The sequence below is a fragment of the Nipponia nippon genome, unplaced genomic scaffold (genome assembly GCF_047370975.1).
Source record: "Nipponia nippon isolate SJK-2023a ecotype South Korea unplaced genomic scaffold, ASM4737097v1 scaffold_2, whole genome shotgun sequence".
NCBI classification, from domain to species: Eukaryota; Metazoa; Chordata; class Aves; order Pelecaniformes; family Threskiornithidae; genus Nipponia; species Nipponia nippon.
In genome coordinates, this window is record NW_028262336.1 from 2,101,370 (window position 1) to 2,245,548 (window position 144,179).

At 45.0% G+C, this 144,179-nt stretch overlaps 1 protein-coding gene across 1 annotated transcript; it reads left to right on the plus strand.

The window, feature by feature from the left end:
- Positions 1-8,104: 8,104 nt before the first annotated feature.
- Positions 8,105-105,055, plus strand: TBX15 (T-box transcription factor 15). The gene is made up of 8 exons (XM_087757757.1): positions 8,105-8,306; positions 65,499-65,712; positions 75,026-75,127; positions 76,920-77,091; positions 77,491-77,658; positions 81,049-81,113; positions 88,748-88,845; positions 103,560-105,055. Exons 1-8 carry the CDS (start codon positions 8,105-8,107, stop codon positions 104,342-104,344), a joined length of 1,806 nt encoding a protein of 601 aa, XP_087613883.1. The 3' UTR covers positions 104,345-105,055.
- The last annotated feature ends 39,124 nt before the right edge of the window (positions 105,056-144,179 follow it).

The following is a 144,179-nucleotide window of genomic DNA, read 5'->3' on the forward strand; positions in this document are numbered from 1 at the left end:
CCTTAGCGGGGCGAGAGAGGAAGGGAGAGATTTTATAATCCCGAAAGGCCAGGAGGGAAACCGCATCCACGCGGAGCGAGCAGACGCGGCGGGGCAGGCTTATCGAGGCCCAGGGAGACGGTAGCGACGGGACACCTGTAGCGAAGCAGCCCTCCCATCAGGGCTGCTAGGGGGGCATTTTTGGCTCTGGGGCTGTTGCTCGGCCCCGCGGCTGGAGAAGAGGCCCCGCTTGTCCCCCGGGGCCCCGCCGCCCCTCCCGCGCCGATGGGGAGGAGGGGAGCGGGGCCCACGCGTGTGCGGAGGCGGGCGGCCCTGCCGGTGCCGCTCGGCCCTGCCGAACCAGCAGCCGCGCTGGGATGAGCGCTTAATTGCTATTGTCTTTTCTGCTTCCCGGCGGCCCGGCCCCGGGCGCGGCTGCAGGGTGGCACAGGCTGGCTCGGTCTGCGCCCTGCCGGTCCCGCCTGGCTGGAGCCCGCGGCCGGCAGCGCCGCTTTAGCCGCCGGCCACCCACGCACGGAGGAACCTCCCCCCCCCCCGAGGGGGTGAAGCCTCCATCCGTGCCCATCCCGCTCTAAATTTGCTGCTCTGCCCCGTCTCCCGTGGGCGAGCCGCTGCCCCCCTCCGCGGCCGCTTCTCCCACCTCGGCCGCCCGCGCTCCACCGCAGCCGGGCCGGAGCCCTTCCCAAAGCCGGGCCCCCCCCGGCGGCTGGGCCGCCCGCCCCGGGCCCCCACGAAGCCGCCCGCTTGCTGCGCCCACCCCGGGCAGCGCTGCCGGGCTGCCCGCTCCCGCCCCGGCCGCCGGGCTCCGCTCTCCCCGGCTGCGGGGGACCTCCCGCCGCTCGGCCCCTGCGGCCGGGAGCTGGCTGCTGCACCCCTCCCCGCCTCCAGACGTTGTGTTCCCGGAGCCCGAGAGGCGGCGGCCTGCGGGAGAGGGCGAGGGGGGATCCCGCGGCTGGGATCCCGCTCCCGCCGGCCCCGGTTCGGCCTCGCCGCGGCTGCCGAGCCCGGTGCCCGGCCTCACCGTCCCGGCCCCGAAAGCGCCGGGGAGCGGTCTCCCTGCGCCCCGGGGTGGGCTGCGGGCTCGGGCTGCTCCTCCGGGGGTGCCACACGCCGCTCGCTTGACCCCGGGCGACTCCGTGCCCCCTCCGACAGGGACTCGCCGGGGGCGACCGAGGGGGCAGGGAGAGGCCTTGCGGCGGGGCCAGCATCGCCCACGCTGCCGGGGTCGCGGGAGCGCGGCTGCGTGGCCACCTCTCCTCCGGGGCATGGAGAGAGAAGATACATTCACTCGTCGCCTCGATATCGTGATAGAAAGTGGCCCCGACAGGAAAGCAGCGGGGGGCGGGGGGGAGGGGGATCTGTGTCGCTTTCCGCGCCTTTGCTGGGAATTACCGGGATGGGCTGCGCCGAGGGAGGGATGAAGGCTCGGCTGGATCAGGGGCTGCCCCGCGGCGGCATCGCCCCTCGCCCTCCGGCCGCTTCCAAGGTTTCTCTCTTCCAGCCGGGAAAAAGCGCTGCGGGGCGGGCGGGGGGCCGCAGGCCTCAGGAGCGAATCCTCCCCGGGGCAGCCCCAAACTTCGCCCTGAGACAGCCCAGTCCCGGGCAGCGTTTTGGTTACTAGAAACTAATAAAAGCAGTATTAGGCGCTAACAAAACCACCCGGGTAGGTGCGGGCGCGGAGGGGGCGCCCGGGCCGGGGCCGCCCCTGCGCTGGCGGCGGTGCCGGGCGCTGGAGGCGGGGAGGAGCGGGCAGGGCCCGCACCCCCGCTCCTTTCAATGGTCCCCTCGACGGACCGGCCCTAAACGGGATTGTTTTGTTTACAGTGCAACCCACCAGGTATGAGGTCGGGGAGCGCACAGACCTCTCGTGGTTCAAAGAGCTGTGCCTTGAAGAGAAAAAAACAAATTCCCCTCATATTTATTTTTTTGACTGAACACACACTGAAACGCTGTGCGCAGCTCGGCTTTCTTCCCTGGAAAAGCGGACTTGGGATCCCGCCTCGGTAACAAGGGGCCGGTTGTCCGCCTGCAGTGCCCCATACGAGGGCCATTGTGTGCAAGGACCCGCAGCGTTTTCGGGGGGAAGCCGCTTTTTCGGCGGGTGCGAGGTGTGGGGACGAGGGGGAAGGGACGGGGGGGAGCGTGGCTGCCGGGGGGCCCGGCCTGGGCCCGGGGAGGTGCCGCCGCGCTTGGCCGCTCCGCTCCTCCTCCAGCCCGGCGGCGGCGGCCGCGGGGCACCGCGGGCCCCGTGGGCGGGCGAGGCCCCGGATCCCCCCGCTCGCCGCGCTCGGTCCCGCGGGTTTGGGAGCCGAGGGTTGCCTCGGGGCTGCGGGGAAAAAAGTCAAACCAACCCCCCCCCCCGAAAACAAAACCCGCAGCCTACCCCAAGTTATAATAGCGGCAATAATCTGCGAAGAAGTAGCGCTTCAACGCGCCGCCGTGTAAATGCTGTTTGCGGCGTGAAACGGGTTTCTTTTTCTTTCCCGGCGGAAAAGCGAGGCCGGGTGCTCGGCTGGGAACAGTCACCTTCGAGACCGAAATCCCCGCTCCGGGTCGCCCGTGGGCTGGCCCGGGCCTGGCCCCGGCCCGGCTTTCCCGGGGGGAGGCGCCCAGGGGCCGGGCCGGGCTGGGGGCGACTGCGGCGCTGAGCCCAAGCACGGCGGGGCTGAGCCCCTCGGGCTCCGGGAGGTGCCGGTGGCCTGGCGGGCAACCTCATGTGTGAACCCCGTCAGAGCTCTTGTCCTGCGGCTTCGCTGGGTGCAGCCCCGCGCTGTCCGAGGGGTCTCCGCCGAAATCCCCTAAGGGCGGCTTATTTCTTGGGGGGGAACAAAACCAAAACAGCCCCAGGAACCGCTTGGAGATCTCCCTCGGTCCCTTCCCGCCGGCCCAAACCCCCCCGAGCCCACCTGCAAACGGGGGCGGGAAATAGGAGGCCCCGAGGAAACCTCGGCCGCCGGCGGCGAGTGGGGCCGGGGGGTCCCTTCCCTCCCCTGGGGGCCGCTCCTCTGGCTTCGCCCCCTCTGCTCGGGGGGGGGACGCACGCAGAGGCGGCTGCCAGCAAGGCGACGGGGCGGCTGGCGAGCTGTGGCCAGGCTGGCCTGGCCGATTCGACACCTCTGTCCCGCCGCGTCCCTCTCCCGCTCGGGGCGGCCGAGGGGAGCGCAGCCTTGTTTGGGGAGACCTCCGCTCTCCGGCGGGTTTGCCGGCCTCTGCCCTCCGTGGGGCTGCCTCTCGTGGTTCACCTGTCAGCAGCGACCTCACGCAAGGCGGGGGTAAACCTGCGGAGGAAGGGGGAAAAATCAATATATTCTAAAACAGCGGGCGGCAGGAGCAGGCGGGAGCGGGGCCCGGGGGTGCGAGGGCTGGGCCCGGGGCCTGTGCCCACGGGGAGCGAGAGGCAGGGCAAGAGCACCCGTGGGTATCTGCGGGCTTCTGCAGGCAGCGAAAGCTGGGCAGAAGCTGCCGGACCCCCGGGCTGCTGCCGGCAGGGGAGGGGAGAGCGCCCGGGCCCCGCTTCTCGTCCCGGGCTCTCCTGGAGTTTGGCGTGGTGAAGGCGAAACGCCTGGCTTTGAGCCCTGCCCGTCTTGGTGCCGGCCAGCAGCTGGGAAGGCAGAAGGATCTTTAGCCGGGATTTGCGTTTTTCCTTGCGGGGGGAACCGGCTTGGTTTGCGTTACCCCTCGGGATCGCCCGTTTCCAGGCGGCTCCGCGGGGAGGCTCGGCGGTGCGGGCAGCTCCGGTTCCTGCGGGCGAAGAAGCGAACCCGGCGCCGGGGGAAGCTCAGGGACGGCTTAGGTTCCCGATTCACCCCTCCTTGGGGAACGGGGGGCTGAGGAGGGGGCACCGGCCCGGGCCAGGGGCCGTTCGGGTGCCCTAAGGCCCGGAGAGCTGCCGGTGCCTTTCGGCTCTGCCCGCTCCCCTCCTGCCGCCCGCAAACGGGCGGGACAGCGCTCGTGTGCGGGGTCTGCGCGCCCCAAGAAGCGGGGGGAGAAGTCCCAGTAAAATGGAGGGAACGTAGTGGCTGTTTTTTATAGTCCAAGTGTATAATCGGATTTTTTTTTTCTCTCCTGATAGAAAGCAGATAAATTTATGAAGGGAGAGCTAAGAGAATAATTACAGGGTGAAGGTAGTTAAATTTTATTTCGAGTCCCAAAGGCAAAACCTGACATTTTATTGCAAACATCTGGAAGGCTTAAGAGACTGGCATGGCGTTTGTTTAAACACTAATAGAGATTTTTATTCTGTAAAACACAAACAAAGCCCATTTAAAAACACTTGAGACTGTAAATATTTTGCGGCGGTTCAATTCTCAAAGCCTGAGAAAACCGGGGGGAGGGGAAGGCAGGGGGGGAACGAATCGACGGCATAATAGGGGTATAATTATGAATTAGTTAATAATACGCAACAATAGCGTTTGTGCAGACCGTAAAAATGAATCACAGGCGTGTTTTTTTTTCCCGCAGTCACCGTCGCGGAGCCGGCGCAGCCCGGGACATCACCGCGCCCCCGTTTCCCCGCGGCGACCCCGGCCGGCCTTGCACTCGCCCCCCGAGAGCGCCCGCCGCCCCGGCCGCCGGCCCGGGCAGAGGATCACCGGCGAAGAGTATCGACAGGAGATAAAGTTGCGTTACAGTCCGGTAAATCACCCGCTCGCCCTATCAGGCAGCCTTCAGCCCGCACCCGCTGACTAGTTTGAACGTTGTTTTCAATTACTAACTTCAAAAAATACATAAATAATGATAAATCCCCGGGCTAGGTCTGGCTAACGGACCCTGGGGAAGGTTTCCCGTGGCGTGGAGCAGGGGCTGAAGGCGGCTCGGCTCGGCCCCTGCGAGCAGCACATCTGGACGGCACTCCCGCCCCGCAGCCGGCTCCCCTTATTTCCCTCGTTTCCAAATATTGCCAGATAGAAACAAATATTTTCAGGCTCGCTCTGCGACAACGGGAAAGCAGGAGTGAATGATTTCTTTATAAACCCCGGGCCCTGGCCCTGCGACCCTTGCTCCCGCCGCTTTATTCCAGGGAGCAGTTTCCTGGATTTAATGGGAGCTGCCCCTGCGAGTGCGGGTCTGGGATGAAGACCAGGCGAAGGGACGCCCTCGGCTCTGGCGGCCGGGGCTCAGAGTCGGATCTCAGCGCCTGAACCCAGACGAAGCCCAGGCCGACTCCGGATTTAGGCCCCTTGCCGAGGGGCGCGGGGCCGGCCCCCGGCACCGCTCCGCCTGGGGAGAGCGGCGGCCAGCGGCGGGGACGCCGATGCGTTTTGCTGGGCGAGCTTTCGGCGCAAAGGCTGAAGCGAAACCCCATCCCCCGGCTTGAGGAGAGCGGGTTTCTCTGGGCGAGCCCTCGCAGCGCAGGGGCAGCCCCGGCCCCCCACCCCATCCCTCCATCCCTCCCCTCTCCCCCCGGCTCGTCCTCCCCTCCGTGGGGCCGCAGGGCCGCCGCGGGGCCGCCCTTGCCCTCCGCTCTCACGGAGGAGCAGCGGTGCCTTCGTGCTCGTCCCTTGCGCAAACGCCTTTGCAGCGCCCGGCGCAGGGCGAGCGGTGCTGCATCTCCCGGGCATCGTGGAGGGGAGAGGAGCGACCGACGGCGGCTGTGTGTCCCCTCGCCCCCGCAGCCGGCCGCCGGGCCCGCGGGGAGCCGCTCTACCGTCCCCGGCGAAAGGCTCCGCTCCCCGGGGCCCCTCGGTTAGGGGCCGGAGCGGCCCGGGCACCCCGCCGGGCTGCCGGGGCGGGCGGGGGGCGGCGGGGCCGGCCGGCGGCATGGGGAGAGCCCCCCGAAAGGCCTCGGGGCTGCTTTAAACTGTCGACCCGTAAAACCGCACTTAACGCTGCGAATAAACGTATTTCTGCCCTCTTCCATCAGCCCCCAAATTTCGTTTAAGTCGCCCTGCCTTTCCAACACCGTTTCCTCTCGCTAAAACGCTATAAATAATCCTCTGTTTTCTTGGGCTCTCTTTCTAAAATCGCCCTCCAGCTTCTTTAAAAGCCTTCCTCGGTGTCTGTCTCCCAGCCGAGCGTTTCCGAGGCTTTCGGAAATAGGGAAACGGATTTTTTTATTATTATTTTTTTTTTTTTAAATTTGGGAGACATTCCTTGGCCGGGGGAAGGACGCGCAGCCGGGGGAAACGCGTGTGTCCCCTCCGGGTCCCCGCTCCTCGCTCCGTCCCCGGCTGCCGGCTCCCTCCAGGCCCCTGCCCCGGTGGTTCCCTTCCTCCCCGGGGCTGCTCCCGCCGAGCCGGGGGGCGCGCAGGGGACCCCCGTGCGGCAGGGCCGGGGCCAGCGGCGGGAGGGGAGGGGGGCGACGGGCGCAGGGCGGGGGGGGGGGGGGCACGGAGCCTGCACCTCGGCCTGGACAGCAGGGCTGAGCGCTCCCGGCATCCCCCGAAGAAACGGTTTTCTCGCTTTTCCTCGCCCATCCCCTCCCCGTGCCCGGGAAGGCCGGCGGGAGCCCGGCGCTGTGGGCCGGGGGGAGGCGGCCGAGGGGCTGCGCCGCGGCGGGGACGGGCCCCGGGGGTCTCTCCGGCAGCTAAAGAAGTGGCGTCCCCCCACGGCCCCCCCTTCACGCGTGGGCAGCCCCAGCGCCCAGCCCGGCCCGAGGCACATCTCCCTCTCCCCGTGCGCCGGGAAGCCCCGGCCGCTCCCGGGATTCCCCGTGCGTCCTCGCCCGCCCTTCACCGCGCCGCGCTCCGTGTGAATTCGTTCCCCGGCTTCGGGATGAGTTATCGTTTATTTCGAGCCTGTTTTCGATCCTCGGGATCGAATTAACCCCCGGCGGTGTTCCCCGCTGTGTTTTCCCCGGAGGGTGTTTCGCTGGACTTCACCGTGGCCCCCTCCGCCGCCGCGAACACGCGTGCTCCCTTCACCTTCGCGAAGGCGGCCCGCGTTCCGTGGCCACGCGGGACCGAGGAGCGGGGGAGCGGCCGCGGCCCCGCCGCAGCCCGGAGGGTTTCGGGGCAGCGGGAAGAGGCGAGGGGGAATAAAATGCTGAATATCCTCCAGGCAACCGGCCGGCACCGCCGCCGAGCGGGTTCGTTCCCTCTGCAGCTGAAGCGGCGAAGGGACGGCGGGGAAAGGGGGGGAAAGGAAAACAAATTTAAAAATTTAAAAAAAATATGTATATATATATATGTATCTATATATAAAAATCCCCCTTCGCCAAGAGCAGGCGCTGCCCTGCCCGGGGCGCCCGCCTCTCCCTGCCCCGCTGCCGGCGCCGGCTCCCGCCGCCCGCTCAGCCCCGCCGCCCACGGACACGCGTGGTTTTGAAGTGAAACTCCCCCCCCCCCCGCCCCGAGAGGTTGCTGTTGAGGGGCCAAACACCGGTTCCGCCGGGAAGAGCGAGGGATACGTGGCCTGAGTGACGCCGGGAAAGCAGCCCCTCGCCCGGCAGCCCCGGGTGGGAAGCCCCGGGTGCTCTGCGTGGGGCTCAGCCCCCGAGAGAGCTGCCTGCGGCGGCGAGCGGTGCGGGTCGTTACCTCTCTGCATTCAGAGCCACGGCTTTCCCACCGGCTCCCCGCTCTTCAAACAGTTAATTCTCCCGGCCGGGGCTCCAGGACTCAGATGGCCAAAATTCCTCGCCCCGAAGCCCGAGTCTCCCTCCCCTCCCCATTGGGCCGCAGCTTTTGGGTCTCTCCCGAGCTCTCCCTCCCATTGGCCGGGGCCGGTTGTTGGTTGGGGTTTGGGTTGGGTGGGTTTTTTTTTTTTTCCTTATATTTTTTTTTTTTTCCTTGACAGGCGCACGCAGGCTGCCTAACTCTTGGAGAGAAAAAAAAAAAAAAAAAAATCCCAGAAGTTTGGATCAATCAGAGAGAGACAGAAGGAAAGGGGAGAAGGAAAAAAAAAAAAAAAAAAAAAAAAAAAAAAGATGAAATCCAGCCTGCAGCCCCTCTGAGCAAGTGCCGGGGAGCTGGGCTGCGCACACCCTCCCGGCTCTGCCTCCGGAGTCTCCGCAGCCCCATGTAGTGCTGCGGGGAGGCTGCGGGCCGGTGCTTGGGGGTGCAGCTGGGGAGGGGGCGGCAAGCGGCGAGAGGCGCTGCCTCCGCTCCCCGAGCTCCGCGCTCCGGCCACCGCTCGCCCGCTGCCCGAGGGTCCGGGCCGGGGTAAGATGAGCGAGAGGCGGAGATCGGCGGTGGCCCTCAGCTCCCGAGCTCACGCTTTCTCGGTAGAAGCCTTGATTGGGACAAATAAAAAGAGGAAACTGCGAGACTGGGAGGACAAGGGGCTGGATTTGTCCATGGAAAGCCTCAGCCCCAACGGCCAGCTCGCCGACAATGAAGACCCGAGCCAGTGCCTGGACCTCAACCCCGGTTAGTGCCGCTCCTTTCTCTTCGGGGAGCCCCGGCCCCGCCGCCGAGCCCGGCCGGGCAGGGCGGGAGCGCGGCCCGGGAGCCTCCGGGAGCGGGGCAGAGGAAAAGCGGGGCGGGGGGGGGGGGGGGGCGCGGATTTTGCGGAGATTCTTTGGATTTTAATTTATTTTTTTTTTTCGCTTTACGGGGACTTTTCTCCTACTCACGGCGGCTCTCCCCCCCCCCCCCCGACTCCATGATCTCCCGGGAAGGAACGGCCTGGCTCCCCCCGCTTCCTCCTTCTCCCTCTCTCCTCCCTCTCCGTGCCTGCCTGTCGCGATAGTCCTTCCCGGCTGTCTCGGGACACGCGTTTCGCCTTGCCCCGGGAGCTCCCCGGCCCTCGCGGGGGTGCCGCTGGGGTCGGGGGCGAAGGAGCGGGGCAGGACACCGGCCCCCCGGGGGGGACCACCCCTCTCCCCCGCCGTGCGCCTCGCCGAGGCACCGGCCGGCGGCTTCGGCGGCGGCGGCCCGGGACCGGCCTTGCGCCGAGGCGAGGGGCCCCGGCTCCGCGGACGCGCACCCACGCCCCGCGGCGAGCTCCCACCCGGGACCTCCGCGGGCGGCGAGGGGCCGGGGGCCTGATCCTTCCCCCCGGGATCGGGTCCTGCCCCTCCCGGGAGGGGAGCGCGCCGGCCCCGCTGGCGGCGCGGCGGGACGGCGGAGGGAGGTCTCCCCTCTCGGCGGGGACGCGGCTCCCGGCGAGGAAAAGGGCCCCAGCCAGGGCCCCCCGGGGAGGGGGCTCCGAGGGGTCCTGCCCCGCTGCCGGGCCCGGCGCCTGCCGCGGACCGGGGCGTTCGGAGCAGCGCCGCGGCCCCCGGCCCTCGGTGGTCCGGCTGCCCGGTGCTCGGGGAGAGCGAGGGCGGCGCGTCCCGCCCGCTCTTCTTACTCCTCATTTTCAGCTTTTATTTCTGTATTCATTTTTATTTGAAGGGGAGCCGGTAGCTTGGAGCGATCGCTTGGCTCAAGCGAAGCCCTCGGGCCGCCCTTGTCCCCTCGGGCCGCTTCGCTCCGGCCTGAGGCCCCGCAAAAGCAGCCGCGCACCCGCGGGGACCCCGAGGGGCGAAACCGCGCTGCTCCGCACCCGCGGGGACCCCGCACCCGCGCTGCCTCCGCACCCGCGCTGCCCCCGCACCCGCGCTGCCCGCGCCCTTCCCGCCGCCCCCCGCCCGCTCCCCAGCGCCCTGAACTGGGAGGGAGGGAGCGGCCCCGCTCTCGCAGTCGCGTTGTTCCCAGAAAAGGCATTTTTGGGTAATTTCTCTTTACTTTTAATATTCGGGTGGGGGAAAAAGGTCAAGCGATTTCTGTGCGCGACCCCGTGAGAGAAAGGGCAGAAATTTCCTCCACTCGCGCCAAGTCCGCTCCGCCGCACTTGGAGAAGAAAACACCTTTTTTATTTATTTTGGGTTTTGTTTGTGGTTTTTTTGGCGTTTGTTTGGTGTTTTTTTTTTTTTTTTTTTGCGTGACGTTCCCCGCGCTATCAATAAGCATCAGCTGCCCAAAACCCAGCATAAAAATAACCCAACCAACCAACCAAAAAAAAAAAAAACCAAAAGAAGAAAGAATTAGAGATCGAGGTATGAAAAATATCTGCTGTAAAAAAACCAAACCAATCTGTTAAGTATTTTCGAAGGGAGCTGCGGAGACCCGGCGCCGCTCGGCCCCCGAGGACCGGCGCTGGCCCCGCCGCGCACCCGGAGGAGAAGCAGGTAAAAATCTGCCGAGCCACGGCGTGCAGGAGAGGGACAGAAGCGCTCCCAACACCAGCCGCTAAAACCAAAAAAAACCTCACGGTTGCCGAGTCTTCCCCGGTGGAAATAACAAACACGCGAACGAAACGCAAAACCCCGCTTCCCGGGAGCAGAGGGGATATGTGCACCGGTTTTGTTTTTTTTTTTCTTTTAGAACCGTTTCTCATTATTTTCAGCCACGATAGGCTATATTTTTGGACGGTCTAGGAGTTTAATTTACCCGTTTCTCCCTGAATTGGAAATACAAACTGGAGAACTTCCCCAGCGCCGGGCTGGAGAGCGGCTGCTGATGCCTGAAGCCTTAGAGGGCAAGCGTGGTGTTTTTCATAAAGCAAAGGAAATCAAGAACAGTTTGAGAAATCATTTTTAGGAGGTTGATAGACTTTAAATAAAGTCCGCGACTGTAATTTGCACAGTCACTTCATTAAACCTAAATCCTCCGCGGTGTACCTTTGCTGCCGGGTGAAAATTGATTAGCGGCTGCATAATGGCCACCAAATTCCGTCTTTACAAGACCCAATTAGGAACAAACTTTACACCTGAAGTATTTTCAACTTGCCAAATCTCCAGCGATATAGCAAAAAAAAAAAAAAAAAAAAAAAAAAAAAGGAAAAAGAAAAACAGAGAAGGGAGGTTTTATAGCGTCCCAAAGGCTCAAAACTCCAAGTCGCTGCCCCCGGGTAGCGTAGGAAATAGCTGGGGGCTGTTGCTTCTGCTGGAGCGGCCCTGGGACGGGCGTGCTGGCGGAGCGGCCCCGGGTGCGGCAGAGATCGCCCCTGGGGGCGGCCGGTGACAAGGCCGGTGGCGCCGGCCCCGTTCCTCGGTCCCCTCCCGCACCCCCCCTCGGCCCCCGGGGCTGCGAACCGCCCGCCGCGGGGAGAGCCAGGCTTCGCTCGCCTCCTGGCAGCTCTTTCCCCCGCAGGAGGCTCTCGGGGCTTCTCGCCCACGCGTTGGCCACCTCTCGCGGGGATTTTCCCTCCCCGTCCCCGGGGCGGCCCCGCTCCGCTCCCGGCGTGGGGGCTCGGCAGCCCCCGGTGCGGCTTTGGCGCTGGACGGGTACAAAACGCAGCCTTCGGCGGAGCGCGGGGGGCGGTTTCCCCGTTTTGCCGAAATCCCTCACCTCTTACGTGCGATTTTCCAGCCGTGCCCAAACCCCTCGGTGACAATATTGGGGATCCCGAGTCCCCTGGAGCGCCCGGGACCCCCCCCCCCCGCCGCGGCCGCATCTTCCCGGGAGAAGGGAGGCGGCAGGCGGGGCCGGGGGACGGCGTGGGGAAAGGCGCGAAAAGCCAGCGGCTGAACCTCCCAGGTTTGGGAAAAACCCCCAAATATCTCCCGAGCATCCGAGTTATTTATGTCTCAGCAATGAATCCTGTCGCCGGAGTTAATGTGCTGTTTTACGAGACTCATTTAAAAAGGGGATAAAGCTGGACTTTAATCAGGCGCGGGTTTTAATCGCGAAGCCGTGATTCGGCGCGGGCCGGTGGCGGGGCAGCAGCGGGGGAGGCTCCCGGGGAGCCCCGCATCCCCCACCGGCCCTCGGCTCCCGCCGCGGGGGGGGGGGGGGGAGGAGGAGGAGGAGGAGGGCGGCGGTCGCCCCTCGTCCCCTTGGCAGGTTTGGTTTCAGAGGGCAGCAAAACAATGGGCTCGGATGTCTTGTGGGTATTTATAGATTAAACCTGAGCAGCGGAAAGGTCACGGGGGGCCCGGCGTTGCCTCCCTTGATGTATATATTATTTACCGGCGGTGGCTTTCCTCGGCCCTTCCCTCTGCCACCCCGGGGCCGCGGGACAGAGGCGCTCGGCTCCTTTCCTCGTCGAAAAGTTAAGATTTTTATTTTTTTTTGCGGGACACACACACACCCCCACACCCACACACCCACCCACCCCGTCTCCCCCCGGCCCGGTTTCCCACCCGAAACGCGGCTGCTGCCGTGGGGAACCGTGGGGCCGGGGTCGCTCCCTGGGGAGACCCGACCCGGGCGAGGCAGAGCGAAACGCTGCGGCGAAAACGGGAGAGTTGCTGGGCTTTGGGAGCGCCCCGCTCCCCCCAGCGCAACCCGCTACCAGACGCCGCAGGGGTTTCGCCAGCGCAGCCGGCACATCACGCCTCCCGTCGCTGGTTTCGATCGCACGAGTCAAAAACGCACACATCGCTTCGAAAAAAAACCCAGACCAAAACGTTTTCGGGAGTTTTGTTTTCGTCAGCCTGCGAAGGCATTGCGTTGCAAATTGGTTTTCGTTCCCTATGTTTTTTCTAAAGCTGCGTTACCGAGCTCCCGCGAAGCCTCGCAACGAGGGAAAACAGCACGGCGCGCATTTCGAGACCTACAACGTGTTTATTACGGCTGCTTATCCATAAGATTAAGCTCCGAGAGCTCGACAAAGCCTTCCGTGGCTGGCGAGAGCAAAACTCCGTCTCTTTCAGCGTGGTCCCCCCTCGCCCCGCTCCGCCGCGGGTACCGGCTCCCCCTGCCCCCTGCAAACCCCCTCCCCGCCGACCCCCCGGGCAGGCGAACGCATTGTAAGAGCGGGAGAGAAGCGATGGATAATACGTGATTTTTTTTTTTTTTTTTTTTTTTTTAATACCGCTGCTTCTGAATGCTGATATTGCTGAGGTCCCACTGTCTGAGCAGTGGCTGTTAAAGCCGTGAGCAGGGAGCGACTTCATTTGCTTCCAGAGGTGGTTTCTCCCCTCAGCTTTTGTTCGGGTCCAGGGTGGAGGGGACGAGGGTTTCCAAAGCTGGCGGAGCACTTTTTCTCGCCGCTTCCCTGAGGTAGGGGGAATCGGCCGACGCCATCCCTGGCGTGGTCCTTGGGGCTCGCCGATGAGCAGCGCTCCGTAACAGCCAGGTGTAAGACAGAGAGCGGCGGCTTTGCCTTTGGCAGAATTGCTCGGGACTGGGATTTACCGATGCGATGCCTTTCTAACAAACGTGCGTGTGACTGGGATTGTAGGAATCCGTTCCACCTGCTGGATCATCAGTTTGCCTCCTAAAGAGGGGATGCCGCGCTCAGATCCATTGCTCCCTTGTGCGTTCAATGGAAGGAAACGTGAAAATCCAGCCCTGCTGCCCCTGAGCTCCGGCCGCAGAGCCGAGGCGCTCGCCCTTCCCGGGGACGAGGGTTGCAGGAGGCAGATGGAGCTGTCCAGAGGGGACCAGGGGAGCCCCGGGGGCTCGGGGAAGGGGTGCCACGGTCAGGTTCGCACAGCTCTGACCTCGCAGCCCGAGGAGACAGCGAGCGAGGACCCGTCTCAGTGGTAATACGCGTCCTACCCAACGGGCGAGCTCCTGCCGCTGGGTTTGTGAACCTCTCCCTGCAGCGAGGTGAACTGCTCACGCTGCATTACGAGGGCAGGTGACAGAATGACAGCCACAAACCTGCCAGAGCAGCAGCGTGCCAGAAAAAAGGCAACACGTCAAACAATGTCTTCCTTTCTTTTATATGTATTTTAAATCTGCGGCGTTTTTTACACAGGTTAAGTCCATCTGCTGGGAAGGGGAAAGCTGCTATTTCAAAAGGCATTTCTTGTCTTTGACAAGAACTCTGGGAGAATCCAAAAAGCTTCTGTTACAAGCAAAAGTCAAGTAATTCCTTACAAACCATCAATCACTTCTCCCTCCTCCCACTTGGGACCGAGCACTTATATCAAATATCAGCCCAGCTCGCCTCTCCTCGGGCAGAAGTGTCCCGCTTTATCTGTATCTGTCTTTAAGGAAAACTGATGCTTTTTTCAGATGGAAAAGTTGAAAGATGTCTTCCAAGCACGCTGCATTCAGGAAAGAGCATTTGTGTTGCTTTACAGCACGGTCGGTGCCACCGAAGGCTCCTCTGCTCACACAGCTCACCGTTCCCATTTTAATCGGTGGGATCCCTGTATCAGTCTTTGCTTGCAGTCTTATGTCTTCAGTGGTCAAAGCTCGTTTTATTTTTTAACTTTTCCTTTTTCCCACCGTCCGATCTAGATTAGTAAGCTTACAATAGTTTAAAAAATGCACTAAAATCAGAGCACTCGGAAAATTCCTTGATATATTGAGACTGGCTCAGATGGCGTTTGCATCAGTTCCCCTTGCGAGTACAACCTATTCAAGTGCAACTTAAGTCACCCCAAGCATCCATATTGAGATCTGTAGTTTACACCGGTGCTGTAAAACCAAGTTCAATGAAAGAGGCTTAAGCTTTCTAAAGCTGACGTTTCAGAGATCAACAGGGTTTCCCGCAGAGGCTGGGCTTGCTGCTGCCTGTGGATGGAATTACAGGATCGTACGCTAGCCCTTGGCTCTCGGACATCCCCCTGAACGACACGGTTACTTTGCAGTAAGGGGATGGGAAGTTTTGTTTAAATCCTGGGAGCAAAAGCAGGGTGGGCGTACAGGCAAACGGCTGGTGTCTGTCAGCCTGGGAGCTGCGTGGCTCCGTCGGGAAGAGCAGCGGCGGGCCCCCGGGGTACGGGGAGAGGCAGGCGGCCGGGGGCTTCCCGGCGCTCCAGTGCCTGACCCTGTCCCGAGCAGCCCTGCACAGCAGGACGCTGAAACACTTGGCTTTTCTGCCTTATTATTCCAACTAGAGTTTCCACAAGTAGAGAGTACAGTGCAGCAGTGCCGAGACCTTTTTGTTTTCAGAGGAAAAAAATGGTGTAGCTTTTCGCTGCTTATTACCAATACTGGTTAAAATGGGTTACGGTTCCAACCTTTCTGCCTGCGAAGCATCTGCTGGCTCAAAATACAACCGCATTTCTTGTGGTAAAAGCTGTAGCGTGCTTTGGTGAGAAGGGCTAGGGAAAGATACCATGGCGTTATGGCAAAATTAAATGGAGATGTCTTTGAAAGCAGATTAAGAAATGTTACAACTCTGAGAGGAAACGTAGTGCCAGTTCAAGTTCTAGCAACAATATTCCTGCCAGGGGCATCTTTTAATTGCGTATTCTGCAAGATCAGAAAACAATGAATCAGTAAATCAATCCAAGAAGTGACAAAAGCACTTGTTACAATAATATTTACAATAATTTTTCCATACGCCGTTTGCTCAGTTGGGCTATTGATCTGCCAGTACTGTGAAGCTGGTGAAAGGACTGCCCGAGTCAAGCCCCCGCGGCAGCGCGTTGTCCGGGGCTTGCCGCAGGCTGGCGAACGCAGCCGGAGCTGCTGGAGGGACGGCTGCACCTGGCCCGGGCCTCGGGGCGGCCCACGCTGGTCTGCAGCAACAGGGGAGCTCGGAGGAGGATTTTTCATTTGGGGACTGAGCAGAAAAAACGAGAAGATGGTGAGGAGGCATTTAGGCTTGGTTGAATAAAAGCTTTTTTTTTTTTTTTTTTTTTTTTTAACTGTATTGAGAAACAGGAAAACTTAGGTTTTGGCCAAACTTTAAACGTTTATTTTTGTATCGTCAGACTGCCTCATGTTTTTAAATTACGCAACCGTTTTAAAAATGGATCCCCCAACCTCCTTGTTTGAATTAATTAAAAATATTTTAAAAATAAATTATAAGATGAATTTGCAATTAAAAAAATAAGGCATTTTGATTTAGATAATAACGAAATCAAGCATTTGGACATTCAAAACTGCTTCCCAATTTTTCTTCTTTTAACAATCAAAGTTATTTGCCAAATTCCACAGGGTTCCACAGATAAGTTTTCATTTCTCCAAAGCTGTATTTTCTTGGTCAGTTCACTATACATATGTTTATAAAAAAAAAAAAAAGTTCGGTTAAAGTCTTGTACGGTAGACTTCAGTCCCTGCCGTAGTGGACAGTTTCACTGCATCCGCACCTGCTCATTCTTCTTCAGGCTTTTGCTTTTTGGGAAGGAAACCTTCCAGCATTGTCAAATGGACGTTTTCAGCAGCATCCACACATGTAGCTCTTGGAAAGGAGCTAGGGAAGAAATTATTGCCAACCGCCTTTAAGAGGACCGATTTACAGTTTCTAAAGAGTACTTAACCAGCTGGTTAAGAACTGACACAAATCATATTCATAATCAGCACATTTATATGAACGCAGCCACAGCAAAAATTGTTTGAAAATCAGTGGGCCAGGGCACACAGAATAATTATGAAGGACTTACTGTTCTTTGACTTCACTCAGGGACTGGATGCACTCCTGGCTGGCATTAACGTGTTTCCCATGACCAATGAATTAACAAACCCAAGCCTCTGCTTTCAGAAGCTTCAGGAAATCGAGACCTCCCTGATCAGAAATCGACCCCAAAACGAAGGGGAGGATTGAGGACACCAGAGTGCCTTTGCTTTTAACGAGAGTGAAGAGCTGTGCATCGTAGGCTTCTTAAGAAGCCTCAGCAGCTAACAGCAGTATCCCTAAATAAGATACCAGAAGTGCTGACTGACTGTGTGGATGCTTGCGGACAGAAAATAACTCTAAGGAGAACACGTCGTAACACTTAGAAATCTATGGTGCGTACGATGAGTAGGTTAGGGACTCTTCAAAAACAGGTTCTTGCTGTTTTATTCCTGAAATGCCGGTGGATCAGTTCCGTAAGTTTAAGTTTGCTGAGGAAGAAGGGGCCTTGGGAATAGGTGGAGAGATTCACAGATAGACTTCTTTTTCACCTGCTTGCCGCACTGGATTGTCCTCAATCCTGCTCGGAGGATCCTATTAAAAAGTCAGTTATTAAATGTTTATAGCTGTTATTGTCATCGCTTCTACAAGCACCACTTAGTTTGATGAGGAAATTATCCCAGCGCTGCCCTGTCATCCCTCTCTCAGCTTTGCGTGTAGATGCACATTGCACAGAAAAAATGCAAATGTATTTTTACTGTGCTTTAAGCAGTCTTTCTTATCAGGGAGAAAAAATAGTGGAAGACGACCTGTTGCGCATTCCCTTGTGCCCCCTCAGACCTCACTGGAAATGCTCCTACTGAGCTTTTTTAAAAGCAGACTTCAGCCTTGAGGTTGTACCGGACTCTGCCGCTGCCTTAACTTGTAATAAAGTCCCATGCAATAATTGGGTGCGGCAATCCTAAATTTTCAGTTGACGTATCCTTTTGCAAAGATGTGTATTGCCCCGGAGTTTGTTCTTTTATTTATCGGGTATCTGCAAAATTAGAAAGCAAAGACCTCGGCAGTGTCCTGCGACGCTGCACAAGGCAGCAAGGCGGAGGCTGCGTGGAAGCACGCTTACGGGCAGCTGCTGAAGGAGGGCCTGATTCTGCGAGGTGCCGAGCAGCTGCGTTTCAAAGGACTTTATGCTGCCGATTTTCAAGGGCGCAGCTTTTGTGACCTGATTTTCAGGGGTGTTAAGAACGTGTGATCGCCACGGAGATCTTGACCCCTCACTTGCTTTCTCCTCTGAGATGCCGTAACAGACAGCGAGAGCCAGAAAGTCGCCTCCCCCTCCGCACAACTGTCAGGGTCGGAATCATTTTGACTTATGTGCGGGGATTTCTATTTCATCTGCTGGAATACCGTGTCAGTCTATATGAGTAAAATAATCACGACAGTGAGGTTAATGCCTGGGTGATCACTTCTATGCTATGGAAGGATCACGTTTTCCTCTGCCTTTCGGTTTTCCTGCAAATGCTTGGTAGTGTGAAAACTATCAGGTTGGGTCAGACACAGGTTTCTGGATGATGCCCGTCTTCGCAATTCCTAAGTGTTCCTGCCTTTTTGTTGTCCGATACGATAAAGCCGTGCTCCATACAAGGCAATGAGGCTGTTCTTTTTAAACTGAGAAGTCGTTTTTTACTTCAGAAAACTTCATCTTTTTATGTATGCCAGAAGGTTGTAGGAAGCTGGGAAAATATAGAATATAGCACATGTCCGTGGGTGCCTAATGGTTTTTATTTTGCTCCAGAATTTAAAAGATAAATAGAAGATTTATTATTGTAGGATTTGGGGGTTTCCTGTGCCAGGCTCCTTGGAGCAAGTAGAAAAACAGGCTTCATTTGCCATCAAACAACCTCAGCAAAGTCTCCATCTGCTGCGCGGCAAGCCAGTCACGTTACTCACTCCCGTGCTGGGGAGCGTTACCCACATAAGACTGGAACATCCCAGTTCTGCTAGGCAGGTCCCGGCAGCGCCGACGGGGTGGCAGAAAGCCCGCGCTGCCCCGTTGGAGACTGCTGGGATTATTCGGTACATAGTCATTCTGTTTACTCCCTAACTCAGGAAATTGCGCCTGGGCTGGGGAGGGGGGGGCGGCTGTGGAAGTGCCTAGCAGCGCGCCGTTACAGCAACGGATAATAATTAATAGCTTTTGTGAAAATATGGTCACGTAATGCAGCTTCAGGGAAAAAAAACCCAACTCGTTCTGCTTCTTGGAATGAAAGATTCGATTGTGAAGTGGCAGTTTAAGAGTGTTTCAAGACTGATTGCTCGAGTTACATTAAGGTGCTGAGCATCATTTATCCAGGGTAATTCGGGAATAATTGATTTAGAAAAAATGCAGAGGCTTGACCAAGTTGCGTACATACGGGGCACATGAGCGAGTAAGCCAGTACGGTTACAGCCTTTAACAGAAAAGCAGTTCAGCCCCAGAAGGGGATGGAAAGTGCCTGGGGCACTTGTTGCCTCTGTCCTTTTGCCATGTCAGATGCCTTGCCCCCGGTTGTGCTCTCCGACACCCTCTGGACTGGGATGTCCCTGGGCTTCTGTAGGTGCTGGCTTGTCCTGGGGCTGAGACGCGGTGGAGGAGTAACAAATCGGGACTGGGAGTGCTGTAGCTCAGCCCGGATGAGGACGGGGTGCCCCGTGTCGCTCTGAGGGGCTCACTTGGCGGGGACAAGGGACGTAACGCACCAGTGAAGGGACCGGGTCACCGTCATCTTACCTTCATTTTAGCGTTGGCTCGCGTGTGTACACCGTCCTCCCGGGGATGAAATGACGGTGCAATCAGGACGAGATGAGTTAATAGGGGCAAAGGAGTAGAAAACCAGGCAGAAAGGGGGGTCACCGCTGGGAAGGGAAGAGGAGGAGGCAGGAAAGGGAGAGGTTCGGGGCTTCGTTTCCTACCCACCGGCTGCTCGCGGCACGGGGAGGAACTAGAAACTATTTTCAGACTTTCTCCCTGCATCTGGGTACCCTCCTGTCTTGTTCTGTGGGTTTTTTTTTTTGGTTGCTTTCTCCCCCCAAATAATGAATGGCACGGTTCCTATACGTGAACTATACCGTTCAAAATAGTTTATGAGGGCAACTTAGTACGTTATACCAGACAAACGTAATCATTGGGTGTAGCTTAGATATGTAAGGGGCCTGGGGGAAAAAAGGGAAGACATCTCAAATAAGCCGAAGCTTTCAGGGAAAAGAGCAAAGTTTCTTCCCATAGTCTTTGTTCTTCATGGTGTGATGTGAAAAAAGCAGGAATTTCAGGAAAAATTAGAAAGACTCTTCTAGATGAGATATTTTCTCTTACAGTGACCTCCATGGGATTTTTTTATAATAATACTTAAAATCCTATGTGCTACTTTTGCTATTTTTATTCAGGCCTTAAGCCTTTTTATAATCAATAGATGTTACACATGGAGCTGTTCTAAGTCTATTTTATTATACAGTTGCATCGGCTGTACTTTATTCATTTCCATTGTATGTAAAAATCAGATATTTCAGTGCTTTATATTATTAATATTTAAATTGTCAGTATACAGAAGTTTTTTGTGTGCCTGAGAGAACATGTTAGTGATTATTGCAATGAGTGCAGTTATTTATTATATAGGTATACCTAGAGGCAATTTCTAATGGCTAATTAAATTATGCATAGCACATTTCTTATTGTGAAGGAAGTAATTAAACTTGGCTTATGATAATCAACTACTGCAGGTAATTCAGTCTTCCCCCTCGACTCGAAATTTCTACTTGTTATTTTGTTTATTTGCCTGTTTTTCCCGGGGGGGGGAAGAGGGAGGCAGCTTTTCCGCACAGCAGCAAAATTTTTTGGAAATGTCACTCTGGCTAGGGCCACGTAATTTAAATGAAGACTTTTGAATAGTCGTAACGGTTATTTGAGGCTGAATGAGAATATTTATTTGCGAACTGACCATTAATCATTTTATTTATGAATATTCACACAATTGCTGAGTATTCAGGAAAATGCTTCACAGTCCTGAGTTAAAATATAAATAATTACATCTCAGATAGTTGCTATTCACTGCATTTACGCAGTGACGTTTGCTGTGCAGAGAAATGGGAAGAAAAAGCTTATTATTATTATTATGGCCATCTAATTAAGTGTATACGGGTTATTTTGTAGTTCGTTCCTGAAATAGAAGCGTGTTTCTTTTTTAGTCTTTTTTCCCTATTTCCCCTTCCTTTTTTCTTTACTCCGGATTCACAGATGTAGTATTTTTGACTTGTCTGAGTCACGGCTTTTCTCCTGTAAATCTGCGTGCTTCCCTAGCTTTATTTCTGCAGCGTGAGGCGATGCAGTGTCAGCACTCGGGCTGTTGCGCAGACGTAGGCCGTTGACTCTTGGGGACAGCCCGATGATCTCCTTTGCGTGCATTTAACAGTACTGCCGAGCGTCAGTCCACATCCCGGGCTTCGGGACATTGCAGTTGCACAAAGAATAATACTTTGAAGGTGTTGCTGGTTAGTCACCTTCCTTTAATAAGACAACATTCACACCAACCGTTTACATTGCGGTTGGCTAGATTTTATCCCGTGTACATACTGAGATGTGATCTTCATTTCGTATGCCAGACTTTGCTTCTCTGAGCACAGCAGGCCAAATGCTCTTAACTCTTCCCTGGTATCTCCGTCATTAGGGAAACTGGGATTTCAACCAGTATTTTACTTGCGGTCTGAGTTTGACATAATTTAATAATAAATTCAAAGGGACGCTTGATGATATTTGAGTGGGAACTCAAATCTCAGTACACTGGAAACCCTAAATGAAGAATGAAGAAATAATGAAAGAGTTTTGTGAAGCAGAACAGAGGTCTTGTGTTGTTTCAGTGCGCAATGGCTTACAGGTGAAATCTCCATTTTATGAAGGAATATTTCGTGAAAAAAAAATGAGAAATCCCTGAGATACGTTTCCTCTTCCTCTGTCTAAGATGTTGGGAGAAAAAACCTTTCTTCCTGTATACCTTAAAAATAAACAAGGGACTAGAAAGCAGTCATTTCTCGCTGCAGAGAGCACTCTGAAGCTGATGGCTCAGTTTGCAGAGTCTGCAGAGCAGTTCAAAACAACAGGATTCCCAGCTCAGGTTGTTGGCTCGCAGCGCACCCTGATTTGGTAAGGAAAGCACAGGAATCAGTCAGTGATCGAGTCCCTCGCACAAGGGATTTGCAAAAGGGGAGATCTAACGGTTTCTTTTTCTTCAATTAAATTTTGGCTACCCTCTCACAGGTATAAAGGTTGTTTTTTATGGGGACATGACTTTCAAAAGTTATTTAAAATATTTGTTTCTTTGTTTCTCTTCCGAGGAGTCTGCAGACAGCTCTTTGGGGCCAGATTCAGCAAGCAGCTGAGAACTCTAGCCGGTCCTGTCGCTGTATTTAAAGAAAAGCTTAACAGCAACAACGACTTCTACCAAATATCTAATATTCCCCATTTTTAGCGAATGTAGTTCTCCCTCTCTTCTTTGCTTTTGTTCTAGGATTTCTCTTGTTTAAGAACTGGCGATTTTTTGCAGGGAAGAAGTTCCCACTGCTTTTACCAGTTCAGAAAAAGTGACTGCCAAATATTGAACAGCAAAGACCCAGGGCTCGAATCCCATTTTGCTTGCTGTATACTTTCTCCACATTGTGTGCATGTATAAGCCTCTGTATATAGATAGATTTATAATATGTACATGTATATATTACACTAATAATATTTTGGAGAGATATATATATTATTTTAATAAGACTCTAGTCTAATCTTTTTCTAGGGCCACTAAAACACTGAATTTAAACATTTAACATATTTTAGAAATACAAATCTTTTCCGTTCCTGTTTCGCACTTACAGTTTGTTATGGCAACAAGTATTAGATGCTAGTGGTACGTTTGACGGCTAGAAATGAGAGACTTGTGCTCTGCAAGAGGTTTCAGGCATTTGGTAATGAAAGTTGCTTTCATTTTACAATGGAATTTAAACACCTGTTTTTGCATAGGGCAGCAAAAAAATGCCTTGCTTTTTAATGGGAGAAGCAGTTTTATGCATTGATTTATCCGATTAAGTTTGCAGCAAGTACCTAATGCCCAGGAGTTGAAGGCAGAACTGTCTGCTCTCTTTGGTGAGAGCCACTCGACAGCAAGAGCATTCCCATTTATCCGGCAGATATATTCGTGGCAGCAAGAGTTTCCCTCCAGGCAAAAGTGGAGGTGAAATCCTCTTTTAGAAGGGCAACTCAGAAAATTCCCCATGTTAAACAGAAGTGCAAAAAACTCTTTTAATGAAAGACAGATTGCAAGCGTTTGCCTAAGATTATCACTAGGCTAAACTGAAGCAGAGCAGCCAAAATTCCTGCATCATTTACATCCCGTGAGGAAGGCAAGGGCAAAAGCTGGAGGGAAAATATTCCATAGCATGGGAGCAAACAGCTGTGAGGAAGAAAAAGCTGCGCTTTCAGTCGCTGAATCTCTTAGCAAAAGAAAATAATAGTTTAGTAAAAGCCAAGCTAAGCAAACCCTGGGCTGTGCCATGCCATAAATCCTTAAAGGGACACTCTCAACTCGGATTTAAAAAAAAGAGATCGGTTCTGAAGTCCTCCAGTTTCTGCTCCCTTTAAATACTCTGGCTGGCATTTAAGAGTGTGTAAAACTTGAATTTTTGTTCCCGGGATCTTTCCCTCTTGGTGTTTGCAAAGGTGGTTTCTGTTAGCTAGTTTCCTCCTTGCTATCGGAGGCCCTGATCCTGCCAAAATGGATTCATGTCCTTTATTGCGGCGAGTCTCCCATCAAAATCCCTCCCAGCAGGAAAGGTGAGCTCGCATTTATGGGTTTGTAGGATCAGCGCCTAATTGTAGGGGAAATGGAAACTGCCCAGAGCTCTGTCCGTGGCACAAATGAAACAAAAGAGAATATGGAGTAAAATATATTTCTTTAATACTTCAATTATAGAAACGCTCGATGTGATGTGTAACTCTAGTAAGGGACAGACCCTTCAGACAGGAATGTAATTTTTCATAAGTATATAGTTTTAAGCAGAAATAGCCATTAAAATAGCATGTATTGAAATTATTGCCGTTGTGAGGAGAGGAATCAGGTTCTTTATTTTCATTCTGTGTTTTCCTTTCAATGTAAAACTGTCAGGCCCTTTTGTTGCTTGCCCTTGAACTCCAGTGGGAATTTGATTTTATTTCCCTGGTGCATCATTTTGTTTTGCATATTTAGCAGTTCTGATGATGGAACTTAAGATAAGTCCATTCAGAAATTGCAGTATTTATTAAGTCACCTTTTATGGTGGCAACACAAGACGGAATATTAAACAAAATGAAATTGTGACCCCTTATATGTCCTTATTCAGAAAAATAGTCTCACTGAAGTCACTGGGAGCTGGAAAATACATCAGATGCAATTTAGACATTTATTTGAACCTAAAAGCTTAAACTGCATTTGAAATTGAAAAAAAAAAAAAAAAAAGTGTGCTTAAAACATTTACGTGCTTTCAAAGATGCTATCAAGATTTAAAGTATGATAGTGGCATGCATGACCAGAACTGAAAAATCCAGTCTAGCCAGAGCATGCTGCCTTTACCTTCTGCTAGAGCTGGTTGAGATAAAGACTGCAAACCTACCGTCACCTCACAGAGCTAGGAAAAGCCACTGCACAAACCTCTACCAGACCCAGTGTGAGACTGGGAATGATAGCGGACTGAGCTGTTAGGTGAGAAATTATCTTTCGTTCTGGGTATCAACCTGAGGTAAAAGTTGGGGAAAGGCGCTTTGCTGTTACTCAGTTTTTGGACTTTAGTTGCAGGGAGGTTACGAAGAAGAGAGGCAGTCCTTATCTCTTGTTCTCTCTTCTCGCACACTGGTGCAGCTGTTTTACTGAGAGCCATTTGCAGAGCACAGGCGAGATGTTGGTATTTAGATCTTATAAAATAAAATACAAACGACCGCATAGCAGAACTTCAGGAAGATTTTATAAGCGTTTTCAACTCCAGAAGTTTTCAGCTTCTTCTGGGCCCTGAACTCTTGATGACTTTTAAAGGGTATTTTGGTGAAAGAAGCAAGCTTCTTGCAAGCAGCTGGACAAATGACTTGCCTTATGTCCCAATGGCCCCACCATGGAAATGTTAGTTCCTCCTGCCCCTTCCCCAATGCCTGTATCCTGTTGTTTACCAACATTTTCAGCTCCACATACTTTTCCCTGAAAATCCCATAGCATCCCAATTTCAGTCCCAGCTCCTCTACTACAGCCAGGCACAGGGTAGCATTTTCTCTGTCTGGCTCCTGTCTCGGGATGGTCTGCCTGGATGAGCGCATAGAGCAAGGAGCCAAGAGAGCCTCTTAGCTGAGAGAGCTAATTTGTTTAGCCATTGATTTTCACAGAATTTGTAGAAATTTAATTCCTTTGAGACCTCTGTCCCTCTGTCAGAGCTGGTTGAAGCTGACCAGGGAGTCAATCCGGATCAGTGAGTACAGAATATTAAGGGGAAAGGGAAAATTGACGGGCTGATGGCCGCACTCATTCTCTGTGCCGTTTCGTTCCCGACATCGGTCTTTTAAACACAACATTTCCTCCCCTTTCTCACAATATTTGATAAGGACCGTGACAGCTAACAAAATGCAGTATATCATGATTAGCGAACAAATTAGCACCTGAAGATATAGACGTCAAAATTCAAAGCTATTGGTTTAGAGACTCTGCAGATTCACGCGGAGCTCCGTACGGGGGTCTGCAGGCTTGCTTGGCAGCTCCGTTTAAAGCGTATTGTGCTCCCTGACGGCGAGGGCAGAGGCGTGTGGACAGTGGGGAGCTGAGCTTGGCGCCAGGTCCTGCTACTTACCTGCTGCTTGACCTTAAACCAGACTTAGGCCCTATCGGTTTTGATCCTGTTCGTTTTGTTTCAGCTGGTATTTGGGTGTTCAATCAATGATAAATAAACCTGTGTGTGTGCGCGATACCCGTTATCTGATATCTAAAGTACACTCAAATATGGTGAAATAAAGATTATAGTTTGAATGCGAAGCTTCAGTCTTAACTCTTGTTTTGAGAAGTTCAGTGTATTAAACTGCATTATTAAAACACTTCAGGGTTTTATGAGCGTCATTTTACTCGCTTGATTTTTCCGGAGGGAGATTTGAGTTGTTACGCATTCAACGGGTGTACGGTAACATTCCCTTAACGCTGACTCTGACAAATGGCTCAGGAGCATTTTCCTGGAGATCGCTGTGCCTTCGCCACTGCCCCTTCCCTTGGGCTGTTCTAGAAGCCCTGACAACTCAGAAGGAAACGTGTCCCCTTATTTGGTAAATGTCAGCATTTTTCTAATGATCATTAATACAGAATTAACCTTTCACAGTTTTTTCAGTGGTTTGATATAAATAGTTACATCCTCTGAGTGAAAATCTCCCTGGCAGGGAAACCCAGATTAAGAACCCATTTACCACATAAGACTAATTTAAACCCCATATTAAGGATTTAGTGCAGTTTGTTGGCTCTTGTGTGGAACACTGGATATGAATTTCAGCAGAATATTTATAGATACAACATTCCTCCTTTGTATCACCATCTGCTCGCCACCTCTGTTTCTCTAGCTGAGCTTCAGGGTCTGTACCAATGTCAGCGGAAGCTTTAAAATCTGCCATTAAAATAGCAACAACAGCAGAGATCTGCTGTTAAAATAATAGCAACAACATCCCTCTGTGGGATGCTAGGGAGCACACGACTATGGACAGGCCTGATCCATCATTCCTTTCCTGCCCTGGGAGCTTTTTTTTGGGGGGGAGGGAGAGAAAAAAAGAATGTATGGGCTGACGCCGTTTGTGTATAGATAGCTGAAAATGTGGAACTACTTTCTCCCATTGTCCTTCCAGCTGAACACTGGGGAGAGAGTGGAACAATGGATGGAAATGCCATGGAGGGAACGTAAAGAGATGCTCAGCAGATGAATTCCATATAAACAGAGCTAAAACCACTGATAATGTTAATTTCTACATTTTTTAAATGACTCTCCATGCATTTGTGACTGAGCCAGCTTCTACGCACATTGCAGTTAATGGTAGCAGGATTATGGTTAATGGGAGCGGTCCTTATATCTGACAGCAGTGGGACTGAACTTAAGGGTCATGTGTGAAACACCTTGGAAACACAAGTACAGTTGTGAGCAAGAAAACAAGACATGACAATGAAAGTAATAAATAAACATTAAACGTTTGGCAAATTTTTATTTGATTGTAAGGGAAAACCATTGTGGCAACATCATCTGGCTTGGTCCATGAGTTGTTCTTTTTTCGAAGGGTCTAGGCAGCCAATGATATAGAAAAAGTTGAGAAAGTGAAGAACTAGGCAGACAAACAATTCTGTCTTGTGGTGCAATCACTGTGAAGTGTAATGCTTGCTGGAGGAAGCATAAGGAACAAAGTCTGGAGGACCAAGACTGTTATTAAGTGTCAGCTGAATGTCAATGAAGTGACTGCGTGGAAATTATTAGTGATAATTGATAACTGGTCGTTTCAGAACGAAATGGTAAAGTGTTCAATCTCTAAAATACTCAAGATCCTGCTCAGCTATTGCACAGTACAAATAGACACTTGCAGTTTCATGGTGCAGGAAGAATATACACAGAATTAACTAACAAAGAGCAATGCAAAATGGCAGCTTATTAAACAATCAATTAATGTCTTAGCAGTGGTGAAGAGTAGCGGGAATACCATCTTTTTATGCAATTTTATTTCCTCTTATACTGTGCAGGATTTTTTATCGTGCTTCCCTACGCGTTCAGAGAGCGCTGTTGGTTAAGCGGAACGTCAGGTGAAGGTGTGAACTGCTGGCGTCTCTGCTGTCAGAGGGAAAAAGGTTGCTGCGCTTTGTTTTCATCTAAACTGTGTGAGTCTGCCAGCACGACTGTGTGGAAATGAACAGGAGACCAAAACAGGAAGGGAAAATAAGATATCTCCATAAGATAAGGGAACCCAATTTATTATTTTTAATGACAGGCATATGGAAGAGACACGTATACCACAGTAGTAACAAGAAACAGTCTACCATTTAATAACTGTAGAAGATAGCATTTATTTTTATGGCAGGTCAAGAGCCCGATCCACAAACCAGATGAAACTTTGCTTTCATGAGCTCAGCAGGCCAGACCCATACCATGCAAGCCACGACTGCAGCTGGACTGGTCTTTGAAGTCAGTTGTATCTGCCTTTGCAGTATCAGGCACATGAAGCCCAAGAACGTCAGGGGAAAAAATCTTTACAAAATTACCGTAGAGAAAAGGGGAAGTAGCATAAAGGAAAACAAAGACAAAATCCACATTCTTGAGGCTATAAATCAGTTCCAGTGACCTGAGTGAATTTTCCCTTGTTGATACTATATGAGGCTGACCCAGAAAGACAGAAGTGCGAATACAGTAACCAACTGGGCAGAACAGCAGTGAGATAGGCATTATCTGTGTAATCTGAGATAAATCCCTTTTATTTTTGTTCGATAAAAGTAAAAATTGCACAGTGCAAGCCATACAGATGAGGTCAGACTGGGCTGCATCTCTTCTGTGCACCTATGACTGCCTGTCAGTAGTCTACAAGAGCTTGAGACATGGGTTCGAGGCTTTAGTTCGATCTTGCCTCTAGTGCCTTTTACTTCTCTGGTCTATTAAGACACTGTAGGATCTCTCCTACTCACTCTGGGGTTTTGCAGAGAAGAAAACTGGGATGAAATGCCCAGAAGAAGGTTTCTGGCCAGACACACCTTTTCTGTCAAGGAGGTATCTGCCTGGCTAGGAAGAAGTAGCCATCACTAAAAGAGATAGTTTATTTGGGTACATCAACTCTACTCCTTCTTGCTTATTCCTGGCTACTTTCAGCTACTTTCTGTTCAGCTCATTTCTTACTATCTCTTCCCCAACTGTCCAGCTTCCCCCTTTTGTTTCAGAATCCTCCTTCTTTGCTTTTCCCTGGAAAACTCACCATGCTTGTACTCTTAGACCATCTTGCCTACAGCAACATTACTGCTGATAATTCCCTCCAGATGTTGTCTGGCACATGATCATCAGGCCAGGCGCTTCCTAAGCTATTTACCTTCCATTAAAGAAAAAAAAAAAAAAGACAATTTTCTGTTTAGACAACTAAAACACCCAGACCAAAACACAGCTAGAACATGCAGAAATTGCAAAACAAGATATTCAAGATTCACAAAAACATTAATATGATACAATTCACATAATGGAAGAATTACGCCTATTAACAAATGTAAAGTAGTATGTGAATAATATATGCGCAGTATGTAAATAATTAATATTATTAATAAAAAATATCATGGCTAGGGACTTGGGCTTATTACCTGGTGGATTTCTGCCTTTTGTGTAAGTAAAGAACAGAACCTGGACTTACAAATGCTTTTTCCTCTTCTGACTAATTTCTAGAAATGCAACCTGATGAGGTTCTCCATCTGTTACCAAGGCATCCCAGAATTAGCTGGCTGCATCTTTAAGGAGGAAAGGGGAGGGCCAATTCAAGGAGGAGACTTGATATCTTCCACATTTGACCAGTTCACACATAGGGTCTCACAGCAAGAGGGATAGCTGCTCTTCCTTCTGCACCAAGTAAGCTCCACGTGAGGAGTAGCAGGCAGCCCAGCAGGTCCAAGGGGATATTGCTGTCTGCTGCAAGGGCTGGGGCTCTGGCCAGGTCCGCTCAGAATGTTGGGGTCCCTGGTGCAACCCAGAATGACAGAAAAGGAGCTTGCATCTCAAGAGGTTCTCCACTGGGAAAAGTCACCGCCACAGAATATACATTAAATTGCTACTGAGGCAGATACATAGGTAGAACTATCTTTTATTAAAGCTGTTTCTTGAGCAAATCACACCTGGAAGGTGAGTACCTTATGTGCTCTCTCTCTCATTCCCTATGCTGACGTATCTATTTCTTCATTAAAATCACGTGTATTTTAGCAATTATTCCATTTTTCCTTGAGTTCATTTATGTCAGTTGCCCAAAAGGGCAAAAAGGTCAGATGAGAGCTCTTATAAGACCATTGCTGACTGCTATTGCTGATAAAAGAGAGTAATTCTTACTTTATTATCACTAATCTTTTCATAAGTTTTTATATCATCCTCAGAAAGAGTTAATCTAAATGGGTGACAGTTGTCATAATGCAAACAGAACTATACATTAGATTGAGTGAAGAATTCTTTATTTTTAACTAAGACAGTAAATGGGGAAAGATGAAGGGAAAAGAGTTTTTTCCTATTTAGCTTTGTATATCAAGGAAGGCCAAGCAAAGAGATGGCTTTAATTTTTTTTTGTCCTTAGTCTCTTTCTTATGCAGCATTCATCTCAAAAATTTCCTCATACCATTCTTATTCTGTATCAGTCTACAAATATAGCTTTGTCCACAAGTATAAAACGTCCTTCAGCCGAGTTCCTTGTTTCAGCTGAGCTCTGTAGTAACGTACCACTCGTTCAGCCCTGTAAGATTTCCCATTGTGGGAGGCCTCACTAACACGGAGCTGTTTGGTTTTGGCTCTGTCTATTGCCAGATGAAATTCATGACAACAGCTTTTCGAGTCTTTAAAGTGCTGTCTGGTACACATACAAGTAAGTAGTGAACCAGGCAAAGAATGTGAGGGAGTATATTTATTTTCACAAATTTTTTTTTGTTTTTTTTTTTTTTTAGCCCATCTCAGAAATCTCTGTTCTTATTCCATTTCTTAAAGCTCCTTTTTTAAAAAAAAATAAATTTTACATTTTGGACCAGATTAATACACCATGACATACTAAAAGACCTGAGATATCCAGATATCTCATTGAATCTTTAATCCTCAATAGTTTTGTGTCCGAGCTTTTTTTGGGAAATGCAGAAACTCAACACTTCCCTTTTACCTTGACTAACAATGTTATGTGTAGAAGCTGAGCTGTATCTGCGTGGTTGGAACACCACTGCTTCTGAGGCACCCTGGGCTGAAGGTTTCACAAGGCGTTATCGCAGGTCCTGTCTCTGATCCGTCCCCCAGTCGCTTTACTTTGAGAATTCTGCTTCCTTCCTCGTGGCCAGAACGAACAGCGTCCGCTGGCAGCAGGGCCTTGCCAACTGTCTTCCCCTTGAAGACATTCAATCTGCTAACAGACAAGCTGTAGGATCTTCACACAGCATAGGTGCAAGTCCTCAATGTATCTTCGAAATCATACCTTTAGTACCATGACAATAAGTTCCTGTTACTTAATCAAATGTATTTCTACATCCAGAGACAAGAAGTCCAGCATGTATAATTGTCAAGATTTGCAACTATCTGGGTTTTAAAATTTTAGTTTATTTGTTTCTTCTGGAAGAGAAACTACCTCTTCTTTGTGTAATCTTGGGAAATAAGTCTAATGACACTGTATTTGGTCATAAACCCATCTGTTCCTGCTGCCTTATTTGCATTCAGACTTTCGATGACAGTACTCACTTCCTCTTTTTAAGTGGGCTATCGAAGAATTCTGTATTTTTCTTGTGGGTAAGAAGTCCTTAAAGCAATTAAAAAGTTGTTGGCGTTTAGAGAGCTGACCTGTGGTCAATAAAACCTTTTGGTCTCGCATCACCCAGCATCTCTTCTCAACATGTTACCAGATGTCCCTTGCTGTCCCTTTTTGAAGACTGCCATATTATCTGCTTTTTTTGAAAGCCTGTCCACCATCTTTCCCTTACATAATGTTTTGGTTTATGCATTTTTAGGCTGGTTCTGTTTAACAGATTTGCAGGAAATCCAGTCCCTCCAATCCCTGTGGATTTATGAATTTTTTAACAAAACCTTTTAGTACCTTTCTGCTTATCTTGGATTGAAAGGGATCCACCGTGCCTTTTTCTTCACTGATTTTTTTTTTTTTTTTTAAGATGGAAAGCTTTACTGGTAACTTTACCATTTATCCTTGCCTTACAAGCATCCCACAGAGTTTTCTTATCTCAATGAGGTTACTGTTTTCTTTTAGATAACTGAGAAAGCTACGGGTATTTACTTTGCCCTAAGTTATAAGCAGAGTTCCATCCAATTACCATCAATATAATTTGTTTTAAATTTCATTCTTTTAAAAGTAGGCATGGGGAGTGAGGATACTGACTGACTACATCCAGAGAGATCAGAGTAATAGGATTTAACAAGCTCCTAGTGACAGGGAACCCATCAGTGCCTGAATATGCATCACATGGTTGACAACAGCAAGAGCATCCTCTGAGTTAATTGCTTACCACTATTTGAACATTACCAGCATCTAACAAGGTGACCAGCTTTAAGTTACCTTCTGATCTGCAAATCCTGATCACCTTGGTCTGCCAAGGGCTGGATTCATGAACTGACTACAATTCTCTCTCCTGTCCTAAACTTCATTAAAAATTCTTAAACAAAAAAAAAAAAGTCTTGTCCCAGGATGGAATATACACTCTTCTAAGTTACCCTTTTAGAGGTCTTTGGCAGATATATTCTGATCATCTTCAAACACCAGGCTTTTAGGACGAAAGGAAGGTATTTGACTAATAAAACTGCCACCCCTTTTCCTTTTGATGGCCTGAAGAGCAGTATGGTGCCTGTTCTCCTATTGCATCTCAAGCAGCTTTCATTATCGGTCTGCAAAGGAGCTTCTTGTAATTGTACAGTCATGTTATTTTTTTTTTATTATTGCTTGTTAAACTTGTTGACCTAAGCTGGTCAACCATTTAACATTTAAAGGCATCATTTGAACTGGTTCATCTGTTCTACTGGGTTTTCAGCTGTTGCTTTTCTAACATTTAAACTCAAAGGCTGTTATTCTACTCCTTTTAGCTGATACTTCTATAAACACTTCAATGCTACCTGTTGCAATAGCAAGTATCCCCTTTTATTGATAGAGGAGATGACAAATCTTCAGGTAACTTTTCAGGCTTCTAACTACACTTGGTTTACTTCCCTGCTTTCCGTGTTTCATACTCTGTCGCTGCCCTAACATTCATTGAGTTAACTGTAGCCATTCTGAATTTCTCCTGTCTTAAATACCCTATTGCTACCCTTCTGGGTCTCCAAGCACTGCTGTGTCCTGTGCCCTTTGGAGCACAACTGAAAATTCGAGTGACCAGAAATTACTCATTAACAGAAGGTACTGACCGCTAAAGTGGAAGTCGCTTGTGAAATGGAGAGAGATGCTGAGAGAGTAGGGAAGGGAGGGCATAGTTATTTTAAAAGCTCTGCCGGCCTGGCCAGCAGGATCGATTGCTAGCCTGCCAGACAGCCAAAAAGCAGCTGTTTGCCTGCCGATCTGTGGCAGATCCTTCAAATCAAACGAAGGACGGGGTTTAAGAGGCTGCCTGAACCCCAGCGGTAGCGTGCCCAGTTCAAGATGGTGTCTCTGCACGTTGCACGCCCGCTGCCAAGAAAAGGGTGTCCTCTGGGAGTTTTATTTCATACATATGGAGGGGGCCTCACCATCCGGGGTAACTTGGCAGTGCAGTAGACTTTGGGTGTCCCCAAAGCTTTTGCTCTCTTTGAAAGTCAAGGCAAGGAAGGCACCCTGCCTCGCTAGAGAGATTTCTGCTGCCCAGACGGGGGAAGTGCTGCTTGTTATTAAGCCTCTTGAAACTGTGAGCGGTTGTGAATGCATGTTTGAAAGCAGGATATGCTCTACAGTGATATCCAGGGCTCATAAGAGATTTTAAAGGAGTTTAGAGAGGAAATCAGACCTGATCAAGAGAGCTTGAAGACAGTAATTTAACAGGGGAACTCTATACAGTTTGAGGGTGTTGCTTTCCTGTGTATTGATTTTTCTGTGATTCTGAACTAAAAAAATGCATTAGGATATTAAAACCAGAGCTTCTGGAGTATGGTTTGGATGAAATCAGGAAGTGGGAGAATGTGGCAAATTTGCCCACGCAAAGCCCAGTGTAAGCTTTTCCTTAAAAAGTCACATCAAAGCCATAAACGTTGCAAGATGTAAAGCCCGGCAAATGCGCAAGCAGAAAAATACCTCTCCCTGTTCTTTCCATCTGAGCCTACAGAGGAGAGTACAGGATAAGCTAGAACAGTAAACGCTCCCGGATGCAAAGGGAAATAGCAAAGCAACCTAATTCAGGACCTAATGCAAACATTAAATTACTCTTGCAGTCCCGGCTGCAAATTTACTGTTGTATTGATGTATTCGAGAGCTGTCTTTAGCACGGAAGCTGGTGCAGACATGCGGTCCTGATAATACCTCTCCTGTCAACAGACAGAATCCTCTGGATTCATGCCATGGATGGGGGAAGGTGAAGGGCATGATGGAATTTGGTCCGTCTGCATCAGAGGAGAAGGAACTTGCTTTACCTCTCAGTTTTTTTTCAGTTTTATTTCTGATTCAAACTCCCGCTGGTTTTGAAGCTCAGAGGAGCTGACTAGGGTAGATAACTGATCAGTCCTGCGATGTCTGCATCCTTTTTGTAGTGAAACTCAAAGAGAACTTTTGGCTTCCTAGCTTTAATAACATTCTTTCACAATAGTGGCTTTTTATTTTTAATACAAGTAAACAAAAGTACATTATGTACTTGAACGCCGCAGCTCAAGCCTTTTCCACTAGCAGCAGGGATATGCTGCAGACCACAAACGGCATAGACTGAATAACCTACTGATGGCTTCTAGTGGCCTTTGTAAGATTTTCTTGGTATTATACTGATTAGCTATACTATTTTACTGTTTTCTACCAATAAAGTACATGAGCAGCTTATATGTTTCTTTTACAAGGCAAAGCAATATTCACTGTTTCTACATTTGCAATCATATGGTATTAGGGAAAACGCACATGTTGAACTTCTATTTAACTTTTTTTTTCTTTTAATACTGGGGGTCAAAGCCTCCCACAGAAAATGGGCTGTGAAGCCCCCTTGAGGTCATCATCATTATCGAAAGCCAACAGCTTCTTCGTTGTTCAATGCTTTAATATAAAAGCCTCTAAGTTCAATGAGCACAAGGACTAAAAGAGTTATTTCTTCCTAATGAAATCACTCGAGATGCCTGTAGCTTTATGGTATCCTTGTGTGGAGTAAGGGGTGGTCTTTGGCCCTAACAGCATTCTTTGTTACTTTGATGAAAATCCACGGAGACCACCTACCTTCTAATCATCATAAGTAACAGCAGTTTCGATATATGGTGTTTAAGGACCAAAGAGACCATTAGATTGTCTTACTACCTTTCCATCTATCACAGATTGCAGCATCTTACTCAGTCACCTTTTTATTTGGCTAAAGAGTATCTTCTAGGAAAGCACGTAGGCTTCATTTGCAAGGTTCAGAAGCTGGAGAACGCAGCACTGCCTGCAGCAGGAGATACCACCCCACTGCTAAGAACAGGTGTCGTCTTCCCCTCAGAAAAGGGCTTCACCTTCCTGCATTGGTTCTTGTCATTCCTTCCTCCAGGAAATTAAAGAATTCTCTTATATTTCATGTTTTGTATTGTAAGCATATTCCTGCATTGTAATGAACTCACCCTGTCTTTCTTTGGTACACGAAGCAGGCAGACCTCCTTACATCTTTCTCTGTAATACATTTTTTTTCTCTGGCCCAGAAGTAATTTTTCTGTTTCTTTTCTCTATCCCATTGAACTTTTAAACATCCTTTAGAAAATACGTGCACAGGACTGTATACAGTATTCCAGTAGTAGTACCACTACTTTAAAAAACTTTAAAAATCTAGGTTAAAACTACATCAAATCCCACTTAATAGTCCCCAGTTTAAACACAGTTACTTTTTTTTTTCCCCAGAGCATTGCACTGGGAGTCCATATCGTGTTGCTTGTCACTGTGACCCCCCCACCCCTTGTCAGAGACCCCACCGTTCAAAACATAATCCTCAGTTTGTAGGCTTGGCTCCCATTCTTTGTTCCTAAATACACAACTTTGCATTTGCCTGCTTTAACACGCCCTGTTTAACAAGATTTATGTTCCATAGAATTATGTGATATGGCTTTATTTATATCTGTATTCTTCGGTTATTTTATGAATGGGATCCCTTCCCGGCTTCCACGTTCTTCTTGCCCAGAAGGAATACCAGGCTCGTCAGCAGAGCTCCTCTGCTCGTCCCATTCACTTCATACTGACACTGTTCTAGTCCCTCAGCGGTCCCCTGCATTTCCAAGATACGTTCAAGACCATCACAGCAGGCCAGAGATCTCTTTAGCCAAGGCTCTGAGAATTGTTGTGCACAAGTGGTCTCTGCCTGCCAAGTTGAATATACTTACTCCTAGGGGACTGATCTGAATTTATCTAGCATCCTCCTCTGTTACTAATAAATATAAATGTTCTTCATCATTCTTACATGGTGCTGTCCTACTTCTGAGTCCCAGGCATGAGTAATTGCTGTTTTGCATTTATATTAATGTATCTGAGTGCATTGATCTTATTAATTCAGCATTCTTAGTTTTATAGGCTACAAGCTAATATTTATTGCTGTTTTCTGATGAAGAATGTTATGCCTGTAAATTCCCTGATACATTTAACACTTACTAATGCAGACTTCCTTGCTATTTTTGGCTAATTTACCCTTGACTCATTCAGATCATTTAAAGCTCTAGCCAAAATTGCCTCCTTTGCCCACTGCTTCCCCCACGCTGTGGGTTCCTAAGGACCCCTACTTTTTCCCTCCGCAAATCCAAGCTGCATTGGGACACTGAAATGAGTTGCTTCTAAATACAAATACCCATGCACTTTTAACCAACTTTCGGGTCAGGCTTGAGAACACAATTTGACCCTTAAACCGTTAGCCACAAAGAGTGTTAATCTTTCGCCCCCTCCCTCAAGCAAACTATTTTTATGAAAGTGATTATCTGGATGGAAGCTCTCACACCTGCTCTCAGGAAGCCTTGGTGTGTGCTAATAGTTTACTGTAATACTAGAATTGCAGCTGCTTCGGGACTGGGGGCTCTTGGTCCCGCTGTCATTCATGTGGACACAGGGCTTTCATTCTTTGGTCCTGTGACCTGGGGTTGGTGGCTACCAAGTCACCCCTGTTGTATGGCAGGGTGCTGCCCCCAGCTTCAAGCACTGGAGGAGATCCTGATGTTTGCTCAGTTTGCAGAACAAAACATCATTTCCATAGATTTGAATTCTTCCTGAACCTGCTCTTCCCACCCGCAAGTGGGAATCAGGGTACCGCTATAATTGCATACATTTAAACAGTTATGGGAGGGAGCCATTTTTCTTCAGGTCAGTGTTAGAAGCAAATGACAAGGGAAAGGAAGAAATATGGGGAACATTCACTTACAGCTGACAACCACCTGGGGGATGCGTCTTAATTTCTGCTCAGTCACCCACAAAACCCATCGATGAACAGAAATTATTTCTGATATTCAAGCCTTCAGAGACTGAGAGACTGAAAAATTGTAACTACTCAGTCTAGAGAGAAAAGACTTACCAACAAATGAATGGGAAAGCGAAGGTAAATTTTTGGTTCTAGTAATACAAAAATAGGGAAACAAAATTTAAGAACAAAATTCCTGGTGCATGTAGCAGAGATCACAGCTGAACTGAGGGCTTCAGGTATGTCTGCAGTAAAAAATGCAAAACATGCATAAAACACAGAATATAGTGTTTTTCCACATGAAATTGTTCAAAATGTTGGCATGTGGCTGTGTGAAAGATCATATTCTATAAATATTTAAGTAGGTAGCACCGTGGTCTCTATTGTAATCCTAGAGAACCGTTCTGAAATATGCTGTGCTTGCTCTCTGCTCAGGGGTGATTTTCTTTCCTTGTCAAAACTGGACTAAAACCAGTTCTGTTGTTTGTAGAGACAAGGTGAGGGTCCAGTGAGTGGTTTACACATCCTAAAGAGAAACCTCCCTCCTTTCCTGCAGGCCTGTAGGCTGGAACAAGAACTGGACATTTTGCAGAGGGATATTTCCATTCCCCTCAGATTTGGTATAAATTACTGCCAGCTCATGTTCGTTGAAGGTTTCTCTCGGTTTGTCCCATGAGCACGCTGCTTTGGTAGGCAGACTCCAGCCATAAAGCTCCTTTACCCTGCCATGGGAAGGAGCTTGGGAAGATGCAGCAGCAGCAGGGATAACTACTGCTGTTTATTCTTTTTCCTAGGAGAAGGCAAGAACGAGAGAAGGGGAAAACAGAGGTGGTACCAGAGCTTGCTTTCTCTGGTTTGAGCTGGATGTCTGTCAGTGCATATTAGCAACGTGGTTTAGAGGTGGACCAGGCAGTTAGGCTAACAGGTTGGACTCGATGATCTGAGGTCCTTTCCAACCTTAACGATTCTAGGAACTTAGATACATTTTCATTTGCACAGAACACCGAAATATAGGGAAACAAGTGGACTTTCTGAGATTGTTTCTTTAAAAAGCAAATGCTTCCCAATCCTCTTCCATGCAAAACACATCCCCAAACCCCCCATTGTCTTTAGAAACAGGCACATGTTCTGCTCAAATTCATTCATTTCACTTAAGAAAGCAGCATACGCTAAAACTGATCCAAAACGTAGGTTTTTCACAACACACACCAGCATTACCTCATAAATCATGAAGGGCAGCACAACCAAGATATTTTCTCATCTCCCTTAGCCACTGGGGGTACTTACAGTGTAAGAGGCTGAAAATGAGGCAGAGGACAGCAAGAAAAGGATTGAAATTTTGCACAAGCGAACATAGATCTGCCACCTCCAAAGTGTCCAGAACTTGAATGTTATCCCAGATCTTCCTGTACACACTGTTGATACATAGACAACTTGGTATGCAGGGGTTATGTTCGCAACATGGTGGTAAGAGATGGTGAAAATAAAGCACAAACTATAAAAGGTAAATCAGGAAAAAAGTCAGATATCCAAATGTCAGGAGTGTGGGACAGCAGGAGGAAAAAGCTAGGCGTGGATTTACAGTCTTATGTCTTCCCTGCAGAAAACATGCAGGCACAGCACGTGCCCGGGTGGACTATAGGTTTGTGGGAAGAAGTGCAGAAGTGGTAGTCCAGTTTATATAAAGTTCATTGACCATATCTGGACCATCAGAACAATTAACGATTCTGTATGAAAATGCTTTTCTGCTGTTGCTTTTCCAATGATCCCTGTGACTTGGGCAGTGAGTGGGTTGCGGATGAAATGAGCTATTTTGGCAGCTTAGCACTTGCAGTCTTCTCGTTGGACCTGTCTTCCTACTGCCTCTGTCCCATGCATTTAGCTCATGTGACGAAGGGCCTTCTGATCTGCTGAAGTAAGTTGGAAGTACATATAATCACCACCACAGATGACAGGGTTCAAGGACTCTTTTAAATAGTCATGGTTAAAGCAGCGTATTTAGTCCGTTATTGTTTCTCTTCATTGACACAGTTGCTAGGTATTCAAATAGTTACGCAGGAGCTCCTGAAACCGTTTGAATTTTAATGGTAATACTGGAAGTACATTAACTAAGGACTTTGCCACAGAGGGGTATGCTGGTAATTTAATATGAATTAATTTTTAATGTATTAGCTAATTTACATGGAATTCCTGGGTAGCTATTCTCTGGAGATGAAGTAAGTAAAATCGGATCAAGGGATCAGTAGGGATTTCCACTTAAGTGGCTTAACGCAGTTTAGCAAATCCACTTAAATTACCAACTTCATTGGTTTAGTATGGTTTTCCTGACTGTCTCTATGCAGATAGTACCTTGAAGAAGAATTCCTGTAAAGTGGCATGAATATGTTTTCCCAGTTTTCTTGAGACTGATTTAAAAAATAAGGAGCTGACTTAAGGTAAAGTGAAATAACCTACTCTTCACCTAGCTTGGAGACTTCCCCTTAAGGTTTAGTGTTGGCTTTCTTAGTGACATTGCTTAATTAATTCTTCCTCATAGAACCTTTCTAAAGCCCAAGAAGGAGTTTTTCAAATACAGGTTACATCCAGGCAAGCTTCTGGTGATAAAAGAGGGGCTAATATAAGCAAGAAGGAAACCTACTCAGACTGCCTGAGGCTGGAGGGAGAAGGTTAAATGAGACATGCTGCAGAAAGCCCATCTTTTGGAAGTGCAGTTTGCTGTCCTGATAAAGAAGGAGGCAGGAAAATCACTGTAATTAACACATACAGAAGTTTTCATGATAAAAAAAAAAAATCATCATGGAAAGGGAAGTGGTATGAAAAATAATGTCATCATAAAAATAATGGAAAACAGGGGGCTGGGAAGATTGAAGAGCAAAACTACTCCTGCATAAGGGAAGCATCAGGAAGGCATAATTCAGGTCACGTTGACTATGTAAGAGTGAGTTACAGAGCAAAACCAAACCTGAACTGGAAAGGTTTTCTGCACTAACTATAACAGTGGTTGCTGATGGCTCGAAATTGGAAGTCAGTTTTAGCTAATATGTTGCTAATTTTTTCCTCCTCTGTTAAAATGTTTTTCATTTTCTGATGCACTGAAAATATCTCTGAATAGGACCTTGCAAATATATGAACTTTTACCACAACCCATGCAGGCGGCGGTACGAAGAATGCTGGAGAAAATTGCTTTTGGCTTGAGGGACTCAGCAGACAATGAGAAGCTTCTTGAAAAAAAAACAAACCTAGTTTGAATTTTGTTGTGGAGCGGACCGCAGGACTTGGTTATGGGAATCATCCCACACAGGAACCCGGTCAGCGTCCCTCACTATTGGTTTGCATTGTGCAGTGGAAGATGAACTGATATTTTCTGCGGCGTTGGTGGGGAACAAGAAGTGTAAGCGAACTAACTATCACATACTGCTCTGCAAGAGCAGGACAGCTTCACTGCTTCAGCTTTCTAAGACGAAGTAAAAGGCTGGAATCCTTCTGTCCTCTAGAAGAGGAAAAAATCCAAGGGAAAGCCTGCCTGCCACACCAGAGCTAGGGAAAACTGTGTGACGCTGGCAAAAATAGGAAACCAGCAGTTTATAGCCAGGCTGCACAGTATATTGCCCATACAGATTTTCAGAACAACATTTTTTTGTCAGTGTACACAGAATAACTATTATTGGCCTTTATTAAGGAGCAAAAGCTATTTGGAATAACTACTGTACAGAAACTAAAATGTGCAGAGGCGTAAATCCAGACTTCAGCACCTGGCCCGAGCAGTCGGGCCCAGCAGTGGGCAGGGAAGTGGGGAGGGAGAAGCGGAGGAAAGGAAACCCTGGGAACTGCTTTGAACCTTCTCCACAGAGTCCCCACGGTCTCTTTTGTACCGAACAGCAGCTGAGCAGGCCCTGCTGGCGGCAGCCTCTCTGTTTCTCCTCCTTGCCACCTTTGTCTGCTTTTCTGCAGGGCCCCACGCAGTCTCGGGTCGTGCATGTCTCTGTTTGGGCTCCTTTGAACTGAGCAAGCGCAGCGATGATACTGGGTGGGGATTTTTGCCCACGAGTCATGAGACATGACGTTTACAATTCACCAAGTCCTTTTGCAATTAGATTTTCTTCTTTTTCCTGAAAACCTCTCGTAACATTGTTTCTTTTTGCTGCTTTTCTCCTTTGGTTCACTATTTCCATTTGGTAACGTATGTCCAACAGTGTTTTGTCAGCCTGGCTAACAGTTGCTTTCTCTGTCTTCTGTATGGTCGAGGACTTCATCCAATACTTCGTGTCTTTTGCTCGTTTTCATCCAGATGTTCTCCAGCATTTTATGGAAGGTGAACTCCCCACCTTGCACACACCAGCCATCATACATAGTCCTGAGGCTTCTCTTTGGAGGTTGAAAATTGAAAAATGATGGCAAAAACCCTCCTTGGAAACAACTTCCTCAATCAATAAATCAAGGCACACGTTTTCCAAAACTGCCTATGGATTTTTTTTGGAGGATAAACCTGAACTGCTGTGTGTGCTTATTTGGTTTGCATGGTGTTTTATAGATTTCTCAGTGTTTGCCTTGAAAACCTGTTTTAATTGAACACAATCGCCAAAAATGTACAGGCAGAACACTGGTTAGTGTTCTAAAAAACACTGGTTAGTTTTCTAAAAAAAAAAAAAACGGGGAAGAGAAGAGGAAAAGAAAAGAAAGAAAAGGAAAGAAAAGGGAAAAAAAAGGAAAAAAAGGAAAAGAAAAGGTGAGACTGTTGTTATGACTCGAACTGCTTGTGTTACGTATCTAAACTGCGCCTTGCTTCTGCCCTGGAGTCCGTAAGTGCAGCTTCTAATGACATTGCTCCAGCTGCAGGAATCTGCTCGGCGAAAGAGGAGGAGGAGAAGGAGGATGGCTGCTGGCCATTTTTGTTTTCTAACGTGCATGAGTTGAAGAAAGAAGAATCCCTTGTGGGATTTGATTTAGATGGTTTTGGCAGCTGTAAATTACGCACAGCATGCTGTGGAGTTTGTGCTATGAGATATTTTCAGTTCCGTCGAAATCTCATGCTCAAAAAAAAAAAAACAAACCCTCACTAAACTTGAACAAAAATAAGGCAGCAGGACAGGAGATCGCTGCAGACGACTTTCAGCTGGCTCGTGCCTGCCTGCTCTATAGGAGGAGTTTTAAGGAGCTGGATTAACCACTTTAGGAATCCTGAAGAAACAACAGTGAATGGCACCAAAACGTTGGTTTTCACTGTTCATGGCAAAGACGGTGCTTTTCTTTAGAGTTTGCATTACATTAGGGTACACTTACAGAGACTACTGTCTGTTTGTCTTAAGATTATACTGCAGCACAGGTTTTTAAAGGAATCGGGGAGTAATGAGTTAGTATTTCCTAAAACATTGTTTACTTCTGTGGTTATGTCCTGAAGGCCATTTAAGAATATTTCTTAGTCAGAGGGCAGAGCTGCTGCTTATAAATTGTACCTCCACAAATAAGCAAACAAATAAACAAAAACCTGTGCTAAAATTAAAAATCTCTTGTAATTGTAGGAGAACTGTGTGCAAATACCTCTATTTTGTGGAGGGCCGCTCTTAGAGTAATTTCTGCTTTAAAAAAAAAAATATGTATTTTTACAACTTCCTATTTCTTCTGCTGCAGTAGAGCCAGAGTAGCAAGAGAAGTGAGATTGCTTTCCATTAGGAAAGGTGTTGCTGCAATTGCAAGAATAAAATCTATTTCAGTGAAGGGGAACCTCTTGGAAGGAGCTCAGCTTGGGTCTCAAATTCCAGGCCAGCATGCAAGGTGAGACCCCTGCCAAAACCAAGAGAAACAATAACAAACAAACAAACAAAAACCCTCCCCAAATTTTCTTTGCTTGTAAATTGAGATATGGAATGGATTTAACCTAGGAGTGGTTGAAGAATGGGGAGCACAGATGTCCTTGCTGATACTTCAGTTTTTCAGAGCAGTCGTGCTCTTTCAGGACATTTTACACTGGAACAGGCGTGTGGCCGCCCAGCCTTCCCACAGCAAACGGGGTCTGCAGCAGAGCAGGACGCCTGCAAAATCAGGGGTTATGGTGGAAAGGGAACGAGAGTGGCTCACCTTTCCCTCCATCGGCTGGATCATTCCAGCATCTGTTCTTACGCCACAGCTCAGCCCGGTATCTACTTTATTTTTCTGTTTCCTGTATCGCTGTATATAGTAGAGAGTAAAATATTTTAGTAAGTGGGACTATGTAAAACATTTCAGAAAAATATATGGACATGATAATATTGACATTTGCACAAATGTCAGTACAAAAAGGATTGTAATCATCAAAATGAAACAGGGAATTAGACATAGTTTCTATTATGAAACAATAATAAAACCTCTTTGAAACACTTCCACTTTTACAAAATTGCATTTTCTGAAGAAAAACTATTTAATCATCATTCTTTGACCAGCTTCAGTTAAAGTTTCATTTTACCATCACTTTCTCAACTGGACTAGAACAGCAAAGAGTCAAGAAAAATGCTAGTAACTTGTATTACTAAATTAGCCTTCTAAATTGAACTTCCAGCCTCCTTGCTGCCTTCCTTCTTGCAACGGATCCTTCGTTGCAGGTACGAATGCACGGACCCACCCCCCTGCGCCCCCCACCACCATCCTGGTCTTGCTTGATGACGTGAGCTTCGTGTCATGGTCTACGTCCGTCTCCACCTTCCGGTGCGTGCAGCCTTGTAAGGCACTGTGGTTATAGGCTTCTCCTCAAGAAACTGATGTTAGAGGACTGTGGGACCCAGCTAAGCCTTCTGCTGGCAGTCCCTTAACCTCCTCTGACCAAGAGGTATTGGTGGACAAGAAAACAGGGGAGAAACAATGTGGACCACAATAAATTCTGTTGTTACTGTTCATTTTGTGTAAGGCACCGTGATTCACCCTCTCCCTGCTATCAGGGGAACTTTGAAGGCTATGCAAAATGTTTTCTCCTGTTCCTCTGCTGGATTAATGGCTGCAAAAGCTGCGGCAGCTGACCAGTTTTCATCCCTGGGTTCCTGTGAGTGCTTTCTGATATTGGAGGCTTCTGTTGGTGGAGAAGAGAGAGGTTGTACCTCAGTTTGGGGCCAAAATGATATGACAGTGGTTTCATACTGTCATCTGTTCTCTTACACGTTGTCTTTGCATGTCTTCCAAATAAATCCATAATGGTTTCTACAAGATAGCAGGGCAAGTCCTGGCTTTGGCTGTCTGAGTAGGTCCATTGCAAGGTCCTCTGCAAGAGCTTCCTAATTTGAGATAGAGGTGTAGAAATATTTTTCTCCAGTATATTACACCAACGAGCTGGTTCTCCTTTGGTTTGCTGCCTGACCTATACCTGTGCTGAAGGAAAGTGCAATGGAGAATAATTAGAAATCTCTAGTATCACTGTAAATGAGGAAAAATGCTATTGAAGTTGATAGATCTAACTGTTGTGACTGAGAAGAGAACTGGAGTTACTTTGCGCTAAGTTAAATGCACACAAAGAAATACAGTGGTAGGTTACGATTCAATATTAGAGGAGTTTCATAGATTTCCTGCATAATCCAGCCTGTGTGGCTTTGTGCCCACCTGAACGTGGTTGTCTGTTTCATGCCATGTGGGCACCTCACAGGAGTATAGAAATTATACCTAGGGGGCACCGGGAAGCTGTGCAAACCATTTAGCAGTGTCAGAGTAATTTCTGAATTTCAGCTTGACTTGCATTTTCCATAGTTTGTTTTGCTTTCATGTTTTTATGCCTTTCTAACGTCCTTTTAATGTCTTTACTTTGTTTTACTATTTGCTCTATGCTTTTTTTAAGCTGTGCTGTTATAGCTCTTTACTGTCTTTTCCTCTCTTAATCTCTTCTCGCACCGATCTCTTTAGCTTTCTCCCCTTCGCCTTTTTCTGTGCGTTCTCCCCTTTCTGACTGCTGTGCAACCTGCAGTGTTTCTATCTGTTTCCTCTGAAAACACGTGGACTCAGGACAGTCTTAAGAGTTTTGGAGGGGGAATATGAGCCATCAGATCTTTTAGGGCATCCTACAATCAAAGCCTTAATTTCAGTAAATAAAAAGGATTGTAGCCTTTCCTGTGGCAGGAGAGGTGGCTCCTGAGTGTTTGCATTGGCTTCCAAGCCACATAGGAAATTCTTGAGAATGTTTTCAGTGATTCAATTTGTTGGTTAGTAAGTCTGCAGTCACCGAATTATTTTGTGTATGTGTGGGCAGATGTTCTCTTTTTGCTTTATTTTTTTCCCTTTTCCTTTATTTTATTACCTCTCTGGCTTTTCGTTTTTATTTTTCTTTTCCCTTCCCTTAAATTATTTTTCTCCCCATAACACCACCACATCATCTTTTTCCAGGTCCTTTTCATCTTGCTTCTTCTACCCTTTTTCTCCTTGTATTCTTCTTGCTCTTATTGTCCCTATCATACTTTGCTTGCTCCATTTAAAACTACTGAGAGCAGAGAGCCCCAGGCCTCTAAGGAACAGGTTTTAATGATATTAAAAATTAAAATTTGGTATGTTCAGCTTAGGAGGTCTGAAGGTTACCTTTCTTGAGACAGTAACTGAATCGGACCTAAAATCTACCTGCATTTCTCCTATAATGGTCCCTGCTGGATGCTCTGACTTTAGGAGCAGACTGAAGTGACTGTTTGCTTTGCTAAGCGCTCAGGTAGCACACAGCCTCAGAGAGCATCGGCGGCTGCCGCTTGCCATTGCCTATGGCAAGGAGATGGGGAAGTGTGAAGGGATCCAGGCTGGGAGAAGGGATCTGCTGCCCAGGCTCCTCCTGTCCACGGCGGCTTTCAGATCTCTTTTCCCTGGGAACGTGGCTTCTTGCTTCCCCACCTGGGAGAGCCCTGTGCAGGGTGGGATGTCCTTTCTCAGTGAAACATATGGGTGTGAAAGCTATTGAACTGCTGCTAGCGTTAACAAGGTGAAACTGTTTAAAGTTATGTGGTGGATCTACCTGCTATAAAGCCGATAGTGGTGCTGTAAGCGATAACTTGAGGTGGTTTGTGCAAGTCCTCAGGCACCATCGGTGACCCCGACTCAGCCTTCTGTGTGAGGGTTTCGTGTTTGTACAAGAAGGCAGACTGGCTGATGGTGAATGTAAATGAATTTACTGCTACTTTGAGGTAGCAACTGTGAATTAATCATAGCCCCTGTGAAGGAATGGCTCAGATCTGAGCAATTCTGGTAAGCATGATTCAGCTTGGACTTCCCCAGGGTGCACAGCCAAGCACGGGCACAGTGAAATAGTCCCGGCAGGGGTTTGAGAACACTGTATGTAAGTAGATGTGTGTGTCTTTGCTCTTGGGCATGTGTAACCCTTGTGTAAGACCCCTCAAACCAACCTTGGTCTAAAATAAGTGAGAAATTGCTTGAGCTCATTGAAGAAGCTGGAATATAAGAGTTTTCTGTGACAAATTCTGCATAGAATTGCTTTAAACTGTATGCAGAAATTAAAGCATTTATTGGGATCTGCACTAAAACATGTCTGTGCTACCACAGAGGTTTTTGCTTTCTGGTGGTTTGTACTATCAAGGCAACCATGCTGCCTCATGAAGTTTGAAAGCTCTGTTCATTCTTAGGCAGACTGTGCTGCCTGTATGACTGATTTGTATGAACTGTAATTGGCTTTTTGCTCAAGAGCTGTACGTTTCTGGCAGATTCTTTTGAGTGTTTTGCAAACCTTTGAAATAAAAAGCTGTGGAATATTTGAGTGCATAAATAAATGGGAGGAAATCACATGCAGTAAATCACCAGGAGTGCATAGACAGTCTAAGGATTGTGAAAGAAATAAAGTGTGAAATAGCAATGATACAGTAAAGGAGATATAATAAAATCAGAAAAAACAGTGTGTCAGGTGCTAAGCAGCCTGAAGGCTGCTTTGCTCCATTCCAACAGCTCAGTATAGCAGTTAAACAAACATTTTATAGCTGGAGGTACACATACTCTAGTTCCTCTGAAGCTGAGTGCTGTGCCACTCTCGCTGTGAGGGTGAAATAGTAGCACACAGTCCTTGCACCGGCAGTCTGCGGGACTCCTTCACTGGGGCAGTGTGTGGGGATGGGACAGAAGCGGTATTCACTGCATGTAGGTTTTTGTGTTCGGAGTTCCTGCTTAGTTCCCTGCCAGTTCCCAAGCTCCTCTGTCCAGTCCTGTCTACAGCAAGAGTGGGGAGACCACAAAGGGGTGCTGAAGACTGTGGAGCATCTCCTAACTTAATTGAGGCAACCAGGCAGTTATCCTTACCTTTTAAATACATTGCCTCCTACAAGCAAATATTGGGTTTCATGCATTAGTGGAATGTCACAGGAAATTAGGCATTACAGGCAAAAAATGCAGGGGAAAAACTTATAAGTTTGGTCTCAGCTCTGACCCCTGGTGCCTGTGCGTTACAGCGTGGCCCCAGCACCACTGTACTTAATTTGTTAATTAATGAGACAAAGTGACGTATTTTTTGCAGCTGATCTCCTTCACTCACAATTGCTAGTGTGCATGTGTGTTTATGGAAACTATGCTTAAACCGCACTGAAGGAGTTTAATTACAGGGACATCGTTATGCCAGAGCATTTTCCCCATGAGATGACATTGATCAGTTCAGTGGGTGACGGTGGTGAGCTCAGCTGAACTGTAGCTGTTCCCAAGGCTTTCGGTGGGGGCAAGTCTGAAGGAAGAGTTGGAGGGAGAAGAATCACCTGGCTGTGTAAATGTTTTCTCCCATGTGTGAAAGGTGCCATAGGAGAAGTCACAGGGATGCTGAGATCTGTAGCACCTCTGTAGCCGGGAATAACTGCTGGCACTGAGAGCCTTTCAGTGTCTGCTGGGGGGCTGGGGGGAGGACAGAAAAGGCTCAGCAGGTCCTTGAAAGGAAAAGATTTTTCATTTTTGTACGATGTAGTAGAAAAAGGGAAAAGAGTGGAGGGATGTGATACTGCAGGGGGGTCAGGTGACAAGATGGGAAGTTTATCCTTGCAATGGTTTTTTACACCAATGTAACTGTGGCAAGGCTGTGTTAGGTCCCAGAAGAAATGATATTGCAGTAGACAAGATGCCGGTACTCACAAGTCTTCTCAATACTGGTGCTGACAAATCTTACAGATTTATCATAAAAAAGTACAGGTTTTGCTCATGCTGCATCAGGTTCACAATGCAGAGACAGGCTACTGGCTGAACATGGTTTTTAAGGAACCAAGTAAAAGAGAAAGGACTGCTCAGAGCTGTGTAGAGAAATGTGTTATGCAGAAAACCCAGAGGAAGCTCCAGTTCTCCTTATGAGCCTGGGTCTCACACCTCTAGGTATGGGTAATCTTTGGTAATGGCTCATCACATATCTCACTGGCAGGGTGGGCACCTGGCAGAGTTGGAAATAAAATGAGGTGTCTGTCCTAGCAAAGTTCAGTCTCATTCTTTTTTCATGCAGTCTTCCAGAACGAGCCTTTCAGAGAAGACCTTTCCTTTTGTTTAGTTATCTTCTTGCCTAATAGCCAGTAGTACTGTGTATCACTCTCTGCAAGGTGACTTACACATGGCCTTTCTTGATGCTTCTATCACTGTTACATGAAAAGCAGCTGATTCTTTAGCTCAGATATAGACCTGAGACTTTTTTTTCCCATCTAGAGGCTTCCCTTGAACTCTTGACTGGCAGTCTTTATGGGACTTTATTATATTTGCTCATTTTGGTGTTAAATGCTAGACCAGAGGTAGAAACTAAAAATTTGATGGCCATGATTTTTGACTGGTAGTTTAATGCTTCGGTCATTACAAAATGTAGCATTGGCCTGTTCATATAATGAGTAGCAACATACCTCTTACCTACTACTTGCTCTCCTGTATGTTTTTCCCTAAAATATTTTTGTGTCATAAACCCATGAATGTTGTGCTAGGTGTTTTATTTGTAAGTGTGCAGTTTTTGTTTAAAGCTAAGGGGGTGCCAAACAGAGCATTTGGTCCTGAAGATGATGCTGTCTGTTATGCAGAGAGAACAGAAGACCATTTGGGTACGCTCTTAAGATCTCAGCTTTGGTTCGGTTGATTTTTTTCCAGAAAACTAATCTCAGTTTTGAAGATGTAGCATTAGCACCAACAGGCCTTTAGAAGATAGCTAGTGGTTTACAGAGTCTTTCAGCACCAGACCAGGATCTGGGTCAAGCCCAGCTCAGGGTGTATAACAGTTATCCCCAACTTCATGGATGCACAGTGGTCCCTCTTTAAGATGAGTTTGGTGAGTCTCAGTTCCTCCTCCTACTGCACAAACTGGCTGCTCAGTCTTGTTCTCTGCAGCAGAGATGTTCTCTTTCTGTGTGCTTCTTGGGTGTTTAGCATAATGATTGCCTGAGTAAAGGTAGACCTTTATATAAGAGCTCCTACCAGGGCCAAAATTGCTCCATGGCAGATGTAATGCTTACAGAAAGCTATTCCCACCAGCCATTTTACAGCATTTGAATCTCTGACCTGGTAAATGATGAATATTTTGTGAGGTAGGCTAGGTAAACTATGTTAGGGAAAAGCTTTGGAGGGTGAATTCTAAGGGTGAATTTTTAATATATTTTTCTCCCAGTCAGATGATGTTTTCTCTTGGGTACCTCACGGGTAGGATTGGGACACTTATTGGGTGTCAGAGCAGAGGTGTGTTGTTGCTGAGGAGAAGGCTTGTGGTGGACCTCCAAACAAAGCTTTGTGTGGACGTGCCGAAGTCTGTTGAGAAAGACTTTGAAATTTGATTTGCATGAGTTTCATAAAGGAGGAGGAGCCTTGCAAAACAACAACTAAACAGTGCCTTTACTGAATGGCAGGAGCAGCTGTCTTGTAGTGCTTTCTGGTACACATTCTTCTTTTCTCTCTCAATGTGTACCTGACAACACTTATTGCTGAATAATGGATTAGGTGCAAGGTAGCAAGGGAAAAGCATAATGCCACATTCAGCAGTGGAGCGTGACCGGCTGGTTGCAGGAAGGATGTGCTGATGCCAGTGCCCCATGCTACATGCAGGAGAAAACCATGGTCTTTCTTGGGGTGAGGGAATGCTCTTTATCACAGCCTTTCCTGAAGGAGGGGATGGCTGTGGCTCAGGTTTCAACGGGGGGGACAGCGGGTGCCTCCTGTTTGTGCCATGGAGGGGGGAGCGCTCTGCCACCTGTCCCTCCAAGGAGTGCTGCATGGCCACTTGCTGCTTGAAACACAGGGGACCTGAGCAGTACAGGTTTTGGGGGTGTAAGGGTGGATGAGTGCGGTGGAGGTGGGTAGGAAGGAGGGGTTGGTGGGTGGGATGGAGATGGGTGGGACGCCATAGGTTGCCCTAGAAATATCCTTCACAGGACACTTGCTTTGTACTCCAAGGGCTTCTCTGCATAGGAGGTTCTTACTGAATTTTTTTGATTGCCGATCAGTGTAAGGTATCCTTCACTCAAGAAAAAAACAAAAGGAGCATGATGCTTGCTACCTAAGTAACGCAAAAGTATCCATGGCCTATAAGTCCATGTGGAGATGCCTCACTGGATTTAGAAACAGCAGAGTTATTACACAAAGTATGTCTCATAGATGTGACCTTCTCCATTCCTCCCACTCAGTAAACAGTGGAATCGGTTATTCTCCAAGTGTGTCTTCCCTGCAAGAAAGGCACGTTTTAACAGTAAGATACATAAAAGGAAGTTAGCTGTCTTTCTCTAAAATACTTGGTATAATGAGCTTGTGAGGGGGTTGCCCCAGTTGCAGAGAAAGTAAGAGAGAGGCAGAGGATGTAATAGATGTAATGTTGGATTTGCTTTGCTGCCTTCTGGGGGAAACTCATTGCTCCTATTTTCCAGTTAGGCCGCCAAAGTGCATTAGTTTACCTTTCTGTAAACATCCTAGCTTGTTTTAGCAGTAAAAAGATACCTGTGGCTGCAAAACTGGCATTTTGCAAAGACACCTTGAGATTCAGCTATGGAAATAGCCATTTAATTTCAGCCAGCCACTTTTACTTTATTTTCTTTTATTTTTTTCCTCTATGCCTCAGTGGAACTCTCCTGCAACTCCACTGTGTTGTTAGTGAGGAGTGTTGTGAGACATGCTGTCTGCTCAGAGCTAGGAGAAGAAGGAGTCTGCAGATGGGTGAAAGGCTTTTTAGTACTGGTTTCTTTACAACTAAACACTAAGATTTAAACAAAGAACAGACTCTCCAGCCAGGATTCTGGGTGCCTCATGCAACAAAAGGTATCCTGTTGAAACAGCCCCGCATTTTTGTATTATGTTCATATTTTCCTCCAAACATGAAATGGAAGTGGGCAAGCAAGCTGCTGAGATGGGTTAAGAGGTCCTTGCTTACCTGGCACACAGAGTGGGAAGTCGGCTCATCTGCTTGAGCAGATCAGACCTGCAGCCAGCAGTAGAAAGCGAGACTGTCTGACAAGAGCTGTGGAAAGGGAGGGAAAGAGTTGTATGGCACTGAGGACATCAGTTTGGCTCACTGTCATTCCTTCTGCTGGGGCATTTTGTGAGAAGGTGTAAGGTACAGGGTTGTAATGCTTCCTGCACTGTCATCTCTTTACAGCATTCAGTGTCAAGAAGCGAATTCCAGTAAGCTGTCCTAATCCCCAGCCTCTTCCTTCTCCTTTCTTACTCTGTACATTTGTTTAACTTCTGTTTTATCCTTGTTTTCTTCCCTTCCCTCCCTCCTTTCCCTGCCTTCCATAATGCATCTCACTGAAGAGCAGCCCAGCTGCTTTTCAGACCCCGCTGGGCTGCAGGGTGGAAGGGGTGGGCCACAGATTCGCTTTGAAGCATCACTGTGGGGCTTCGCAACTGTACTAGGAGAGGAAATTGCTGCCTCCTCCTGTAGCCACATGGTCAAGCTCAGCAGCATTAGAGACAAGCTTGGGCTGCTTTTCGCATCAGATTTTACCACACAAGAAGAAGGCGACAGAAGTATGATTGAAGGGACGGTGAAGAGATGGGGAGAAAAGTACATTGCTTTGAAACGAAACTGTATTTCCTTCTCTTTCCCCTCATGAGAACTGGTGGATCTCTTATTAGTTTAGTGCTTCTCTCTGACCACTGCATGCTGTGGAATGGGAAGGGCTGAAAGGAACTTGTGAGCCACAGATGGCAGCATTTCAGCAGTAAGGAGGGCATGGGAGGATGCACAAAAGCACGAGAGGTAATAAATTAAGTGATGAAATAATATGTTTAGAGGCCCAATAAGGGATGTGCTAATTGGCTGCTTGTGCACTTATACCCCGCTCATAATGAAACCCCAGTGACAATTAAAACTCTGCTTTGCCTCTCTGCTCTTCCTGAGCTGACCAGTAAGATAAATCTACAGCAGCGTCTGGGAAGGATGTGAGTGATCATCCATATATCAGAAAGTCACAAGCTTTTTCATTAAGACCTTTCCCATGGAATATGCTGAATGGTAACAAGCACTGGTAGGACTGGTAGATACCTGGATTCTTGGTCTGTTGGTGTCCATGGGCGTCTTTCCATCTCTAGGCTCTAGCGTGAATGATTTTGACCTTCCGTTCTGTGTATTTTCTGCAGTGGTACGCTATCAGTTTTCTCTGTGCCGCTGTTGCTTGTGATGGAAACCTCTAAGTGCAGGAGGAGTGTCTCAGTGTGCAAGCTCCAATGCTGGACAGCAGAGTGAGGTTGAACAGGGCTTTTTGGGAGGCACAAGGAGACAGCAAAATCAATGCGTTATCTGTTTATTAATGAAATGATTAATGATACCATCACTACATTTACCCTTCGATTCCATAGTGAACAGCACAGTGAGATACGTTGAACAAATCACATCATTCAGAGCTGATATTGCAAGAGCCCAGAACCTTGAGAAGTTGCTGTTGTATTAAAGTATATTAGTTTAGCTGTCAGGGATTTTTGCACACTTGAGATCTGGAAACTTGATTATTTTAAACTCATATCCTGGAAGCTAAAGTAGAAGTCAATGGTGATGTAAATTCTTGTTGTTTTCTACTTCAAAAATATATGGAGTATTTGCATTCTTACCTGTAGTCGAGATTGAAAATTTTGAGAATTTTACAGATTTCCTTTCCACATGTAAAATTGTCATCCTCATTTTCTAACCAGAACTTCTAAAGTAATTCAGTAGAATGCATCACGTTTCTTCTTTTCATCTGCAGTAAGATACAGCAAGCCATTCTTTCTACTGTCAAAAAACCTAACTTTTTTAGAGACATGATTGGAAAAAACCTCAGCTCAAAATATGCATGTAATTTTCCAAGCGTAGTACAGGCTTTTAAAGGTTTTAAAAGAATGGATTACGAAATAGTTTAGTTCTGCATGGTTGAAAATGTGTGGGTATTCATACACACAGAAAATTACTAGCCCTGTTTTTGACATCCATAAAAGATGCTACCTGAGGTCACAGAAGCCAACAGGTTTGGGAGGTCACTGCGGATGCATTGACATGGCTGGTGGGGGAATCGGGCAAACCTGAGACCTTTGCAACTTCAATGCTTCCAGACTGTGTACTTTCTGGCATATTTTGCTGTAAGGTATAGTTCGCTGAGAACATCACAGTGGGGCATCCCATTGTTTCCAGTGCACTGAACTGAGAGCCAGGCAGGCACAAGCATTCTGAATTAAAGCATTTTTCATAAAATACCAAACACAAGCTATCAGAAGTTTTTGCCCACATTCTCCTTGAATGTATCTTTTAGATTAGATGTGGATGAGAGAAATGAAGGAAAAAAAGACTGGAAATTTCCAACATCCAGAAATGTTGAATTATGCAAGTATCAATTTTACTGTTAAGCAGTGGGATGCTTTTAAGTTAACAGATATCTGGATATTTGGATGTGATTCTTCATTTCCTTTTATCAGTTTTATTCTGGCCTGAATTCTAGCCAGAAAGTGGAAAAGTGAGCCTCATAGCAGATAAGGGCATGTAGGCACACGTGCAGGTATGACTGAGAAATAGATATGTATATCTGTATGCACATTATGTGCAACATCTGTGAAATGTTTAAGTCAAGAGCCATTCGTGCCCTGTTATTCAGAAGGGACTAAATGTATGCTTTAAGAGCAAGTGCAAGTGCTTGGTTATATTTCTGCGTGTGTGTGTGTGTGTGTGTGTGTGTGTGTGAATGCCAGGTTAAGAGCACATGCTTCTTTCAGTGAAGTGGAAAAGGTTATGCACCTCTTCAGTGGATGTATAGATGAAGTGTTTGTGAGTTTTGTAAAGATGAATGAAGTTCATGGAGTTATTATAGTTAGCTTGTGATCGCCAGATGTTGGAGTAGGTGTGTGCATGCATGCTGGTGCATCTGTTGTTTGGATAATAGGATATACACATGTGGGACAACTGTGCAGTATAGGTGTTATTACACTCGGGACCATAGCTTCAGCAGGCGTAAATCAGGGTGGCTCAGTGGAAGGCAACGAAATCCAGCAGCGTGCGCTTCCTGGAATCAGTACGTGTGACTGCATGCAGGGATTTTGACGTGTGGGATTGCGGTTGGCAGAGTGTGTCAGGATGTGACTTTGGGAGCTTGAGCTGAAGACAGTTAGTAAAAGAAAAGAGAAAAAGCCAAGCCACAAATAGACATCCAAGGAGCATGGATGCTAAGGGAAAAGGAAAGAATACATGCACTGAGACTGATCCTCCAGGCTAAGCCACCAGTTTTGTGCTGCTCTTTCTCTGTTCAAGTGCATGGAAGCTGTGGGATTTTAGAATACTGATCTTTTACATAATTCAGTTGCTGGCAACGTCTGCATTAACAAGTTACGCAGCCTGACAGGAGCAGACCTGCAGGGTGAAATGGTTGGTGTTCAAGATCTGATGTTCAGGCTGTCCAGACTGTCTGACTTCTGAGTAGGGTTAATTTAATTTAATTGCTGCGGTGGAGCTGGGGAGGGCCTGGAATCTCTCTCAGCCATGACCTCATTCCTTGTTGCACTGCTGCTCCGTAGGGGAACAGCTTATACCTGCTGTTGTGCCACCTCTGAGCATGGGCATGAAGCTTGTGCTCTTCTGTCCCCCGTCCCTTCCTCATCCTGCCTGTCTGCTTGATCGAGGAGGAACGTAGCTCAGCGTCTCCTTCCTCTGCTGTACGTGAAATGGGAGTCTCTAGCTACAGGGCTTCCTCATGCCCTGGTTGCTAAATGCGGCCACAGCCTGGCTCTCATTGAAGCATTGTCTTTGTATGCGCTGCCTAGAATTGCATGGGGTTATTTTGTCTGGTCAAATGACATAGTGTGGAAGTCCACTCATCTGTCCTTTCTTACGCCTAGGTCTCTTTCAGCATCCCCTTTCCTGTCTTCTGTCAACTACAGCTGCTCTTGATGCGCTACCTACATCAATCTTTCAGCTCATCTGGGCAGTGGTTTAATTATTAAGATGTTCTTAAACATCAGTGCCTGGCACCACTCCCTGGATGTGGAGTGAAGCATCAGCTTTTGCAACTTTGAAAACTTTTACAGTTTTAACGCTTTCTATGAATAACTTCATCCTAAGCATGGTTCACTTTTGCAAGTTGCCCGATTATTTTGAAGTTGTTAAGATAATAGTTTCAAATTGATACGAGGTACATTCTTGGTTGTAGTTGAAGGGGAGATTCCATTTATGGCTTGGCATGTGTGTCTGATATTTCAGATTTCTAATTAAATTGTTTTTGTGTGACACGGTTGCCTTTCATAGCACAGGCTGGATTGAAGTTCCTAACGCAACCTTTCCAAGTCCATGCACCATATTCACATAATGCAGTGCTGTAACCTATTCAGTCTCTCGTGGTTCTGTCCTCCGTGAACTCATACCAACTCCATCCCCTGTTCTGTCACTTTTAAAAATAATTTTTAATGTGCCTGGCTCAGTCGTGAAACACTAGAAGTTAAAAAAATCAGCACTGTGCTCAGGTGCTTCTGGAGAATCTTTCCGCTCAACCCTACCTGCGTGGCTACGTAGTCAGAGGCAGGAAAACTGGCTGGTTTGGATGCAAGTTGGTTGTATGTGAAGCAAATGAAAGGAAGAATATGTTTATCACTTGTGAAAAATGCCCCAGGCTCATTGTTTAGTAAAAACATCTGGCCCCTCTGCAGAGGTGATCAAAACAGCAAACAGAACATTAGGCTGCAAGAAACTTCCCGATGGAAAGTACCATTGAAAATACTATAATTTCTGCTATGTGAGCCAGTGGCAGATCACTGATTTAAAAGCCAAATACATTTTTAAGAATTCAATCCCATACATATATTTACGTGTCTTTGTGTGTGTGTGTGCGCCTGCATGTATGTAATAAAAAAAGAACAGATTCAGAGAGCAAGCAATTAAAATGTTTAGAGTCAAGGAGAAGCTTTGTTATGAATAAAATCTGAAAGGATTTGGATTACAGTCAAGAAGTTTAGACAGAGGGCAATCAAAATTGTACCAGGGCAGATAGTCTTCCAAAGTCTGTTCAGAAAGGGAGGTGGGGGGTCTGAAGGACAGCTTGGCTAATGTAGCATGTGGATGAAAAAAATGTAGTTTAATGATTTGTTGAACTATTACAAATCCAAACATCAGTTCAACAGGACTAGTCTGATAATTACTGTTTTCCCAAAAGAAAATTGTCAATTGTGAACAAAACGAACAATTTAAACTTGAAACTTCAGCTTAATGGAGCTGCATGTTCTTGTAAAACCATTCCCATGGAAATTTCCTAATGATTTCCTTTCGAAATGGTTTCATTTAGAAAGGAAATACGAGCAATATGTAGAGTGGTATTTATCTCGTTATAACACTGCAGCAAATGAACTCTCATACTAAACAGGCAATGCATTTTAAAGTGAAAAAGGACTCTTTCTCTTCTTGCGTGTGGAGTTACACGGTGGAACTCACCGCCATGTGACAGCAGCGCCAAGAGCTCAGTAGGACTCAGGAAAGGGTTGGACATTTCTTGTTATTAAGATGCCAGCTGGCTCCCTGATACTGCTGTCACGATAGCCACCATGGTATAGGGAAACATATGTAATGTCTCTTTTCCTGTGGTTTGTAGGCCACCAAATATCAGCTTGCAAATATTTAAAATGTTAATCTTCATTTATTTGAGCTGCGTTCATACCTACAAAAAGATGTCAATATTTTCTGGACATCACAGACATTTTAAATTTCTCAGCAATTTCACATTGGTCTCAGAGAAAATAGATACCTCTGCAGCATTAATCTTGTGTCATGTTTTTCTTTTTTTCCGAATGATTTTTTTTTTTCTGGCTGGCAGAGAGCAGTCCAAGCCGCAGAATCCAGAAACAGACTGTCCCAGAGCTTGTGCCCGCTCCCATCAGGGAAGGGCCTGCCACAGAGCTGGGATCTAGTTTCAAACTCCTGCACAATTTGTGGTTATTTAGAGCCAACATTTTGGTTTAGGCTGGTCTCTAAATATTTGTTGTATGGTTTTATTTATAAGAATAATGACTCTATGTTTACGGGCTACAGCATATAATGCATCTAATGCCTGGTCTCTTATTTTTTTTAGCTTTCCTTAACTTTCAAGTGCGTTTCCACTCTTTAATTTTACACAAACTCTTGGACACTGGCCAGACAAATTCTTTGTAGTCTGTACAGTTCAGGATCTTGGCCAGATTAAAGTTGTCATCAATTTCACCTCCCTCTTCTTTTAATAACATCCCACTTTCTCCCTAGTCCTTCTCATGTTTTTAAAGGTTGCCGTTCTCTGTGTTCTTCTGCTTTTTCTTGAATATTATGCTTTTTTATTTTATCTCATGATTTAACTGAATCTTATTTTTCTGCATTCTCTTTTTATAGTCCTTCACCATTTTCAGTATGGGCTTTCTGAATATTTGTTCCTGAGCAGTCTTTTTGTGAGGCTGTGCTGGTGATTCCTTGTCCTTGACTGACAGCTGCAGAGAATCTCCTCAGGGAATTTTAGGAATCTATTGGGTTCTTCTACACTGAAATTTCAAGTTGCATTTTCCTCAAAGCTAGTCTGACATACTGAGGACCCAAGCTATTTTTTGCTTTCTGGGAGACAATAATACAACATCAAACACTGAGTCCAAGGTTAGCTACTTCAGTGGGGTTTGTTCTTCTGGAATGTGATTGCCAGAAGCCTCTGCTGGGGGAAGGTTTTGCTTATAAAATACTTTTAAGCAAACAAGTTACCTGAATCCAGAGACGGGAGAGTTTATAGAACAGGTTTTTGGCTGACATCTGTTTGATGGAATATTTTTAGTTGTGATGGATAGTCTAAAGCACAGACTGATGATTTGCAGGCAGTTTTCCTGAGAGAATATGGTAGGATTGGGTATGAAGTCTACAAAAAGTCCTATGCTGTGACGCTACTCAGAACACTCTTGGTCACCTAGCTTACACTTCTGTAACGAGAATTCGTGTTTGCCAAGGATGACTTCAGAGCCCAGCAGCCAGCATCTCCATTTTTAGTTGATGCAGCTCGAAACTGGAGCCGGTCTCTTGAATGCCTGGTCCTAAACCGTATGTTGGCAAAACGTGGAAGCTTTCTTTTTCGCAGTATTCTTAAAAAATACAATAGATTGTGAGATAAAAAATCACTTTAAAGTTTAACTGTGGCTGATATTCTTTCTCCTGGCTGGAGCAGGAGTTAACTTTTGAGGGCAAACCCCCAGGGCTAAGTATACTAGTAAACTCCAGCTGCTTTGTACTTCTTTGCCAATACTGAGAAGCCATAAACCCAATTTAACTTGCTGGTGAAACCAGGTTTACAGCTGTTTTGCATTGGTGGAGTGGAGCAGAGCAGCTGGAGCATACCAGTGAATCAGGGTGATTTTTTTCTTTGCTGGGTCTTGTGTCCCTTTGTTGAGTCTTACATGGAATAGGCAGAGGCAGTCAGTTCTTGGCAGTGCCCAGTCAAGTTGATGCAAGACTTGCATTTAGAGCCAAAGCCACCGTGTTTTTTGGTCTTTGTGTTTGCTTTGATATTCTTCTACTAGTTGTGTTTGCCATGGGGATATAGATGTGTAATAATTCCATGTCATACTGGCCTTATACTTAGTCTTTGTTTTGGTAAGGGCAGCCATCAGCTTAAGCGTATTTTATAAGCTTTGCTGGCTCAAGTCATCCTATGAAAACACCTTATAAAACTATAATTCAGGAGGATGAAGAAGTCTTTGAGGTTAAAGTGTCAGAGGAATTCTTCACTTCTGAATCAGCTTGTCTCTCATTGATCTAACTTCTGACTGTATCAGGTCTCTTTCTTTATCTGTCTGTGCCACATTTTCCCACCCATACAATGTCTTCTAGTTTTGTCTTTTTGAGCCTTGCTGATATTAATGCCATTTTGTCCTCCTGTTGTTTCATAAAAGTGACTTAGGCTGGAAATTAATTACTTGAATGCTTCTTTTGGCTGTCTGAGATTGCAATGCAGCATAAGTATAGATGAAGTTCTCAGTCTGGACAAGCTTGTACTGTTTCCAGATCAGTAAATCCTGATATTGGTTGCAAATTGTAGTCACTAATGTAATAATAATAATACATATTATTGGACAATAGACTAGATGATCTTTAAAAGGTCCCTTCCGACCCAAACCATTCTATGACTCTGCTATCAGTAATAAACAGGTTACAAATTCTAGCTGTTTGTAGTTGATAATGGGCCTAATGTTGGAAGAAGGCACAATTAACATAGTAGCGTATGCGAATGAACGGAAAACAGTTCAGGTAGATAAGACAATATATAAGAACACCTGCAGAACTATCTTTGTGTTATTTGTTGTGTGCAGCATGTGCATATGGTTACAATCACCTGGGAAGTGTTTCGAAACCTTTGACTACAGCAAGAGCAATTGCCGGATCAGCTGCGTAAAATGCAACCATGTTAATCTGAAAGGCTCTGTTGAACTCCAGCCTGCTTCACCTCTGCTGCTCCTGCTGTCTTTGCCACAGCTGGACTTCTTGTGTAATTTTGAAGTTACTGAGGTCTTTGTTTTAGCTTCTGCCCGAGTATTAGTTATCGGGGGAAAACAGTTGTATACCTGAAGTAGTTGCACCAGCAGCCATCACACCATGGCCAGATGATCTTCCACTCTTCCAAACTGTTTGGACTTGGTGACTTTCTGTTCTTGCACTTTCATAGGGTTGAGACATTTTGTATCTGGATTCCAGTAATGTCACACTGCTATGTACATGGTTCCTATGCTGCTGATTTTGTGGGGTGGCGGTAGCCAGTTTGAAAATTAGAAATCTAAAAAGAGCCATGAGACCTGTCTGCAACCAGCAGCAAAAGCAAGGTGTCTGCTCTGTTACTTTCAGCTGCATTCATAGGGGAAAAAAAAGTGACATCCTCCAAATTTTCTCTGCCCATGCATGTCGAGGATTTTGTACCTTCTTTGTAGTCTGCAGACCCTGATTGCCAGCACATCAACCGCAGGGGAGAGGGAAGGACCACCTGTTGCACTAAATGTTCATGAACCTTGCAAACAAAAATAAACAGCAAAAAAAAACCCAAACCCTAACAGCTTGTAACAGCTGCCACATTCCACCCAAGAGAAATCTTTATGCTGATGGAATCTGACAGGATCTACATTAGATATCTACACATATGCAAATAAAAGAAAAAGAAAAAAAGTAAAAAAGTAAAAAAGAAAAAAGGGAAAGAGAATAAGTCTTTTGGGCTCCTCTGGGTAGATGGCGTTTTATGTATATAAGGCTTTTGTCATTGTTCTCATTCCTGTAATTTACTTTTTTGATACCTTGGAGTAAAACATTTGTTGAGTGCATAAGCTGCATGATATGGCCAAGGACTAAACTGAGCTCTTTTTGTTTTATTAGTTAAATAAAGGGAGCAGTATCCCTGCTGTTCTCCAGCTGCAGAGAAAATTCTGCTGAAGATCCATGTATGAAGTTGCTTAGAAAATTAGTCATTTAATGTCTCACATGCCAGTTTGCCTCTTGTACCAGACAGATGAAAAAGCAGGGAATATACACGAGGAATGCTAGGCAGCTGAGTTGTAGAAAGAAGTCAGGCAGTAGCAGCTCGCTGTTTTGTGTAAGAGGGCTCTGATCCCAGGACATGTAGTGCTGGTGCAGGAAGCCGGTTAAGGTTATTTTCCATCATCGTGGGGCACTCAGTGGGGATGCTGACCTTGTAGTCACCATGCTTGTGAGAATGGTGTTTTCCTTCCTATCTGCCAACAAGAAGCCTGGGAATTTGTGGATCAAAAGAAATTATGAGCTGAGGATTTCCAGAGCGATCTGGAGATAGTAGGAATGGGAAAGGGATTAAGAAAGAAAAAATCTGACCTAGTTTAATGTTGCTCTGTAATCTCAGCAATGGCCATGGTGTCCCTGGGAGCTCTGAAAGTGACCCTGTGGTCTTGTTGGTAGGCTCAAAGGTTGCTGAAAGTGCTGAGAAATTTCCTCTCCTCCAGGTCCAACACTGTCAAACTGCAGTAGCTGGACACGTGGTCAGCGTGGTAAGAAGGGATGATAGGAAGCCATCCCACAGGGTAGTAGAAAGGGAACAGCCTTTTTGCAAGTGGCAGTGAAAGAGAGCTATGCTTCAGGCCGCAGAGAGTTTTTTTGCACATGAACTCATGGATCTTCTCCATGAACTTTTCAGTAGTGTCACATCGGATAGTTTTGAGCTCCTTGAAACACAATGCTTGCAAGAGCCTGTTTGTTTTTGACTGATCCCATGGTCAAAAACACTTGGTCAGCCTGTTTGTCCAGGCAAGCTGCCTGTAACAAGGTACGGTATTTTAGGAACTTTTCTCTGTATTGTCTCTGGGGAGAACATCTTAGTCTGGAGGAGTTAAGCATTGGTATTCCCCTGTGGTCACCAGGTCCTTCTCCACACAGATCAAAATATCTGTGTTTTCTTCTGGCTACACATCACTCCAGAGAACAGCAGAAATAATCAGTGGAAACATCAGAAAAAAGAACATAAGGAAGGAGCAAGAGTGGAAATGGATGGTTTTAGACGAGATTTGCAAGAAGGGGGAAGTGAAAGAGGCAGAGTGATACGAACTGTGCAGTCAGCAGGAGCTTTGGAGATGCTCACCTCAATAGCTATGGTGCAGCAGGAAGGGCCCTTCTTCAAGCAGACAGGTGAGGGGATGAACCTTGTAGAGAAAAGTAGGTAAGATCAGAAAGTGCAAGTTCATGGGTGTCCGTAAAAGCAACGAGGAATGTTTTGACCAGAGGCTGTCTCAACTGAAAGCTCCATGGAATACTGTCGGTTTAGAAACCTCAACTGCATCTACTCCCACTTTTGCTAGTTGCCAGCAATGGATGAGCTTGGTTTTGAAGTATCCTTTCTCAAGGACTGTACTCTACCCTAGCAAGAGAAAAACATAAAACTATTTTAATTGCTGCTTGCCTAACATATGCCAGAAGTGGCATGGATTGCAACCTAACATGGCACCAGAGAACCAGCATTCCTATGGTAGTAGCCTGAGAAGGTTTCCTAACTCTGAAAGGAAGCCGCTGCATGGGGCGTCTGCATTTCCCTGTGGCTGGACCTTGAATTCAGCATGTGGGCTTTTGTATAAGGCACCCCTTTAAGGAAATGCAAATAATCTTATCCTGTCACTTTGGAGCTAGAGGAAATTATGGGAAGCTTACTTTCTGCAGAAATCCTTCTGTTTGACCTTCAGTCAGACACAATACGTATTACCAGCCAGAATCTGCACCTCAGGGTGGTCATGGCACGTTCTATTTTGTTGGAGCTTCAGGAGCTATTCCCTAATTCCCCTCTGCTTACACTAACATCAAGTAGAAGTAATGTCTCCGAGTTTAGCAAAGTTGCACCCCATTGAAGCTGGCGCATGAGGAAAACCAAGCTCCCAGTTTGAATGCCAGAAGAAAACTCAGATCTTCTTCCTGTCTTGTTTCATTGTGAGCAAGTATGTGCAGCAGAGTGGCTTGAGCTGTGCTAGATGCCAGCCTCCACAATTAATTACTACATATTGAGACTGATTCACCCTGCGCTCCTCTGTATGTTGCTTGCTTGCAGATGTCTCCTGGGTAATTCAGAATCCTAACACATGTAGAGAACTCTAGTTAAGAGTCACAGAGTCTTACAGCGCTAGATGTCATTAGGGATGATTTTCCTATGTCAGATGCACTTAACTTCCCCTGAATTCCATGGGTCTGGCATGAACTCAGTGTCTCCAACTGGATAACACCATTCAGGAGGGCTTAGCTCAGGAAAGGCTGAAGAAAACACAAAACCCATCTAAGTGCCTACTGAGACTGAAGTGAGAGCAGCAACACTAATGACTCTCCCTCTCCCATTTCCAAAATTGGAGGAAGGAGAGGTGCTTGCTGTTCTGTGCGCTAATTTGGGGGTAATAATAGATCATATTTCAGGGCACAAATTTTTGTGATGGCACAAAATAATAGTCCTTGGAAGAAAAAAAATTCTTTTCTCCATTATGTGGTACTGCATGGTGGGGTAGATACTGGCTTATCAGTAATTAGTCAATTCCTTTTGCAATTTTTGATTTGTGGCAGCATGGCAAATTATATCAAAGGTTGTGGCTCTCCTTCCACTTCCATCATTGTCAAAAAAGCCCTCCAAAAGTCTGTAAAGTCAGGGGAATGATATCAGCACAAGATCAGTGACAGGGGGCTTAAGCCTCTGATATTTGATTTTCTGCAGCATGCAATTCCAGTCAATTCCCAGGGATCCCCAAGGCTCCAGCCACATGCCCAGTTTGAAAGGCTGTCCAGGAAATGCTGGAATGATGTGGGGGTAACCTCCAGCCAAGTGCCATCTGTTGGCCATTTACCATACTGCTTCAGAGGATGCCCAGAGTTTCTGAGTGCCTGAACCAAGCACAGATGATGTGGCCTAAACCAGTCTCTTTAGATTCAAACCTGCAGTTTAGTACCTCATTTCGGGAGGAGGACTCCATAATAGAAGTTTTCCCTAGGTCCAGTCTCTTCAGACTCTCAGTGTATTTTACCTTTACTTCCTTAGGACCTCAAAGAAGATGTAAGACTTTTGGTTAGTGGTTCAGCACACAAGTAGATATACAAAAAGGTCTTACTGTGATTTGTGAAGCATACTCTTGCTTTTTATTGAAGGATGACGTGATTAACCTTCACTAGGAGAATAAATGTCCTAAAGATAGTGACCCCTGCTCAGGCTTACCCTCTCCAACCCTTTGAGGTAGAATAATTTGATTGATTCTCTGTCTTGTTGTCACAGAACCCCAGCAGGTTATCTCATATTATCTTGGATCAGCTTGTGTCTAGGATATCAGTTTGGGGTGTAGTACTGGTCTCCATGTAACAATCCTCTGTTGCTAGCTTTGTGCTACTCCTTTAGAGGGATGGACCTGTTATTGCTTCAACCCAACTTGGAAGTCAATGACAGACATAAAGGACTCCATATTCAGAATGGATTGGGAGCAGTACCTACCGGACCTTTCTAATGTCCTACAGAATTTCTGCATTGTACTGGGAGATTGTCTAAATCATTGGCAAAGTTTACTGAAAATGTCCTTCAAGCAAGACGTTCACTATCCAATGACATATCACCTAGGGCTCTCACAGAAGATAAATGCTTCCTGATGGCACTTGGGACTGGAAGTTTCTCATATGCTATCAGCTAAACAGTTTATGTCCATGCCACTGCAGCAGTATGAATTTTCCAGAAATGTTTCCATGTGGCAGGAGGTGGGGCTGGTGGTTCTGCAGGTGGCATCTTCAGCCTCAGCCTCTTCTTAACTATAGCCCTCTGCACTGATGTGCGAGCTGCTCCAGGAGACACTGTCTCTCGGAAAAACTGTACATCTGAGACTCAGCCTGTATGACCTCAGGGATATTAAGGAGTTTCTGGCATTTGCTTGGTATGGAAGGAATCTTAGCTGGGGTGATTTCATCACATTTTTAACACATATTGTTACTTTTTGTCTCCTTAAATTTCCCCTGCAGACAGAGATATCTCTTTCTTTCTTAAAGTGCAGAGAATATATATAAATAGCTGTTTTATTCCTTCACTAGAGTGCTTGTACTTATGTGATCACTGAGGACACTCTAAAGTATTGCTTATGTACCTTCTTTGAAATCCACAGAGCTCTTCTTGAGCCATTTGACTGAGTGCTTCACATCACTTTATTCCTCTGTCAATCACCTGTATAATACTAGTGCCAATTTCTTAAAAATCAGGTTCAAAACATAAACACATTGCTTTGCAGAATGTATTCCGAATTATTTTGATGTGATGTGAGCGTGCACCCTGTTGCAAACTAACACTGCTATTTGCAAAATTCCATCTTAGCCCTACCATATGAGAACTAGGACCATATGTATACCATACCTACCTAATACATACATGAGATATTTTTGCAAAGAAATGGCCATCTGACTCAACATGCCAACCTGGACTTTTCAACTAGTCCAACCTCACTTCTTTGTTTGTTTGCTTATTTTTTGAGCAAGCCGCCTGCTTCTTCTCCTCCCCCCTAAAGAGAGGTGGTTGTCTTATGTGCTCTTTTCTGCAGTTTGCTTCAATTGCTTTCCTTGGTAACATATTCCATATGTTTACTATCTCCCCTTTTTTGTCCTTCAGTAGCCTAGAGCATTTTCCTCACCAAAGCTGCATGGTTATTTTCCCAGGAAATATCATTGTTCCAAAAAAGATATTATAGGAGCAAATAAAACACATTTCTAAAATGGTGCTGCCAAATAGCAAAATAAAAAAATGCTCATTATTTTTGATGACAAGGATATTAAAAGGAAAAAAAATGCGTTGTTTAAAAATAACCAACTCTTCAATAGTAGTGTGGGAGGATATTCAATTAAATGGAATGTATTTTTCCAGTGAGCCCATCTAATCTTGGATTGAAACTATGGGTTGAATTAATTTTTTTTTCATTTCTATTTTTTTAATCTATATTTTGTCCTCCATTCCCAGCATTGTTTGTTACTATTTATATTTTATGTTGAGGGTCACTTTTTTTTCAGCTGTTTCTAAAACTTTACAAAAATGCCAGATGTCATGTTGGAAACCCAAAGCCCCAAATCAGGCCATAAATCACAACAAACCATAAATATATATGTGGTTTTATATGTATATATATAAAAGACCATTGTACTGTTCTTTAGCACTTCCCTTGTTGGCTTTCCTCTTCCTGCCCTCTACCACTTGAAGCAGGTAGAACTGAAGTGTCTTACCTGGCGTGTTTACTTTGCAGACTCGGAGCAGAGCACTGGATCAGACACAGAGGTGCTGGCAGAAAGGACGTCCTGCTCATTTGGCTCCCATTCTGACCTTACATCTGGTGGCTCAGGCCCTCAGCCTCCTCCACCTTCATCCATGGAAGAGATCCAGGTAGAGCTGCAGTGTGCTGACCTCTGGAAAAGATTTCATGACATTGGGACAGAGATGATCATCACGAAAGCAGGCAGGTAAGACATCTCTGGCTTTTTGTCTAGGTAAAAAAACCCAAAAAATCATAACAAAACAAATTAATTTTTTTTTTTGAAGAAAGAAACCCTTTTTTTTTTCTTCTTGATAAGCCAAAGGAATAAATATGCAGGAAAAATTAAATGGCTGCTAGGGTTTTACAGCTGTATCTTCTACTAGCTTTCTTAAGACAGGTAAAGTTGTTTCATATTACTGCTCGAATCAGTGGCTCCAAAGGAGAACTGGCAGGAAACTGTTGAGGATAGTCTTTCCTTTGAGCAAATAAATCAGGAAATGATCATTGTACTGTTGCCTGTACTGAATTTAAGAAGAGTTATGAATTTGGGGGTAAGCCATTTGAGTTTCCTTTCAAGTTCCCATAGCACTTCATGAGCCAGTTGATTTAATCTCAAATATAGTGAAATTCAAACTCACCTTTGCGCCAAATGAACGTCTTCCTGCAATTCTAAATAGATAAAATGTTAATGACTTCCTGCATAAAAAATGTGCAGGCTTAATGTCTCCCTCTGCTATTGCAACTGATACCACGTCAGCTGAGCTTAGGAAGAGCCACTAATAAGCCAGATTTTTGTTAAAAGAAAAACTCACCCTGCCATGCTGTTATCCAAGGGTCAGATCTTCACTGCTGTCCGCTATTAAAAAAATGGCTAGAAATCTGTTTGCCAAAACACAACTTGAAGCTAGCCGTAAATTTCTAGATCCCTCAAACTGGGATTTTTAGCCACGTTTGCATTAACGTAATGTTCCTTGGTTCCAACTGATGAGGTTTTTAATTCCGATTAACGCGGTGGAGCCGGGAGTCAGCACCCTGGACAGGGCCCGTTACAGCGAACGGGCCCCGTGCCCGTCCCGGGCGCTGTCCTGCCCCTCCGCAACCTCGCAGAGGGAATTGCCCCCAGGTTTGGGGGAAAAACCACGGTGCTCTATTGTTTGTAATTTTGTTTCATGTCTGTGCTCTCAGAATTTGCCAGAACAGCTAGACTTCTTGTTTTATGTTCTTGTGAAGTGAGCACTCTTGCTCTGTAGCCCCAGGAAGTCCAGATAAATTAAGGAAAGTTATATCAGACAAACAACCCAGATAATCCCTGGAGAGGATTATCAGAACTAGATTAGCTCCCGGTTTTAGATATACGATCTCATTGGCACAGGAAGCATCTTGCATCAGTACAGAGTGGGCTGCTGGTTTTGCCCTCCTGCCTCAAACAGAAGAGGCAAAGTAACAGGAATTATAACACTTGTTATTATGCAACACCTTTTCTCTGGAGATGTCAAACCACACGCAGAGAATATTATTATTATCCTCTTTTCATAGGGGGTGAAATTGAGACATAAACAGATTAAGTGATCTGCCCAGCATCATTAAATACGACACTGGCAGATCCAAGTTCCTTGCTTCTGACTTTGTTTTCCTGGTGCCTGGGCCATGTTGTCTCAGAAAATTAAAATAAGATATTGTTAACTGTTGGATTAACTAGAATTACTTCTCTTATGACACATGGAGTAGACAGACTTAGCAGCAGCATAAATATCTCAAAGCCCACCAACACCAGTGCACACTAAAATGCCCAGGGCTTAGTGGTATGAAGATTATCTCATCAGCTCACACATTTCTGAATGAGGTAGCTGACCCTTCTGGGATCTTAAAAAGCCATACCCTGATTACGGGTGTTTTTTAAAAAAAAGTCACCAAAAAAGTTGCAACAGCAATGCCACTGCAGTTTTGCAAATAGTTCAATACAACTTCTCACAAAAGCCTTGACAGCATTGGCAGGGGTCCTGGAGAAAGAAGGGTTCATGGAAAAAATACAGTGAAATATTCTGGGGAGATATAACATAATGAAATTAAATACTTTGAATCAGTTCAAAAAATGAAAAATTTCTATTTGATCAGACTCATGCACATATACAAAAAAGATTCTGTAGTTCCTTAAAAGTTTTTAGGAATTTACAATATCGAACACATTGCTGGTTTTTGTTTGGTTTTGGTTTGTTTTTGTTTTTTTTTTTTTTAAAAAACCCAACTTTTTGTTGAAAATTTTCATCTGCTGTCTTCAAGCTATAAACTCTTATTTGTTGATTGGAACTATGTATTTTGACACTTTTGATACAAAACTACTGTTCTGACATTTATGAATTGGAATGTTTTATGTCAGCAATGGTTCATGGAACTTGCCATCCATGTTGCCTTTCTGACAAATATGGCTTCCCATATTGCATACCATCATCATCATAAATAATAGATACATGTCCCTACTTACACAGTAATATGAGGAAGCTGATTAAGAATTATTGTGAGATGTACATAGTTCCTTCCATATGGGTACATGATGCAGCTGAACCACAATTCCAGTGAAGCACCATCCCAGGAAAAATGAGCCCCATTTAGTAAAGAAGCATCCCAAAACAAAACGTTCAGATTCACTTCCCCTGCCTGATTTTTTTTTCTTTGCTTCAACCTGGCCCCAAACAAACAAACAAAAAAAGTCATTTTGATTTTCTTAGATTTTGGCTCAAAGATTTTGGTTTTCATGTTTTGGAGGAGAGGTCTCTGTGCTCTGGGGAAAACTTTGGTCTGCATGTCTGATGAAATATCTCTTTCCCTATTTATGCAGCTGTCAGAGGTGTTTAACAGCACATGTTAAGAAAGACAGACACCCTAACTTTATTTCGAGGAGTCCAAAACACTATGTATTTTGATAATCTTTAGTAGGGAATAGACATAGGGAAGCCTGTAAGGACTGTAAAGAATATTTCTCTTTCCAAGCCTTTTTTCTGTACCACCATTAATAGCATTCTCAAGTGCCTTTACAAGCTCCAGTCTTGATAATTTTTCCACTTATGAAAGACCATGTATCACAATACAGAATCATAACTTACTGTGTAAATCATATATTCTTTACAATTCTAAATAATATTCTTTCTCCCTGAAAGGAGATACTTATCATTACTTGAGTCCTGATGGCCAACTGGCTCATCACTGGCTGCCCACACAAAATTTCTATAGCTACTAAATATACGTACTTTTTCTGTTTGATGATGTTCTTCTCCAGAAGCAATGTTAACAATATTGGAGGGTTTTTTTTCTTCTTTAGGTAGTACATCTGTTAGGTAGTACATCTTTAGGTATTACATCTGTTTATTGGGGATGGTCCTTACAGATATGATAAAATTCACAAATTAAATGTTTAACCTCTCAGGTTAAACATTTTTCTTTCAGAGAGGATGTGTCAGTGATGGGTGAGAGCTGAGTCTAGCAGTCCTGTTTCTCCATATGGGATGCACGGGATTAGATTGTATGATTTCTGGCAAAAATAGCAGAACTGGTATTATTTCCTGAAAATTTCCTACTACTTGTTGAAATTGTGAGAGACGCACAGTGTAATTTGCAACTTCTTCCTTTCCCAGGGAAGATTTTGCTCTCCTTGTTGCTTTCTCTTTGGAAACCCTGTTTGAGTCCTGTAAGGCTGCCTTGTTTTGAAAGCCCTTATAATTACAGACTCAGTTGACTATAACTACAGCTGCTCCTTAATTTTCTGTGACTCGTATGGCACTGGTTGGTTCCTGCCTGATCCCACAATGTCTTTCTGCTCTTACTGTGTAATGCTAGTTTCTAACCTACATTCTCATTTTAAACATATTTCTGGAGCTATATCCTGCCTACGTCAGGCCTACTACATTTTTTAACTTTCAGACTCCCACTCCCACTCACATTTAATTCTGCTTTGTTTTTTCTTTTCTTGAAGCTGTATTTATAGATGTCTTTTTTGTTTGTTTCCATAAACCTACTTCAGTCCTCTTAGACCTTTTCCTTTCTTCCTTTCCATCAGAAAGATGTTATTCAGAATTCAGTGAGATGCTTGTAACAAGATTCCTTTGTTCTTTGGGCAAAAGATGCAAATGGATTTCTGTCAGCTGCAGTGCATTCAAATCTGCAATCACCTTTATCTCCTTTTTGTTTGAAAGGCAGCCTTAGACTCTGTACAAAATAATAAATTCAACTTAAGCCCCAGGTCATACTGATTTAAGCAACTATTCCTAAAAACATCTTTAACTCTTTTTCTCTACTCTCCTTCACCAATGGTTATCACACATGTACCCTGGCAACATCAGCAGAGGAATTTGAATCCCTCCCCACACCTCTACGATCCCTAGCTCAAGTCATGGTCACCTGAGCTGCAGGGGTAACTTAGTTAACTGCCGCATAGGAGTACTGCCCAAAGGGGAAAGCTATGTGCACTTATTACTGGGGGGAGACACTATAAAGAGTGCTTGGAGTCCTGCTCTGGAAGGGAAGCCCTGCCTGCTGTTAATGGAGGTGGTTATATGAGTGCGACCACGCACACAAGCACAGCCAGGAGGTATTCGTCTGGAAACCCAGGTTCTACCTGTTACAGAGTCAGGATCTCATCTCAGCAGTGAGGTAAATGATCTCATCTGTCATATCATAGTTATCATATCTGTATTGCAGGATGGCTCAAACCTAAGTGTTGAGGCCAGGCTCCGTAATAAGAGTGGAAAAAGCCAGTAGTGAGTTGACAGGTGACCTTGTCCTCTCCTGACTCCTCTGTGCCTCCTGATAGGTTAAATCGTTTTTTGTCTGAAGTTTCTTTGCCTCCCTGAAACCATGAGTCTGAGCTGTTTGAAATGTGTACTTGGGGCTGTTTATATTACCAAACTTTTTTTTTTATTTCCGGTGGAAGGAAGGAAGGGCCCCACAGTGCTCTTCAGTTAAAGACAGCAGCAGGGATTTTGTTGCAAAGATCTGTTGATGCTGAAGGGGCCCATGGAGAGGACTTCTCAGAGTGAGGGCTGGTAGGCTACAGCTACCAAACTGCCACCCAGAGGTCCTGGCCCAGTAGGTCAGATAAGCTTTCTCCAGCTTCCAGAAAAATGTCCCCTTTGGGAGCTACTGAGAAGATCTGCTGGGCTCCCTCTCCCTCATAAACAATAAATCCTTTTGCTCCCAAGCCCTGCCCTCAGCCTTTCCTCTCAACACAAACATCTCTTCTACATGACCCCACGCTGCAGAGGGAAACAGAAAGGCATTCCTCCCTTGCCTTCCCTTCCCTGTTGCCTTCCCTTCCCTGTTGCCTTCCCTTCCCTGTTGCCTTCCTTGTTGCCTTCCCTTCCCTCACTTTCAATCCTCACAGGTTTTTTTTATAAAGAAATATACATTTGGCACTGGTCTTAAATGCAAGGAAATATGAGGTATAAAATAGCAATGATAACTTCAGGCTGCCCTGTAAACTCATGCACGTTATAAACACCGTGCACACTTAATCTGTAAACCTAAATCAGATTATTTTGCAGAGTTTCTCAATCAGATTTTTTTATGACTGGGAAATGACTACTCTGTCTGTTACTGTCAATAGACAAATTGTCTTTTTCTACCGTTAAAGAGCACATCCATTCATTCCAGGGTTTGCATTTAGCAGATGTCACCCTTAAGCAAATTTAATCTTATTTAAATTAAGCTGTTGTTTACGCAGTGGATAAATCATTACACTAAACAGTCATGAAAACTGTGAAGTGCCAGTCCTTTAAACTCTCATCTGACTTCTTCTCACTAAGCGGTCTGTACAGGAGTATTTCCAATGTCTGAAGAGCTTCAAGGAATTGCATTTGTGTTTTGAGACAACCTGCCAGGTACCTTTTAATTTCTTATCCCCTAAAGGGGAATTGTCCTCTCTAAAACTAAGCTGTGAAACTCAGAATGAATTTATGTTGGAAGGGATCTTTGGAGGTCATGTGGCCCATACCTCCACTCAGAGCAGGCCAACTTTGAAGACAGGTCCAACTTGACACAAGCTTCACATGTGCTGGTTCAAGGGATAGGGATAAGAGTTGGCACCTTGAGACTCCTAAGGGTTAGGAACTGAAGCTTTATGCTATTGGAAAAAAAAAAATCCAGTTTGGAGATATACCTGTCATCCTCCTTCTTTGAACAGTTTTCACAAAGGAAACTTGAGCTATATTTTTGTGTTAAATGATAATTTTAAACAAGAACAAAAAAATGATGCTGGCTGCCACAATCCAACTACTTCTTTCTATTGCTGAAAGTTCCCAAACATGGTTCTTAATATCTGTACACTACTGTGCTGGCAAATACTATTTTAATCGAGTTTTAGAGCTCTTTAGATATCATTAATTTTCTTCACATTCAGAATTTCATAAACCTCATTCTCGTTATGGAAGAAGACAGGAATTGAGTAGACTGAGGCACATGGTTGATACAAAAATGCTTTTTAAAACACTTCTAAGTGGTCCTAAAATAATTGTAATAACTTATTCCATATCACATCGTATTTCCCCTAAAAGGGTATTGTGTGTGCGTTCACAGTCTAAGTTTAGGAAGACTGTTTTCCTGCTGAGTGGTAAAGCTAATATATAACTTGATCATCCCAAACTGCTGCTGATATAAAACCTCCTCCTAAGATATATCAGATGTCATCACGTGTTCCTTATGAGAACAGACAGCCTTCATGTCTGTTGACTATAAAGCTAGCTGATATCTTTCTAGATTAAAGGTTCTTGACTGTTTATTACTACAGCCATATTCAAACAGCCTGAATTCCTTCCAAACCTTTGAGCCTCCCATTTTCTATAGGGCTGGTGCCTCTGTGGGGCCAAGAGCCAGCCAAGAGGAAACACAGAGCACAGGGAGGTAACCAGGATTACACCTGAGTACATCCCTAAGTCACCACTGCTTGCCTCTGCCTTTTCCATTTTCCCCTTTCCAGGCAGCAGTGCTGCTGGAGACCTGCTGTGACAGTTCCAGGCCACATCCTTGTGGCAAAGAAACCTGAGTTAGTTACTTTTACACCCACAGAAAAACAGTAATAATTTACAGAACTTTAAAAGTACACTTAAACCTTAGAGAAAGCAGTGGGATCAGCCGAGCTCTCTCCGATCATTTTAGAGATTAGCCTCTAAGCCTGTTGAATGGTCTGCGGTAATCTTTTACAAGGTATTTCATAAGCAAGCAACCCCACAGGCTACACTGCAACTTTACACGGGGCTGCAGATTTGGAGAGAGCTTCTCGGGACACACAGCATTCAATTTTCCCAAGACAGTGCACAGACTTAGATCCAAAGCGACTCAGATTTAATCCTGGGTTTCTCATCAACATCCTCTGAAACATGACCTACCTCTTAGCTGCTCCCAAGCCACCTCTCTCCAATTAAGGAGAGCTGGACTGTAAAATGCCACATCCTGTACCCATTTGGCTTGGCAGATTTAATAAGCCATTGTGGTAGAAACAAGGTAATGCCCTCAAGACACTGAAGACTAATCCATTATTCCCTTTTCCTCCCCCAAATCATTCAGCTAGCAAACCCACACCATCAGTTGCACCAATTTGCTCTCTCCTTGAAGGGTTTCTGCAGGCAATTTTTCTGACAGTTTCATGTCTCTCATAACTCGGGTTAGCTGTACTCCGGCAGCTGTGGGGTGGTGCTCTCCTCACCGCCCCCCCCCCCGCCCCGCAATAAATACCTTTTTCCAAGACAGATGCAGTTACTAACAGGTCAGAACTTTCCTTCTCAGTGGCTTGAAATGGAAGAGCTGTGGGTAAGGCGCTGATCTCCTCCTTCCCACCCTCTTCTGCAAGTGGGTATATGTGGCCTGGATGGGAAAGATGGGAAAGAATGAAATAGCTTCTCATGGTCGCATCCCTTCAGTGCAAAGTTTGAGAGACATGTTTGGAGATGCTGACATAAACTTTCCTGTTTTCTTCCTCCTCCAGGCTGTGTTCACTGGTAATACTTTGAGAAACAGAAATGTTGGGAGGAGATCTCAATCTTCTTTGACGTTTCACTGCTCCTCACTAAACAGAAAGGAAAGTGTCATGATGGTTTCTAGGGATGGCCCCTAGAAACAGTGGACAAACATTGCTTGTACACTTTTACATGATTTTGCCACTGCGATTTTAAATTCCCTTCAATATCCTCCCTCCATCCAAACCACCCTAATTCCATAAGGATATATCTACTTATCAGAGGAGCAGAATGTAATTTCATATGAGCATCCAGTACTTTCAGAGTTTCTCCTACCAAAGATGTGTATCCTCTGGGCAGAAGTCATGGCATCGAGTAACACCATCCTGTAGGATCTCAGTTCAAGGTTTTATCAGATCAGGGCTGAGAAGCCACTCAAGTAGAGCTCAGGTTTAAGTTAACAGCCGGTGAAACAATGCAGGATTTCGTTCAGTGCTCTGCTGCTCGTTTCCTTTTGCACTTCACCTAATTTTGCTCCTCATATTTTATGAAGACGTTAAAATACCACATTAGTTGCAAATAAAATATGGCATAAACAATTCACTCGGCATGCTGTTTGAGGAAAGTGTAGAATGGCAATTGGACTACTGGCAACCAGAAAATTTTTAAGAAGGAGAAATGATGCCATAGCCGCACTAACACTGGTATGCTTTGAGGTTAAAATTGTTCTGAGCTGTTCTCTTCTGAAATAATTACCTAGCTACAAAGACCTCCAGACCAGTGACTAGTGCACACAGAGCTAAACTTGTGCTCAGACAAAAAAAAAAAAAGGCTGAGTATTGATTCTTGCTGGTGTAGAGTTTTGTAATTTGCCTATCAGAAAATGCTTAAGACAGATCTGGAACATATGATGTAGAAAAAACAAAACTTATTGAAAAGGTTGCACAAAATACTACCAAGAATTCAAGGAAACCATGACGATAATGCCAATGTTTATGTTAAATGTAAAATATATGCCTAATAAGCAGATAAATTTGAGGGACATTTTTTCTTAAATAACTATAAACATAAGAGTGAGAGGATCTTTTAGGATGATGGATTTGCTTTAAATATTACTCCAGTACTATCAAACTCTATACTGAAATGTGATTTTCTCAAAAAAGAGAACTAAAGTGATCCTGCATTTAATGGAATAAGACAGAATAATTATAGATGGACAGCCAGCAGGAAAAACAGCAGGAAGATACACTGCCCATCCTAGAAATGCCTAGAGAGGACAATTTGTGTGGAGCATAGCAGAACTGTCTGCTAGGAGCTGGGAACAGACTGCTCGACTGGGAAAGTTTTATTGTTACTCACAGGTTGTTATCCTGCTACCCCTTTTCGTAAGTGGGAAAAATTTGAAGATTCAAACCACTGCCAGCACACTCTTTGCTGCCCACACCAAGCCCAGAGTAGTCGTGCCAAGAACTGGGCTGTGTAAAGTAGCGTGCTCCTGGTGTCAGAGAGAGGACGAAGGAGCCCCTTCAGCTTCCTTATTCACCATTTTCTTCCTTATTTCTACTCTTCTTCTCCTAGGAGAATGTTTCCAGCCATGAGAGTGAAAATTACAGGTTTGGATCCCCACCAGCAGTATTATATTGCCATGGACATTGTGCCTGTGGATAACAAGAGATACAGGTAAGTTTTCAGGTGCAGAGGTAGGAACTTTGTGATAACTTACTGTCAGTGAGAGCCTAGGAAAGACAATGCCCTTATACACCATTGCACAGGTATGCTGGAGGAGACCATGTTGATTTACACCAATATAGTTGATTTGACCAGAATCGTGAGACACAAATCCAGAGGTTTTAAAATACTCTCTTGCACTTTTATATTGAAATCTTGCTCTTTTCAAATAGAAATTTTTTTAATTGGGGAGATCCCTAGCATGCATTTCACAATTGACATGATTAGCAACGACTGTCTGAGGGAACAGATAACTGGAGTTATCAACGGGGAGTCTGGAGCCTCTAAAGCTACTTCAGCAAGAAAGGAATGGACAAGTGGCGCTGAACTAAGATGGGCATCTCAGGTCTGGTCTGAACCGAATTGGGTGATTTTTGTTTTAAAAGCATTCACTGTTCAGCACAGCAGCCACAGGGCATACGGGCCCTGACCTACAGTATGGAGACATTGAGAAACCCTCTGGTGACTCTCCACCGCTGAGCTGAAAGACAGGAAGAAGAGATTTCTCTGGGCTCCCAATCCTAAAAATCACTCTGGAAAACTCATGGTCCTCTGCATCCAAGAAAGCTATCCAGACAGAAGTGATTTATCTATACTCATTAAAAGACCCCTGAGAGCAAGCCTTTTCCCCAAATAGTCTTGACTGCACCACAATTTCAAGAATTGATCCTCTGCTTCAAATGCTAAATATTACATTTTTGCTCTCAGATTGTGCAGTGTTTCTCAGGGAAATGCTTTTCCTGGGAAGCACAAAGGTAGTGTCTGATACTCAGCTAGATGTTTTGCCCCTTTCTTTGAGTGTGGTTCTGACAGCATTAATGTCGAAAATAAATATATTGCCTTACACTTTGTTTCTGTCCTTGTTAGCTTGTGCAGCCACATAGAGCAAACTAGCAGTGAAAGGAACAGATTTATTTTTTTTTTTTTTCATTTCTTTTGAAAATACATGAAATGAGCCACTGTTTGTAGGTAAGGACTGAAATAGCTTAGCGGAGCTGAGTAGACACCCAACGAGGGGCAGCACAGGGCAGAACTCAGAGGTGTTAGCAGGACTGTTTGTGAAATGCCTTAGGCTGCATGACAGAAAGAAAAAAAAGTATGTAGGCAAAGCTGTGGTAGAGAAATCTATGGCATATATAGGATGGCTAGGTCCACACGAAAGATCACAAAAAACCAGGAACATAAAAATTATTTTTTCCTCTAATCCCAACGTTTGTAATACTATATGGAATTTCCTATTTTGCAACATTTCAAACCAGAAATTCTGTTTTATCAATTGCTCTAGTGTTATCCATTGGATTTTTCCTTTTCTGCATGAAGACACGTGTGTTTTGCACAGTCTGGCATGGCAGCCAGTGCAGATTTCCAGAAATTCTAGGGTGTTTATTAATATTTTCAGAAAGGGCTTTGTTTACCCATATTTTCTAGCCTTTTACTCTGGCTCAGAGAGGGTTAAGGAGTTGAGAAGGCACATGTGGCAGAGTTTTACAGGGCAAATAACTACAAAGGTGGTTTTAATAAGGAATCAAGTCTGAACAAGTGGCTCAGGGGTAATCTGGCTTTCATTTAGAAGGTAGGAGGTTGCAATAAAGCACATTCTCCCTTGACTGCAAATGAGAGCTTGGGATGCGTGCGGTAGGGTGGCAGGGGAGGGGGAGCCCTGGGAATTCTCCTCGAGTGAGTGAGTGAGTTTGTGAGTGAGTGAGTGACAACTTCCCTTAGCCATCACCCCTTCCTCTTTCAGGTATGTGTATCACAGCTCCAAGTGGATGGTGGCTGGCAATGCTGACTCCCCAGTGCCCCCAAGGGTTTACATCCACCCCGACTCGCTGGCTTCTGGAGACACCTGGATGAGGCAGGTGGTCAGTTTTGACAAGCTCAAGCTGACCAACAACGAGCTTGATGATCAAGGCCATGTAAGTTAGAAGCTAACCCTGATGTCTACTACCCCAGCCTTGCTCCTCTCAGATTTGAAAGGGTGCTGCTGCTGCTCCGATGCTCTTGTGTCCTGCTGGGCATGCATGTCTGTAGCCACTCCCCAGAGCTGCAGAGCTTTTTCCCCTACTTCAGTGCTTTTCCTCAAAATGTTGCCTGACTCTATAAAGCAATAAAGCCCCTTTCTCCTTCGAATGGAAGTTCCACTTTGACATGGCACCTGCATATAGCACAAACTTTGTCTCGTACATACTTGTAAGAAAAGAGTAATTTTCTTCATATTAGCCCTTATTCCATCCCTGCTTCCTTGTACCTCTGGATGTAGTGTAGATGTTTTGGGGAAAAAAAAAAAATCCTTCTCCTTTTGTTTTTTTCTTCAGATCATCTTGCATTCAATGCATAAGTACCAGCCCCGTGTTCATGTCATCCGCAAGGATTTCAGCAGTGATCTTTCTCCTACAAAGCCAGTTCCTTCAGGAGATGGGGTGAAAACGTTCAACTTCCCTGAGACTGTCTTCACCACAGTGACAGCCTACCAAAATCAACAGGTAAAGCTGCATGCCTTCAGACTCCTTTTATGTTGTGTGTTCATAAAAATACCAGTGTGCTCTTTGTGTTTGAGACATTAACTTCTCTAAGAAATGTAGCTCAAGAATTGTGTACCTTTGACAGGCTCACTGTTTTTTTTCTGCACAAAAAGAAAATCCTTGCTATGGGGTAGTGTGTAGACATGAGGTATCTAGCCAGAAAGCCCTCTTGCAGATAAGGTCCCTGCAGATTTTATTGTAAAATACATAGGTGAGATCAACCATAAAGAGATGTATTGTGTTCACTTTTCCTTGCTGCCTTGTGGTACAAACCACAGTCTCCTGTCCCCACCATAATTTTAAAGGCAGTACAACTTATCTCACAGAGAAAACACAGATTTTTTTTTTCACTGCTAAAGTGAAGGAAGTTTTATAGAAGAATAATCTTATCAGTTTGCTGACAAAAGAAGCTTTTGAACATAAGCAGCAGCAGTCTATATATTGCATATGAACTAAAATTCTCACGCATAATTCACGCTTGATTCGGATCTTGCACAGTTCCCAGTGGAGAGTGTTACCATTGACTCCAGATGTCATAAGGAAGAGATGTTGCTACAGTGGGATCCTCTTTGCAGAGGCCTTGACTACTGAGCTTTGTTACTGATCTGCCCCTTTTTCTTGAACTAGCCTTCATGGCTCTCAGAAGTGTAATCTCAGCCCACACTCGTGTTTGATTACAGAATCCCCTGTCTATTTTCCCAAAAGATACGATATCTTTTAGAGGAAATTCATTCCTAGGAAAATGTGAGCATTTGAGAATGTAAGAATTTGAGACCCCAGCAAAAAAAGGAGTTTTGGAAAGGGCTTGCTGTGGATTACACGTTTGCTCCCCCTTCTCCAGTGGCCAGAGAAGATGGTGTCCTAATCTTTGAGGAGGAGGTGGCCTACTTCATCTCTTCTGCAGGCATGCTCATTGCACACATTGAGAGCTCCTTATATCCACCCATTCCCTCTGTAGTCCCTTTATCTGTCGCTCCTCTGCCAACCACTTCTGCCTCAGGGATTCCCACTAGCCTTCACACCACCTCTGTCATGCTTTGGACTCGGTGTGCTCCTCTTCTCTTGTTTGTGTACACATACCATTTATTTTATTCTCAGGTGAGAGACACTGTGCACATCCCTTTTCCCTTTCCTGCCATTCTCCTCCTTACTGGGGTGGGTGTTGTGATGGCATTAAAAGAGCTCTGTAAGGTGATTTTTTTCCCAGAATGTGAAACAGAATCTCAGTTTGTGAAGCTTTTTGCTGTGTTAATAGTGTGTCAGAGCACAAGATACTGTTATAAGCTAGAATGAGGGTACAAACCGGCTTGGAAGAAAAAATAATCTCTTATCAAGCCTGTTAAGAAAATAGGTTATACAGTTTTCTGCCATAAATTGCAGAGAAATCAAATTGGAAATGGCGAGGTAAGTATTTCTCCATAACAGCATCTGTGCTTCTGGAAAATGACTTCATGAACTCAGTGGATGTCTTTAATACTTAGTATTCTTGGATTGAGGGGCAAACCCATGTCAAGTCAGCTTAGGGCAGATCGTCACATTTGGCCAGTGAATTGTTATAGAGTTTTTATTTTGCACCATGTAAGAGAGAGCACGTGTGCCGACAGTGCTCCCATGACTGCTTCTGGATACTCACTCCTAACTTTTTCTCAGCCTGGTCCCCTTGAATTGACTTAAATTGGGATCCAAAATGGATCAAATATTCTAGCAGAAAAAAATATTGCAATAAAATGGTGGGTTTGCTGTCATTGCGACATTTGAAATTTCCTGCCCCCCTGCCCAAATGCATGTACTCCACAAACTTTAACTGTAGACCAGACATGGAAAGAGGATAGAGAAAGGAGAAGAAATGTCAGGAAAAAGCCTGTCATTCTTCCCTAATGACCAGACCTATACAACAGAATTACACAGGTAAGGGAGGTGCTAAGGGAAGGATCTCTGTCAGGCACTGGCACTGTAAGCCACCTCACTGTAAAGAAGCAGTGAAATTTCTTCCTGTCTCTCTGAATTCCACACATTTGGGGGTTTTCTCAAAAAAAAAAAAAATGGCGAAGGACATTATAATAATATCAGTTAAGGAGATTCCGGTGGGTTGGAGAAAACTTTTCATTAAAAATAAATTTAAATCCTCTGAATCTGCCTGCATGCCCTCCAGTGGCTGTAAAACTTTGCCTTACTGGGAGAAGCGTCTCTGGAAACAATTGTAAAATGTTAGCAAATCCACCACAGGGATTCCCTCTGCTGTAATTCCATCCTCCACAGAACATATCTGTCTCTGTACACACAAGTCCCAGGACAGCTGCAAAGTCAGGCTAGCGGAAATTAAGTTCGCAAATTAAGCTTCTGCAAAAATAGGAGCTGCATTCCAGATCTGAGGTTAATATCCAGAGTACGGGCTTGGTTCTGACAGAAGCAAAACACCTGCAAATCCACTTCAGATCAGTCTGTATTAAACTAGTCCCTTTTGAGCAGTTTCAGCAAAAACACCTCAAATTTAACAGCATCTGGAGATCTCGCTCCTTTTTTCACTCCAGAGACATGGTCTCTGGGACAAGGTGAGGCTGGCAGAGGGGACCTCTTGTGCTGTACCAGGTTGGGGAATAGCCAACGGGGAGTATGATAGCATGGTCTGCAAGGTCAAAATCCCAATATTATTTTCCATATTTACCAACATGGAATTCATGTCTAAAAATAAAGCAGGAAGGAAGATTCCCCAAAAGCACTCAGTCTGGCTGTCGTCATTTTTGATTAGAGGAGGGAAAAAAAGAGAAAAAAAAAAAGTGGTTTCCAGACCAGAAAACCCTTGAATGGGCCACCCAAATGCTGGCCAGAACAGCAGCACCTTGTGCGCGTGAGCGGGTGGCCAGCTGCCATCTTTGGAGGCTGTAGCCTGTGCTTTGCTTGGCTTTTTCTCCTTAGCATTGTTTGAAGGTCCATGAGTGCATCCAGCTGCTGGATATCTAGAGTGTTGAGGCTGGGATAACCCAGATACCAGTCAAACCTGAGCATTATGCCTGCTTCCCGAACCACACAGCCATTGATGAGTTATAGCTGATGGGGTTTTGCGCCTGGGTCCAAGACGCACTTCTCCTTCGGGAGCAGCCTCTCAGCCCCAGCGCTGTGCCAGGCTTCCCGATGCTGCCCGGTTTCTGCCTCTGGCACTGTTCATTTGCTAAGCAGATAATCTGTTCATGGATAATGGAAGGGTGACTTTAACATAAGTCTGGGCAAAATAAGTATGAAAGATCATCATACAGGTGGTTTGGGCAAGGGTGGTAATCATCAGTAATTTTCATTTGTTGAAAGAAAAAGATTTTGAAGAGATCAGCTAATTCTCTTTTTCTTCCTTTGTAGATCACCAGATTAAAAATTGACAGAAACCCCTTCGCTAAAGGTTTCAGAGATTCTGGGAGAAACAGGTAACAGGAGCTTATTTGTGTTTCCTCACTGGTCTCCTCTCGCCTTCCCCTGCTGAGTGCACAGGGCATGCGTCTAAGGCTGAGGAAGGCGTTTTGCAATCCTAATTCATTTTTACAGGAGAAATTTGCTCTAGACTACTTCTTAGAGGAATTAGGACTGTTTTACTTTACCTAAACAGATCCAATGTATAATGATGGCTTTCTTAGAAAATGCTTTCCAGGCTAGCCACCTAGACTGACCCCATTTCTTGACAGAAGTTTCTTCCAGTGCTGCTCTTACCTCTGCCCAGATCCTGCAGTCCCAAAACCCTGAGAGAAAGGGTTTTAGATATTCTTAGGCAACATATCTGTAAAGACAGCTTATCACTTCCCTGCTTGACAGCATTTGTTTCTATGGCTATTTTTTTGCTGTCGTATGTTTAATTTCCTGTTCACTGCTACCTCAGTACCCCTTCTGTTACCACTACTTTCAAGGCTGTTTTCTTCTGTATATATGTTTTTCTCTTGCTTTTACTTCCTGCTGGATAATTAATTTATTTATGCTCATTTCTACTATTTTCATGTTCCTCTGAGCTTTACAATTTGTTGTTGAGAAACACAATTAAAACTTTCTTTAGCATCTCTGATAGGTTATTGAACTGTTCCTGTATTACTGGTATGGTGCCATGATATCCAGAGAATTAGGTAAAATAAATGAAGTTGTAAAGATACTGTAGAGTTTCTTTAATTTTTTTTTTGTTGTTACTAAAATGAAGAGCAGAAATAGAAAAATGGGGCACTGCAGATTTTAAAACAGACAAACAGGTCACATGCTAAAACTCTGCAAAATAATGAAAGTTGTAGGAAAGAAGATCCAGACACTTTTGCTTTATTATACACAAAAATGGTATGAAAGGCTGAAAGGCAAGTTTTTCTTTTAATTTTCACAGGAAATTCCAAAACTTGGAGATAAATGCTTGCTTTACATTGGAAGAAAAAATTGAGTTTCTGATAGGTTTGCAGGATAAAAGTGCAAAAATATTCTGGTTTCAAACCATTTCAGTTTTTCTCCAGCGATGTCAAACAGTTTCACTTTGTGTTGCTTAATTTTGTCAGGATTTTTATGGAAAGATTAAATAGAACACCTTAAGCATTATTTAGAATATGTTGTATTTTAATAACACGACAGTAACCCAGGAACTTGAATCCAAAAACTGTTGTATTAGTAGAAGGCATTACCATGTTATCAAAAAAGAATAAGAAAGTCCGAACAAAAAGATTCAACTTTCTCTGCCATTCATGAATCCAGCAGAGTGTGCAGCAGATCTTAGTATTTCAGGTCTAAATGACATGGGTATCCTTTAAATCAGCGTGACAAAGGCTTTAAACATTAAATTAATTATAGAATTAGCCATATATGACTATGTTACAAGAACCCTAGGGTTGTAAAGCAAGGCTCCGAGTGTGCAAACCAGAGTGAAAGTCACGTGCATAGCCCTCATTTGCTGTCCCCATGGGCACTGTAATTCAGTTTTTCCTTGCATGCTCCTCTTGTGTGTGTTCACCAGGACCACTACCTCATTCATGGTTTGGTATGGGAAGTGTTCAGTGAATGGGCAACCTCCCAGTGTTTCCCATCACCCATTTAAATGCTACACTCTCCATGATCACGAAGAAGACATCTTACTGACCTAGCAGCTTCCTAGCTCAGCTCCTCTGTTCTCATCTTACGTTAGCCATGCAAAAAGATGTTACCACCCTTAGTTAATTCCTGCTGTGGGCGTTAGTTCTGATACTTGAGGCATATGTGACTTCTACTCTGCTCTCCTCCCCTGTGCGGGGGAAGTAGTATGTGCCCCGGGTACGAGGTCTTCCCTGTGCGCAGAGGTACAGCTGCACTGGAGGCTGGGCTTAGAAGAGGGATTGATGCAGTTCCAGGTACACGGTGGGCTAGATTAACGTGGAAGGCATTAATAAGGCCCTAGCCCAGTGAATTTGGACAGTTTCCTGAAAAGGTTGGGAATTACTGATCTTTGTAGCTCATTGATTTAAGAAAGGGCAGGAAATTGCTACACAGCTGCAGCTGTGGGGAGGGCTCAGTAAGGCTCTCTGCTGATGTAAAGAGGAATTAAAATCTTTAAGGTATTACACATCAAAGAGAGCAGCCTGAGGCTTTAGGAAGAAAAAATAGGCAAAGGTATTTGCAAGCATGTATAGCAGTCAGGCGCCTGCCTCACAAGCAGTGGTCTGGCTAAGGTTGCATCGCTGTTGTCAACTAGCAGAGGACACTCCAGGGCTCAGCTGCTCCCTTTAAAGAGGACACATAGATAGATATACACATAGGAGGGAGAAAAGCCTTAAGGTCTAAGCAGTGTGTGGAAAGGACTCTCCAAATGGGACTTCTCTTAACTGTGCTGGCTGGTTCCTCTTCCCCTTGTGACTTTCTAATCTCATCAGGATCAGTGGTCAACCGGAGTGACGATCATGATGCTCTGTAACTTCCCACATCCTCACCACCACGTCGGTCGGCTATGGTGCATCAGGCTGTAGCTGGAAAATGTCCCACTGAAAATGTAGGCCTCCTTTGAAAAAGAAACAGGGTAATTTGAAAAAGGGGACATTTGTGAAGCAGGCAAGTGCAGTATATGTCCAAGAGGTTTTCTGCATAAGGTCTTAAAAGAAAAAAAAAAAAGAAGTGTGGCAGCAACAGGGGCCACAGAATGTCTGAGGCTGCTCCAGGGCATCATATCCCAGTGACACTGGGATACTGAATCAGAGCTATGGTTAGAGTTTGCCAGCAAATGATGGAGGAAAAAAAACTGGAAAAACCCAGCATGGTGGGAGAAGAGGAACTCTTAGGCTACTTCTTCCTTGGGACATTTCCTTTCTGCTTTGTGTTGAGGCTTTTCCATGAAATGGAAAGGGATGTTTTTCCTTCACTTATTTCTTATTCTGATATTGTTTCACTCTTGTTGCCTGCTGCAGAAATTATGGGATTGACTGTTGTTTTTAAAGCTAGTTTCTCTTTTAAATTTTTTACTTCCGTCAGCTCACAGTCTTTCCGTATGGTTCCTTATGACTGTGGTCTCCCTTCATTAGTATAAGAGGCTGGTAAAAACCTGCTGCTGCGGGACAGCCCATCGTGATGTAACTGCCTGTATCCATCTGGGGGAGAGATATTTTCATGGATGCCTTCTTGGATCTCCTTCAGTTGTTTGCATGAGTGTCTCCATTCGCAGCTGACTGCCTCAGTCCTTGCGCTGGGAGAAGGAGCAGTGAGGTATTCCAGAGGGACGGATGCAAACCGCTCACCAGCTGGGTGTTGTTTTGCAGTCTTTGAGCACTCAAACAATGTTAACTAGTGGTGTTCAGCAATCTAGCCATTAGCCTTGATGGATTAGGGAGTTACCCTGTGTTAGAAGGCCAAGTCTTAGTTCCTGCTTATTAGAGATTCCCTCTTACATGATTTTTGGTCCCTCTGCTTTATCTGCAAAAGCACATGGAGCATCTGAAAAAGTGAAACAAGAGAACGGGTCCCGGTAGTGAAAGAATGCCTATGTAATGGACGTACGAGGCAGGTATTACTTGGTTGCTTTCCTGAACTTCAAGACGTTGAGAATCAGAGTTTTTGACATATGGAGCTTAGCTAGCCAAATGTTTGGGTAGTGAGGGTGCAGGTTTAATGCCACAGAGCCTATTTTTGGAGACTGAGTAAAGTTCGTTTGACAGTGGGATGCTTGGGGGAGCTCCTTATCCAGGAGGAAGCCAGAAGGAACAACAGTCAGGAAACCCAGCAGGGTGAGGGAAGAAAAAAAAAAACTAAGCTGAAGGCAAGCAACAGCACTTTCCTTTCAGATGTGGGCAGCTGAGGTGGATAAAAGTTGTTTGTGTTGGAAATGCTCTTTGAGCTTTTGTCTAGGGTAAGGGAGCCAGGAGGGTGCTTGGAGCCAATAGTTGGGCTTCCCCACTGAACAATGAAGCGATGACCTGAATCCTGCGTGCAGCGGGAATGGCAAGGTTGGCCATATGGGATGGATTATGGAGGTGCACAGATAGCTCGTACATCTTTTTTCATTTTTCAGACAATGGAACTGTTTCATTTATTGCCTATTATTAAAACTTTATAGCACTGAAAATAAAAAAATGAATGAAAAAGAGAGAGCGAATTTTGGATACCTTTTAAAGGACTGACCTTATTAAAATAAAGCTGGCAGTGAGTCCTCTTCTGATACTTTTTTTACTTCCTTCATAAAGATGGTGTGAGAGGGGAGGGTTTATGGCCTGATAGACAGTTTGAAGTCAATTTTTCAGCGCAGTTCTTTGGAAGAGAAAGTGGATGCCACATGGATAATGTTCAGCACACTTGGTACCAGCAGCCCTCACCAAAGCCCAAAAGAAGTTGCTGAGATTTCAGAAATGCTGAAAACAATTTTTTTTTTGGTCAGCATTTATTGCTGCCTCAAAATGTCTCTTCACTGGCCAGGAGGCATTCATTTTCCCTGTTAGGGGCTGGAACACACAGAGAATGGCACTCCAGTATTTCTGCTGACTAGGAGAGCATTACCTTTCTGTCCTGTGGTGGAAGTCTGTGACATGGCTCTGGATATCTTGGCACCCCACTAACGTCATAAACTGCTATGGGAGAGAGGGCTGTTAGAGTTGACAGTGATGGAATTTCCCACCCCCTCACCCCACCATTTCTTTACAAAAATAAGAATACATCACAGGAAGAAGAAAAAAAATATATTGAAAGGTTAGGGATAGAGTTGTAAAATCAGTCACGCAAGGGTGGTGTGCATTCTGACCCAAGCGGTTTTTGCATGACTGCACATCGTTTTTCTGCAATACCCCATACATGTGGTGGCAGGTGCCTAGCAGGTTAGCACAAGGGGCTGCTGTCTCGTGGATCTTGTCTGATGCATGGAAGGATCTGAAAGTTTAGTAAGGATGTGTTCTGCTTAGATATTATTTCAGAAACACCCACAACATTTGCTCTGTACAAAGATTAAAAAAACACCAAACAAACAAACCAGGAAAAAATCTAGTATACAGGGGCCTAAATTTGGGTGTAGGAGAACTGGGCATAACTTTGAGCTCTGTCATCCACACGCTTAGGGAGGGTGTTTTATCATGCATGCTAAACATGTGCACACCTCTGGGGGAGTAAAGGACTCTCATTTGGGGCAGTAAAAGGAAAGAGGTGAAAGAGGTGGCTTTAAGCCAGCTGTGGAGTTTGGCATCCATTCTTCAGGTACCTGTGGCTGCAGTGCTGCCCAGAGCATTACATGGCAATCTGTGAACCCAGTGAAAACGCGGTGTTGCTGCCAGCAGTTGCAGCGTGGAAAGGGGAGGGTGACAGGAGCCACATGCATAGCAAAGGGGCTGTTGTAGACCTGCTCCCCTGGAGCAGGAGGAGGTGGGTCCCTGGTGGCATCCCTCCTTTCCCCAACATACCCAGTAGGAATAGAGCAGCTTTGCAAGCTGCTCTGGTGCACCCAGTGCTGCCATTTACCCTCTGTGGGCTCACAGGCACAGTGGAGTCCAACCCCTGAAAGCAGTATATTATTCCTGATTTACTCTTTTATTTCTTCTCTTTATTATCTCCTGATTATTCTCTTTTTTTCTTTTCTTTTAGAAGTACAAATTATACGGTACTTGCGAGAACTGTCTTGATACAGGGGAAAGGGGTAGACAGAGAGCTAGAAACTTTGAAGTGTGAGTCAAGCTGAGCTGAGAACGATGCAGGCCTCGGGTAGAGGCAGGGGTAACAGCTTTAACCTGCCTTTACTGTTTCCCTGAGCCACCTCCTGTTAAGGGTTGGATTTTACTGGAAGGGAGTCATGAGAGCAGAGCTAGAAGTCAGATGCTGGTGCAGAGCGGGGTTATGTGCACAGGGATCTAATGACTGAGCCAGACTGTGTGAACACTGGTTTTAGTGAGCTGGCCTCCCTACTTCCCTGCACGATCCTTGTGGCAGATGCAGAGCAGCTGGATTAGCACAGCTGGAACTTTCAGTCTGCATTTCTGGATGTATTACTTGGTTTTAATCATCAAGGCAGGTCCTTTCAACTGTAGGTTGAATCTTGTTGCATTGCGACTTTCTCAGCGCATTTTATGCCCCCTGGTTATATGGCAGCAGAAGGTCCTCCCTCAGTGTTTGGGCTGGGGATCGTTTATGAGGCTGCAAAAAGGTACCGTTCTCTTCCTAGCTGTGTGTGTCGAGAAGCAGACGGAGTCTGAAAATGTGTGGCTTTCTCACACAGGGAGTGGAGGAAATTCTGGAGGTGGTACCAGTCGTCGAAGAGCTGCTTTTGCACACAGAGCCCAGCTTAGCAGATGGGTTCGCGTTCTGTGCTGCCTCGTTGTCTCTGAGCTCCATGAGCTGGCAGAGGCCGCTGTATTAACCAAATAGTTTTGTTGTAATGTGCTCAGTGCTAGTGTGAGACTGCTATGCAGAGATGTCTTCTGTTTCTACTTCTAACAGCTTAGCAGCTAATAAACACCATGCAACAACCTTTCTTCTAAACCTCCTCTTAAAATACAGAGTTCGATTTGCCAACTCCAATGTATTTAAAGCATCTGAGCTTCCGGGGAGACTTTGGAAAGTTAACTGAGTGAGTGGAGGCACGTGCAGAAAGACATTTTCAGAAGCAAAAGGCAGCTCCAGTATCAGCTCAACATCTGATGAGAGGCTCTGCGGATGTTAGAGCCTTTTGCATTGAAAGGGGATATGTTCTCGCATTTGACGAAGCATATCTAGTCGTGTTCGATCAGTGCGAGGGCTATAACCCACTGCTGGAAAAGAGGCAGGGGAAGGTGAGGAATGGGGAACAGAGCAATGTGCAGTTTTCACAGAGGAAAGCCTTTCCTGGGAAGAAACTCCAGGGGGTTGTCTTGTAGGGAACATGGGGGTCTTTCCCTGATAATGCACCTATGTCCTCATTGAGCCCGTGGAGTTGGAGACTTTCAGCAGAGCTAGCATTCTGTGGTGAAAATAAGAACAAATCTGAGACCCCAGCCCTTCAAGAGGAAAAGTTCTAGCTTGATTTTTGGCTTTTTCTCTTTGGTACTCTCTTTGCAGTGAGTTAGGGACCCAAAGCAGAGATGCCACTGATCTTTTATAAAAAACCTCTTATGCATTTCTAGTCAAAGTCCAAAACCAAGGAGATTTCCTTTTGGACAGCTTCCTGTAGCACTTCAAAGCAGTGTCCAGAACTAGGAGGTGACAGGGAAAGCCAATTAATAAAATCTCTCTGATTCTGAAGGCTGAATCCCAGACCTCCCTCGTTTGCGTCACAGCTTGCATCCACAAAGTGTGGAAGCCTGCTCTATGATAAAGCATGCCTTGAGGAGCTGACGGTCATGTGTTCCCTGCAAAACAGACAGAAAGTTTGGGATCCTTGTTAAAAAAAGAAAAAGGTGCTGCAAGACTGTTAGGAGCTTTTGAAATCCTGGGCTGGGGAAATTTCATTTTACTCCAGTGGCTAGCACCTGTGCGGGAAGGCTCACTTGAGGAATTCACAGATGCCAAGGTGACCTTTCGGTGGCTGCTGGCAGACTGTCAAGCGAGACGGGAGCCCTCTTCCCCCAGCACCGATACCCTTGCCAGCTGACTGACATTCTTCTTCTCTCCTTGTTTTAATTTCATTGCACAGGACGGGACTGGAGGCCATTATGGAGACCTATGCCTTCTGGAGGCCCCCCGTGCGCACTCTCACCTTCGAAGACTTCACTACCATGCAGAAGCAGCAAGGTGAGCGTACAAAGGGCAGGCAAAGAGCTGTAGAAAGAACAGGAGAAGAGGGTGTAGGAGCAGCAACGCACTCTGCTGTGCGTCTGGCAGCTGGGGTGGGGGTTCACGCACCTCGTTGAGCTCTTGACTGCTGTGAAAGGATACTGAGCAGAGAGGATGTATGGAAGTGGTGGACAGGCCATGCCTTATGAGGTGCAGTCCAGCCACTTCATCTCCCTGATGTCCCCAGTGCACCTAAGAGCTAGAAGGAGGAGCAGGAAGGAGCGCAGGGTTGGGAGAACCAGCCCAAGTACATGGCATGAGTTAAGTGTGAAGAGAGCACAGAGAGACCAAGGAAGCACTCCAGCATGTCAGGCACGTTGTTCTCCATTTACAGTTAGAGTTTGCCATTTGTGTGACAACACAAGGGGAAGGGGCATGTGTCCTCTGGAAGCTTTAGGAGACGAGAAATGTGCCTCCCCCCAGGATCATGCTGCCTCGCTTTCAAACCCTGGTGGCCTTGCTGGAGAGAGCTTCTGTTAGTATGAGGCTGGGAAGAATTATTGGGCAGGCCAAGTGTTTTCCGCTTGTTCATGCTGTGTCTTTTCATAGCTTCTGCCCTTTACATCTCTCATTTGTTAAGTAGGGCTTTCATCTCCAGTTTCAGGCTGTGTTACTATTTTTTTTTGCACTGATAGGACTTCCCCATTCACTTCATTGCAGCTATTTCTAGTTAAAAACACAGTGATCACTGGGAAGAGAGATATCAAGGCAGCCTGGTACTTTTAAAATTCCAGTATAAATGCGAGAAAAGAAACAATCCAAAGCCGTGTTCAAATGCGACACCTGTGAGGTTAAGCAATCAAAACCAAACGCATGCCCTGTGTAGCAGATTCTCCAGCCTCTCACATTTGAGCCTGACATCACCCCAAAACTTTCCTCTAGACCTCAAATCCATCTGGGGATGGCGTGGGCTCCTCCAGAAGGAGGGCAGCAGCAGTGGCTGCCGGGGCTGCCCATCACAGGGCAGGAGAGGTTTTGCACAAGCGCAGGGGCGTGTGTCAAGCAGCACTTGCAGTGAGGCGTGCAGTCAGAGATGAGTTAAAACAGGGATTCAGAAACGTTTTCATCACCCACCTAAATAGAAACATAACAGCCTCTCCTCCTGGTCATGGTCGCTGAAGCAGCCTCCCTCCTCTGTCTCACTCCCTATTCGGGCTCGCACACCTCCCCTCCCCTCCCCTCCCATTGGTTATCAGATAACATCCTAGTGGTAAGTCCAGCTATTGCTTACGTGGTAAGGTAATATTAGGAAAGGAAAATATTTAATGTATTTTTAGCTTGTTTTAATATAGTTTGGCAGCTGAAAAACCAGGAAGCAAGCCAGTACCCTGTGACCAGCCGGCTCTGTGCAGACCACCACCACCGCACCACAGACTGCTAGGTTTAAGGCAGCCCTTAACTAAAGTTGTGTCCACAGGTCGGTCTCAAAACTTGAAACTCGCTACAAAACAGTGCTCTTGAGCTCTGCGTTTAGCCATGCGAAACAACCTCAAGATAATAAATCAGAAATATTCCCTCCATCATGGTGCTCACCTCTCCAGTGGCTGCTGTAACAAGCTGACCCCTGGTCTCAGTGATAGGTGCAAAGCCAAGGTACAAACGTTCTCAGTTTTAATTTCTGGCTGCTGGGACAGCCCCCAAGGGCCAGCACAAATATGCTGGTCTGGAGGCCTTGGAATTGCTGGCAGAAAGAGCAAGAAATGCTGAGGTGGCCTTAAGCCACATGTGATTCTTCCCTCCAAACCTAAGACGACCAGGATGTACAGTGCCCATACGTCTTCATCTCCTTGCTTGAAAGCACATGAACTGTCTGACAGGTGAGTAAATCACTGGTGTTTAACAGCTGACTTCAGCATAAGCTATTGCACCTCAGATCCTCTGAGCCTTACCCAGTCTTTTCATGTAAGAGACTTGCCTGCGACTCTACTCCTCTCTCCCACCTGAAGCTTCAGTGCTCTGAGGTTCATGCTGTCATCTCATACCCCTGCATATTTATGAATTAGAAGTTTTCAGGGTATTATTTTAATAACAGACACTTTAATGCTAGATCATGCTGTTGTCTCCAAGCTGGGTGAATATGTGGCATTTCTGAATAAACCCTTGAGCAATCGCAAGCCTCCATTTTATCCTTTGAATTGTTAGTTGGGAAACTGCACTGGGGCTGCAGGAGACTTTTGAGACTAGATGTGTCCACTGCAGCTTAAGAGGAGTGCATACTTACTGCAGAGAGACAAGATGAGAGCAGCAAAAGTGGCCACATGCCTAGGAAGAAACATCATCAATGAAGAGTGAGTTATGGTTGTTCAGCCTGGTGAGGAGGGAGAGAGTACATAATAGTACTGAAGTAAGATGCTGTCTGTGGTGGATAGGAAAAAAGCAATAGGCTGTAGTTACATGAAGTCTAGTGAAGTGCTGGAACAGATCCGCTGTAGGAACTGTGGAATTCAGCCTTGACTTTCTAGAGATGAGTCCCCCTTACTGTGGTAGAAAAAAAGATACTCTCTGGGGCAGAAGCTTGGGCCTTCAGCAGTATAAATATAGTGCCTTTATTGCTTTCCAGCTAGATTGTTCTGTTATGGATTGCTATGGATTCTTAGCTTTTCTTTTGTCACTTGGTAATTTTTTCATTAAATGAAAGTGTTATCTGCCTTTTCCAAAACAGTTTTGTCAAACAAGTCCAACTGAATTATTTGTTTAAGTTAGAGGTTTGACTGATAGAAATAACTGTATAGGTGTGGTGGATTTTTGGAGAGCATTTAACTTATTGCCACATGTGCCAGCTTGGAAAAGTTAGCATTAGTGAGTATTAAGAAATGAGTAGCTGACCGATCTCAAAGCTGACATGATAAACGTGAAAACACCATCCAGTAAGGACAGTCCTAGTGTTGCTCTGCAGAGGCTGGTTCCAGTACTAACTTGTCCAGAACTAAATGAAACAGTGCAGCTGCTAAAAGGTACAAATCTCATAAGGGCTGCAAAGTTGTCAGTAATGACGGCGACAAAGGTACGAAGAGCAATAGAGATTGCTTGGTAACCTGTATGCATTCAAACAAAGCATGGCTTTTAGTTCAGCCAGATACAATATCATGTGTCTAGGAACAAAATGTAGGGTATACATACTCACCAGTGTGCTGGAAAGCATTGGCACTGGCAAGAACTTGGAGGTCTCCGTGGATAAGCCACTGCACACGCAAGAGACAGTGTATGTAATACTGTGATAAAAAGGGACATGCAATCTCTGGTGTAAAAAAAAAAATAGTGGTAAGCAGTGGGGAGACAATTTCCTAGCTGCAAACTGACATTACAATATAGTCTTCTACTGTATGTGGTTTTAAAGGGTGGGAAGAGATTGAAGACGATTCAGGAAAAAAAAAAGTAGAATGATTTGTTGGCTGGAGAAGATGCCTGAGAATGAAAGCGCAGTTTGCATCGTTATTCACAAAGAAGATCAAGTACTGAATCTTTATGGCCCATACTATCTTGCAGAGAGAAGAATGTGTGGTAGCTTTGTGTCACCCATCCTTGACAGACTCTTGTGGCTGCAATTTTCATGTTTTTATCACACGACTGTGTGGAACATGTTTCATTACAGTGGCTCTGATTTTTCTACTCTAACTGAATGTTCATCCCTTTTTGTGGGATGTTACGAGATAAGGAGAACAGAAGTTCCCCCTCATCCACCTTCTCCATACAATTAATTTTTTACAGATTTTTATGTCCCTCTTCTGTGCTTCTCTCAGTGAATAGTGCCAGTCATTTCTTTTATCTTCAAGTGGGAAGTTTTCCAGGTCCTTAATCGTTTCTTTAAAAACAAGTCTGCACAGAGTATTCCAGATGCATCCACATGATACAATTATCTAAAGGTATTATAATTTTTTCCACATTATCCTTTCTTCCATTCAACACACATCCTAGTGCTTTGCTCATTTGTTTGGCCCAAACTGTATGTTGAGCAAGGGCTACAGTGACACACTGAATCAATACTCGGCGTGCTGGATGCAGCTGTTTCATACAGGGATTAAATAACTTTCTAATCTACACAATGATAGGTTTCAGCTGCCACACAAACTGGAGAGCCTGATATCACGACCAGTCACACAGATGGCTGGTGCGGCTGACTCTAGTGATCCACGAGCTTTATTTGCACGTGTTGCCGTTGAAGTAAAGCACATCAGTAAGTGTCTGCAGGTCTGTGACCTGAGGTGTCACCATATTGTCCTACGAAGAAGAACATGACGTTTCTGTCAGTGAAACCCTCTGACCTGAGTACAAAACTTCTCTTCTGGAGCATGCAATCCAAAAGTAATCACAGCTTTACAAAGTCAAGCACCATTTTTGACACAATCACAGCAGATCTGCAGCCAGCTTGAAAAAAAGAAAAGTCCCCTCAACCAAAAACTTCGCAAAAAATGTTCAGAAAACAGCAGTCCAGGAGAGGCTGACCTTCTGGAGAATGATGTCACCTGCTCTGCAGTCTGCTTATTACTAGGGAAAAGGGGGCTTGGGATCATTGAATGCACATGGCAATGAGATGTGGGGAAAGCCAAGAATCTATTAAAGTCTTTAATTGGAATATATTTTCAAAATTTAGACTGAACCTCATCCAGATTCTCATTATTAAAAATCTGTGGCTCAGTTTCTTGATTTTAACAGGGAACATAAAAAAAAAACCCAAACAAAAAACCCCCAAAAAACGAAGAGAGGGGGGCGAAAGAAAATAAGAGTTCCAGTAACTCTGGATTGTGTCACTTTCCAAGAGTAAAAAGAGCCATTGCTGGCTCCTAGGTGATACACAGTTTCCCACAGGATATTGAGATAAGCAGATCCCTGTCGGTGACTGTAAGTTTTGCCAGGACACAGGGACTAAAAAGGCACTGTGACAGTGCTAAAATAGTGATCACTATCTGATCCTTCCTATAAAAGCTGATGACTTATGGAAGAAGTAAAATTGAAGGTACCATAGCAGCTGGTAAAAAGAATTGCCTCCTAAGCAGAATATCAGGAGCAGTATGAGAGTCACACGATGTGGCATATCAGCAGGTTTGCAGCACATAGCTTTTTACTTCACCTTTAAATTACTGTTTTGATATGTGCACACTAAGCCTGCAAGAGTCAAACATCTTAGCTTTGACTGGTGAGTTCTCAAGGCAGCTTTCCTTTCAAATGAGGTTTCTTCACTTTAATCGATGCCTTTGCTGAGGACTTTACCAATTGCTTTCGGTAGATTCAACCTGTTCTCCATCAGCTTGAGCATCTCCATTGATCTTGCACTGAAGACCTGAGGTAGAGAGGCCACCTATTGGGGAGGGTGTAAAATCTTCATTAATGGTTGTTGAGATTAGCATCAAAAGCTTGAAGTTTGTCTAAAACAGTACCGGAGGCAGAGGGGTGTGCTCCTCGCCAGTAAGACAGCTGTTGCTCGCTCTGGTATCAGCAGGTATCTCTGGTGGCAGCAGATATGCTGCTATCTCTAGAGCAGCACACGTGTGCAAACTGCCGACTGAGTACAGCTCCTACTGTCTTCCTCTAAGAGGGAACATTGTAATGCTGCAGTCTTGTGTCGGCAAGGATATGCACAAAAGGCTCCCTCTCCTCTGTGTGGAAGAGGTTCAACCTGCTCATTTACCACTGGAAAAGAACAATGTTTTCTTGTAGTAGCGATGAGTCCAGACAGACCCTAAGGCTGGATGATATATCAGCAGATGGGAGACAGATACCCTGAGCTGAGATGTTGCTGCTTTTCCAGCTTCCCTGTCTGTAAACATTACTTTTTTCGGGCAGGCATCACCTCTGTCTTGCCAAAGTTTGTCTGTACTGCTTGTTACTCATTTCTTCTTTGGTATACTCTCCTCCATGTCGCGTGTGGTGCTCAGAGAGCTGCTCTGTTTGCACCCATCTGAAAACAATATTGTGAATGCACAAATGTGTATTGGTGTCAAGTGGAGGGAAGACTGAGCCCTTCAGAACTTCATCTGAAGGCATCAGAGGAGCCTTGAGGTAGAAAGAAGCAAATAACTGTTAAGATCCTTTTATCTGATATCCCAGATGCCCAAAATAGTGTCTCCCACAAGACCAGAGCTGATGATGTCAAAGGAGGCTGAACAACCTACGAATACATCTGCTTGGCCAGTTGCCTCGTGACGGCAGCCATCAGTTGTCTCAGCCATGCCACCAGGATAATCTGGATGCTGCTTCCCTTTCAAAATCAATTGTGAACGGTCTAGGCTATTGGCAGAGGCCAGGTATCTGGGTTTGGTCTCAATTATCTTCTTGATTCTTTTGACCTTGAAGAGGAGATTGGAAACAGAGTAGTTGTTGCCAGAGTTATTGGGATCAAGAGCTGGTTTCTGCTGCATACTTCAAATGGCTAGTAGATTGACTCATCCAAATGAAGCAACAGGGAACACACTGTTCCAGCTTCTTCTTGGTTGAGCTGCAGACAGTTTTTCTTTAGGGAAGGGGTGCTTCTGGTGCTTCAAGGTCTCATCTTTCACAGTGAAAAGCTAAAATACCCTCCCAGATGTGATCCGAGGGGCTGAGAGTCGAAATCTCTGCCACTCCCTGACGACCTGAAAGGAGCCTGAAGTACCCTGTTACTCCAGGGAGGTGTTTACCCTGAAGTCTAATTACTGAAGCCTAAATCTCTGTTATCTCATGGGTGGTGATCAGATTTCACATGGATTAATGGAGGGGGGCAATTATACTTTGACGATTTGCACAATTTCCTCGGAGCGGCACATTATTTTGTCATGAGTAGAAAGTGGTGTGTGCTTTGAGCTTGCCACAATACTGAGACATTTTTCCTCAGTTCAGAAATTTTGAACTACAGTGCTTCTGGGGTTTTATAGTTGTTCATTGTATTTTTATATTGTTTAATATGCTGGAGGTTCCAGGGCCTGTGTTGGCCCAAAGCAGACTCCATCAAGAATGGCAGGAGAGGTTTGCAATTCAGTTTACTTTTGTCACCACCAAAGAAATCACCGCGATTTCAGTTAATCTCAGCTGCAAAGTTGCAGCAGCTTCTGTTTTGACTTTCTGAAGGATTTGTGCCACAGGGAGTCCTTTTCTGCATCCTGTTTTCATTCAGTGTCATCTTCTGGAGTAGCTTTTGTGATATGACCTCCTTGTCAATGTCTGTGCCCAGCTGATGGTTGTAAATGTGAGGGATTGTGCATAATTGTCACTGATGAACAATTTTCTCCACCAAAGTGGGGAGCTCATCATCATCCAAACATGAGTTGATTTGATCTGTCTGTACTTGAAGAGGGGAAACAGGAGACATTCCTGTAGAAGCTGATGTACAGCTCACAAAAGTGTTGTGTACGCCATCTTACAACTGTCTGCACACAAGACAGAAAGTCATGTCCAACAGGCCTTCTCCTGAGACAGCATGGAGCTGGCCCAAGAATACTGTGTGTTTATATGAGGAGCAGAAAGGAGTATTAAAGATAGTCTGAGGGGACTGGGAAGGCGATGTTGTATCTTACTTTTGGGAAAGCTCTCTTGGTGCTCTGGATATAGATGGGAACTGAAATCAGACGTCCTGAATTGTACTTTTTGTCCACATTAGAAAAAAAGGTTGTTTTTTACCATTAGGTCTTGAAAATATTTTATTTTGGAGGATGACTGAGGCAAGTTTTATCTCTAACTTTCTGACTGCTCAGTTTGTGTTGCAGAAATCTGTAAAAGCTAAAGTGTTATTTCGAGTTGTTCTAGATTTACCATTAATTCCAGTCATTCTTATAATTAGAGGCAAACTCATAAAAAAGATCCCTCTCTATAACTTACTTACCTTAAATAAAATTTCCTTTCATTCCTCACTTTTGTACTATACAGTACCTACTTTCCCCCTTAAATCTATTGCTGTAACCATCTTTTTTGCACTCTGTGAGCTGTATCTCAAAGAACTACAAAGCACTCTTTATGTTTCCCCTACCAACCCAGCAACTTGGCATGCAGTAGATTTCGGGTCTCATTTGGGCCTTTTAAAGATTTTACCAGCGGATTCATAATTTGATAATTGGCCAAGGGCTCTAGAGAGAAAACAGGCAGCTACACTCCGTGAAGACAGAAATGGCTCTCATTCCTATGAAAGAGGGAAGTTTTCATTCCTAGAAATGGGAAAGAATGAAGAAAGAGTCCAGCACGTCACAGACCAGGTGTCCCTGCCCTTGCTTGGTGAGAGGACAAGAAAGAGGCATCAAAGCTGTTTAGTTTTCCAAGGTGGTGAAGAAGGAACTCAGAGGGGTAGCGGTGGCACAAGAAGGATGTGATGAAGAATCTTTAAGTCCTTCTGAAGGTTGTAGGTTTGAGTTTTGGAAAACTAGGAATGGGAGGAGGAGGCCTCGGGCTGTCAGTTACACTTGCAAGACAAAAGTTGTCATGATATGTGAGAGCAGGAGTGACACCTGATTTTGTGGCATTTAGATGCTTGGAGATGCAAGCAGGCATCGAGCATGACTGGAGCATGTGCTGCTTGAAGCAGGAATGAATCCAGGTTTGCACTAGGCCTGGCTCTTAAAGGACATGAGATCAGATGATTACAGTGGCACCCTCTGGCCTCGTAATCTATCAGTCAGATCACCTGGCAAGCTGCACAAACCCTCCCTCATCACTGTCTCAGATTTCCACCTTTGGGCAAGTACTTCATTTTTGTTCTGCGACCAAAGGTACAGTAACTTGGAAGACAGGCAGTAAGTTTCATAAGCCGTACGTAGGGTGCGTGCATTGCGAGCGCTCAGAACGGGAAAGGGGTTTTTATGTTTTTGTTCAAATTTGTTTTCCTACATGCATGCCATCATTTTTGTTTACTGTTGTGTCCAAGGGTAGAACATTGCAAAGAACTGGTAAGGGTTGGTCTCTCCCATGCTTTAGAAAATCCCTTTACATATGTGTACATGTCTGTAGAGCCTTCACAAAAATCAGACCTTTCAGGAGTGACTTAGAGTACGTCTGCATGGATGGGCTCCTCTGTCTGTGTTCCACGCTGGCCAGACACATGCCAGCTCCCAGCCAGCTCCGTTTGGAAAGCTGGAGAGCTACATTAGCATGGCTCTGTGCCCAAGTGAATATAAACTGCCTCTCAGGAGGGCTTATTAGCTCAAGCAAAGTGCCAGGAGGAGAGCCGCGTGCCAGATGAATGACTAGTGGCCAGAGCCCCTCTTTCCCGAACCCTCAGGTGCTCGGACACATGCCTATCACACGGTGGAGATGCTGATGTGTTGAGTGTGGGTCAGAAGAGGGGCTGTGGAGACCGATCAGCAAAGCTGTGCACTGATCACTCCAAAGCACCTGGCCTTTGGGCTAGGTCCTGCTCACATCTGAAGGTGCGAGAAGACAGCTGGGCTGAGGCTGTGGGCCAGACACTGTGCTACTGGGCTGAGTACAGCCTCTGAGCCATAGGCTGGCCATGCTGAACATGCAGCCCGTATCTGTGACCATGATAAGCTAAACTACCTTGTAGGTGGAAGTGGGCTGAGCTGTTTAAGAAGTGTTTGCACTCAAAGAATAACAACTTCGTGCTGACTGACACATCAAAATGTAAAATCTTAAGACAAATCACCTTGCGGTTCCCATCCTTGTTAGAAAGCCAAGGCACAGGTTCCGAGGACCCTCAGCCACATCTGTTCTTAATGAGACAGTGAATACCAGGTTATCACTGTCTGAGCCCAACCATGCCAAGAGCTGGAGGCTGCTGATGTGGTCAGATAATGGCAGTGATCAAGTTGCCCAAACTATTCTAAAGCTCTTGCCTGTAGCTGTCTGATGAGACTCTACCGTTGCACAGAGCATGGCCCTCGTGTTCAGATTATCTTGTGCTGACTGCAACTTCAGCTTGTGCTTGCTCTCATCCTCTGCACTAAGCAAGGACTTCAAGGACTGAGAGGTTTGCACGGAGGCACTGCAGGTGATGGTAGCAACCGATGCCTGGAAACATTAGCAAGGAAAGTACACTGCAGTTGAGTCCAAAGTGTGATTTATGTGCACCTTTCAGATAAAGGAGGCTGGGATAAGTTGTGGGTCAACTGACTAGTGTGGTGTCATTCATAAGAGAGATCCCAGAAATTTTTCCATGCACAATTGCTTCAGGCTCCCTTGGCACTGATGCTCTCCCCCCTATCTCCCTGTTGCCAGAACGCTCCCTTGGCTAACACTGGCTGCTGGCAGATGTGTTTTCCATCTACACTGCAGTGTTAGAAGTTCTCTGCGTGACATGCCCTGTATGGAAGAGATCCCTTTTGCCTTTCAGACATCCTAGCATGCTGAATGCTTCAAGAATACTCCAGCCCCTCATTTTTAGGCACATCATACCCATGGACTGTGTGTGTTTGGGCTTGCAGTTTACCCTGAAATTGTCCTTACACAAGCTCAGTCTAGGTAAAAGCAAAAGCAAGGGTCTCTCGGGAACATATAGAGAGACAGCACCATTACCAAGGCTTAGAAGGACACAGGTGACAGGAAGGAAAGACCGGTCATAAGCTACTTGGGATGAAATTTTAATGGCAGTTCTTACTTGTATCCAGATGAGAAGCAGTAGTTTCTTCCCTAATCCTTGTGGGCAGGTATTGGATACTGGTGCACAGCCAGCATTTCCATATGGTGTTCACAAGAGAGAACACTGGCGTGAGGAAGGTTTGCCTTTACATCCCACCCTCTCCACAGGGTTTCCCTGTCTTCCACCATGATTTCATTCTTCTTTTTCCCAGCTCCCCTCTTTACCAATGATTTCTTACCTCTTGGTCCAGTTTGCAGCTTTTGACCTTTCTTGCATTAGATCATTCTCCACTGCCCTCTTTAGAAATGCTCCTGTCCCTTTGATAAGGTCAATGTAGTTATCACTTGTATGCCCAGACAGAGAGCGGGCTCCTTTTAGGATGGCACCAGGGCTTGGCTAAGCCCTGGGCATAATGGCAGGACACTGTGAGGATGGACACTTCCATTTGCCATGCAGGGCAGGATTCAGATACAAAGGAGGGGGGGTTGAAGTTACAAACCTTGCATTTTATACAAACGTGACTTGTTAACTGCACATGCCTGTGACTGATGTATGCAGCGCCAGAAATGATCTTCAGAAGACTGGACACAAGAGTAATTAATCCCTGTGGAATAACGAGAAGTGTGGAGGTGAGAGATACTGTGACATTCACGGTAAATGCTGCTGGTGTTGGCAATTATTTCCTGGGCAATAGTAAGTAGAGAAAAGGAACAGAGGAGAATTATTAAGGGATTCATTTTGTTCTTCCTTAAATGTGGTTTCACTTGACTTAAACCAGACCTAAACATAGCCTTGTGTATCAGTTTAACTAGATTGGTTTGTATCCATGCCTTCCATTAAAATGACATACACATCTGTGTATCTAAGACTGTAGTATGGTGTAGATATACTTGCCGGGCTTGCTGCCATCTCTGGGGATATTTGGCTGACTTTGTAACAACTACAGTCCAAGTTATAGCTTCAGAAAAGTCCAGGTCATGTTTGGCCCATACTTAGTGCTGCCAGCAAAGATGGATCAGAAATATCGTTCAGAGCAGAGTAGAGCTGTTTGCTTTCTGAAGAGGGTGAGCTGAGATGGGCCTTGCTTTGTCTTGTTTCCCGTTCCGCTTAAAGGTGTAAACATTATTCTGCAAATGCTCAAGAACTTCAGGATTCTGCGTTATGCTCTGTTGCAGCAGAATTGCGGTGTGTCCTGTGCTTATGGTTGGCATTTGCAGCAAAGCATTCTTGAAAGACACTTGTCAGGTCTGGCATTTGCTCCTGTTGATACATCTCTCACCTCCTCATCGTTTTAAAGTTAAGGAGAAAAAGAAAAAAGTCTTTTTTACTTTGTTTCCTAATTACTATGTTGTCACTTCAGGGTTTTTCTGTTAGCCCGCAAATAGGGATAATTCAGAGCAGGATCACTTAATCCCTCTTTTGGGGTAACCTGAAATGTGCAGTTCAGTGTTTCGGTTTTGGAACCATTGAGAATACCTTGTAATTGCTAATCAGAGAGCTCTACTTGCTCTCTGTGGAGACAGAGCCTCAGCTATGGGTATGGCTTGATTGTAACTCCTTAGCAGATGTTTAAATCCTAATGCTTGAGGTAACTGGTGTGTGTGCTCTTCTCCTGCATAGTTTTTAAAGGTTAACTATGGGGTAAAGGAAGACTGAAATGAAGACATTGTAGTTAATCATTTATTCTACATATTTTATTTCAAACAGATCATTAAATGCTCATATATCTATACATATGTATTTTTACTTATTCTCCAGACACTGTCAGCAAGTCACCGTCTGAAGTTTGTTCATGAAATATGTGGTGTAAAGAATCAAGTGCGGAATTACTGTGGGTTAAATACATCTCACTTTGTGCTGTATTTGTTTTGTGATTATGTGACCTCTGTATTTTGAGCTTTGATAGCTAAGTGATGTTATACAAACTGAGCTGTCTGCCTGCCCTCTCTGTCAGAGGTTATCCTCTTTAGTGCAGGGCTAACAGGAAAATGCGTGCCTGTAGTTGTGTACCTCAGTTCAAACTCACCTTTATCAGCAATTCCAATTAAAATGGACTTTGCAATGAAACTACTTGTGTATTGGCAGACGTTCCCTTCTGCCGATCCTGCTGCAGTATTGACAACCTGTAACAGAGATACAGGGAGAAAGGCTGGAGGAGGTACCATCTTAACTTATTACAACAAAATTAGCCAGAGATTGTCTGTCAGAGACTTTAAATGAACACGGGAAATGTACCTTTTAAAATAAATACTAAATTAGAAATTGACACAAAAAACTCTTTGAACTCTGGAGCAAAAATGCACTGCAAGTTTGAGCATTTTAATGTTGTCAAGAAAGGAATATAGAGAGCTCATGATGCCATTTGAAACTTTAAATTTTCTCATTAATTCTAATGGAGATTTGACTCAGAGCTTCTCTTTTATGCTTCTGAATGAATGTCAAAAGGAGTCAGTGGCTTAGCAATAAGCATTCATCCCCATGGTTGGTAATGGGAATGACTGCTTTGACTTAGCAACACAGAAACATGCATTTTCTTGATGCTGCCTGGGTCAGCTGCAGCCACTCCAGGCTGTGCTTACCCAACGCTGTTTTTCTTCTTTTTTCTGGCTCTTGTTTCAAAATTTTTTTTAAATTAAAAAATCCCAAATATTTTTCATGTCTTAAAGATATATTTTCACTCTAACACCCCATTCTGTTTCACCCTTGATGTGTTAGAAAGAGTCAGATATCATAGAATCATAGAATAGTTTGGGTTGGAGGGGACCTTTAAAGGTCATCTAGTCCAACCCCCCTGCAATGAGCAGGGACATCTTCAACTAACTATCCAGTTTTGTTTTGGTTTTGTTTTTTTTTTTTTTTTTTTCCACAAGGAGACACAAGAGAAAGCTGTCCCTTACTTTTGATCCTCAATGTGCAATCTCTGCCTTGATTAAATTTCAGCTGCCCACTCTAACGCCCTCTTTTCCAGTCCTTTTGCCTCTCACCTGTCATCTTCTACCCTGTCCAAAATGCTGCCTCACCAGTTGTCTTCCTAGTTCCTCTGGTTCTACTTATTCCCTTGTCAAATCTCTTCACCAGCACCTCTTTGCTCCTTTTACAGGACTCTTCAGTGTTAGTTGCCCTAATGCAGAAATGGGATCTCATGCAAAGGGAATAATTCAAACAAACAAAAAAAAATTTCACAGCAAAAAACTGCATTCCCTTAAGCACAGAACTGATTTTCCTGGTTGACCAAGAAAGCTTCCTCTAAATCAGAATCTTGCCTATAAATAATCTCTTCTCAAGCTCAAAATTGTGCCACCAGCTTCTTCCTATCACTTACTTTCAGTTTCTTACTGTAGTATTGGTAGTATTACGCAGTATTCTTTTCCCAGGTCAGAACATGTGAGCATCCCTGCTGTGCAAAATAATAAATTCTATCATTCATAGCATAAATAATGTATAATACATTGATACTACCAACATGCATATATATCAATATTTTGTTAACACCAGTGATACAACATATGGAATCCCTCTTAAATTTAAAGCACATGATTGAAAATCCTGACACATCCCCTTTCTCTGCTCGGTGGAACAGGCTATAGCTTGAAACTGTGTCCCTTCATTTTAGTGTTACTTCTGGCTTAAATCAGTACCACTGCACCACGAGCCATCTGAAAAAAATGTTGAATAGTGCAGAAGTCCAATGTGCTTTCAGCCACTTCCCACCATAAGCTCCCTGAACAGAAGATAAAGCATGTTTGCAGCGGGGCCATGCAGCCCACTGACTGGTGGTCTTCCTGCAGACCGGAGAGGGAGATGAGACTTTTTTTTTTTTAAAATAGACTAGATAAACATGCCTGGAAATGGCAGCTCTCTCGACTGATGGAGCAGTGCTTCCTTGCAGGTTTTCCCACTGCCTTCAATTGCTCTGTGATGTGCTTGCTTCCCTCTCCTATTTTGAAAGGGAAGAAAATCTCCATTGAAAAACAAAATCATAAAAAAAAAGCAGCAGGAAAGACCAAGGGATGCTATTAATAAAGTGAGGGCTCTTGCCAAGAAAGGCTGAGTTTTCCAGCGGCCATTTTACCACCCTTGTTTCTTTATTAAACAAAGCTGTTTTTTAATGAGACTGTCTCGTTTTGCAGATGTGGTCCTGGGCTCTGAACATCCTCCCATGTGTTTTGTTTTGCAGGAGGCAGCACAGGCACCTCCCCGACCACGTCCAGCACAGGGACCCCGTCGCCCTCTGCTTCCTCTCACCTTCTCTCTCCATCCTGCTCTCCTCCAGCCTTCCATCTGGCCCCCAACACTTTCAACGTTGGCTGCCGTGAGAGTCAGCTTTGCAACCTCAACCTGTCTGATTATCCCCCGTGTGCCAGAAGCAACATGGCCGCCTTGCAGAGCTACCCAGGGCTGAGCGATGGCGGCTACAACCGGCTGCAGAGCAGCACCGCTTCCGCCTCGCAGCCCTCCGAAACCTTCATGCCTCAGAGGACTCCATCCTTGATCTCAGGAATGCCAACTCCTTCCTCCCTGCCCAGCAACAGCAAGATGGAGGCATACAGTGGCCAGCTGGGGTCCTTCCCCAGCTCCCAGTTTCAGTATGTCATGCAAGCAGGCAATCCTGCCTCCACCTCCTCCTCTTCACACATGTTCGGTGGCGGCCACATGCAGCAGAGCTCCTACAACACCTTCTCCCTGCACAATCCCTACAACCTCTATGGATACAATTTCCCTGCTTCCCCCAGGCTGGCGGCAAGCCCAGAGAAACTCACCACCTCCCAAAGCACTTTACTCTGCTCTTCCCCGTCCAGCGCGGCCTTTGGAGAGAGGCAATACATTTCCACGGGGATGGATCATGGGATGCACATGATCAGCCCTCCCTCCAGCAACCAGCAGATGGCCAACGCCTGTGACAACAGACAGTACGGTGCGGTTCAGGGCTCCTCCTCACAGATGTCTGTGCACATGGTCTAACACGCCATGCCTCTCCTTGGCATCGAAGGCAGCTGGACCTTCATCATTTCCAGGGGTAAACCCATCCCAGTACCTTTTTGCCTTCAAACTTATAGTGGAACTAGTATTGTAATGATAAATAAGAACACAAGCCATCTAGCTATGCACCACAGAACCTTGTGGAAAGCCTCAACTGACAGCCATCGCAGCTTGTTGTAGCCCAGGGCCTCCAGACCTGGCACAGAGCATCTGCTCTTTCTGGACATTGCAGAAAGAAGGGCATGACTTTAATGAGAAGCTGCAGAAAAGCAGCTGAATATACTGTTTATGCATTAACTCTCAGCTTGTGTGAGCTCTCGGCGTGGAGGGAGCCGTGCCCCTGTGCTGTCTCCTCCGGGAGCTGAAGAAAGGCAGTCTCCCAAGCCTTCGTACTCTGAAGCTGCACTGCTTTAAAGACCTTCCCCTTCCCAGGCTGTTCCTCACTGCTGGAGCGGCTCAGCCCATTTCTGAAGCCAACAGTGGCCCGTGGCTCCTTCTCCCACTGTAGCACAGGAATGGCGCTGCTGGGCTGGAGATTCTCCTCCCAAAGAGGTTTCTGCATTTTCACCATGGCTCTGCCCAATGAGCGGTTTCTTTCCGAGGGTCGAGCTTACCAGCACCCAGCCTGCAGACAGAGATGGGAGAGAGAGACAAGAGAGAAAAGTTTTAACTTACAAGTGAGCCTCAGACATAAGCAGGGACTGATCTTCGGAGAGGTGTATGGGGGAGAGGTGGCTCAGCTCCTGTTGATGTGACCCGAAGTGATGCACCCAAACCGAAAGGACAACAGCCTTTGTGGGGAACGCGTGTCCCATAGCACTCAACCCAATGGGAGGAAACTGTCCAGACTGAGCTCATGGGGAAGAGCAATGAGAAAAGAGAGCTCTGCTCTACAGAAGTGCTGCCGGCCTCCCTCACCTTGCATGCAAGAGTTGCCATAGAAAACCATTAGCATTTCAGTAGCAGTGAGGTCGAGTATTCGCCAACCTCCCGCCTGCCACGTGATCTCTGTTTAACCAAATAGATCATTGCCTTTGACATCTTTCTTTTCTGTTTTTTTCTTCTCTTTTTTTTTTTTTTTCTTCAAATCCTTTAAAAATAAGAAAACAATTGTAGCTTGGTGCAAGCTATGCATTTAAGTTGTGTGAAAATGCAAATACCAAGTAACAGAATACAGATATTATTGAGATTTGTTGTGAGGTGTTGTAGATAAATGTATTTATATGCCTAGTGAGGGATTCAATATTATGAATATAAAAGAGGGCAATAAAAATGGTATGTAAAATATGTATGAAGAAAAAGGTGTATAAAGATTTGCCCTATGCACGGAACTCTGTTTCTAAGTGCCAAGCACAGAATGCGCTAAATAAATCTTTGCAATTGTTCCCTCTGTGTTTTTCTCTGTCTGTGAGGCTTCCTCAGTGGTCTTCTAGAGACAGACATTTTCAGGATACTGCCATGCCTGTTTGCACAGCAGAGGAAAGGAAAGACGGGGTGCTAAATTGTGAAGTCCAGGCAATATTACAATAAAAATTAAAATTCTGTCTTCTGAAGAGATTTTAAAAATCGAGTGTTTGGGATGTGTAAGGTGCCTGCCTTCACAGGAAGTGTGTCTTATGGACAGCTAGAGTTGTCATTTTGATTGCTAAAGTCTAATAAAAAGCTCTTCAGAATAATTTTTCACAGTCAGTGTAGAAAACAATACTTACAAATAAGCATAATTTGTTTCTCATTTTGAAATGTCATTTTGGGGTATGTGTCAGTTTTTCATTTGCACTACATTTCAAATATGAGATTGAGACATCAATACTGAAAGCAGTGGGGAAGCTGAAGCACCCCCAAACTTGGCTGTAAGTTATGGCTGCAGAGTTTACAGCTTTCCTTGTGTCAATAAACTTTTTTTTTCTGAATTGAAATAGCACCAGGAAGGTAGAAAGACCTTGAAAGATAAATTCTGCAAGCATTTCTTAATTTTTATTTTTACAGGGGAAGATAAATATACCGATACCGTTCCCAGTTCTGTGCCTAGCCTGTCCAACTGTATTCTGGCTTTCATTGTGTCTAGCCGTGGATGCTGCTGAAAAGGGTTGGAGCGACTACGGATGGGAGAGAATCTGTCCCTCTCCTTGTTGTCTTCTGTTTACCCCTAATAATTAATTCTTGGTTTAATCTTGTAACGGGGAGTTCTATAGCCTTTCTAAAAGTCCTTTCAGAATCTTTCAGAAATATTCTTCAATCTGTACTTTGAGGTTTGCCGTGCTTTGGGTTTGACTCCATCCTATGGCAACGATTTCTACAGGTTAATAGTATGTCGTGTGAACTAGTATTTCCTTCTGCCGGCTATTTGTGTTAGATTGCTCTTTCTTATTTATTTCGTTTAATTCTTTGTGAGTGAGTCTGTATTTCAGCTAAGAGGAGAATGTGATTCAACAAGATCAAAATCATTCTCAGTATGAAAATATACATTTCTAATCTTGAATAAAACAAAAAAATAATTTAATAAAAAATTATCACTGGAAACAGTCGCTGAAGAAAGCAAAAGACAGATGTAGGGCACAACCTTCAATATTAGTGCGCAGAACTGGAATCCCAGTTTCCGTGCATTTTAGTAGGAGTCCGTGGGGAAGAGCTTTGAAATTGTCACCCAGACTCTTCAACAATATGATCCATCAAGGTACTGAGCACCCTGTCCCTGATGCAACCAAGCTCTTCAGCATACTGAGATAATGTTACTCCATCCAACTGCCTTCAGTATGAAACTTATTGACCTTAGGGTGAGCATTTATTGACCATATTTATTGACCATATTTATAGACACATTTATTTAGCTCTTTTGTGGCACATATATAAAACGGGAGAGATTAGTTAGCTAGATAGTTATTCCTTCATCTTAGCATATGTTTAAGTGTTTCGTTGATTCCGGATCAGAATATTTAGCATCAAGACTGAAAAAGAACAGGAAAAAAATACCTGAGAGAGGCTTCTCTGTCCCAAGATGTAAAACTGTAAATACACAAATATGACTTGGTGTGAAAGTTACACTGACAGTCAATGAGGATTAAAAACAAGCTAACAGTGAAATGGGAAAAAAATAGTAAACTTTATCCGTGGTTGTCACTGTGCAAAGCAAAAGCAGAGCAGTGTTTGGAAGGCAGTATCAAAAATAACAGGCTAAAGCATGTTAAAATGATTTACTTAGTGTTCAGTTAGGTGCACAGGTGAAATCCTCCTAGGATACCGCTCCCTTTAGCAGAAAACCTGCTTAAGGCCTTGACACCTTCCCAGAAACACAAGGTGAGCATTATATTTGAAACGGACTCAGGTGTGACAGAGGTATCTCGTGTACAGCAGTGGCTCTTCTCCCCCCGCCGCCCCCATAGGCACACAAGGCTCTGAGCCATTTGCCACTTTTCACTGAGGCTTCCCAGAGAAGAGGCGATGGCAAAGGGCAATGGGAGAGATGCACTGGGGCCAGTCTGGGAGATCAGCTTGGGACCAGCTCGCCTGGTGGGCAGCCTGGGTTGCAGCACACACAGCAGCCACCCTGGGAATGCTCCCTTTCCTTGGGTGACTGCCCTAACCACAGGGCCTGAGAGCCCTTCTGGCATGGTCATGCTCTCATCCAAGAACCCTTTGATTGCTCATTTGAAAGCATGTATGCGTGGGGCGCAGAGGTGGCTGTTGTGTGGTTCCTTTCCCCTTTCTTCCTTCCCTGCTTCACCACGAACATTTGAACCCCTTGGCCAACTTTAAGCAGCTTTGATAGTGTGGTCAGAGTTGCAAAGATACAAGTTCTCACATGTTTCTTTAGAAGAGACACGGAGGAGGACAGGGCCCTTATTCACTTTCCCAGTGCAGGGAAGGCCACCATGTGACATCTCCTCATTCAAAGAAGCCACACAAGGATCAGGTATCCTGCATGCATGCCCCCCCCACCCCCCAAGTTTCGTCTGGCATAAGCATGTTATTAGACACCAGAGGATCTACAAAGAGCTGCAGAAACCAGGGAGTCTTTCCTCCACCACTCCTGGGCTGACCCATTTGCTCTTAGCCCATGCAGGCTTCTGGCTTCCAGTCCAGGAGAAGAGAAGGCTCTCAGAAGCTGCAAATTTAGAAGGTGAAACATCATGTACCTCTTTGAAGAAGTACCCATTTTTAAAAGCCCAATCCAAATGCCAGGAAGGGTAGTGGAAATCTCGATGATAGGAGATCCCTCATCTTGCAGCACAAGCTGTTCCAAATGCAAACCTGGCAACTTGTTACACAAATGAAAAGGATGGGGCAGAAATAATCAGAGCAGGTTTGTCAGCTTTGCAAAGTTTATTTAGCTTCATTCCTTAACGCACTGACAGGCACGGGACATAAATATTAACATGACCACAGCTCAGCAAAACCAGGACTTTGCACTCCAGTGCGACATAGTGTTCTTGGAGGGAATGTAAGTACTATGTGCAAAATGCTCAGGGTACAAACATAAATACAATTTAGGTACACAGCCTGTGACATTATGTTAAATATACTACAGCAAAAATTACAGCAGATGATCTACTAGTGTGGTTGATTTATTGCACACTGGGTGAAGCTTTACTGATGTAGGTGAGGGCTGACAGCTAGTCACTTGCCATTAAAAAAAAGAAAAAGTGTGCAGATTTTTTTTTCCCCCAACACAACAAGGCACATTCACCCAGAGCACACCTCCCATGGTAGATTAGCACTAGAAGATGAGTTTTGCAGGATGTTGCTTCTTGGGCATCGTTCTAAACAAAACAACAACATGAAAGTGCACCCAAGGATTGGGTAGAGAAATACCTCAGCATGCCAATGACATGCTGTTTCTTCTGTTTCTTCCTTAGAGAACCAGCCTGCAGGACCAGGCCTGTAATCCAGCATTTTGAGTCCACTGGTGGGACCGTTCCTAAGAGCTTGTCTGTTGGTCTGCTGGGAGGGGTTTGCATAGCCTGCTGCTGACCCACAAAACTGCTGCTGGAAAAGTGGCTCACTTTTCTGACTGCTCCTTCTAATTTGTCTGTAATTGCTGTCTAGGAAAATGTGTAGAATACAGCTAAAATCCCTGGAACTCTTTTCAAGGGTACAGTAACTGTTGCTGATCACCCCAGAAGAGTAATATGACCACAAAGGGCAAGAGCAGTGTATGGAGCACACCTCTTTAAATATTAGCTCCTTTCTACAATAAAAATCTCCAATAATTCTAGCGTGCCTGAACAGAGGACTAGACTGGAAAAGAGCAGTTCACACGGCTGCACGCTGTTGTGTTGCGACAGCCCAGCGATGAGCATGGCTTCTGTGCTGGATAGTGGTTGGCATCGGCTGATTCAGGGAGGAGCAACAAAGCCCTGCGGTAGGGTTAGTTGTGCAATAATCTGTCTCTGGAGCGCTGAGCTTGTCTATTTTTCTGACTTAAAGTGGAACTCATTGCATTCTGTGGGGCAGAAGGATTAGGAGCCTGTATAATTTTACACTGGTTCAAGTTCCTACAGATGCTGTTCTTATTCCAGTAACGTTCTAAATTTGTTGAGCATTTTGGAAGCTCCGACATTCAGCTGGATAATGCCCATCTCTGCTGAGACAGGGCGACTTCTGCGGGCTCCTCTTGGATGCTTTCACAAGCAGTCCTACTCTTTGCTACGCCATGTCTCCCCTTGAGCATCCAGCACCGTGCACACCTCAGGACATGATTTTCCAGCTGACTGGATGCAGCAGTACTGGAGAGACACAGAGTTGGCCCAACTGGGGCTGCGAGCAGAGAGCATTAGCTCTTCTCTTAGGATGATGGGGAGGGTGGTGCTGGTTCAGCCAAAAAGACAGGCTGTCTGTAGTCATTCTCAGTGAAGACGCCCGTGCCTGGGAAGGGCTTTTCCCTCCAGACTACCCAGATGACAGCCCTGGGGACATGCTGCAGCACCCATCGCCTTCCCAGTGTTTCCTTCGTAAGAATCAGGAGTGCCCAGTGGGTGGCAGGAGGGGGTGACATGGCCTCAGGTTCCTCTGCTGCCTGAGCTGGTTTATAACATTTCTCTTAATGTGCAGGCAGGTAACTGCACATTAATACAGTTGCATTTTAAGCTGGTGTAAGTAAGTGGCCCAGGAACAGGCACAAAGAAAAACTGCAGTCAGTTTGACATATTAAATAAATAATGCAGTCCAGTGATTGGAGACTTGATGTAATTACCTGCCTCTGCCTCTCCCAGTAAAGCTGGAACAAGTTGCAGTGCAATTAACCCAGCATAAACTTAAGTACAGCCTGCCAACCATCCGAACCAGGGCCAGCACTCTACTCCATGGTTTATATTATGTTGTTATGCAAAGGTCTGTATACAGAAATATTAAGATTAGTTAGAAATATAAATGCAGATGTGTGTGTGTAAAAGCACCAGAGGACCATAAGAGCAAGAATTCAAAGAATGGCCTGTACTGATATCCAGGGACATGACCAACAGCAGCAAAATTGGTAACCACTGAGGAATGCGTTGCTTTCACCAAAATCACAGCACAGATGACTCAACAGCAGAAAACCTGCAATCCCTAACACAAGGATGGCAATAAGACTACAGCACAGTGTGTGTGCTATTTCTCTTCCTGTAACCCCAACAAGAAGCCAAGCTTTAACAGCAAGCTACCCAAAATGAGGATGGAGAAGACAATGTGCAGCAATGTCACCCAAGGTTTATGATGGGTAATTAACCAAGACTCCAAGGTGAAAAGCTCGGTACCTGTGACTCCTGAAATGTATAAAAGACCCATCTAAAAACCAATTCATTACCACCAGTGAAAAGAAAGCCAGAAGATGAAGCGAAGGTTCGATGGCGATCTTCCCTTGCATGCAAGTGATTCTGCCCAGACTACTTGAAGACATACCTTTGGAGCTTGTGAGTCCCATGTGTGCCTTGGCAGTCTCATGTTTTTTAGAAAACTAAATAAAAATCACTTCCACTTCTATAGAGTCTTGCACTGAGTTGTGTTACATCAGTTCCTGTAGAATACTACAGGAACCCATAAAATACTCCAACTCCTAACTCTGTGAACGTTACAAAATTGGGAGCAGTCTCTTTACAGAAGACCAGAGGAAACCAACAAAAATTTGGTGAACTGAGGGAAAAAAAGTAAAAAGAATAAAAGAGTATATAAAAAGAGGTTATGTTAGCTTGAAGAAACCTACATAAAAATGAAAAACAAAGTGCACGCATCCAAAATAAGAAAGAACTGGCCATGAACACATAGCAAAAGGGACAACATAAAGTCTGTGAAGATGTTTTTGTGAATAGCTCAGATACTTTTGGATAATGAATAGTAAACTGCCCTGCTTCTTGGATGGAGAATTTGAACTTGTCCACAGGAGCTTGTGATGCTCTAGCTTCTGACCACAAAGGTAAAAATCATATCAACAAAAAAATCAGCCTTTGAAAGGAAACATATTGACTCCTTAAACATGAAATGTGCGGTATTAAATTTGTTGTTTACACTGTATACACTATTGCATACACTGTTTATAGCTACTGAAGGTATCAGGCAACTAATCACTAAACATACACAATTAAAAGCACATAAAATTAGTTACGTTGTCTGTACATAAACATAACTGGTTTTATGCTATGCCTAATTGTTCTTTATTTTTTTCCAGTGTGACACAAACACCATGAAGTGTTAGGAGTTATTATCTCAGCTGTCTGTCCCTGTAACAGGGGACTTGTGAAGCATTTTCCATCACTGCCATGGTCTGCGAAGGAAACAGTCTGATTCAAAGAACTTCTAGAGTTAAAACCCTGTTTAATAGTGATTCCTGATTTATCATGTATGCTTTCTGTTGAAAAATGAAGACCCTGGCTCCTGTCTTAGGTCATGCACAAATCCAAATTGGGGAACTAAATAATTCTGGAATCTGTGTTTTCCAGCACACAGGATAGGGTGGGGAGGTTCTGCAGTGGCATAGGAGAAATGTAAGGCTGGAAAGGTCTGTCTAACATGACTATAGTTCAAGCTGTCAACTAAGGCTTATACATAGTAAAAAGCAAGATGGGGAGAGAGGGGGAGCAAGGCTTAGCTGTCATATGGCATTAGTTCTTTGCCTTCTCCTTTCTAATATCCAGGTCATATTCACATTGTGAGTGCATGAGCGTGCCGTGAGTACCTGATGTGAAGGGATCTCTGATGTCCATCTCTTTCAGGTCTAAGTTGGCGGACTTCTCAGTGTTCATTGTATTAGCATCAATGAACAGTATCTATGAAATTGAGCCATAGCCATATAAAAATCAATGCGACCTGTGTTCAAGGCAGTTTGACACCCCTTGACACTGAGTTTCAGCAATAATTTACTTTTCATCATATACAACATGTTGTGAAGAGAAGATAAAGCAGGAAACGGGAAATTCAGGGGGAATGCCAAGTAAAGTAGCTTGACAAGCTGAATTTAGCTGTGGAGCAGATTCACAGTGCTAAAGCTCGGGGAAGTCCTGCAGGAGCAGTCCAGGGTGGGCTGTGGACTAGATGCCCAGTGCTAATGCTATTTTCCGTTTCTAAGTCCAACAGTTCTAAAACAGAAGGAGCAATATACAGCATCCATGAGTTGCCCCTACAAGGCAAGCAGGGAATTCACAATTTCAATTGAGCTTGAATCCAAACCTAAAAAATTCTCTAGGTTCATCCATCCATAATATCTATGTTTTTTTCTCCCTTCAGCTGTTGCCACAATTGTGCCACTGGGGGGTTCTTTAATTCAGTTCTCCACTGCTTTTATCCATGTTTCCCAGAATGCTAACAGCTGCAATATAATGAGATTATTTATGATTTCTAAATATCATTTGCTAATGCATCTCCCAGGCCAGCAAAGCGGCAGCCCAGCAAATCTCGCTGAACTAGAGCTGCCTGTAACAATCCCAAAGTGTCCAGCCATCCATTTCCATTTCCTGGCCCCACTGCCTTCTCACTGCACTTTTTCAGCGTTCCTTCTGGATCTTTTTTTTTTTTTTTTTTTACAGCAATAACAGAAAGAAAAATGTTATTGGCTGCTGGTGTTCAATCCCTGAAGAGGCATTGCAGCAGAAGCCTCTCTTCTAGGACTATTTTGGTGGTGTACAGAGCAAACAATGTAAGTTCTGCCCTCGATGCTGTCCCCAGACACAGTGTCCCCTGAACCAGCAGCCCCTGAAGGAGAGTCTGCAGTGACATGGGTGGATGCGCTCCCACAACCTTCTGCTCTGGTCTCAACAGCTGGCATTTCTTCCATTCCTGCATTTTTCTCACCCACTTTGGGCCTTGCCCTTTCAGACAGGTACGTACTTTAGGGTGAACACATTTCTAATGCTGCAAGTGCAGACTGAATCTCCTTCAGGGTGAGACTGAGCTGACTGCTTTTCAGCAAAGTCATTGGGCATTTATGTCTAAATAAGGACTTTCATATAGCAACAAAATATTATTTCAGGTTTTCCTATTTTATGTTAATTAATTTTAAAGATAATTTTTGCTGCTTTACATAGCCAGAAAAATACCTACAACCTCTTCTTTGCAATAGTATTTGAAAATTTATCCTCTACTTTCCATGGCCAAGGCACTTAGATACTTTAACTAATCCCTGCACCTCCCTTGCTGGTCAAGGCAGTATAGCTCCATTTTGCATACCAGTAAAATGAACAAAAGATTTGCCCTTGACCATGCATACCCTACACCAGTCTCTGCTCCATTTATTGCAAAACTGTAATCACTAGTAAAAGCGATGACAAAGTCCCCATCTTTGCCAATTTGGTTCTGCATTAAAGGTAATGTTGCTCCATTTATACTTTCAGCATTTAAGTCAGATGGGAGGAAGAGCGTGCTGTGTGATGACTGACACCACCAAGCGTAGGCAGTCTGAGCTATATTTCTCATGTTGCTGTTGCAACATCAACCAGCCATGCAGGCTTAGTGGGACCAAGCTTAGTATTTTATCACCGACCCATGGCAAGGCGATGGTGAAAGAGTTTCCAGCTGAGGCTGCAAAGACTGTGGGTTGTACAAGCAGCAAAACTTGACCATCATGTGCTGCTCCAGAGCCGTCCCGCTGCTGGCCAGTGGAAATCTCCAGGGCACAATTGCCAGCTCCTTACCAGCACGCAGAGCTGAAAAGTGCACCCCTGGAATCTCAGTACTTGTGCCGATGGTGCTCTTCAGTTTGGTTTTACTCTCCCTCTGTGTGCAGATAAACACAGCCCTGTGCCAGCAGCCCTGTGTAGGTGCACAGAGAAAAAGAGACAGTTGTCCAAACAATATGGTATGGAGGGCTGGGGAAAAGGCATGTTGAAAATGTAAAGGACATTTATGTTAAAGGAAGGTGTGAGAGCTGTAGGAAGAGCCAAATTACAAAAAAAGTGAGTACTTCAAGCAGCCAAATTAAACAAGACACAATGGGGGCCAACTTTGCCTCCCAGGCATTTCATGAGCCCACACCCCGGAGTTCAGTGGGTGCTGGGGGGAGAGCCATGTGTCCCTCCAGGTCTTATTTAACTTGGCAATGTGTAAAGAACTTTAACTCTTTTGTGACTTGCCTGTTTCTACAGCACTCATGTCTTCCCACTTTTTGCTTTATTGCAGGGTGTTTTTTGTTGAGTGAGTTTTAAATCCTTTTGAAGACAAATAATTTTTTTCTATTTAGAAAAATAACCAGTGGAGGCAAAGCGTAAAGTCATTTCGATCATAGTATCCTGGAGGAAAATAGATACAGTATTTTGGAAAGAATTTGAAATGAAAACACAAAGCCTGATGGGATTTAAATGTAGAAAACCAAAAATTCAGTCTCGCCCCCTCTTTTCCCTCCCCCTATTCATGAGGTCACCATTTCTCATCTCACAGACTATGGCATCTTGCCGGGATCCTAAGGCAGCCACCAGAAAAAAGTGTTCTTTCTCCTGCGAGCGCAAAGCAGGATCAAACTGGCCAAGAGAAAATAATCAGAGTGGTTTATCAGGTGTACAAAAAGAGAAACTTTGTAGAACCAGCAAGAAAAAGATGTCCAGAAAATGCAGGCGACCTTTCTTGTCCCCTCAAAAATTTGATGCATAAGCACTTGAGAAAAAGGAGACCAGATGAAAATACGTGAAATAGTGAATGTGCACTGAAATTCAGCATTGTTGTTTGTAAACAACTTGCTTGTAAAAGTATCGTGTGTCCATGCATGTGTGTGTGTGTGTACAAAGGACCAGAAGCAGGAGAGTGTCCCTGCACGCACAACATGTGGCAAACCTCAGTTCAACAAGTTTAACTTTAATCCTGCTTGCAAGCACTTCGCTGCAGCAGGCTGGCTCTCTGAAGAGGGAGGGCTGACACCGTTGACATCTCAGCTCCACACCTGCTTCTGTGGCAAACGACTTTTCTCACAACATTACTTGTACTGCCTCTGCTCAGACCTCAGGAGGTGGACCTTTGTTGAGCCCTGGCCCGGTGTGAGCACCACCTAAGCTTTGCATCCCATGTAGTTCTCAGCCCACCTGGAGAGAGTGATCCCTCGCTCTCTGATGCTGCGTTGACCTTGTTTAGCTACAGATAATTCACCCTTCTTTAATAAATTGTGACCCGTTTGAGGGCAAATCAATAGCATGAGTGGAGTAGAGATTGTGAATATTGTTCTCCCCTTGCAGATTTCTTTGCAGAAAGACCCTGCAAAGTCAAAGGACTTCCTGGCCATATCAGCGGCTCCTACTTGCTCTGTCACAACTTCTGGGACAACAGTGGCAAAGTACATGCTCTAACTCTTACCAAAGTCAGGCTGCAGCACGATTATTTTCAGTGTAGATTTCTGAGTTATTTTGTTGCTACGTAAGTCCAGTGTGGACTGGAGTTGAAGATCCAGTTTAGAAATGCATCTCCATGACAATTTCCCCAATGCAAGAAAGAAGGAGAACTTACTATAAAGAGAAATTTGTGCCCTTTAGAAAGAAAGATTTGTTTGTTGAATTTTGGCTCTGGATCTGAATTGTCTCCAAGGAAAACCGATGGCATTAAGGGCATGGAGTCAGTTTGGCTAGATGGGATAGTCCTCTGAAATGGGAGAAAGTCTTAAGCATGTGCTCAGCATCAAGCACATTCCTAATATCCTGTCCATAGGAATATGGATGTCCATATGACAAAGCCTGCAGCCAAAGTCTTCAGCTTGGTAAAAGCACATCTGCTGCCCATGGGCATGACTCAGCTACCAGTGAGGAGCACAGCTCCTGGCTGTACACCTACAAAGTTCTATCTAAAGATCATCATTGAGTGATTTACCATCATGCTCACTTTGTTGCTCAGGACAAGACTAGCTCGAGCTGTATCTGATGAGACTTCCAGCCTACCATGGTGTTAATCACATCATTCAGTATAATGGTAGGGCATCCTCCTCTTAAATTTCCTTTCCAGTCTGAAAGCCTCCATCTGCCATGTTCTTCTCAGCTCCTTAAGAGCAAACAGGTGCTTATTTCTGTTCAATGCCTTGCAACACCTTGGCTTGAAACTGTCCCATACACCTCCTGGACTACACACTGGGATTTTTACCTAGGTCTGCAGTTGTCCTGAGTACCTCTGAAAGACAAATCTTCTGGTCTTTATTCTTTTCTCATTTGCTGCTACTTTTGTCCTGGATCAGATGGAGCTCCTCAGTCCTGTAGTAATAGTATTTTCCTTACACCACTTGTGGGAATGTAGGGATGAGCGCAGTGTCTGGCTCTGACACTGACAGATCTCACACTGCTCCCAGGGAGACGCCCAAATGTTACAAAGATGAACCATATGGGCAGCCCCAGCACTTGAGGCCATTAATAGGAATTTTTAAGCAACTGTGATTGATGGGGCAGCTCTTACAAGTCTGAGATCAATGAAAATGCAACCTGATCTTTTGAACTCAACTCCTTAATTTTTTTGTTCCTTTTTCTGCAGAGAATCCCATAAAACCATTTCTGTGCAGACAAAAGCTGTCTGGGACACTTCATGTGAATTTGTCATGCATTTTCCTTTTGCTCCCCCCTCCACCCTGTTTGCAGTTTCACATGCAGTTTGGTTTTGAGTCTTTCTCCATGATTTGTACAGGCACTTCAATATCAACTTTTTCTGTACTTGTGATTGGACGTTGTCTTAAGGGTATTTTTTGAGACTCATTATTTTTCATTTGTTTTCAATTTAATTAATTTACCCCTCATTATAACCTGAACACCAGGGGAAGAAATGGTGAGAAAAAATGGTAGGAAAAAAGAAAAGCAAAAGTCATTGTGGACAGAGGAAAGGCTGAACAACCTTCATGAGAAAGCAGGGAGACAAAGAACAAGAGAGAGGACGCAACATATAATCATGTCTAACGAGGCTTGAATTATCCAATATTGATACTTTTCTTCCCTCCTGATCTGCTGACACAAATCAACACTATTCAAAATGGCTCCATCTTCCAACATTCTCTATCAGACTCTTGACCAACAGTGCAGTCACTCCCAGTAACTTTGAATTGAGCTGGTCATCAGCCAAGACGGTAATAGTCTTCTACTGGCTGGATACTCCTGGAAATGAAGAGGCTGCCAGGCTACTTACAGCTAGAGTTGAATGAGCCTAGAAAGGCAGAGGGAAGCTTCTTAGAAAGCCAGGCAGGGAATTAGGGAGAGCCTGGGGAGCAGGGTAGTGAGAGTGGCATGGGGAGCTGTAGTTAGCCCGGGGATACACAAGAGACCCCAGGGTGCAGGAGGGAAGAGGAGGCCAAAAGCAATATGGATAGCATGGGTGAGCTTGAGGGAGCAGAGAGAACGGCAAGGCACAGCAAGAAGAGAGGGCAGAGTGGTCCAGAGTGAGGATGTGAAGAGCAAAGGGCTGCAGAGGAGAGGAGGGAAGCACAGCAGTAAGGAAAATTGTGAGAAAGGCAAGGGAAGAGCCTTGGAGAGTTTGGGAGGGATGCAATGGGAGAGGGGGAAAAGCAGAGACAAACAGCAACTCTTCTCTCTCCAAGGAGGGGAAGAGCAGGAAATGGAGCCCATGGTTTGTGTGGGACTGACAGCTGTATTTTGAACTTGAAACAACCATGTATGAGTCAAGAGTGGGGAAAATGTCCCTTTGGGCACTAAAATGAAGAAACAGGTGAGAGCAATGAAAGCCACGTGTTTAGTTACTTGATGCTTAAACCAGTGTCAGTGCAAAGGGGATTTGGAGAAGGAGCTGCAGGGGTGGTTCTGACTGATTAGTAGTGCCTGGGGTGCGATATCTTCCCTTCCCTTAACTAGCTGTGGGCTCAAATAACTCAGTGCATGGCTCAAGGTAGATAAGTTCTAGCAGAGTTTTGGGACAGGCTGCGCATACTAGGCTTCCAGGAAGGATGAGGATCTGTTCCCAGAAATCCCAGTTTGAATGCATTTTCTAGAGCACACCAAAACTTAATGGAGTAACACTCTAGTAAAAGTGGGGAGGACTTTTTTACTACCCCTGCCTGCTTGACTGCTTGGCATAAAGTTGGGCACACTTACCAGCTGAGTATGACAAATAGCAACGAGAGCACTGGTGGTGGAGGATGCAATGCACTCCCTTGGAGTTACATAGCACTTCTGAAACACAGTAAATAGCCATTCTTGCCTTTCTTTGCAGCTGTTGGTGTAAGGCCCAGCTAAGAGAGAAACAGAGAGGTGGAATGAACTAGTTGAGAACAGGGTGAGTCTAGGAGCTGGGATTATTCAGTTTGCGTCAGTTGCAGGCTTAGCCCACCCTGGCTCATGCTGCTTCCCTGCTCTTGGCCATGGTTGTCAAGGAGCAAGTCTGGGTTCAGAGCACACAGCCAACTCAGAAAAAGAGTTGCTGAGGGCATTGATGGCAGCTCTTCATCACCTATCAAAAGCACAAAGAAAACTGAAGGTGTTCGCAGGACCCAGCGACAGAGCTCAGCTCCAGACAGCTGGTCACCAAAGTAATTTGACAGCATGTGATAAAATTTCCAGCATAGCCAGGCTTTCATTACAGCTCTGTGTTTCTTTTACTAGGGAAAGAGTCAAACCTTTCCTCTGAACAACACCTGGGATTCTCCCTTACATTATCAGGTTTCCAAAACTAGTCCCTCCGGGACATGGTCCTGGACAGGCAGAAGGAAGGGTGGCTACAGCTGCAGGCTAGGAATGATGGGTCCGGCACAGTCCTCTGGAGCTCCCACCCACTTCTGGGAGAAGGGCAAGCAACTGTTAAGCAATGGAAAGTGTTTGTGCACTCTCCAGTCCTCAAGCACCCCAAAGTGTTCAAGCACTTTGACACCTTCTAGCAGTGGGCAGAGATGCAGTTGCAGTTGTATGCAGCCTGCAGACTTTTGTCTTCAAACAAGCCCTTCACTGGTGTCACACAGATTGCTCACAATGTGGGTGACTGCCAGGGCCTCACCAGGACGTTCTGGAGAACCCACATCTCTGGTCTGCAGTTCATATGTGACACTATGATATCCCCAGAGACACACTCACACTAGATGTTCTTCCATTAAAAGCCTTAACATCTGCAAAATGCAACACTCCCTCATTAAAAATATTACACTCATTTAGCTGATGGTAATGACTCAGAAGTGCCTTAAGCTCCGGAGTGTGCCAGTGACAATGCCTAACCGGAGTGGTTTGGACTTTACAGTCTTTTCTTTGTAACTAATACATGTGATTAACATTTTCCTTAAAAACGATCAGTGGAGCAGTGAGATATACCAGGCTGGCAGCGTTAAAAATTCGAGCTGTGTCCCCAAAGAGCAGATGTAGGTTGACAAAAGACAGGGCCAGCTTCTCACACCCACACAGGTCTCTGGCCACACCACTTGGCCCCACACCCAACTTGGAGTGACAGCTTCAAGAGCTGAACAGTGAGTTCAGTTGCCACAACTTTCTCAGATGCTGGCTGCAATTTCTGAGGCTGCCAAAAGCCACAAGAAGGCAGCCAGATAGCATCACAGCGTGCTGGCGAGGCTTGCCTCTTAGGAGCATCTACTGACTGGAAGCCCTTTCATTGCCATCCCCCTGCTTTTCTAGGTCAACTGCAGCACAGGGTTGAGCTTTAACAGGAGACCCAAACCAACCATCCATTGGCCTAACACACCTCCCCTTGCAGACAGTTTGCCTCAGTTGGGCACTCCTTGAACCAGGTGAGTGTTTGTTTCATTGAAACAGCAGCCTGGTCTTACAGAGCCTCTGTAATTGGTCACATTTAGATTTTCCCCACCATGAGCATTAGGGAAGCACTAAATGGTTGCAGGGAAGTTCCTTTCAGCCTTGCTCTCTCTGAACCTCTGCTTTTTTTCTTTCTTTCCTATTTTCTATTCTGTTTTTTAAAACTTCCTTTAAAATGACGCTGACTCTCCTACTTACAGTTGCTGCTCTGGAGCTCAGTCAGCCTTGTTGATCCCTGCTGCAAGTGACAACACTTCTCACTGTCTTTTATATATCAGCTTAACAGCCTGATAACAACTGCGCAGGACTGGATATTCCTGGCACTCTGTGCGTATACTGTGCAAGGCTTGTAGTACGGCACTAGCTATATTTTGCTGTCTCTTACTCTTGAACTGTTACCTTCTGATTGCTTGAAAATGACTCATGAGGTTCATATGGTCCAAATTAAGTCGATGGCTGAACACTTGTGGTGCTGTAGATTACTTAAAGGATTTTAGGCAGAATCTTAATATTTCATTGTATGCCTGCAAAATCCGAGATTTTTGTAGCAGGAAGCAAAATGCAAATTTTGCAAACTACAGAAATGTTTCATCAGCTGAAGATCTGAACCCTACTTCCGTGCTCTTTTAATACCTTTCATAGCGTACTATGCTTAATGCAACTATAAAGCAATGTTGTTATGGAAACTTTCAGTCTCTCTAGGGCATTTCTCCATTTTTGTGCACTAGTTCAACACTAGAATTCTTCTTCATACAGTGGAGCATCTTCACCAGGTGTTTCTTTAAAAAACATGATAAGCATCTAATGGGACATTTCCATTTTCTTGGGTTGTAGAAGATGTTATGTGTATACAAGCATCCATTTTGAGCTCTGGCTGGCAGGGTAATCTCTGCTGTCAGCAGTTCTTTTCTAAGCCATCCTAAGAGCTTCTCTCCAACCTCTATCCCTGTTCTCACCCTCCCCACATCTGCAGCACTGGCCCTGCACTCCCGGTCCACCAGCTCTGCTCCTCATCAACAAAGCAATGCTTGAGGAGGATTTTCCAGAGCACATTCGGCGATGTGAATTGGTGAAGAATAGACGAATATTGCTCCTGGTGTGCAAACAATTACCGCACTCAACAACACTTTTTCAGAGCTGCTGCTAAGCTTACTCTCCATTTGACAAGTATGTAGGTGAGACTCAAAAAGCTGAAAGGACAAAAGTCTTGGCTTCTCTATTCTCCATTACCCTAAAAACCTGACCTACCTACTGTTTTGGGGCGCTGTACTGTTGGTCTGGAAGTCACTCTTGCACCCCAGAATTTGCTGCGGAAAAAAAATTACCCTTCCCTAGGTCTTAATTATTTTATGCTTGATTCCCCAGCATTCCCAAAGGGTGTTGAAAACAGCTTTAGCACTTGGACTGTCCATTTTAAATTTTAGCAAAGGCTGGAGGGTTTGTCCGTGGTTTTTCTTTCCCAGCATAAGCTAAACATGCCTGCCAGATTTCTCAAGAGGGGATGTAAGATTTTCCAATTTCTAAATAGGCCAATGAAGCATAAAAATATCAAAATATAAAATGAATGTTTTATGAAAGGATTCTCTGTTGTCAAGGAAGGAGGGCTGGCAAACACCTGAGGGCGCCGGGAACTTTTCTCCTCTGTGACCTGAGGCTCTCAGGAAATGACCTTTACCAGCCTGGAGGCGCAGGAATGCGGTGGTGCCAAACTTCCCCTCCACGTGTTGTGGGCAACTTCATGGAAAAACCTGTAAATATGGCAGAATGTCATGAATTGTTAGTAATATTACTAAGTTGTTAGATAGAGGCATGTACTGTGCATTTTATTCTCTCTAACTCTCTTTTCATAACAGTTAACTACTGTCTAACAAGGAAAGACAAGTCAGAGGTTTCATGCTTACAGGAAGTATATAGTGTCGATGGATTTGCATAGTATTTAGAAGAGTTAGAGTTACATTGCAGTGACGCAGTTCTACAGCACTTGCTAATTCCCTCTTCTGCCCAAATACTTCCTCCTGGCTCCCGCTCTTGTTTGTTTGAACATACCCAGTCTGTTATTCCTCTCTCCAAGCGCTGTGCAGTTACCGGACAATTGCAGTTTAACATATTAATGCTGCATTTAATATTCTGCAGCAGATCTCAGTGCTGACAGTGGGTCCAGATGGGGGTCCACTGCTCCATCCACAAGTATCAGACATGGTCACCCAAACTCTCCAAATGGGAATCACAGACATTTGTCTTTTGTTATCTATTTCCATCTTGTTTTCTGTCTCAAAACGTTGCTCTCCATTCATGCATCTATTTCAGCAACTGCAGTAAACCAGGTCTTAAAATCCCACTTCATTGCCTAGCAAAGCAGAGCATCAAGCAGAGCAAAGCAGAGCATGAAGGAGAGTTTGTGTGATGGTGAGCTCCACGTCAGAGGCAGGCTTTATATTTGCAGATTTCTATCCAGAGTTCGGGTTTCACATAGATATTACCCCATCCTTGCCTGACCAGAAGTAGCAGAGCTGTTGTACCAACTTCTGCTCTAATTCTGGTAAAGGGGCAAACCTTCCATGAACCATCTAACAGCATTGAAACAGTGACCCTGGAAAACTCCCTGGAAATGCCCTTTCCTCTTTCCACCTTGAGAGCTGGTTTCAATTGCCCTTCTTTCATGGCAAATGGGGGTAGAGGTGGTGACATCAGGCCCTTCTTGGCAGCTCCCTTTTCACAAGGAAGCATGCATTCAATTGGAGGATTTTAATTAAAATACTTTTCTGTAGCATCCTGTTTCCAGGCCCTGCTGTAAATTTAACTTGACGTTCTCTCATTTAACAGGTGGGTGAGATTATTCTGAGAGCTGCCAGATGGAAGAAAGCAGAAACAGGGCTGGCTGTTGAGATAGAAGGATGAAGAGAGGAAGAGAGAGAGCAAAAGCAAGGAGTGGGACAGATATCTGCTGCATAGCTGTCAATATTTACTATGTAACATGCTATCCCTTTCTGTGATGGTTCTTCATTGCCATATGCACATGACTTCTTAAATTTCTTTTGAAGGATAAAAAAGTGGCAAATCCAGGATCAACACAGTTGCATTTGATTTCCTTTCCTTTTGGATCAGAGCAGTTCAGGAATAACCAATGAATGGCAACTGATGTAAAATTCAAAGTACCCCCATCCTATCCCCCAAAAAGAAAAAAGCCACCCTTTAACTTGGAAGCTGGAAAGCAGAGTAACAGCTGTGAGGCTGCGGTGGTAGCCATGGGGGTGGGCAGTTCGCTAGTGGCCCCTTCTGCCACTGCAGCTGTGTCAGCACCAGCTTCCAGATGCAACGGGTTAAAGGATATGGGAGAGAAGAGATTGTTTCCAAGAGGTTAAAACTTAGTGGCTAGCAGGAGCAAGGACGAAGAATGTGGAAAGCTGCCAGCTGGGAATCTGTGAGGTAGAAAGGCTGGAGGCAAGGGGTGGCTAGGAAAGAAAATGAAAAGGACCAAAAGAAGAGAGAAAAAGGGGAAGGACATTCTGGGAAGGAGGAACCGTAGGCAACAGGAGAGGAAGAACTGCTGGGGGTTGCTGAGCACAGGGAGAAGACTGAGAAAGCCACAGAGGCAACAAGGAGAGGAATGACGAAGGAGAGGAACAAAGACCCTTATGCTCTCTTTTTCCCTTTGAAAGCAATAAAACATAAGGGAATTAAAGACCAAACTTCAAGCTAATGTGGAAAGGTGCCTGCACTGATCTCCTTCCACTGTGCTGTGTAGGACTGGAGTACTCTGACCCACCCACCACACAGATGTGCTGCCAGAGGTGAGACCTCCAGAGCAATGCAGAGTAGAGGCTGCCTGAGCCAGTACAAAGGTGTGGTGCAAGCAAAGAGGGTATTATAAATCCTCAGAAGCATTGCACACTGCTGTCATAACTCATAGCGGCAGTGCAACTAGTCTCACTTTTGCATTGGACACCTGAACCAGCTGCTTTCAAAGGAGACTTTTGCAGCAGAAGGCTTAGCAGATAAGGTGTTACTGGGGAAAATTCCTGGTAAGGTCTGTCTTTCTTCTTTCCATTTGGTAGAGATTGGTTTAGGCTCCAACGTGAGAGGTCTGGAGCTTTCACAGCTACCGATTGCCTCTTTAGATTTGCTCTTCTAACTCCAGAGGCCTGCTGAGTGAATCCACAGTCTGAGTGATTTGGTTGTAGACTGCACTTGAAATTGTCCAGGTAAGCGCTGAGAGTCCTCATGGTTTCCCCACAAAGAATGTGATTTCAGACAGAGCGGCGGTCAGTCCAGGATGGACATGAGAACTTTTCATGGAACTTTTCTTTTGCTACAGAGCGCAAACTTTTGACTCCATCCATAGTATCGTACATAATAAACCCCACCCCTCTGCTTTGTTTTGTCTGTAGAACTGAAATACGATGTGGACTAAACACCTCTGACTTTACAATTTTGCTGTTAAAGCTACCTGTATCCGAGTAAGGCTTTTTTTTTTTTTTTTTTTTTTTTTTTGTTCCTAATATATTTTAAAATGTTCTCTTTAAAGCCACACTGGTCACTTCTATTTTAAAAACTGCTTTATTTTGACTGCTCACGCATGTATTTTTAATTTATAAATTATATTAACCACCTGCTACCTTCTCTTTCCCTATTTTTTTATCTGACAGCTTGTTATTTAATCACTGCTTTCAGATAGCCTTTTAACCAGGGTGATTTCCGTTCAGCTATATTTCCATCCATACCCAACAAAATCACATTTTACACATGCACATGATGTTCTCTTGTGAGCATTCATCTGCTAGGGGATCCACAAAGGACTCCCAGGCTTAACTGAGCTTTTCCAAGTTTTCCAGTCAGAAATACAAGCATTGGGAAATGGGCTTTGGAGTTTTAAATAAAAATTAGGTTACTCTTTCATGCAATTCTGTTTGCACGTGACAAATACACTTTTGCCATCAGTGGCATTGAGGCTACCAATGACCCTTAGGTTAGTTATTAACTCCTTGTCCAGCACAAGAGTTGGTACTGAGTACCTCATCCTGGATGCAGGATACTGTGTGTAAAGAAATTACCACCTATTATTTTTAGAAACTCTCAGAAGTTTTGTCACTAGCAACATGAGAAGTCCAGCAAATACCCCCCAGGTTCTTCTCAGCCAGATGTCTGCCATTCCCCATCCTCAGTGAAACTAGTTAGACTTTTAGCTCACGTGCATTCAAATTTTGTTATTCTGAAACAACAGTGACTCTTCAGTACATTACAGCCTCTCTGATGTCTGGAGACACGGTCTCTCTGCTGCTATCCCTGCTGGACAAGTTGTAACTGTGAATTTTAATGCCCATGTCATAAGACTTTTACCCCATCCTGGTTGTAAGGACTGCTAGCTTTTTGGCTCTAGAATTGACGTCACCCGGTTTGGTTATTATCTCATGCACAGGCGTAACAGAGCAACATTCCTTTCATTCATGTACACGGAGGCATCTTAGAACTTGGACCCCATCAACTGGTTTGAGAAAGGCGCCTCAATGTCTTTACTTCTACACGTCCCTACTGAGCATACAGTTGTCTCAGGTCAACCATAGCTGTCGTGGTCTGACTTCTCACTCACCCATCTCCTTTGGAAACAGATCTCTGTGGCCAAAGCTCAAGGGGACACAGCTGGGAAGATTTCCTATCATTTTGGATGTACGAATGTGAGTTAAGATAATTTTTTGAAGTTTATGTGAACACAGGCTTTATTTCTGATGCTATCACTGTAACAACATGGCCTATGGGATTAGTTACCCCAAAGGCTGCCAATTTTTAAACATTTGGGCTCTGTTTCATGCCACAGACCACTGCTCAGACCTCTACATTTCCCATAGCCTTGTTTCTTCTGAGGAAAAAAAGGAATAAAGTGATTTAGGAAGAGTTAATACCCCTGAACAGATGCACCAGCAAGAGATGTGACAAAATGTCAAGTGGAATGTGCCTGAGGGCTTGGAATTTGGCCGTGAAGGCAGCAGATGAGTCCCCAGGATGGCATGTCCCCCAGAGGCCCGGCATGCTTTGGTGACAGCTGTGATTTTTATGACCCGGCTTCGATGACAGTTTGGGAGGGGTCAGTTCTGCTCTTCTCTGACAGGAATTTGGTTTGTCATCAGATTCTAAAATCCCTCTGATTTACGGCATCAGCCACTGCTGGCGTTTTACTCATATGCATGTCCTCTTCCCACTCCCTGCAGACTGGGAGGTTAAGGTGTAAACACTAATGTTTGAATTAAACTAATTGGGAGGAAAAGGAAAGTGGCAGGTCATGAGGTGATAGGAAAAACCGAGAAGAGCTAGCTCCAAAAAGCTCTCATTAAGAGCACTTCATCTGAAAACGGACAGCTCTTCCACCACCATCTGAACACCAACTCTTCTACTAACCTCCACGGTCCATAACCCGACAGACTTATGCATGTTGCAGGGAATTAAAAGATAACAGAGGCCTACCCCTTGGTACCATGTCCCCTCATATTTGCCAGTGACAAAGCAACCTCCCAGAAAGGTGATCTGCTTGGAACAAAAGCTTTAAGAGTAGGTGTCGAATGCCTCCAGCCACACAGGGTAAGGGCCATGTCAGCACAGCACTCCTCAGCTTCTCAGCTCCCATTTGGTGTGGCCACGGCGTGCATTCCCGTGGTCACTTAGCACCCAGCAGGGGACCCATGTGGCACTTGCAGACAGTCACTTAGGGCACAGGTAGCTCCTGTTTTCTTCCTGGGTTTTCTGACCACTGAAACATTTTTTTTTGCAGGTCTGGTGAGACCCAGTAGCACAAACAGCTCTTGTGCAAGCCAAGAGCCCAACTCCCATAGCATTGGCATTTAATTCACATCCTAAGAGAAGATGTTACAAGACAAGTACGTCCATTCTGATGACTCTTTCAGCTGCCACCACAGCTTAAAACAGGTGAAAAACAAGGTTGTTGCTTCCAAACATCACTTACTCACCCTTTACTTACCTTACAGGTACAGCTCTGTTACCAGCCAGAGGGGTTAACTGTCTCCTGCTGGGAACTCCAGTTCTGTTCAGGCTTCATAGCATCTGGAAGACCCCAAGGTATGGGATATTCTCTGTGGAAGTGAACAGAGAAAGCTGAAGGTGACCATTCAAATGTCTGAGACAAGAAAAAAGGACTGGTTTTGAAGCAGCTTCCTTGCAACCATGAGAAACACTGGCCTCTAATGCAGTTGTGATCACATTATTAAAAAGTCCTAAAATGGGTACGAGAAGACGTGGGTATGTACCCATGTAAAGGAATGAGTGTCTGTTCCAGTACTCCTCATGAACTCTGCTATAAATGTGGCTGCACAAGCCTGGGACAGAGGCTGGAGACTTCAGGGATCGCTTTTTGGGGAGATGACAACAAAATATTCAAAATCACTGGATACCCTGTGGCTGAGCTGTGTGTGCTCTGTGGGATCAAGAGGGGCTGAGTGGTGGGAATTCTCAGCACGGCACCTGACACTCTTCTAGCAAGATACATGTATTGCCTGCCTGGATGCACCACCATTCTTGCCTGGCATCCTCTTACCCTTGGGCCTCATGCATTTGCTTCCCTCTTTCCTCCTTATATTCTGCCACATGTCATTTTAGCACTCTGATTAGGAGTTCCTTCCATTCCTGCTTACTCAAGTTCTTTGCATGTTTGTAAACACACAGTCTTACTAATTACCCAGTGGTCCATTGCGTTTTCCAGGCAAAAGGTGTAAAGATGTAATTTTCTACTGTAAATTTCTAATGAAGTAAGTAAAAATTAAAGAAAAAAGACAAAAACACATTCAATCCTTTTTATCAAGCATGAATCGAAGGAATCCCAGGCTCGTATTTCTCATTGAAAATTATTTGACCACAGGGTTTTACAGGATAAATACACTCCTTTCCACACAACTGATTAAAGGGATTTTACATCAGATTTCCCACAAATTTGCTTGACATGTTTGGTGAGTTTCTCTTTACCCAAGCAGGGGAGAAAATGCAAATATTCCCAAAAGTAAGAGAAACAATTCAAATCAATCAAGATTTTTTCACCAAAATGAAAAAGCCTGGGAGAATCATGGTAGAACAACAGCAAGAGGAAGCTCAACTCAGATCCTCTCCCACAAAGGATGCAGGGGACACAGAGGGTCCCAGGAGGTCCATCACACCTCCTGGGGACTTGGAAAAACAGCTGAACTGGCCCTTGCTGTGGAAACATTCCAGTTCATTTTTTTCATAAACCAGCTACAGTTTTGGTCTGTTGAAAAACTTCATCTCAGTAAGAAATGTCAGGCAGAGGTCAATCAGGACGTCTCGGTACTTCTGGTGTGGTGGAAAACCATAATAGTTTTGTCATCCATCCATCAGGATGAAAAATATTTTGAAATATCAGAGTTTTCTGGTGAATGGGTGCTACAAATTCCAACTGCATTTATGCAGAGTCTCTTTTTTTTCTCCATTTGCCATCACAGGGCTCTAGTGGTCATGTTATAGCACTTCTCACAATTAGCTCTGTGTGAGAGAGGTATATGAATGGCAATAGAAATCTCTGCCCAAGGGACCGTTCTGCTTCCCTTATGCCTATTTTGGTTTATGTTCCAGTTGTCATCCTAATATGCAACTGCCTAATTAGATAGCAAATGCTCCCTAAAGACCGCAGGATGCTGTGTGCAGTGTGGGGACAGCACTGAAACGGGAAAAGCCAGTGCCACACGAAATAGAAGAATACATTTTTTGTTAATAGTCTAAATATTTTTCCCCTGATTTCCAAGCGGCTGAGTTCAGTAGGCACAATCCTCCTGTTTCCTTAGTTAGAGGGACAGCAACGCCAAAACGCAGGCTTTGGGCAAGATGAGTGGCCAAAGAATTGCACGGAAAAGAAAGGACCAACTGATTACAACTGCTAACACAATCAGAAAGCGTGAATACTGGTCTGAGGGCCCAAAAGACTCCCAAGCTCCACAGCTGTTTGAATAAGCAATCAGAATTTCAGTACCATCTATCTGCCTCTAGACTCCGCAACACTTCACAGATTTTTTTTCCCTGAGAAATGTTTTCCAGATTTGCTCTGCTTCTGCCAGTGATACAAATACCACAAGAACAGTCTATCTCAAAAGTGTTCTGGCAAACAATTCAGGTGCTGGCTAAGAATCTAACACGCATTGGCTACATTAGGCTTTTATAATGTGTCAGCTAGCCCCTGATAGCTACCATGTGGTGATAACGATTATTCAGTCCAAGCCCTAAACGAGATGGAGAAAGCGCATGTGTAAAGTGGGAATCCATCTCTGCAGCCATGCTCTCATTCCTATACTTGCTAGGGGTGAATTCAGAGGCCTGGGCTGTTACCACTGAAAGAGGTCCTACTCTTCCCAGACTCATATCTGTGGGTTCATCACCACTATGTCTTAATCTTTTTTTTTTTTTTCCCCAGCTTAGTGATGCAGAAGTTGTAGAGAGTCTAGTGCAACTCACATAGCTCTCTAAAGCAGCTAATGGTCTGACAGTCCGCTGGAGAAAATTGATTGTGTCAGAGCAAACGAGCCACTCCTGGGCTGATCAGCCTCACCAGTCAAGGTTTGCACTCAGTTGCCGATATTTTGGAGTTGCACGTCAGGTATAATTTAATACTGGGAGCTCAGAAGTGTCTGACTGGACTTTGGAGAGAGCCTAACCACTCTGTTCTGTATGTCAAATTAACTACCCAGTAGTGAGCTCCCCTGGCTAAATGATCACCCATTGGCCAGCTGCCACACCACAAAGTTCCCCATACAACCGTCTCAAAAATGGAAACTTGTTATTCTGGAGCTGCCCTGTGAATACCCGTTCTGTCAGGGCTGGAGGGAAATATTTGGGGCAGACAGGCTGAGAAAACAGAGAGGTGTTGGGTGTCAGAATTGATTTAAATGGGCTGCAGCTTTCCACGGGAGCGCTGGGGCTCAGCAGCCGGAGGATGGGAGGTAGCCAGGGTGGGGGGCTTAGGGGCAGAAGAAAATGCACTAGGGATAATCCTCAGATACCTGAGAGCATCACTTGGATGAAAGAACAGAGCATTGTCTGTTCCCACTTGACGTGTGAGGCCTTCCTAACCTTCACAAGCACTCACTGGTAGCAATTGTCTTCTGCTGCTGGCAAATCAATGGAGGTTGCTTCCCAGGGGGCCTTGTAGGCTGAACTGCCAGGGGACCTGGTATGTCTGAGAGTGACAGATTCAGCCTCAGCAAATGACCTTTGTTTGAGTCAGCTGTGGAGTTAATGGTGCACTGCACAGAGCAGGCAGTGACTGCTCACGAGGCCTTTGCGAAGATCCTTTGAGGGTGCTGAGCACTTCTGGGTGCTTCACCCTACAAAAGATTCCTGTGTCCCTAAAGCTCCTGCATTATCCAGACCAGGAGACCTACTGGAACACACCACATCTCCCTCGTTTTGAAGGAAACCAGGCTGGTTAGGGGTTCGTGAATACCAGCTGTCATCCAGACATGCCGTCAGGATATAGTCAGAGTGTGCCCAGGAGTCAGGAACTGCAAAGTGGTAAATTGGGATCCCTTGATAAAAGTGTGACCATGACAACCTGAAGGATGTCTCTAGCCCAAGACCCCGCCCAAAGCAGGGTCAGCAGTGAGAACAAATGAGATTGCTCAGGGCTTGGTCCAGCTGTGTTGCTTAATCCCTCTGGGCAGCTCACCTGCTTTAATGCCCGCATGGAATGAGCTTCAGTTTTTAATGCTTCTATGGCACCAGAAGGACAAGAAGAAGGACAACATATTCATGAGGGATGACAGAAAATGCACCACTGTAAGTCAACTCTTTGTCCTATAACCTTTTCATTGGCCCCAGGCCACCCAAATCAGATCATATCAGGTTACCTAACACAGCTAGACTACACCAGATTTTTTCAGACTCCTGGCTACTGTCACCCAGACTTCATGAAGCAAGTTCACTCATGTAAGCGCCGGGTAAAGCATAGCTGCTTATGCACTGTTAAGCAAAGAAACCCTGTTCTTGCAACTTGCAGTCGCAAATTCCCAGGTTGAGCTGGGATACACCACCCAATTCTATGCTTCCTTACCTCAGGGTGCTAGAAATAGACCATTCAATGAGTCAGTCTTCTGGGGAGAAATGTCTTTCTGCTCTAAGTTCATCACCAAGAAATACCACTCTTCCCCTATCCTCTGGAAGCCACGTGCTTCAGTAACCCTACAGGTACAAGTGCCTAAACACTACAAGTGACACCAAGATGTTACCGTACTGGGACCAATACAACAATAGCAAAAGCTATCCAGGTCCATGAGAAATCTGGAGAGACTGGTGTGCACGTGAAGCCAAGTGGCAACACATTATGTTGTTGTGAGCTAAAGTCTACAGGAGTGAAACTGAACATGAGGAGCTCTTCTATCCCTCATGGTATGGCGTCTGACACAATGTGTGGTCAGAGAGTACAGATCTTCTTGGAAACAGATACACATACCTGCTATTTTGTTCAGGTGGACATATTCTACGTGACTATTTTCTTAGTCATAAAATGATATTAGTTCTTCCCATTTGCAAATCAATTTTCTACTCCAATTTCCAACATCCATAGAAAGTCACCTCCAATCTATGATACCTACACAGATTTGGGACAAGGAACAGGTACCCTAGATAAATATGTTAGTTATAAATACCTTTCAATCCTCTTCCAAAACTATTTTGAAACTGCCTCCACGCTTGGCAAAGCTACCTACATTAAATTGTTTCCTCCCTACCTTGCATTGAGCCATTTTCTTCCTCGTCTTACACTAGTTTTCTCTTTCTATTCCACAGCCTGTTGCCTGAAGTTCTGACCATTTGCAGAAGGCTTTCTGGCTTACTTCACCTCACAGAAAAAGACCCCTTGCTGTATTTTCTTCCTCTTTTTAATATCCAATAACATTAAATACAATAAATCCTTCTAAAATCCATTTTATATCAAGATAGTGTAAATCCAGTTATGCATTGTGCTACATATCACTGTTATATGTTTGCATTTACATTGTTCATTTGTTTCTAATAATAAAGATAAGTTTATCGTAATTGATCTTTACTTTCAAAATACAAAGATGCTCAACTCTTTGATAATAACTTTGCTAGGCACAACCAGTCTGATCTGTCACCCCATAAAAAGTTGAGCTGGTTTAGTCTTTTTGTTACACAGCTCTGTTAGCACTCCTGGTGACCTTGGTTCATCCTTTTCAAACACATCACTCTGCAGGGTCTGTGAGTCTACAATAAGAGTGCCATAACTCATCATGTCTTCCGCTTTAGAGAGGCCCATCATTGTAGGCTTGATGTGACATCTCTGATAAATAGTTTGCTCAAAGGTCTCTTACAAACTTGCATATAGTACACAGGTGTGTATCAGCACTAGCAACTTTTTAATCTGGTCTGACCTTTATGCTTGGGCTGGCAGGCTACTCAGCAAAGATGCCCACATATGTTTCGCTATCATCCTGGGCTTCCAGAGAATGTGAATGGTCAACAGGCTTGATAAGGCCACAGCATTAAGCAGACATTGCACCGGTATGTAGCATGCAATAGATTTAAATCATATCAGAAGTTTAGCAGTCTCACAATCTCTTTGTGTTGCTCTTTCTGCAACTAGAAGTCTAATGCTGCTTTCACAGGCATTTCGAAAGTATTAGGACATTCACATATGTTTTTAACTACTGTTTACATGACAAGATTGCTTTCCAGAAAAAGCTTCGTTATTTGCTATAAACTCAAAGGGGTAGCTGACTATTTGATGAGGTGTTGGAGGCATTGTGTTTGTTTTGGAAAAACAAGAACTCTAATCTCAGGGAAGGCCTGAAGAATTTAGTCAACAACATCAACATCTGAAGCTATGCCACAAAAAGGCTGATGGGAACTGCTGTGAAAGGCAAGAAGGTAGGAGGGTTCAGTATGGAATGACAAACAAAAGTTACGTGGATCACGTTCAATTTTTGAAAGCTTTGGATAAGACTTGGATATCATGACATCCCCAACAATATGGTTAAAGCAGAAGCAGCAAGAATTCTGCTTGTTTGCAAAAGGGGATTTCAGAAAGGAGTATCTTGAGGACCCACAAAATGGCTTTTGGGCATTGCATGTTAAAATTGTTTCTTTTCTAGTTACTTCTGGAAGGACATGACAATTGTCATACCTGACCAAATGGGAACAAAATGTGCCCCAGTGTCCTTTCTGTAGCCAAGTCTGTGGAATGGAATAATGGGAAAAGCTCATTCTTATGTTTGCCAACAGAAGAGAAGGGGTTCATACTAGTGCTTTTAAAAACATATTTTTCCACTGTAACTTCATTGTTCTCCCTGCCACACTCACTTTTGAATCTCATTTAACTATTGACACAGTCCTCAGATATTTTTGTGACCACTATGGATTCATTATGAACTATGTAAAAAAAAAAAACAACTCCTTAGATTAACCTTCTAATCTGGTGCTGCAGCTTAAATTCAGGGATGTCCTTTGGTCTTGTTAGCATTTTCCCTCCTCCATCTCTCCTTTCTACACTGAACAGATTTGGTCTCTTTACTCATCTGGAAGCCTGTCATGCTTACAACCATTTTTGTCATCTGACACAGACCCTTTCCCAGAAGTTAGCCAGAGTTGTTCTTTACCTGGTCACTTCCATCTGTGTGGCCACAGTGCAGGCTAGCAGTACACAGCTCAAAGCATCCTACCAGATTTGGATCTGCTATTCTGCCAGCTGTGCCATTACCAGCAAATTCTCATCTTGTTCATTTGACAGAATGAAATGAAAACATTGGAAGATGTTTCAGAAATGGCTTGTGAATTTTCACTTGCCCACATGAGCCATGTGCAAGTACGGGGTACGATCTATTTTGAAATCACAAGCCCAAATGCCATAAAATTCAAACATGGTAAGCTTGTGTGCAGACAAGCAGTATAGCCTATGTGTTTGTGAACTAGTTACTGACTTGCATTAAGGTCCTGGCTGTATCTCTGCCTGCAAAATCAAATTATAGAAATGGAAGAGTAAATCTCGACCCTCCCCAGCAGCTCTGTTCTTGCAGAAGAGCAGGTGCAAGTTTCAAGGGCAGGTCAAGGTCACTTTCAAAACATGGCCCTTCATGTCAGGTTATCAGACAAAGATCATCTTCTTTTCCTTCCTAAAAGCCCGTAATAGCACAGGCTCCCATCAGAAACTGAATTACCTTGCCTTTGCCAGCAAGGAACCTTTCTGTTTCATACATCTGATGCCTACTTTGCATCAGTACTGCAACACAAATGTCACACCAAGTCTAAGGGTCTTTAACTACTCTGCGGTAGGTGAGGAGACAGAGATTAGCACACAAGAAAAAAATTGCTCCTAAGTCTTTCCAGATATTCTACCTGCCTGTTCCTTTTTGGCCTTTTAGTGCCTACACCAGGATGAGTAAGGTGGCTGGTGGCTGACGCGTTGAATTCTCACCTCCCTACTTCACAGCTTTCCAGATGGCATCATATACCAAATAGGTCTGACAGAGATCCTTTCCATGCTGACATTCTTTGAGGCACAAGCGAAGTCTTTCCAGCCTTCCAGCCTAATCGATATCCTTGCTCAACTCATGCTTCCCTTTCTTTCCCCCAGAATTTCCAGGCTTTCTCCCTGAAATGGCATCCAAAGGCCACTTTCCTCTTAAAGAGGAAAGAAATAACAAGGTAGAAACTGCTTGGCAGTGTTATCACTGCCTGTGCTCTCTCAAGGGAGGCATTCTCACGGCTGCCTTCCCAACCAACCTGGGCAGAGCTCTTGTTAACCTACCAGGAGGAAGGAGGCTCAAAGCAGTCAAGTTCAAGAGCTTATTTCAGGGATGTGAGATTTCTGTGTGACCTTGTACAGCACAGGAACTTTCCCAGCTTAGCAGTTTCCCCAGAGGTGTAATTCTAAAACACCCCCTGAACACAGCCCCACCACAGCTGCTCTGAGAGCACTTCCCAGCCCCACCACGCACGTTCCTCTTGGGATTCACAGTGGCACTACCTCAAACTGTTTCTCACGAGGAACAAAGCACCCATTGCCTCCTCTGTTGCCCCCCAAATGAATTCCCCCAGGTGCAGGTCTTCTCACCTGGTCATATTTCTCAGTCTCCTCACTCCTCGACTGTCCTTCCATAGCTTCTTTTTTTCTTTTTTTTTTTTTTTTTTTTGAATGAGGACTCTCATCTTGTAGACATCATCTGCACTTTTTTGTTGCTGTATGTGCACTGTGTATTTGGATATATTCACACATATGTTCAACTGTTTTCAGCCTTTTTCAGTTTTCTTTACATCCATCAGACGCTCCCCTCTTCATTTACTATACCATAAATCTTGTGCAATCAGCTAACTTAATTAGAAATACTTTTTATACTTGCTTTCAGACTATCAGTAAAAATACTAAACAGTGTTAGCCCAAAAGCAGACCTCTGTGGGACTGCATTAGAAACATACACCCCTTTACTGAAGATTCCCTGTTAGCAAATACAGTTTTCAGTCACTTAGCTGGTGCCTATTTGTTTAATATGTGCAATAGTCCTAGTTTTTAATCAGAATGAGAAATATTTTAAAATTGCCTTTTGAAGAAATTGAACCCTACATTAACAGGATTAGCTTTGTCAGCCAGGAACCCAATCTTTTCAATGAACAATGTGAAGTTATTTTAATAGAATCCCTTTTCCATGAAACCTCATTGACTAACACTCGTTGAATTTCTGTACTTTAACTGTTTATTGATTGTGTCCCACTGTTATTTTTTCCCAGCATCAATATCACCCTAACTGACCTGTAACTTCCCCTGTTATGCCATTTATCACTTTAAAATGTCAGCAGACTAGCTTCCTAATATTTCACTGGAATCCTTCCAGTTCTTCAAAACTTGAGAAATTAAATCCAACATCTCAGAAAGCTCCCTGATCCACTTAAAAAACCCTTGACTGCAAGTTAGGCAGATCTTCTGACTTTAAGATATTTAAACTTTCATAGTTACTGTTTTACTCCGCTACCGCTGGACTGTACCACATCTACCAGTACCCTACCCCAATGCAATAGATCTTTTTTTCTGGCTACTTTCCCAGTTTTGTTCTCCAGGAATTGCATGGGCTTTTGGCTCCTTTTCAGAGGAAGATATTGTTTTTAGTTTTTGGAGCTTTCCACATTTTGGTGCCTGGTATGACGGTTATGACCATTTTGACTGAGATTCTTCTCATGATGGTCCTTTTTGTGCAAAATCCCAGCTACAAGGTCAAACATTCTCCACGGAAAGTCCACATTCTGGGAGGCACATCTTTAGCAGCACATCAGTATGAGCTATGTTGCGTTTTTGTTAACCAAAGGTAATATTTTTTTTCATTTCTGTGTTTTATTTTTATTTACATTTTGCTTACAATCAGCTGACAGCATGTGGGCATTTGGCATTAGCAACACAAATACTGAATAAGTTAATCTGCATTGGATTTCTTAGATTCATTAAAACAATCTAGATAACTGAAATTTTGCTGGTTTTCTGTGTAATCCAGGATGTATATCTTCTATATGTGCTAATACACATGTGTGTGCATCTATATAAACTGTATATGACATCAGTATATTTTTCCAGCATTATCAACATGGCCAACTTAATTTTCTCATTGTCTTGCATCTTTTCCTTTCTTTTTGTTCAGTGCTAAGACACTATTCATAAGCCTAAGAGACCAATCCTGTATGCCAACCAATCTAAAAATAACAATAATTACCTTCCTTTAATTCAAATCAACTTTTTTACTAGCCTGGTTAGGAAAAGCAGGCACAGGTAGGTATATTTTTTTGTTAACTCTCTTATCACCAAGTATGGCACCAAGTACGTCAGCATCTATCCAGGCTGTCTTTATCTTCAGTAATCCTCAGGGATCTTCTTGCTAATTTTGGTTAAAACCGCTTTTCTGACTGAAGATCAGAAGATGTTTTTGATCGTTCCTATTACTGCTGCAGTGCCTGTGCCAGTGCCTCGGCATTGGGAGGCACTCCAGATGGCCCCTGGGAGAGACGGCCTCTTCCCCAACAAGGAGATGTAGAGAAGACAGGACATACCCTTTTGAAACGTCTGAGTCCTGTGGGGTAGCAGGCGCCAGTACTCCACTGAGTCAATATGAATTCTGTATTTTTAACACTTCCTTTTTCAAAGGCTGCCAATCAGGGGTTGTTGAAAGTATTCATTAGAATTGCCTTTTTCATAGCAAGCATGCAAAATCGCCGAGCAGATGTCACATCTGAGGAATTCTTTGACAGGGTCGAGCAGTAAGTGTAGTGCCTTTTTTAACCATGAAGGTGATGTTCACCAGCCACGACACTACCCTGTATGCTTCAGTCCCTCTCGTGCCCTCTCCGCCTCTTCCTTTCTTTTCGCAGTTGTCAGTGCTGCGCATGTAACAGGACTCCGCCGAAGCCATGCAGCACTTTCCATTCTTCCCAGCAGCATTATGCACATGCTCTGCTAGCTCAGCTAATCCCTGTATTTCTCGAGAATGGAGGTCACCTCCTGGGAGAGGACTGAAGGGAGATTCCTCCTCCTCTGTGGAGATGCCAAATACAGCAACACATGGAGCCAGTTGGTGCGAGTTCCTGAACAAACTGTGACACATAAAAAAGGATCTCTCTAGCGGGTGTTCTTTTTTGGCATTTCCAAGTCTATAAAATACAAAGTGACTATTAAAATGCAAAATCCAGACCTATTTCATGCTGTGGCTGCTACAGGGTGGTAACAAGTTGAGAAGGAGAAGGGAGTTTTCCCTGTAATCATTTCTGATTCTAGCACTGATCATCTTCTCTGTATGTTTTTACATGATGTGGTACAAAGGGGGAAGGACTGGGCTCCCTTTAGTCTAGGAATATGCAGCTGACATTGGCTTTCTGCGATAGCACCCTCCATGATCCTCTCCTGCACTGATAGTGTTTTGGGGATACATCCAGGGTAGTTTTCCAGCATTCTTCATTGATGTCCTTTGGGCATCAATGCCAATGTCGAGACAGTCTTTTAAATAAACACAAATACAGACCAGCCAAGGCTTTGAGATGAAAGAGAAAGGCTTGAAAGAGGGGATCTCTGTGGCATGCTCAGCTGGGCTGCTCTGGATAAATCACCAGAAAAAGCAGGAATGGCACCGAATTGCCTTCAACTTCCTTGGATCTCATCTTCTCCTGACCTTGAAGAGTCAGAGAGAAGGGGAAGACAGCTGGTATTTTATGTCAAGGTCATGAGCAGCATGGTTAGGACTCTGTCTCTGGGCCAGCTGAGGGCAGCATCCAGAGATCACACTGATTTCGATATAGCAAACCTCACCACTTCTGCTGGCCAAACGAGACTCCTGTAAGGTCTTCTAGACACAGGCCTGCTGCCTCACAGCAATCCTTAGGGAGACTTTAGTGGGACAATTGATCCGATACACCTCTCAGTTACATGTAGTTAACTTCACCGTAACTGGGATTGTTCCCTCAAGGTCAGAGAAGAGCAGAGACAGAGAAGTATTCTCAGCCTGGGTTGTGAGCATTTTCCTCTGGGAGGGGCAATCAGGTGTTATGCATAATCCTATGTCTGTTTTTGTTGAAAGTCTCCATAGTTCAGTGACACAATCCTCCTGTCCCTTGACAGTCTAATGAAAAATGAAAACCACATCAGTGAAAAGTCCTGTAAATCCTAACCCCCTCCCAAATCACTATTCTGCTCTTTCACTATTATTCAACACACTCTCTGCAAATGATGTCTGTGCTTGTTATTTTCGTAGTGGTACTGGCAGCGCTGACTGCTCTTGCCCTTTCCCTCCTGCAGCACTGGCTGCAGCGCTAATCTTAGCAGAAGCCATTGTGAAAATCTTATCCTAAATCTGCCTTATCACTTTTAATAAAAGAGAAGGTCTTAACCATGGTATCCTGGCTGAAGGCCAACCCAGGTAATTGCATACTGGATTCTTGTAGTTCCATGCAATGTCAACTAGAGTCAAGGTTCTTTGGTGGTGCCTCAAGGCTTTATGCCATGCACTCTGACGCTCAGCTCATAGCAAACTATATGCTCCATCGTCACCTGCGCACCCACTCCATAACTGTCTCTGCCTTCTTTCAGCATCACCCCAAGATATGTCACATTACTATGCCTGAATAGATTTAATCCAGGGCTGTAATGTAAATATTTTCCAAGCTTTATGTCTTGTGTTGTGTGCTGATGTAATTAAAGACCTTACCAGAATGCAACTAGCAGGCATAGACTCACTAAAGCAATCATGACTCTGAATTTCCTAATATTTTGAAATAAAAGTCTTAACTTTCATGCTATATATATATTTTTTTTTCAGTGTTAGAAATATCTTTTACAAGCTATCTATTCCTGTGCTCTGGTTCCTCTAATCTACCATTTCGCATGCCCTTGGGGAGATGGGGAGGTTTCAAGCTTTTACTGAAATTCACCAGATTCCCCTTATGCTCCTGGCCCAAGTCATGGCAAATAATTCTACCTAGATGGCAGGTCACATCAGAAACTATAGCGCATGCTCCTGTATAACAGAGAGGGAAAAGCATTTAAAACCTTGAAGGCAGGACTTATTTATTAGACAGTAAAGTTGTCAAAATTTATATGTTTTGTTCTATAGAAAGTTCTGATATCAACATTTATTTTGGATGCACATCTGGACGAAATGTTGAAACAGTAATGTTTTTACTGAAAGCAAATTTGTCCTTTCTCAGAAAAAGTTTAGCTTCAGCTTGGTTCGATATAACTGTGCGTCCCTTGGAACTGCTGTGGTGCCTCCTGAGGGTGATACATCATGTTTCTCAGTCAACGAAGTTCCCAGCCAGCGTCCTGTGATGTTTTGTGGCCATCTGACTCTCAGAGTACATTGCAAAAATTTAATGAGAGAGACGATTATGATGCATTATGGGAGTATGATGTCTATAAATTAAAATGTCCACAACGCACATAGTAACTCTTGTGGACATAAATTAAAACTGAACAGCCCTGTCTTGAAATGTTTTAATTCAGTTTGACAAACCAAAGTATTTCAATTTAGGCTGAGCTAATTCAAAACAAAGCATTTTATTTTTCCCAATAGGGAGTAAAAAACTCCAGCAAAATGCCATGGGGAAATTCAGAGCTCTTAAAGACTGCATTTCCATTCAGAAAAAGATATTCATGGGAAATATCTGACCCCCTATAATACATACTCCATTTCCACATATTTATATAAATATATAGATAAATATATTATCACAAATAAAGAAATATAAGACAGGTCTGTTAAATATAGCCTAATGTGCTTAATATACAGTTGGTATTATTTAAATTACAGTTTGATGTATAATACCCAAGTAGCAAGTTGGACAGAGAAAGTCATAGAGCATTCATTTCTAATCCCTATATGGATGAATCTATATGTTGCAAGCTCAGTTCACTGGAAGCTATTTTTCTTAGTTTCTTGGGAAGAGAGGAAGAGAGAGCTGAGAGGAAGAGACAATGTGTTTCATCTCAGCCTTGATGTGTTCACAGCCCTGCCAGGCCCTCTGTTGCTTCATTGCTATCCTGTAATACACCTAGCAATTGGGAAACATCTCATTACTTCCGCACAGTTTTCTGGCTTCCCATTTTACAAGAGGAAATTTGTTTTCCTGAGACAGAGATCTGCTATTGCATTGTGGCAGAAATCTAGTGTTTATGTATTGCTGGCTAAGAACTACATACACCGTCTGTATTACTACTGTTTACTGGGAAAGATTTCACTTAATGAGAGCTGCAAATTCTTTCATCTTGGGCTCCCAGAAAAACTATTTCCTTTTTTGTTTTTCAAAAGGATTTCTGTTTCCTGGAGTCCAAAATTCCGTTTATGCCCCAAAGCAGAGTCCTGTCCCCAGGAATCTGTGCCATCAGAGGTGGAAAGGTGAGAACAGCATCAAATCCAAACATCTCACAGTTTTTAATGAGATTTCACCATGGGAAAAGTATGAAATTACACTCTTGTTATTCTTATTTCAGGAACCATGAGTCATTGTAAACTGTTTCAGACACAAAATAATGGCAAAGCAGCTTTAGAAATTGATGGTAACTGTTCTCACAGCAGCATGGCTTGCCACTTGCGGCTGCAACGGGGTTTCTGTAAGAAATGCAGCGTTAACCTGGCCTGTGGCACAGGAGAGCCCGCAGCCACGTCAGCTCTGCCAGCTGGATCCCGCTTCCAGCAACAGTGAGGAGTCCTCTAGGAGGGGATACTTCTGGGACAGAGCTGAGCCATAGGGGTTGCAAGCAGCAAGGGTTTTACAAGACTGTGTAGACTCAGAGAGGGGGCACGCAGGGAGAGCCATGCCCAATCTTCCCCTAGGCTTTCTGACCCCACCTGACTGTGATGGCATATGACTGTGCCATAACAGCTTGTGACTGTGAGCCGCTTCTTGATAAGCAAACTAGACTGCCCATTTTCCGTTCCTCAGTTTGCTCATTCAGCTGCAGGGTCGGACTTGCTGCTCTGCCTCAGCCGTCTGCCCAGAGTTATCCATCCCCGTGACCTTTCCAGAGCCTCTGCTTTCCAGGATGTGTGCCCGGCCTCCCTGGCCGCCCTAGGCTGGAGAGAGCTTTCCATTCTGTGTTGTGAGATGCAAGTCCTGGCATTTTTTTCCTGGCCTATTTTTCCTCAAAGGGTCCTGTTCTACCAGGTGATCAAGACTGCATCAATAGGTTGAATGCCCCCTCCTCCCCATCCTTTACCATGCCACCAACTTTGTGTTCCCTACAAACTGCATCAGCTAATGAGGTTGTACTTCTCACAGCACCCTGAAGTGACATGCTTGTCCCTCTTTGCCAAGATTGCACATCTAACGTTTCCACTCAAAAGTATCACTGTAGAATATGAGCTGAAAATAAACAAGATAACAGCTGACAAAAGAAGCTGGAAAATATTGTCTCTGGAAGAGGAATAGCGAATGCATTGTATTGTAAAACACGGCAAAGCACTCCAGAAATATGGATATAGCTTCAGTACTCAGTCAAAGGTACTATCAGCTTTTATGTACATGGGGGCAACGAGGTCCTGTGAACCTTCTAGAGAGACACCAGCATCGAGGGAGAGACAAGTCTGTGCAGCGCAGGTTGCCTTTTCTCAGTGTCCTGAGCACTTGCTACATGACAGCATCACCATCTGTAGCTGCAATTTTGAGCTACAAATAGCATGAAACATTTTTTCCTTCCTCCGTGCCCGCTATGCCATTCACGCCACCAATGTCCTGCTGCAGACCCATCCAGTCCTTATCCCATTTACCCTCCTCCTTCCCTATATTTGTGCCAGACTTATTTTGAGCCCATTTATGTGAGCCATTAATCATAGCGTGGTTAGTCATTTAAAAATAAAAAGAATTACTGGTCTGTGGACGTGACAAGTCATTTCCAGCTACTGAACAACTTGGCAAGGGATTTTTTTTCTCTTTGGTTGAAAATATTCTAGATACACCAGGGAGGTTTTTTATCTGTGTGTTTGTATAAAGAGAACATGTAAATGTGTCAGAGGGGGTGAGATGGGAAACAGCCAACTCTTGAGCAGTTGCTAAAAGATGACACTTTGTAAACTATGTTGATAACCCTCTGTGGGAGGAATAGCAAAAACTTAATTAGTACTGAAATATATTAGGAGAAGTCTTATTTTTAGAGTACCGAAAGGAGCCTGCAGGACTTCTTGTCCTTAACTTCTTGTGCAGAAGTACAATGCCTTGACTCCATGGGAAGGTGAGAGGCTTGACAGGGAATAAGGTGACCCACAGCTTCCTGTGACTTATCTCTGTTCAGGCCACACAAAAGTCTTGCTGACTTCTAGGAAGGACAAAAATCAGGCTTGTAATTTCTGGGATCTAAACTAAAATGAAGAAGCAAATAGTCTTGTTTTCTGGGAAAGGACCTCAACTATGAGATGTCCCAGAGCAGTTTGCTGTTGACTCCTTGAGTAATCTTGGGAAAGTCATTGAACCTTTTTGTACTTCACCTCTGTGCTGGCAAATGGCAATGGCAGCAGCAGCTGGGGCACAAATAGCTTTTCCACCTTGTCAACATTTTTTGCTTCTAACATATGTTGTGCTTTTTGCATTAAGACATGCCAAAAACCTTTTGAAATTACCTACAAAAGGACAGAGATTGTAGATCAAATAGCTGGTAACAGCATGCTAGGATCATTCACCCTGCATGTGAGAGGTTCAAGAATAAGTCAAAAGTCCCACTCGGACATCTGAACCCAACTCTTCTTCTTTAAATGTTAATATCTTAGTGCCAGGCCCTTGGCTATTCTAGGTCAGGCCAGCCTCACTCTAGAGTAGAAGAGAGCCTTTTTCTTTCAAATAAAGATTTTTCATAAAAAATAGCTCTGGCCTTGCAAAAATTTATACTTTCCTGATTCAAATATTCTTCCCCATTCCAGATAACATTTTGCAGCTTTCACTTTGGACCAGTCTCATCTGGTAGGTGGGCTTTTCGATGATGCTTCAGTTGAAGTGAATAGAAAACATACCATAGACTCTTTGTTGTCAGCGGCATTTAGATATTGCACTTACCTGAGGAGGCCACTCTGGTCTTGTGGCAGGTCTCTTGGTTTTACTGCAGAACACAAGAAAAATAATGAATTAGTAATAACAAAACTGAACAGTGAAAGCCAGTTGCTGAGAGCCATATGGGAGCACTGTTGCGGATGCCTCTTCCACTGTATGAAAAGTCAGAGACGGCACAGCTG

What these genes read in the sequence shown, in the direction of transcription:
- TBX15 (XM_087757757.1), top strand. Translation starts at nt 8,105, where the DNA reads ATGAGCGAGAGGCGGAGATCGGCGGTGGCCCTCAGCTCCCGAGCTCAC. An exon ending in ATCATCACGAAAGCAGGCAG is followed by an intron (nt 65,713 to 75,025) that starts GTAAGACATCTC and finishes TTCTTCTCCTAG; the next exon opens with GAGAATGTTTCCAGCCATGA. An exon ending in GTGGATAACAAGAGATACAG is followed by an intron (nt 75,128 to 76,919) that starts GTAAGTTTTCAG and finishes TTCCTCTTTCAG; the next exon opens with GTATGTGTATCACAGCTCCA.